We start from the raw sequence: 135,660 nt of genomic DNA, 5'->3' as shown, positions 1-135,660 counted from the left end.
AGAAGTAAAGCTTTACTTACCTCTTCCTGCAGCTTTGCAGCTTCCTGTTACCGTCGTCTGACACACACCTTTCCACAGCGCACACACATCTCAGTCCCCTGGCTCTCCAAAAAAGAAGTCTCAAAGAGTAGAGTCTGAAACACTGACGCTCTTAGACCGACCTTAAAGATCTTGCAGTTTGAATCCCCATAAATTACTGATACCAAATTATTAAAACAATCTATATTTATTTTGCAAACTTATATTAGATTACAGAAAAGGTTTTTGGAAGAGTCAGAACATGTGTTGCTGAGTTTTAAAAGGGGAAATTTTTGAAGGGAGTACATAAAGACCTATGCAACCACACATTTATTTTACATGGATCATTTTCATGGTCTATCCTTACCACTGGCCTCTAAAAGGATACTATAAGCTACAATCATTGTAGGATTCATATACATAACTCACAAACAAAGCTTATTTACCTAGAAGGAGCCTGGGTTATAAAAGTCTTTACCTTGCTGGTGCCATTACTTTGTAAACACTACCAAGGCGTTATAACAGGGTGGTGATGGAGAAGTCCTTTTAAATCCAGAGTACAAAAAAAACAGAAACAAAAACTAGCAAACAAGATCAGGAAAAAGCAGCTGCCTACAAAACAGAAGGAAGCCAGCCCAATACGATGGGGGATAGGAACCTATTTCAAATTATTGCCCAGAAGACAAAACAAAAAAAGATCAACACACCTGATGGAGCCCCATCCTGTGCTGCGATGACAAACGGTGCCAAGCTGTGACAAAACCACCGTGCTGCGCTAACACAGCACGCTAAAGCAGACACTTTGGCCATTTTGGAACATTTTGATCATCGATGTGTCTGCCACATGTCATCGCAAAATAAAAGAAATAACTATCAAACAAGTACATCATACATTCTCCAACAGCAGTAGGTTTTACAGAGTGGGATGGCTTATTGAGACATGGATTAGATATACAAAGACTTTAGCGTGGTGGCCCAGTCACAGACTACAGTTCCCTTGGACGCCGCCTCCCCTACAGCTGTGGTGGTGCAGGTGCAGGAGCAGGAAAAAGATGGGTGCTGTACACACCTCCGTTCTTTCGATAATCATCTACACCCCTGAGAAAGCCGGACAGAAAAACAGGCATGGGGGGGAAACATGAGGGGAGGTTTGAGAAGCACACACACAAAAAGAGGGACTTTAACTCCCACGGTGAGGGTGGTGGACTGTGCTTGTTGGAGTGGCGCGGTGTAGGCAGTTTAGTCCTCATCGTCATTCTCGTCATATTCATCTTCTTCGTCATCATCACCCATATAAGACACTGGAGTCTCCACACGAGAGCCGCTGTAGTGAGAGTCGTTAGAGCTGGAGGCCATAGTGCCGTCGGTGCAGCCGTCACTGAGCAGAGAAGAAGAAGAAAATGTGTTTGTTAGATGTTTACAAAACGAATCTGCTTTCTGACGCCTTCAAGGGCTGGATTGGTAAAAAGACAGCTCACCTGCTTGCAGGGTAACGCGCTCCGTTAGCAGAGGAACCTCCAGTGATGTAGACGTTACTGATGGGACCCTTTGCCATTTCTGTAAAACAGGGGAAAACAGAAATATGACTCTGAAACCGCCACGCCACTGTCAGGCTGAAGAAATAAGAGTTACGTTTTGCAGCTTAAAGAGGAACATCAGTCTTCAAAGAACACCACTGGATATTATTGAGTAAATAGTCTTTGAAGAAAGCTGGTTTGATCGAATAGACTCCAAGAAAAGTGACCAAGAGGCAGGAGGTAATTTTGGCAAGCCGATTGTAGGTTCTGGTTTGGTTCATATCTTATAACTGTCAACACAAACTCACTGGGTGGTAATAACAGAAGGCATCAGAAAAAGCTACACATCTGCATAAAAACTGCTCATTGCTGAATGTCAAACCTTTTTCTCTGATAGCATCTTCTGACTGTATTTTATGAACTAGTGCAACTTATACTCCCAGTTTTGTTTTCAGGCCAGAAAAGAGAACTTTGAAAAGCTGAGATAAATTCAGGCAAAGATGTAAAAAAGTAATAAATAAGCATGTTGGAGAATGCGGTACAAACCTATAACGTAAGGCTCTAGAGCTTTGGGGACCAGGCTACGTGCAACCTTCAGATCCTCTGGAGAACATTTCCCCACCTCCAGACCGCATGCCATGCCCATCCGCTTCAGCACCTCGATGTCATCATGAATCTCAAACATGCTGTCGAAGTTAAACAAATACTCAAACCTGCAAGAGAAGGAAAGAGAGCATAAGAAGAGATTTATTACAAAAACTTAACTACCAAGCTCAAATTTATGGCTTATTTTAGGAATGCAAGATACTACAATTTCAGTCGTCTGATGAAGAACATTTCCAGAGGCTGTTAAAGAGCTCTAACGACACTTTTTTAAGCCCCAACTGGATTTGAGAGCAGGACAGGACTTTGATTGCATGCCAGTGGCAACAAAATATGCAGGATGACAGTCGGCTTGAACTTCCGAGTTGAATTTTCCTCAGCTTAATAAGCACTCAGGATTATTCTCCTATTTTCTATTCTGCAGGGAAGGTCCCACACCTAGACCTTTAAGTCTGAAAAGCAACATGCTGAGCTGCTGAGTCATATTCCAGAGAAAATTTGTCTTTATGTGCATCCTGCTCATCCTGATGCCCAACCCTAACCTGACCTGACAATCCCACATTTTATGCCATGACTTCCATGTTTGAGTGGTTATTTCCCATGTGTCCTCTTTAACTGGTAATCAAGAATACTCAAGATAAAGTCAAAGGAGCTGTGCAGATTGCTCAAATGTTTTGCTCCTTTAAGCAGCATGAGTTCTTAAGGTAAACCCACAACTTGTTGTATAAATGAAGGTGATCACAGTCACGTACTTGTCATTGGAGATGCTGCAGTCGATGACAGTTTTCTTGCTGGTGTTGACGATGATGAAGGGAAGGTGGATGATTGAGTTGGGAGGTGGAGGTCTGTTCGCCTGCTGCTCCGTCTGTCTGTTCCTCTGAACCAGGTTTTTAAAAGCTATTTGCTGTAAAGACAAGATCAAAGGGAGGGGAAAACTTTGAAGCACGTGAAAAGAGATTTTGGTTTAGATCAAGAGATTATTCAACATTTCAGCAGCACGTTTCTGTGCAGAAGGTTTTTGTTTTTTTTTTGCAAAGAAGTCCTCTATCTTATTGTCCCTGCAGAACCAAAGCACAAAACTGGTTCCCACCTGCAGTATGAGCTCCTGAAGCTGTGACTGTTTCTGCTTAATCCTCTCCAGTCGTCTTTGTCTCTCCACCTGCAGGTTAAACAAAAACAAAACAAAGTTGTTAGGAAAAATTAAAAAAAAGAGACAGAAATATTTTGGTCAAGCCTTCACTGTTCTTTTTCTCACCTCTAGGTTTTGGCACTCTTGCGCTGAGTTGGTTGGGAGGCCAATCCATTTGATTTCTTTTTTCTCTTTAGAGATAATGTTCATGGCCATGAGCACGTTAAGTGCATCGTAGACACGCCGCCGAATGTTCTTCTGATCATAAACATGCTAAAATAGAAAAATAAGATACACCAATTTCATTAATGTGAACATCATTAAGGTTCAGAGTACAGTTTTCTGTTTAGTTCTGAACAAGTTTGGATCTTGGAGTCAAAAAGTCTGCAGCACTCACCGAGTCATTGGGTGACATGTGGTTGTCTGCAGAGCTGAATTCTGCAACCAGTTCATCAGCCACCTCATTGTAGGTGGTTACTCCCTTCTTCTGCACCTTCTCACACACTTTCATGGAGAAATGCCTCAAGCCCTTTCCATTCTTTTCCCCTTTTTTACCACGTTTTCTGAAAAACATAACAGGGATATGTGTGTAGCATGTGATCCACCTTCAATGAAACATACCAGACGTCATTATCGTTGAAAACACTAACTTACACCTTAAATGATCAAATGTAAGAAAAAAAAAGAAAAAAGCAAGACTTTTCAGGACCTACCCTGATGACCAGGGAGAGGCATCCGTGGGTTGAGTCTGAGCGAGAAACTGAGAACTTGGTGTGTGTGGACTGTTAACCAAAATGGCGTTTGGTACTGTAGGCCTCTGTGGTGTTCCAATCACCTTAGAAGATCAGAGCAAAAGAGAGGACAGAAAACATTAAAGGGTAGGTCAGAATTTTTCAACTCTGATGAAAACAAAAGCCAGTAACCCATATGAACTTTATAGCTGGTTCTACTAGCTGATAAAATATTAACTCTGTTTTGATCTCAGTTATTGTTGATCAAACTAACAGAAACAATCCATGCTGCATTAAAATACTAAAACATGAACCTCCATCTGCCTGAAATAAATGAAAACAGATAACTTTGAAAGGATATTATTTTTTTCTGTGAACTCAACACATCTAGACACTTTTGAAAGCTCTACAGCTTAGAAGATAACTTAGCCACTTAACATATTATTTAGGTTTGCAGGCCACAGCCTAATTTGTTGATATAATGATGAGATGCGCTCATGTCAACAGGAAACCTACATTACATCACAAATCCAGAATAGTGCATTGGTTCTGTTCAAGCATAGAAAACGATAGCAGGAGAGGAAGCACAGTTTACAATACAGCTATTACTTTGTCAAATATTTCTCAAAAAATCCTCCTACAGAATATTTATTCAATAATAGCACAAAAAGAGGTGTTGTGTCTAAGAAACAGCTGCTAACAAATGATTAAAAACTGTTTGGTCTGAAAAGATCAGAGTCAGTGTCTCAAATTATTTGTCATAAAATAAAGGGTTGAAATTAGCACTACAAACACCAACATGATGAACATGGGAGGCAGGTGATCTATTCCTTCTATGAGGTGATATCTAAGCTGATTTTAATTATGTATACATTCCATGTATGTAATGAGATGATGGGTGTAATCCTGCTGACTGTAGAGTTGATGAGCTTAGGATCAACCGCCTCTATCTACCCTCTGCCCGGTCACCTCACAATGATAATGGAGGGGCTTACACAACTGTAAGAGACAGAATGAAAAACTTGCCAATAGATGGATATGTAAACACATCAGTGGGTGACCTGCAATTCAGAAAGCTTCATCTTTTGTTTCGACCTGGTTAAGGAAACGCAAAAACCTGACGAACAGGCAGGTAACAGTGGATCATCACTCACCATGTGTGGCACATGTTGCATGTGTGCTGCAACATTCACATTGGATGGCCCAAGCGTTTTGGGTAATAGCTGTTTGGCCACAGGGACGGCTGTGGGCTGGACAGTAACCAAGGACAGGACACCTGACAGAAGTAATACAGACTATTAATATAAGCGCTCATCATCGATACTCCAATGCCTCCTATTGTCCATCTACATACACAATGACCTGAAGGACGATGATGTTAACTTCACAAGACATCTGCCAATGTGGGACAAGGGCAATGTCTAAACTCATACCTTTGCTAGGGCTCAGATTCTGATCGATGAAAACCTTCAGCTCTCCATTTGTTTCAATCAGACCAGCCTGCAGTGAATAAACAAGAACTTAATGCACATAGTAAACATTACAACAATGAAGTTCAGTAACATTACAAAGAAAAGGGAAAGCAGTAGGTAATGTTGAGTAATATCAGACTTAGATTCAAAAACCTGACACAAAACAAACAGCAGATTATTAAAGAGTAACACTTATTCTACCGTTTCACAACTGTTTTCTGGTTATCCATTTAAGATTTATGGAAATAGAAACTTACATCTTTAGCCATGATCCCAAAGGACCGGAGGAGTTGAGCTTCAGGCTAAAAGGAAAATGTTCTTATTGCCACTTTTCAGACCCCTGGAGACAGAAAGAGTAAAGTATTTCAATGTTGAGTTTCTGATTTCTAACTAGTTATTTCTGACGAAATATTCCTCAGGTTTAACTGTTTTACTCTCCTATTTGTGTAAGTTAACCACTTATTTCTAAGGCCCATCTGATCTGTCAAATGCAAGCACACTGAGCAAAGCTACATCCAAAATGTTAGCTTATGTCACCGGGTGTTCTTACAAGACAAAACTGACAAGGATATGACGAATTAAACTCTGATTCGGCCTGTATGTACATTTGATGACTTTTTACAGGATGCACTGTGAATATAGAAGAGTTTAAAAAACACCCCTTGATGCTCCCAACTTTTACCACGATAAGTGTGCACAAGGCCTACTTCAGGTACCGAGCACGTCGGAGGAGAGGCATCGTCGAACTTCTGCTACAGGTCACACAAATATGCTAACTTTAATTCACAAGCGCAAAACTAATAACGTGACTTAATTGATATGGATATACGGCTATACACAATACTATTGCAAGCGGTTTTGAAAGCATTACTTCCACACAGCGATACCAATGAATCTTTTGTTGAATGCAGCGAGCTATCACTCAGTGCTAACAGTTAGCTCTACACTGAGCTTGCTTGCGTTAGCTTGCAAGTTAGCTTCTGCACGTTTTCCACTGATTCATAATAAATTCAGCGATTTTAGGTTCCGTGCTGCAGATTCCAGACAAATTAAGTGTGGGCAAACACAAAAGAAATGTGTGTGCATTTCGTATGGTAGATAAAGTTAAAATAGTTATTCTGTGCACTTACGAGTGCACTCTGCTGTTTCTTCGACGGCTGTTGTTGTTGGCATTTGAGAATGGAGGAAGAGGAGGTCTAAATCCCTACCAAACAGGAAACATACTAAGCAGCGCCTAAGTAGTTTTAATAAATATAATACTCATTTTCAAAGCAGAAATATTATAATACAGTTTAGTATTTATCTCCTCTGTTTATACATGTTTCGGTTTTGGTATTGTACAGTCACAGTTGCCGAGCTGGCAGATGCTGTACGAAGTGATCGTTTGGATCGAAAAGACCGAATACTGAAAGGCAAGAGAAAACAAACTGAATCGTTAATTAGAAGCGAAAACAGCTTCTTTATACCCGTGGAAGTGAATGCAACTCTTATCTAAATTATAACACTACTTCAGGTATTCCTGTTACGCAGTGGGGGAAATTTGTGCTGTTTATTTGTTTATTGACATCCACTGAACATTATTTATCAAAGAAGCAAAATAAAAAAGCGGTCGTCTAGTTGCATGAAAAGGGGGGGGGAATCATTTTTACAATATAGAATACTGACACTATACTCCTGATTTTCTTGGTTGTTGTTCTGAAATAAAATAATGTATTATACTGAGATTTGTTAAAACTGTAATAAAAAGAAAGGTTGACTCATTATTTTGTTGGCATTTCGAGATGTAAACATCTGCAAAGTGTACCAGTAGTGATTCGTTTCACAACAAATTCACTTAACAAGTTTATCAAAACAGTTCTATCGCTGTTACAGAGGACATTAAACAAACTAAAACCCTGCTAATCACTGAATTGTAAGCTAAATACAAAAAGCTAGCGAATGTCGAGAATGCAAATTGAAGAGAAAGGATGTAAAGCAGCAATAACGTGATACTACAAAGAAAATTTCATGTTATATCAAGTATTTTAGCTAAAATGTGGCTGATGATTATGGGGGAAAGCAACGATCTCGGACGCTTTGTTAGCCAACGCGGGCTAACGATGCAGCTAATCCACAGCTGTCATCTACAACCCTGTTATAGCGAGCAATTTGTTAGCTTTGTGCTCGCCTTTAAAACATTTCAAACACATTTAAATACAAAATACATAGTTAAGCGTAGTTAGCACCCGGAGCTTTCTTTTGTGGTAGCTGGGTGGTCGGTAGATGGGGCTTACCGGTGTACTTCCCAAGTGAGCGCTAGTTAGCCTTTTCTATGCACTCTCCGCTAGCAGCGCTACAACACAGATACTCACAATCTGATCTTGGCGGTGTCTCGGTTTCTCGGCCTCTGATTGGTCAGCTTCGATGAGACGACAGCAGAGTAGGCAAAGCAGCTCATGCCCATAACCTGAATCTCGCGAGATTGGTCGATACCAGCCAGCTTTCTGGACACATTGCCATCTGCTGTTGAGGAGTTTGAAGAATTTTTTTGGACATGTATGAGGGCTTTTACTGGGTGTTTTACGCATGAACTTAAACTTTACTTTATTTAAGAGACCTTTGAATATAATAAACACGATTTTGTGTACTTCACAGATATTGGGAGGGGCTGTCAAACCTCATGCATCTGATAGTAGCACACAATCAAGGTTTAGTACCTTCATGAGTTTGTGTGTAACCTAGCGTTTCTGAATAAACAACTGAAAAACGTATTAATTCGGTCAGACTGGCGAATTCCTCTTCAAATTATTATCTTTCATTTTTATCAACATTTGGGTTCAATGGTCTCTTAACTCTCATAGCTGTGTGAGGCTCAGAATATGAAACACAAACAGATGTGTTTCACAGGCGGTATGAAAAGGGGAGACTGGGTATGGTTGTAACATGGGGAGCGTTGTTAAACAAAAACACCAGTCAGGGATAATGTAGGAGTCACATGATAATTTCAATATTTACCCACTTCCACCCTGATCACACATGGTGATTGTCAAGGCTGTAAACAGGTGCATGCAGATTCTATAGGTTAGAGAAAACAACTGATTCTGAGGTAAGAAGTAATTTTTTTGACCAAGACTATACTTTGTTTAGTACTTAAACTATTCCAGATAAAAACCATTTGACTTATATCAGAATAAATTGCAGTGTCTCAGGCAAAATGTGATTAATCTTTCCCACGCTAGTTTAATCCACTATGCTAATACAGCTAGCTTAACACTGGCTGACAGGGGTGGGGTGGGTTGTAACTCATGTTTAAAAAGTGTTACAATCATCCCCTTTTTCCAACTAAGAAAATATTCTTGATTTTGATATTGTTACATAATGCCTAGGAAGTGGAAAAGAAAGACTGGCAGGGGTGTGCCTGTAGATGTTTTAAAAAAGCATCTGATGAAGTTACAAAGAACAGTAAGTCAGTCAGATCAGTCACGAAGGCACGGGGGATCTGTCATGTTACTACAAATCACTGCAGAAGCTAAGGGTCCAGTGATGTCCCAGTGAAGGTTACTGGACCAGTGGTATCCCAGTGTAGGTTACTGGAGCAGCAGCAAGTCAAACAGAAAGTGAGTTATTGTCAGTCGCAGAGAGAGACATTGTTCTTGATTGTTCTATTTCAATAAACCTCTTTTCGAGGCACGTGGCCTCTGTTTTTGCTTCTTTTTTTTTGTCTAATTGTTACAACTTACTCCAGCATGTGTTACAACCTGAACAAAGGACCACTGTGTGTTTGACATCACCTCATGAGGTCTGGTATTCTTGCAGAGGTTTAAATTGGTGCCATATACAGTCAACAAATATGGGAACTTTGCATTAAAGTTAGAGAACTCTGACTCAAAAATTCAGAGTGTTGGAGGAGCTGAAGCAAAAAGTGTTACAACCATACCTGGCCTTTCCTACAGAAAGTTTTCCCCCTGTATAAATGTTAGCTTGCATCTTGCACCCTGAAGGTCTACTATAGACTGAAATTTAAATGTTAAATTCAAGCCTTTTCATTCTGAAACAAAAAAGAGGAAGGCTGACATCAACAGATACTCTATCAGCAACAGGGCTGTGTGTGTGTTTCACACTTGTTGAAGGGTGTATTCATTCTTTTCACATGAGATAAAGTTCAGCTGAGCCCGGGTCAGCCCAAAAAGTTGTCTTTAGAGAGTACTATTCTTTTATGTAATGCAAGTGTGTTAACTGCTTCAATTCAATCCCATTTTCTTTATTTGTACACTAAGGGACAGAGGCTGCAGACAAAAATTAGCTTCAAGCTTACTCTGGTACAAATCACCAATGGTAATATTTATGTTCAATAATGCACACATACGTATACATGTGTGTATTTCACACATCAACATACTTCTATTATAGCAGAGATCTCACCGGAACATTCATTTGCCCTCTGGCTGGATTAACCTCTCAGGGGGCAAAAGAGGCCCCTTTAACCCCGTGACCCACATATTCTAGCTGAGCGTGCACTTATTCTACCTCTGAATTCTGCCCAATAAAATCTAAGTAACATCTGATGAAACCTGTCAAAGTGAACATGTGCTTGCACCTCTTTTTTTGTAGCATCTTTATTTTTGTACGGCACTTTGTAGACTGTTCCCTTGCATCAAGTCACAGCCTGCTGTGCAAAGAGTTCATTATGAATGACAGCTTGTGCTGATCAAACTCAGGTTGTAGTTAAAAGCCTGCCAGACAATGGTGAGAGCTACGGATTTTTTCAAAACATTTGTTCATCTAAACACTGGGAAAGCTAGTCGGTTCACCGTCATGTTGTTGAAAGAAATCTTTTAAATTTTTTGCTTTTCACCAATTTCTTTTTTTCTTTTTTCTTTTTTTTTTTGCTTTAATGATGCAGTTTCAAATAGTAAGACACTCTATGAAGTCCAGTTGCCTTGTCTCCAGAAAAAAAACATGACCTGGATGAATGAAAATCTATATGGGTGTAGTAAAACAAAAGAAAAAGTACTGGTTTAGAAACTACTAAGAATAAAATAAAAATAAAAAGATAAATAAAATAATAATAATAATAATAATAATAATAATAATAATAATAATAACAATAATAATAATAATAATACCCAAAAACCTACTAAATTACAGTATATTTGAGATAATGTAGTCATTTTCCTACCCAGCTTTTGAGAATCTCAGCCCCTCTGCATTTTGGTATTGGTATTTACACTGCAATAAAGTTTTTGTTTTGTTTTGTTTTTTCAAAGCAAGATTCTTCTTATGGTTCTGGATAAATTAATACCATCTGTCGACTGTGCATCTGTATATAACTAGGCCAGTAGGTGGTGTGAAAAGTACATTAACAGGTGCAGTTTTACAGTTTCTTTAAGCTGTTTTATTAGCTAGAATTTCTACAAAAAGAAAAAAAAGCTAGTGATAAGGTTTTATTGTAGAAAGTATTTGCAGTTTTAAGAGTTTTCCTGTTTTAAATGATAATGCAAAATGCATTTATTTTAAATAGCAACTCACATGAAAATATACAATAGTGATTTTATACTGATAAAAAATCCTGGATTGAATTAAAAATCATGTCTTTCTGTAAACCTCATACTTTCATTGAAACCTCTGATAACTGCATGGCTGATTTCGCGCATGCGTACAATGAACGACAGTCGGGCTCCCAAACTGGTTAAACAGCGGGTGTGAAAATGGTAGGTAACCAAAATAAACACAAACCCATGCAGTGTCTTTAGTGCCATTAGTGCTTAGATTGAGGATTGCTGCTGTGTTATTAAAGCACATGCTTTGTCGTGTTTTTTTGAGCCTATAATGGTCATTTCTTGTGTTCGCTGCTGTTCCAGGGAAGGTCAGTTGATATTTTGAGAGCAGCTAGCTAGCTACACGTCCCTTTTTGGTAGTCTGTAACTTCGGCAGTGAGTAGGTCAGCAGTTCGGTCTCATAGGCAGACACACACAGGGGCGTTTAGGTTTAATTCTTACACAGTTATAACCAAAATGTTAAGATATTTCATTGATACTATTCTCTGATAAATGTCAGTGATACATTCTGGCTAACTTAGCTTACGTTAGCTTGTAGAAGTAGAAGCTGGTGGTTTGTTGACATGCTAACCCTATGCTACCCACAGTCATCCGTGCTGTTGAGGTACATGTCTAATTTCATGTGAGTGTTATTGACAATAATCGGTGAGGATTGGTGCAGTCATTGTGGACTCCAAGAGTTACAGTCTCCGGTTTCAGGAAATGCTCTTCTGTCAAGTGTCTGTGACGCTGCAGCAGCTGTGAGATGATGGCAGGGTTGTTTGTTTGTTTGTCTTTGATACAGCTGGGTGATATCTCAGGACACTAAAGGATTTTAAAATTACTTGTTCAAAATCATAGACTTCCTATAGATCAGATGTACCAAAGTAAAGATGCAATATTTTGAATTTACTGACTGAAACTTGCCAGTTAAATGTGTGCTAATAGTCCCTATGGCTTAACTTTGTAAGACACAAAGAGAAATAAAACATAACCATGTTGAATAGCTTGTTATAAAAATACATTTTAAGTGATTTCTTTCCCTTATTTTTAATATTGGCAATTATTTTTGGGCAGGAGTGCTTGTGTTACTCTCCAGACTTGTTGCACCTCGAGGTCCAGTTGGTGGCATCCCATTGCCCTGCTCATGTTACATCTATGACTGTAGTTATCTGAGGGGCCCCATTCGGGTACAGCATGTGCTCTGACAATCCATAACATCCCCTTCAGAAAAGCCCATGTTGCTTTTGGACAGGACATAATTACCGGCTCTGCGTCTTGGCTCACCAACTTCAGTGTGTGTTTGTGAGTGTGGCAGACTAACCTTTTGAAATGTGTGTCAGAGTGTTTCTGAGTGTCTCCCTGTCGTTCCCGTCCCTCTCTCTGTTGCCTGAATGCCTGTAGATGTGTGTGTCTCGCTCTGTGTTTTTGTTTGTGTTTCAGTCTGTGTTTGTGTGTTGTTGTCTGTGCTCCCTGCTCTGATTGGGCCTGTGTCTGACAGCCCCTGTCCTGTACTTACGCAGCATAAGCTGAAGTCTTCGCAGAGGGACAAGGTACGACAGTTCATGTCCTTCACACAGGCTGGGGAAAAAACAGCTGTGTACTGCCTCACGCAGAATGATTGGAAACTAGAAGTTGCTACGGACAACTACTTTCAGAATCCAGATCTGTACTGTAAGGAATCCATGAAAACATCAGTAGACCGGAAACGGCTGGAGCAGCTCTACAATCGCTACAAAGGTGAGTGCATTATGGTGTCACCAGATTTCTGTCACAAAAGATACGTTTGTTTCATGAAAGACTGTATGCTGCTTGATTGCGAAAGCTGTCAGATAAACAGTTTATTCCTTTAACAGATCCTCAGGATGAGAATAAAATCGGTATCGATGGGATCCAGCAGTTTTGTGATGACCTCTCGCTGGATCCGGCCAGCATCACGGTGCTGGTCGTAGCCTGGAAGTTTCGGGCAGCCACTCAGTGCGAGTTTACCAAGAAGGAGTTTCTTGAGGGAATGACCGAGCTGGGGTGAGTGTTGACATCAACAGGGTGTGACATGCTCCCAAAGTGGGACACAAACACTGAGCCTGAGGTGTCTTTGCATGGTGGGTCTATTCGTGTAGCTCCAGAGAGGAAAGGCTGTCTATATTTAGACTCACTCAACCACAGCTTGAGTATTCAGTGTCTTCATGGGTGGGTGGAAGTGCTTTGAGCTTCACGTGTCAAAGTTAACTTTAGCTGATTAGTCATCACTGTTTAGTATGTTGTGTTACAGCTAGTTTAAGTATTTTTGTGTTCAATCAGTTTGTTTTGTCCTTGATTCCCTAATTGTTTTTATGTATTGAAGGTGTGACAGTCCAGAGAAGCTGAAGGCTCTGTTGCCACGATTAGAGCAGGAACTCAAAGACAGTGGAAAGTTTAAGGACTTCTACCAGTTCACCTTCAACTTTGCCAAAAATCCTGGACAAAAGGGTCTTGGTAAGAAGACTGAATGACAACAAGAGCTTCCCAAATACAAATCCTCTGTTGGATTAATGTGATTTTTCTTTGAGTCTAGACCTGGAGATGGCTGTAGCCTACTGGAACCTGGTTCTGTCAGGGCGATTTAAGTTCCTCGATCTCTGGAATAGATTTCTTTTGGTGAGCGTAAGATTTAAATATATCAGCTATAGTCTAGTAGCTTACACCATGGCAGAAATTGCGTCACCTTTTATCCAGAAATGTAAGACTAACTTTTTGTGAAGTATACAACATGTTCATCCACTCTTCTCCATTTCAGGAACACCATAAACGATCCATCCCAAAGGACACTTGGAACCTATTGTTGGACTTTGGTAACATGATTGCAGACGACATGTCAAACTATGATGAAGAAGGTGAGTTTGGATAAATAATGTTAGTTCACATTGTGCATCACATGGATTCAGACAGACAACAGACAAAAATAAAAACTTCCATTTCCAGTGTGCTGCCCCTCCACTTGTTGGAAAGTCTGTTGTCCGTTTTATTTAGTCTGAATTCATATGGATGCAGCATATAAAGCTTTACAGCTGTGACAGTAACGATATCCTCTCCTTTCTCACTCAGGAGCGTGGCCCGTCCTTATAGATGATTTTGTGGAATTTGCTCGACCGATTGTAACAGGATCAAAACGTAAAACTCTCTAAATCAAAGCTCGCCTCTGGAAATCCAGAACGTCGTTTCTTTTACAGTGACTTCATAGTTTTTTTTAAGACTTGTACAAAAAAAGTGAAAATTGTAGAGCAAACAGAAGCACTTGAAACTGTCAGGAAAGCACCTATTGGGGAGCTGAGTAAAAACTACCAGAGCTTCTGGCCACGTGTTATTGACCTCATGCGACTGAGGCGCTGCGTGGACACGGCCAGATTCAGCTCCGCCCCTGCTGCTGGACTCTCAGTGTCCTGGACGCCCCCTCTGCTCTGCTCCAGGTGGGGCTCTACCTGTCAGGCCCTGTGAGCAGGAAGGACACGGCACTGCAAGGAGGCTCACTGGCTGTGTGTTCTCTAAGGGGACTGGAGAGGAGGACGCTGAGTGTTGTAGGATTCTTCCTAGTCAGCTTTGCTTTGTTTCTGAAGCTCTGAGTGACTGTGCAAAGATCCCATGTCTTACTCTCACTTTGGGACAGAGTGCTCTCTACACCAGCACCAACACAACTGTTGCAGTTTTTACTGTACATACTGTATCTATTGGGACAGTTTACAGAGACAGCTATATGAAGAATAATATAAATATGTTCAATTTATAAATGCAAAAGAGGATTCTTTTATGTACAGTAAATGCTACGATCTCTCTCGGGATGCCTCAATATTGTGGATGATATGCTGTTGGTTTAATTATTAGGTGGACGTGTCGAGTCATGGAGTTGTGAGCTTCTTATTGAAAGCATGTTTAACACATTTTGCATCACCTCAGGCTGATTCACATTCTCACTACAGGAAAAGCTGTGCTGGCTCCAATAAGTGATGTTAATGGAACTCATTTGTCCTGTTGATCTTGGTCTGAGTGGGTCTTAAATCTTAAAGTCACCACGTCCGGTCTTGTCAATAATACACCTCTGTTTTGCTTTCTTTCCCACTGTGAGGGAGAGTTTAACTTTGAAAAGGTGATCATTCTGAGGGATGAGAAAAGTGACGCTTCAGCAGCATTTACATGAAGAAATAACAGACCATTAGGATTGCATGGCACATATGTGTGCGTCACAGCGGTGCAGAGCTCAGCTCAGAAACCAGGACACTAAAGAGAGCGACAACAGGACAACAAAGTAAGCCTTAAGAATAAATATCTGTTCAATATTTATGTTTCTGTTCAAGCCCATGTGTCCAGTGTTACTGACGGTAGTGAACATTTGAATATATTGTTGATACACCATGTGAGTAGCCTAAGTATATTGTTCATTTCAGAAAGATGAATAAAGCATGAGTTTTTTTCATAATCTGACATGTAAATGTTTCTTTTGTTGTTAATAACAGACACTGACATCCCATCGTCACATTATAACTAAATGTTGGGCTTCTCTTTGAAAGTAATGAAACTAGCTCAGAGATAACAGGTTTTGGTAAAAATGAGACATTAATTGGCTAATGTTTCCCTTGTGCACATCTTTATCTGTAGATATGTTTATAGTCCTCATAAAGTCACTTCCTGCAGCTTTAAGCTCCAGTACGGTCTGATTTTTGAGCTGCAGATGATTTCATCATCAGATCAGATTTTCTGATGGATGGGATTTTTAAGGGTGAACTACTAAACGAAGAGCACACAGAGCTCACAGGACTGCAGGTTTAGGAGATCAACACTTTGAAGGTTTGAGTTTCATGTGATCTGTTGTAAATAAAAAAACACATTGATTATGATCTTTTAAAGCATCAAGTTATCAGGATGGAGATTTCATAAAGGAAAGTGTAATGTGATATTAATGCACTGTGTTACCTAAGGTCAGGGTTATCAATTTTTTTAAGTTGGCTGCAATCTCCAGCCTCACAGCTAGATGCCACCAAACTTTACACTGAGATGGATTCAGTCCCTCTACACACTCCTGGCATCCTGCAGCGTGGACTTGTTGTAAAATACCTACAGCACATAAAGTCACAGAGGAGGACTTTGCACTCATTGCTTCAAGTCTGGTAAAGATATAAAATTTACTGACTGGTTAAAAAAGGGAAAGAAGAGTTTTTGTCTCTGCTGGTCCACCTGTTACACACTACCTGTTCAGTTCAGAGCATGAATTAGGAAGGGGATATAGCAGCAAACCTTGCTTTTTCTCTTCCTCTGTTTGTTTGGTATGCAAATAAAGCTCTTACCTGTCTACCTGTGGATGTTACCTGGGTGTTACTGAAACGGGCCCCTCCCCTCAGTGGACACTGTAAGGTGAGACAGTTGAAACTCAGTCTGCTTTGTTATTTACTTTGACAGCAGTCAGCTCCTTTACTACTCTAACAAATGAAGAGAGCTTCTTAGTGCAGGTTCTTCATAGTGTAGGTGGACGAATTTATCTGCAGAGACAGCCGGGAAATGGAAGTTACCGGAAAAGCTGCGCAGACTCTTAGTAATGACAGTGAAAGGTGAGCCCTACATGAATGTGTGTCGATTATACTTGTTTAAAGTTATGGACTGCTCTTTCTCCCTTAACCACTTGTTACTTCTCCCAGTGTGTTTCCTCTTTGTATGTGTATGATTCACAGAACAGTAAAAGCTACAAAGCTCAGCAAAAATATGATGTTCTTTGAGAATTTTGTGTTAGTGACATTTCTAGGAGCATTTTACTAACTTATTTTTCATCAGTCATTTAGCTCCTTGGCGTAATCCTTCTTGAAGTAACTTAAAACTGACTCATCATCCAGCAGAGGCATTTGATCTCGCCAAAAGAAATCCAATCCCCTGGTGGTTGTTGAGTCTCTCATCATGAAACATGGGAAAGAAAGAAAGACAGACAGGATGAGGAGGAGAGCAGCTGCCTTTGTCTCACTCTGTGTATGAAATGTTTCCCCTGCAGGATCGACCCCTACGGCTTTGAGAGACGTCATGATTTTGAATCCTACAAAGAGATGATGAATGAGTATGTAGCTGTCCTAGACAGGAGATCCATGAGGTGGTCCAAGCTCCTTCAGGAGAAACCACATGTAGAGAAGAATGTGACAGGTACAACTCTGTGAAGCAGCTGTTCTCTTTTGGTTTGTTCATGTCATGTCTTTCTAAAATCTCTTTTTAAAAGTGAAAAGGTACGTGCGTAAAGGTGTGCCAAATGAGCACCGAGCCAGGATTTGGATGGCAGCAAGTGGAGCTCAGAAACAAATGGAGGGTAACCCTGGTTACTACCAGTCTCTGCTGGCCATGGAGCATGACACCACTCTGAAGGAAACCATCCGCACAGGTGCACCACGAGACTTAGACATACACCTGTGTGTCTATATCATGACACTAATCCTGCGATGTTTTCTGACAGACATGCACAGGACCTTTCCTGATAACGTCCTCTTTAAGAGCAAAGCAGAGCCGAGCCTGCAGAGAGCTCTGTTCAATGTGCTGCTGGCCTACGGACACCATAACAAGGCTGTGGGTTACTGCCAGGTGAAGCAAACATCTCTGCTCACTTCACATAACCTCTGTTTGTCTTAAGAACAGGACCGGCTTGTACCTCAGCTATTTGAATACATGGATTTACATGGACAGGATTTAAACCAAATCATGCTCCCAGGAGTTTGAACTGCAACGTCACGTATCCCTGTTGGTTGTGTTAGGGGGTGGTACTATGAGGAGTGGATGTGGTACAGCTTAAACCTCTTCTTCCCTGACACCCCTGGTACCAGGAACTGCCACGCATCGAAACTACATTCATCATCTCATTCATCAATGAGCCAGTCTGCCATGCTTAATTCTACACAAGTGGCAACTCAGAAACTTAACCATAACCTCATACATACCTTAACCTTGCAGCCAAATGAACACTTGCGTTTGAGAGACACAACTCAAAATTTTGTCTCGCCTTTGCTGTTTTTGAGTAGAAACTTAATTTACCGTGATACTTTGCAAACAATTTCCAGCTTCATCAACCACTTATTGTCATCTCCTGGGTCACCATTAGTGTGAGTGGCACAAAGGCAGTCTCCAGGACTTGGTTCTAGTTTATTTGTCAATATTTTAAATTTGCCTATATAATTATTCAACAGTCAAGATGAATATGAACCAACAAGTTCCTCTGCGTCTGATGGGTCACAACATGAGCAATGCTCTCCTCCCGCCTCTTTAGGCCTCTGTGCACATCTTAAAACGGGATTTTTATTATAAAGGGAAGTATTTTTTTTACACAAGGAGAGAAACTTTACACTTCTGGTGAAATCTCACAAGTGTTACCTTGATTGTGATACCAAGATAATGCAGAGCTTTCAATTTCAGAGATAAACTTTGTTTATTCTGAGCATGTCAGGAGCCTCAAAAAGGGGCTCAGTGAAGAACAGGCCAAGCTATGGAAAGGTTTACTGAGAAGTGAGTTAGAAGTTAGGAGCCTGTGCCAAAGACTCTTCATAAGACTGTCTCTGTTTAATCCAGGGTATGAACTTCATCGCTGGCTACCTCATCATCATCACCAAAGATGAAGAGAACTCTTTCTGGCTCATGGATGCATTGCTGGGCAGAATGCTCCCAGGTACAGAGCCAGGATCATGTGACGTGTCACGAGTCAATAACCAATAAAAACAGCCAGAGCACAGGTCTCAAACTTGTAGGAGCATTGTACTTGAAATGCAAAAAGCAGCAAAGCTCATCAACTTCCTGTGTTTTCAGACTATTACAGTCCCGCCATGTTGGGCCTGAGGACTGATCAGGAGGTCCTCGGGGAGCTGGTGAAGTCTAAAGCTCCTGCAGTGGGGCAGCTCATGGCCCAGTTTCCAGGCATATGGACGCTGGTAGTGTCTCGCTGGTTCATCTGCCTCTACATCGATATTCTCCCAATTGAGGTGAGGAGATGTTTGTGCAAATGAGTGACACAGGTGAGATTTGTGCAGTTGAAATAACTTTGGTCTCTTGTTCCTGCAGACAGTTCTGCGGGTCTGGGATTGTCTTTTCTACGAAGGCTCTAAGGTTCTGTTCCGTGTTGCTCTGACGCTCATCATTCACCACCAGCCGGAGATCCTGAGAGCTCGCTCTTTGATCGACGTGTGTGAGTGCTTCAAACACATCACTGGGGGAAGTTTCACTCTGGACTGTCACACCTTCATGCAGGTGAGATGGAAATATTCTTCTGAGTGGGAGATTTGTGAAATTAGAGTCAACAGATGTTAGTTTGTCAAGCTGTGCGTCATATCTCCAGACATGCTGTTGTTGTTGTTCAATCTGTTAGATGACTTTTTTTCTTTCTTGTTTTTTACAGAAAATCTTCACAGAACCAGGAAGCCTTTCTATGACAACAATCGATAAACTGAGAGAGAAATGCAGACAGCGAATACTGGAGGAGGAATCTCGAGGGCCATGATCTTTTATCCAGAGTGAGAATAAACTCCGAACGATCAGGAAAGATTACCTTTTACCAAAGTTACATCACTGCTTCATTTTATTTGCTTCTTTTATATTTTCTATAACAAATCAGCTGACAGAAAATATTTATAAAGGGTGTGCTGCAGCCTCTGAGCTGTCAAAGCTGGTACTTTGTGAAAACCTTACAAATCTGTCATATTTTTATTTATGTGCACTTTAGTTCTTTTTTTTTTGCAGAAGTAGAATGAGAGAGAGGAAATTAGTGTTGTTGCTGGGGAGAATAAAGGAATTTATGTTGTTTACACTGAGACACTGCTGAACAGACGTTTCTATTGATGAAGTCACACTGTGGTCGTAATTGACTGAGGCTTTGTTTCACCTGTTGTTGTTGTTAAATGAAACACAATAAGTGGCCTAATGTTCATCCAGATAAAGGTGAGGGTAAGTTGAACTCATGATGTAAGATTATATCCTAAAACTGTTCACCCGGGACCCAAAGCTGAGGCTTAGAGGTCTAAAATCCTTCAAGTGCTGAGTCACTGTGAATAATATTATATAATGTTTATTAATAATGTGCAATGAATTACAAATAAAAGAACAGCTTTAGATCTATAGTCTGAGTATCCTACAGCCATGGGCATTTTGTAAACACTGCTTCCTCATTACTTTATTATGGCACAGAATTACTGGTTCTGGATGTTCTTGATCATTTATTTGACACTTACTTCCTAATCCCTTTGTTTTGATCCTAATTTAGTCGTTTTGTATTTCTTCTACATTTGTATCTTGTTGTGTATAAATTTACGTGACTCCATGTGCCTGAGGACAAATGTAACGGCTTACCCCAACACAGCTAAAGAAAAACTGTAGCAGCAACCAAAGCAGCTCACATACTTGGTATCTTTTTAAATGCCTGTGTTTGAACAGTGTTTTGAGCTTTCCCTTAAGTCGTCTAAGGAGAGTGTTTACAAGTCAAAGACTAAATCTGCATATATTAAAAAAATACCCTCAAACAAGCAGGACATATCTACTTTCTTGAGATTCTTCTATCTTGTACTGTGATTGATAAAAGCAGTAGTAGTTGGAGTGAATCTAAGGCACAGCACCTTTATGAAGTCGTCCAAGCAAACAAACCCAAACAGGAACAGGTCGGGCTGCTGATATGGAGGCAAAACAAAGTCAAACATCACCGTTCATTCACTTTATTGACCTCTCCTTTAGAAAACAGTTCAAACAAACACATTAAAAGCGTATTAAATCACTACATGGATATTTGGATGAGAGGGGGGACATAAAAAAACAAAGGTCTGCATTTCTCCTCTTTATCAATTAACATATTATATTCATGGTAGTAACAGTAACAGTAACAGTACATGAAGGCTGTGTGAGACACAAACTGACCCGGATGTGATGGCACACGATGTGAGTCAGTGATGAGTGAGTGAGTACCTTTGTGGTATTGGCTTTACTTGGATCCCAGCTCTGTCACAGCGGGAAGGCACTGATGAACACTGACCAGAGCGTTTTGGCCACTTCAATCATTATTTGGGGCTGCTTCTCAAACTTTAGTGCAACTTCTTTCACTTCAGCGATCAAACCCCCAAGTGGCAACATACTCAGAAAGAAAAAAAAACACTAACAAAACCACACAGTGGATTTAACACTTCAACATTACTCACTCTGACCTGAGCACCCCTTCCCTACCATACTTTGTTTTTTCCTGTCGCATGTGCACACGACAAGACATTGTAACAGCAAATTCCTTAAGAGTGGTAAATACTCAACAAAAGTTTAAGATGAGCAGCACTTTACTGTCAGACTATGAAACACCAGCCACTAGGTTTAGCTTAGCATTAAGACTTGAAACAGGGGGAACAGGTAGCCTAGCTATCTGCTGAGACTCACTGCTAAACACAAACATCTTTTCAATCTGTGCAAACAGTTACGTGTAAAAACAACACACTGATATGTTGTCTGTCAATTTTTTGTGGTGCATGTTTGTGCTCTTTTTTATCATTGTGCAGAGAGAGCCGAGTTGTTCCCGCTTGTGTCAAATCTTTGTGCAAACCTTTGCTAACCTCCAGCTGCAGCCTCACTTCATCCAACATGAGAACTCTACTCACCCTGTTTTCAACCCTAGGCAGGACAGCAAAAAATATTTCTTTTTTAAAGTGAAAAAGGAAAAAAACTACTACACTTTTAGCCTTCATACAAACTGTGTTGAGTACCTGCACAGCTGAGCAAAGAGAAGAAATCATCATCAAACCCTTTTGATTAAATACACCCTGAAGTCATCTTAACTACCGAGAAGACTCATTGAATTTCCCTGTTAGAATAAGGTTACTGTTTAAAGTCTGTTCCCTAAAATCCTTTTTGCTAAATTCTGAATGATCCTGAACTCTATAAAAACTCTTTATCAGCCTGGAATATTCCCTTTACATAACAAACCTTAATCAGAGCAAGACCACTAAAAAGGTTTCCCAAAAAGCGGAGAGAACAATAAGAAAAGCTACAGAAGTAATTCCCTCAAATCCCGTAATCCCTCAAAGTTCCTTTCACAGAAATCATAAATAGTTACAAGGACTCGCACAGACCCTCTGATCAACATTCAATCCCTGCCTCGCTCAGTATCATTATTTCATTATGTCACTGCAAGCTCCAAACAAAGTCCCTCTTTTTGAACTGAAGGAGTGGGTCAATTCAGAACCTTCACAGAGTGATAGTGACTAGTGTTACTGATGAGGGCGAAGAACAGCACACACAGAGGCAGGGGGTGGAGGATGGAGAGATAGAGGGGAGAAAGGGTGGAGTGTTAAGTCTCAGAGGACAGGGTTAATCTGGGGGGGTAGCGCTCTGGCCTCTGTGAACTTTTGAGTGGACCTCAGATGGTTTGGTAGCCAGCGTGGCTTCTCTTCCTGCCGATGAGATACGCCAGGAGCACGATGAGGACGAGGGCTGCTAAAGCTGCTCCGACTATGATGGGGATCAACATGTCGTCTTCGTCTAACTGGCACTCCTCAGCTTTAAAAGAGACAGAAGAGAGGAATCGTTAGAACAAGAAAAGAGAGGATTTGTTATATTTTGTGCTACTTGTCAAAGCTTTTACCTGCTCCAAACTGACCCCCGTTGAGGCCAAACGGCTGCACCTGCAGCTGGAAGGTGTTAATGGACAAATCCTGGGTGACATCCAGGGTCTGTTCCTCACGGCACATGTAGGAGAAGCCAAAAGTGCCGTGCAGGTAGTCCAAGCTGTTGTTGTGGCCTGAGAAGGGCTCTTCAAAAAAGGAAAGCACAGAAAGTGATCATTGAGGCAAGAGCAGGCTCCTGAATGCTCTACAAAGACTACAAGCAGCTATGATACACACTTGGAGTTAATGTGCACTCACCTTTCATGTCCGGCCAGTTAGCAGACAGAGACACTTCATTCAGGTGGTACTTATTGGATGTAGTATTCTAGAGAAAACAGCAGCAACATGTCAAGCCATTAACTCAGCAGTACAGCATGTTTACCTTAAAGAAACAGTCGCCATCTAGTGGCCTTTTCTGGGAGAACATGTGAAAACAAAAGCAAGCAAGAATACAAACATCACAGAGGTTTATATGCAAATGGTTATGAAACAAAAATAACTTACCAGGGTGAAGAAGAAAGTGAGGACGGTCTTATCAGCGTCAGTTGAGAGCTTCAAGGAGGCGCTGTCTGCCTCACATGACCCAGAGGTCTTTGTCATATTGGGCTGAAGATTCACAACCTCCTGCAGAGTCTGTAAACAAATAAAGCGACACTATTCAATCAAGCTCCTGTGACCACACTTTGAGCTCCAGTAGTATGCATGTGTTTGTGTTTAAGCACCTTATTCAGTGAGGCGGAGCTGAAGGAGACATTGAGCTGGAGACCCATGGAGGCCCGTAAACAGGTAGTACCATTAGTGCCAGCAACCAGGTAGTCTCCTCTGTCAGGTCTTCCGGGCTCTTTGTGTGGGGAAGCAGTGGTTGGCGGAGCGACTGTAGCAAAACCCTGGTGCAGGAGAGCAGCTGCAAGAAAAAAAACACCAATGAGTCTTTGATTACGAATACAGAATATATCTGATAATGGAATATTGATGAGGTTACTTCAGATTATTATTCATTTTGATTTTCGGTTTGAGAAGCTTCCAGTTGGTTGATGAAACAGGCTGAACACATTGATGTTTCAGAGACCACAGAAGAGGATTGTTTATTTCTGCACTGTCATTTTTAATACCCTTTATCTCTGCCATGTAGTGTGATGAAGCAATTTCCTGCACACAGCCACAGCAGCCGTTATTAATAATATTTTCAGTGGCAAAGTTTACAGTGAGTGGAAAATTTCTCAGTCAAAAAACAACTTGCGTATTCTCCGCATTATCTCTTTAATATGTCTGGAAGCCAGTAAATTTTAAATTTGCTGACAGAACATGGTGTACAAACTTAAACTCCAAATCATGATTCCTGGGATTTGACATTCAAGTAAAAACTGACTTCTTCTCCACAATCTTTTTAGTCTTTCTTTGTTTTTGCAATATGATATACAAGATAATAAAAGCATGATATCATGCCACTTAAACTTATTGTACCGATATCTGCTGAGTCACAGCATCCATCAATCCACCAATAAGTGTCTGTTCCTGGTTGTTTTTGCTTTTTACACATTCACACCTACAAACATCTTTCAAAAAATACACAGTGTTTATTTTTGCCCCGGTTTACTTTCCTTTTTTGTTTAGTTTACTTGGTCGTCCTTAAATTTCCTCTCTTCCTGTTGCTTGGTACAGTGTGAGGTTTACTTATGCCAGTGTCAGATTTCTATCCCTGGCTGTGTTTGCAAATACTCTGCTGAGAAAGCTATACGTTAACATAGGTTTGCAGACTCAGGTAAAGCCGATATATTTCATAATAGTATTGATAGAAAAGGCTGTTTTGTGCACTAATTTATTGACAAACTTAAATTAGTACACCTTCCTGGCTATAAAACATAATTTCAGTGTTATTCATATTTTTCTTTCGTGTCACAGTTGCTTTCGTTGAAATTAATGCTAACAAGACTTGAAAGTTGACCCTTTGCTCCTGATCGATAAGTGTTAACTGAGATTGAAGCTAACTTGCTAACTTTTGAGAGCTAAAATCAACCAACCACCGCCTAAAGTAACAATTGTAGCATTTTAAATTCGCTTGAGTCAATACAGACAACCAACAGATACACTTTTATTGACTATATGCAGAGATATTAAAGAATCCTATGTTTTAGCTGGCTAGTTTGGCGCAGTTTAGTTTGGAGAGTGACCTTCGTATTAGGCAACGGTATTGATTAGTCCGCCAGGTAAACTGCTGTAAATGTTCAGTAAATTGAGCTCATACTCACCTAAAATCAGCTGCAAGGTGACTCCCAGGCACACTGACTGGACTCCGCAGGTCTGTGTCATGTTTACGGGTTTTTTTCAGCTGTTGTTCAGCTCGTCAGGGCGAAATCTCAGGCTATGTTGTGCTAGCTGTGCTAACTTTAGCGTCACAACAAACAGGAAGAGAAAATAAATAAAAAGGCTGATTTGTCAAGATGAAAATTATTCCTTCAAGTTAAAAGGACAAACAGATGTTTCTAGTTCTTATTTCAAGTCCTTTAAACCCCGTAAAGGATTCCTTCGAGGTGAATTTAGCTCGCCTTGTGACACTTTATCGTCGATGCACGGACTGACATCAGGATCATGTGACCAACGATTTAAGAAACACCCAGGAGGTCACGTGACGAAACAGCAGCTCGAGAGAACAGGCGAGTGTTGCAGACAAATCGGCGCGAGACGAGAGAGGAACCGTCGATTTGGTCATTTTTGGATTTTAACCTTAATTTATAACAATGCTGATATTCACATATGTTACAAAATCTAATAATAGAATTAGAAACGGTTGTAAAAAAATAGTCAATTAAGCTAAATAAAAAAAAAACCTTAAAGCTCAAACATTTTAACTATGTACACTTCCAAAACAAATTATTAAAAGCAGCGTCAAAAATTAAGTTTTACATTTGAGCCCGATTATAACAGTAAAATGCTGTCAGAGCATTCATACATCTATGTGCAAGGTTTTAATGTCACATAAACTCAAAATAATCCGAGGTATAGAAGCCCTAAATAGTAATAATTAAAAACGGTCTTTGTTTATCAAAGCAATCGATTAATCTATCGATCATTCATACAATAGTAAAAATAGTGATAAAAATAAAAAGTTTAAAAATTTTAAAAATACACTACGTACACTTCCACAAATTGTACTGATTATACTGATTTTTTATTTTTATTATTTGATAACCTGAGAAACTTTTTTTCTTGGGTTAATGAGAAAAATGTGTTGGAATATTGAGGAAAAAACTGAGGAAATAACATCTATTTAATCACGACCTTCTTTGGCTTTCACTAAGGACCTTTGCTTGTAACAGACATGATTTGTGGTATAAGCATATGCTCATATGCAAAGGATCTGTGCCTCACATGATGACGATAACCACTTCATTGGTTCTCCAGCAAGGCCCAGGAGTTTGTATGTCTTTGTCTAATTAAAGGTCTCAAAGGTCAGAGCTCAGTCAGAGGTCTCTAAACATTTTGCACCTCAGTGACAAATTTAAGTCCCCTCTTTGCAGCCTCTCTTATTCGCCTGCTGGTTCAATAGCTTCCGTCAGTGTCACAGATCACTGTGATTATGCAACTCCAGGGGGAAAGACATTCTTTGAAAAGCTGCAGAGGTCTTGTGTCTGTAACCCTTTCCTTCACACAGGACAACATTCACATCTGAGTATCACAGGTTGCAACATATTGACCTTTTAAACCAACAGTTAAACAGGACGGAACCAGAATGTAACGTCAGATCAATTCCCCTGCAGATAAGATCATCAACAGAGACACATTTTCCTATGAATCAGATTCTTACTCACTGCTTTAGTCTATTGTAACACAATCAGATGCAGAAACAAAGTCTTTCAGCAAGTAGCTGGAAAAAATAATTTCTGACTCATATCTAAAGGTGTTATGTTAAAATATTCTGAGGCCTCCAATGATCACCTGATGCAAAGATGAAGAGTGTTTTTTTATTTCATAAATAAGAAAAGCTCCAGAAATTACTAAACCTTTGGGCTGATTGCAAAACACATGACACCAGCCAAATGCCATGGCGGAAATAAATCCCAATGTTTGGCACATGAACCCAATGTTTCAGCAGACTTCGGAGGAAATCTGTGAGCATCACGAGCAGCATAAGCAAAGAGGTTGACTGTGGGTGCCAAAAGTTTGTAAGATGCTTTTAGGTGTGAGCAACCAATCTCTGAGTCCACCTCATCTTCCTGCTGTCAGTTCAGACACTTCCTCTGATCAGAACGAGGAGGAGGAGGAGAGATGAAGAGTGAGGCAAGTAGAGACAGAGACACAGAGGACGAGAAGGAAACAGATAAAAGAAGTCACCTCAGACGAAGAGGAAAGGAGGAGAGACATGGAGGGAGGTGAGTGATAAAAATAGAAAAACTATTTTAAACTGAGTTTGATGAAGAATTATAGAAAGGGTTATCAGGTTTTTGCATGTTTGATGATGGACAGAGTCATTTAAGAGACTGATGTTTCACTTTATTCTTCAAACTAAACTGTTAAAATAAGTTCTGGTTTTAAACCCTGATGTGGAGATCTTTCGATGTTTTCAGAAAAAGATTCTTTTTCAAACCTGCGTTATCTGCTTGCTCACTTTTTGGAGGATTTAAGATCACCTGGTGATTCACCTGTTGGATTTTCTGCATTGAAAAAATACAAACTTCCTTAGCATGTTTACCAAAACTGAATGAAGACTGACCCAAGCCATGCATAAACTGGGCATTCATCTAGAACAATGTAGAACTACACTTTTCTGACTAACTGTAAATGTGTGTGCGCATATATTCAAGATATTTGCAGCATATGCGTTTTTGTATCACCTTAACTATGTTAGCGTGACTGTTTGCATGTTACTGACAATTTACTGGATGATTTACCTGCAAAATCTGTATAAAATAAGACAATGGAGGAGAAATAAAAGTGGGGCGAGGGGGAATATTCTTCTCATTTAGCATGAGCAGAGTTTTGTGGTTTTGTGCTCATGAAGGAAACTTAGAGACATTTTCCACACAATAAGACACAATAAGCAAATAGAGTTCAGAGAGGTGGAAACATGAATGAACGAGCTGAGTTTGCAGAAAAAGAGGCCAAATGATCGTCTGATGAACAGCATGCACATATTTGCCTTTAGGTTAACATATTAATGCAAAAACATCCTCCTACCTGTAAGAAGTTCAAATTACCACGTTTTTTCCTGCATCTGATGTTGTATTGAAGGGGAATAAAATAAATCTAAAATAATCTTCAAAGTCTCATCATAAGATGAAGAGAAAGTGTAAAAGCAGGCCCGAATAGATAATCTTAAAGAAGGTGGACCCCTGCTGTTTGTTTTCTTCAGCTAAGTCAGTAAATGAAATATTAAAACCTTCAAAGTATTTTTGCTTATCACCAAACTGACTTCATTTCTTTGCTGCAGGCTGTTTTTTTTACTCTATGACAGTTTGACATTAGGATGAAATTATACCTTCATGTTCTGTAAATCAATATTCACCTAGAGAAGTGATGAGACATGATGGGTTTAAAATGCTCAGAAACAAATCTACAGATGGAAACTTTTTATTTTGTATGACCTGACAATTAAACTCCACTCTGCTCAGCTGAAGAATGGTAGAGTGTGTTTTGGGACATTTCTCGAAGGTTTAGGGTCGACCTTTGAGTCTTTGAACACATCATCGGCTTGTAATAACTATTAACACAAAGGGGGAATTGTCTGAGCTTGAAGGAAACCTGTTCATTTACTTTTTTTTCAGAGTTTAGATCAGATCAAAACTTTTGCCACAAAGTTCAGCCAGGAGCAGCTCAGCTCACAGAGAACAACACAGACACACCGAGCCAGAAACAAAAGCTCTCTCTTTCTCTCTCTCTCTCTCTCTCTCACACACACACACACACACACACACACACACACACACACACACACACACACACACACACACACACACACACACACACACACACACGTCAGATCTCAGTCAGTTTAATCCAAGTTTGTGCTGCTTTATGGAAGATAAAACAGCTGCTGCTCGTAGCTTCACGCTTTGAGGACTGAAGAGTTTTACCAAATCACCTAAAAAAGTTGCTTCAATTTTTTTTTGCAAGTTTAGGGGAAAAAAATCAGGCAGAATTTTATGCAGAGGTTGTGTTAGTTGATCATTTAATTCAGCCTAGCTTCAGGTATAGTTAGCACAGCTGCACAGGTCTAGTCGCTAATTTTAGCTTTTATCATACAGACAAGAGCATTGCACCAATTTAGCCCTGTGGGTGGAATGCACATTTGCATTAAACCATTTATACAACTAATTTAAAGTGTGTACTGCAAAAACTAAAATCAAAGCTTGTGTGTGTGTTTTATTTCAGTGAAAGACTTTTTATTAGACTTGATATGGGCTGCATTCACCTGACGGGTCCAGATAAATGCCTTATTTCAGATATTAAACGACAGATATGAAGCCTTAATTGCTCATGGAGAGAAGGAAAACTGCCATTGGGTTGAAAAATATAAACATGCCTGTATTCCAAGGGACTTAACAAATTTGCCATTTTTCAGGACTTTTCAGCAGAATTTGGCTCATATTAACTCTAATAAGACAGTTTTGACTTAAAGTCAGACACAAACACTCACTTAGATTTCAGTTTTTGTAGTGCGATATGTTGTTGGCACTTGGTGTTATAAAACATGACATATAAGTGAGAAAAAACTGAACACATTGATATAAAAATGTGTGAAAACTGGAGCTTTATCTGAAGAACTTTGTAGTGGGAAACTGTTTCTATCACTCAGCTTCAGTTATGGCACAATTCTCCTTTCTGAAGTTTAAAAATAATCTAAGCTCAGAACATTTTCCGTCCCCGTTCAGCCTGACACGATGGCTGAATTTTCACAACATGCGACCTCTGTTCCAACCGCACAGAGAGAGATAAACGAGTTCAGCCCAACCTCAAAGCCCCTCACACAGACAGGAACACACGTACAGACACACACACATAGTGTGTTCTGGTGTGCAAATATGTCCTCACTTATTTCCTGTTTGTAGTGTCGCTCAGAGCCTCACTATCTGCTGCTTTTTCTACCCCATGTTACTAAATGGACATCCTGTAACATATTCATACACACACAGAGAAACACACACTGTGATGCCTCTGACCTACTTTGGTTGTTTCTACACTTCATTACCAATGAGAAAATCAGATACTATGACATAAAGTGAGGTCATAACAAAGCTGCTGAAGTAAGAATCAGATCATTAAAAGATGTTTCTCTGAGTGGAATCGTGGCTACATCAAAGACCAAGAAACAGAAGAAATGTTTTATTTGCTTGATTTTATTTCAAGTTTAAGTTCTTTCTAAAAATGTTTTTACTTTAAGGGATAAAACATGCTGTTGGGGCATTGAAATCAGAATTGCTTTTTGTTTTAATTTGAAAACTTCAGAAGAGTTTTGATCAGAGGTCTGCAGCCTTTACAGGAGCCATTTTGACACAGCTCACCTGGATTAAAGTCATAAATCTACTTTATCTGTGCAGTAAAGACAACCTGTGTATAAACTGGATACATAGTTAAAATCTAGGAACTAGTTATCTAAATGATGTTTTTTTTTTGTTTGTTTTTTGTTTTTTTTTATCTTTGATTAACTTGAAAAAAATTCAGAAAGTTTTAAAATTTCAAAACTTTGCAAGATTTAATAAAAAGAAATAAATCGTAAACTCTCCACAATTTTAACATTTTGGGAAACTTCAAAACTTTGGAAAATTTTGAAATTTATAAAACTACAAATTCACAAAACATTTTTGAAAGAATACTTGAATTTGATAACACATATTGATAGTATTTCTCTTCATTTTTTGTTGTTTATCATATCAAGCATGCGTGCCAAACTAACAAGTTGGCAGTAAGATGAATAGGAGGAGTTGTAGGAGGTGAAGTTTAGCTGTGCCAGGCTTTATTGCAAGATGTGATGTATATTTCTTTCAAAACACTGTTAATGTACGATTTTATCTAGAGTCAATGTCTTAAAGCATCAATGCCCTCTGTAAGAAAAATAGAAATTAATTATTACAGTGATAATTTTTAAAGCTACAAGTAGCCACTACAGAAAAGTCCAAGAGCCGCATCAGGCTCCAGAGCCGCAGGTTGCAGACCCTTGGTTTAGATGTTACATTTTTCTTCTGCAGGGGATTTCTTCAGAGATCCAACTGTGTGCTACATTCTGGATGGGGTCCTGGTTGTTTATGCCATCATCGCTACGGCGTTATTCTTCAGAGAGAAGGTGAGACACAGTGAAGGAAGTGCAGAGACATCAGACGCTGTTTGTTTCAACACAGGGGCGTCCACAGACCTTTTGAAAGTCATGGGTCAAAGAAAAAGAAAAAAGGCACACACAGCACGCTCTCGCCAAAGACGAGGGCACTAAGCTCTGTGTATTTTGGAGAGCATTTTGGCCCTCAAGAGGTCACTTTAGGGCATGTTTTGGCCCCTAAGTGGGTACTAAAGTGTTCATTTTGGCTCCCAACAAGCCACAGCATTTTGGTGCCAGAGAGGGCACTCCAGTTTGCATTTTGGCTTTAAAGAGGACACCTTAGTGCACATTTAAGCCCCCATGAGGTTACATTAGTGTGTTTTTTGGCTTCCACGAGGGCACTCTGGTGCATTTTCAACATTGGCCCACACCTCTGTCTCTGGCTGATGGTTGTAAGAACAGATTAGGGTCATTCTTTAAATGCGGTGCCTTATGCGTCCCCAGCCTAAATCCAGCTGTATTTTCTGAAAATGATATAATTAAAAAAAACCTTTTTATTTTGAATTAGTGAAATTTCACTAATTATCTGTTAAAAACACAAAGATATAACTCATAAAACTTGAACAGTTTTTTTTTAAAAATACCATTAAAAAAATTAAAAATGTGATATTTTGCCATGTCCCCAGTGCCCTTTCCACTGTTTCGTTCAAGAAAATTGTTTTGTTTTGTTTTTTCCAAAATGGATATTTTTATTCAGCTATAAGGGGTTCTTTATATATTTGATAATTTCATCAGCAAAAAATTATATTTTTGACTAAAATTGCAGTTTAATATTTGTCCCTGGATTTAGTGTCCACCGTGTTATCCTCATAGACTGTATACAGAGTAATTTAGAATAACTAAATTAATTTTAACTTTTAGAATAATTAAACTTTAAAAAATATATTAAATTTAGCAGATTGAGATTGACCTATGCTTTTCATAAAGCTTAGAGTCGTACTTTTAAGAAGAAACATCAAAATAAAATAAAAAAGTTTTTTTTTTTTTACCATTTCTATGACCCAAAAGGCACCGCATTTGAAGAATGACCCATTAGTTAGTGAAAAGTTCTCCTCTGGATCATCTCTTCTACTTAAGTAAACTACCAAATGTCACTTAAGAGTGAGCTACAAGCTATTAACAAGAGAACAAAAGGCCATCCAACATGCTGATCAGGGGAAGTATGATATCACAGCTGCCCCATATGTGTAAAACTCTTGTGTCTTGTGTTGCTCCCTCCAGTTTTCCTGCATCCCACCTGCAGTTGTTGAACAACCTGTAAGTCTCACATCACACTGAATCCTCATGTGCATTCAAAGTTGACATGCGCATTCAAAGCTTATTTCACATCTTTTTGTGTTTGTCTCCCGCTTTGATGAATTGAAAGGAGGAAAACGGTCGTATTTACCAGGTGAGAAAATCCTCACGCAACATGTTTGTTGCTCCTGAAATGCTGAAAGGAAAGTGTTGATTGTCTTTGTGTTCCCATTCCAGGAGCTTGACAGACCAAGGGATGCTGATCCTTACCAGGTGCTTGAACCCACAAAGAGAAAGGTGAGTCTCTGACTGCTTTTTGAGGATCAATCTGCCAACTGCTGTGGCCCTTTAATGATCTTTGTTTCTCTTTGTGTGCAGAAAAAAGCAGCAAAGAAGAAGAAGAAACCACTGGTAAAAGTGAATTTCATTAAGGTTTTTCAGTGATTTAAGTTAAATTTTTAAAATGAGGACACTTTTAGTGACAAAAACAGTGAGCAACCTACAAGTGTGGCAAGTTCAATGATGATTAATCTGGGGCACAGAGAATTTTTTTTTTTAGATATGATTCAATATAAATTTGCAAGATGAATCACAATAATAGGGTCCGTAAAATCATGTCTTGATGTTCCATATCTGACTTCTATTTGGGGCTAATCCGGGCGGATAATCTGTGTCGTTGTGCCTCTATCTTCTTTATATCGAGTATGATTATTTTTTTATGGCAACAGAGTTCAGGATTTTTTAGATGAATGCAGTTGTTTTTTTCTTAATAAGGGATCAGAAGTTATTACGTTTAACAATTTTCACTGTGTTTCTTCTGGTAAACTGATCAGCAAGAGGTGATCTGGAATGAAAACATGCAGGCGTCTCAGGGTGTATAGGAGCTGTTTTCATCAACACAGGTTGAACTTTATCTTTCACCTTTACAGCCACCACCAGCTGAGGAGAGGAATCCAGGTCCCAGTGAGTCTCTGGTCCTCCAAGATTTGGCTTAACCTCTCCCTCCACAATAATGTCCCCACAGCTTCAGCTCTTTGTGTTTTTACCATATTTCATCATCATGCCAAAGTAGCACCCACTGGTGTCTAAATTACCACTTGTTTTCCACATTTATAAACCAAATATGTACAAAGGCAATATTTAATTAAACGAATCAGTAATTAAAGGAACTTTTGTCTCCTTTACTGGCTCAAGAACAAAATTGTGGATGTGCACACTGACTTAAAAGACAAAGCACATATCAAAACACTTGGAAAATGGTTTAATGATGTTTACAACAAAAGAAAACTGTACATTAACAGTAAGAGATTATCTTTATATGTGTATAAAAACAAAACAAACAAAAATACAGCAGACAAATGCATCAAAATCTACTATGTATCCTGATTCACATACTTAAAACTCCTACACAATCTTTCAGCTCTACGCCGCCGGAAATGGAGGCAGTTTTTTTTTTTGTTGTTTTGTTTTTTTTTTAACTTGTAGTCGGATCAGAGTCCCTCAGTGTTTTTTTCCAAGATGGAAAGCAGAAAAAGACATTTTCTGTATCAGACTGTAGAATAAGAAAACAGGGAAATAAAAAACAAGGACACATTCCTTTAGATGAGCCCAAGCGTCCACAACATGAGTAGTAGATGTTTACAGAATGCATTTCTGGAGTTACACAGACAAAGTATGTACATGGTTGGCATTTTCTTTTCTTTTCTTTTTTTCCTCTTTTTTTTTTGTTTATTTCTCTTGTTGAAAGCCATGGTCACTTGGGCTGTGAACTGATAATCACACACAACACACCCAAAAACATACAAAAATACTATATCTTTAACCTACCAAGAGTAAGACAGTTCTGCAATTAGTTCCATGCTGTGACAGAAAAAAGAGATTACAACAAACAAACGAGAAACAGACGCTTCTTCACGCAAGTTTTTCTCAGAAATATACCAAAATATACATCTAAGCTTTGGAATTACTGAGGCTAGGACTAAAGCCAGTGCTGGGTTTGTCTCTTAATACACATGCTGCAGGGTGAGAGGAAGAGAGGAACACAGAGAGAGACACAGGACAGAGAGATTTCTTTGGTATCTGCGTTTGTCAAAAGTTAAATATTTGGATTTTTGCTTTGGGATAGCGCTTGTGAGGTCCTACAACCTGCACTCGGAGTAAAGCATTTAAACAAAGTGTCACTGAAGCCCGTCGGCCAGAGGTCTGAGCCAGAGGGACACAGTCCATGCAGAGAGACGGACCATGATGCATAGTGTCACAGCTGATCAGAGTCTGTAGTGAAGAGATGGAGGAGAGAGGAGAGTGAGAGGAGAGGGGACACAGTAGTGAGTGTGAGCGACTGCAGGATGTGTACTCCTGGAGACAACAGGGTCATGTTTGAGGAGTGGAGAGGAGATGCTTTATGGGAGGCAGGAAGAGCGTTTACCACAGTCTTTGAGAGAAAAGAGGGAGAAAGAGGGGGAAGGAAGGAGGGTCGGGCATCCTAGCAACAGCGCTCGAAGAGGACAAACATACAGAGTCCTGAGCAGGTACAGTGTGCACAGGATTAACCCACAGTGTGTATTAACAAACACCACCCAGCTACCACCGGACCATCGGTTGGTGTGTGTCGGAGAAGCCCGCTCAGCCACGTTTCAAACCCCTCCCCCTCCTCTCTGGTCCCCGCCCACAGGCACTGAAACCGCAGCACCGACAGGTTGCTGGAGCATGTTTTTTTTCATTTCTTTGTTTTTCCAGGATACACATTCACATGCAATAAAAAGTTTTAAGAGACGAGTTGAGGGAGAGAGCGTGCGAGCCGGGATTTGATGCTGAGCAGAGGGCGGCGGAGGCGGGGACGGGCGAGGGGAAGATGGCGTCGTTCATATACAATCAAGTTATAAGTCTTTGGTTAATGTTGGTACCACAGAAAGCAAGAAGAGGGTGTGACAACGCCACAACACGAGGGACAACATCTACATACCAGGACCTGATCAGAAAAACAATAAAAAAGGATTGTCAAACTTAAAGTGTTCAAACGTGAAGGGAGGCCCTACTATTACAACAAAAAGTAACTTTTGTGACAAAAACACTATAAAATAACTCAAGTTACAACATTTAAACGCCATCCAATCAGTGTGCAGCATTAAAACACCAAACTGTGAAAGAAAACAGCAGACATTCATAAGTGATGGTATGTATTATGTCTCCCCCTTGTGGTAGTTTTTTGCACAACTCTTCACAAAGCTTGGGTATGAACGGGCTTCTCCTCTCACACAAGTTTGTGTATTTTCACCTTTTTTTGATTTTTTTTAAATGTTTTTATTTCTTTAGTAGATTAAAGCAGGTTTCACTCAATCTTGAGTTAAAAATGAGGTATACAACAGCTCCGTTTGGCCTTTCTGGTACTCCAAACTTCCTTTGTTATCGTTCCTAAACCAGCAAACCAGTGTGGTGGGTCGACTTCCCATCACATGACGGCAGGTTCAAAAGTCTCAGGATACTGAAGTGTTAAAGCGAAGCCGAAAGAGCCTCAGATGTGACCAAAACACACCTGGCCTGTTTTAAAACTCGAGTACACCTGTAGAGACCCCGTCATGTCAAAAAGAAAACTAAGTATGCTCATGTCTTATCTTTTTTAACATCGACTGGAAGATGGAAAAAAATAAAAAGCACCATCATGGTTTGCAGACTGCCCTCCCTAGTCTTTCGTTTTAAGACACTCACACACTCTCACACACACACCTGCTGGAATTATTAGTAAAGCTTTTTTTCACAGGTATCCTCCACCTGTCAGAGTCACACCTAGAAAACAAAGGTAGCAACAGAACCACGCTTGAAATGCCCAAAGTACATTGTAATGTTTCAGTGGAAACAATGCACCAGGTGAGCTAAAAGCTCAAGCCCTCTCTCTCTCACACTCACACACACACACACACACACAGATAATGCTACAATGCTCATGTCTTCTACGTAACAATAAGGCATAAATGATAATGTTAATCTTTTTGTCAAACTAAGAAAGCCAGTGATCTCGCCCTCTCACACTATACAAAACAGTTAAAGGCATAAAGTAATATAAAAAAACACAACTGATTGTTAAAGACAGCACGACAAATCAAGTCCACAACGACTCAACCCAAAAGCACACAATGAAAAAAAAACTATAAAAAGATTAAGATCAGATATTTCAGAGTCAGGAGAACGAGCAGAAAAACCCTCACAGGCATCAGCGACTCACGCGCCGTCCAGACGTGCTCTCTCATATTTTTGGTCTTGACATTTTTCAACAAAAATTGCTCTTTTGCGATCATAAAAAAAGGAAGATTTAGGGGGTTTTGAGTAAGCATGATAAACACTACATTCAGTCTTGATAACATACTGGTTCAAATATAAAATATGAATATCTTACAAGTGTTTATATATATATTTATATGTATAGAATTAAGAAAAGATCAGTTCTCTAATTCTTAAGTCTTTCCTCAGATAAATATTTCAGTAACATCCTATGGTGCCGACGGCTACTGGTTCATCTGGACTCTTTAGTGACAACGTACAAACGGCACAGGAACAGGCCCAGCGTGGCCGTACAGACGGGGAAACCAGCAACATGAGCAGCCAGGCACCCGCCTAGCTGCAAAGAGAAAGGCTTTTACTTTGGCAAGAAGGATCTCAAAATAATATCTAAACCTGGAAATACCCCATAAATAGTAGTACTAGAAAATAGCAGTAGTAGGTTGTCCTCTTATGTATGGTTCCTATGTATGGTTCTTCAGTATAAACTTTGAATGGCGAGCCAGACAGTACTTATACATTCTACACTGTTCTATACACAGAAATGTCTAAAAGTGAACCTTATGTTTAAGTGCTGCTGAGGTATATTCAGTCGAAATTATTCAACAACAGAAAAGAAGTCGACAAGAGGAGGACGTGGACAGATTCTGCTGCTTACAGTCTCAGTGTTGTAATTTGTTTAGTTATCTTCAAGCAGCAGAACGTTTCTGCTTTCCTGTGGGTTCAGCTGAATGTGAAGCACATTAACAGCACTTAGCCCGATGCCACCATCATTTGGCAGGTTTGAAAAAGAGTCCACGGACAGATTCAGGGAGCAGCATATTGTTTTAAAGCATGCTGGTTTAAAATGTTGGCGCAGAGAGGAAGTATGTCATCTGATGATTCTATGCATTTACATGTATGAGCCCTCCACGCGGGAGGTCTAAAAACCACAACCCTGATTCTCACAGGATGTAGTCTTAAAGCTATAGGAAAGCATGCAGGCCTCTCAACAGCTCAGCTCCACAGGGAGCATCAGCAGCAGGTTGTTAAAGCTAAGTTTGTGTCATCCTCATCCAGCAGCACCAAATCAGGAGAATCAGGTGTCGACCGAAAGTGGGAGAAAAGGAGAATCATTGGTCAGCAGTGTGGAGTCATCTGTACACACACCCTGTGCTCAAACAGGCACAGCAACTACTGAGGAAATCCACTTTGGTTCAAGCTGTTGTTTTATGGCTGAATCTTAGTACAAAACCAAAAAACAGAAGCTTTCCACTACGCTTCAGAAAAGCCCCAAACTGCTACTGAAACTGTTGAAAGGAAAACAAGCCATCAAATGGCCCAAAGAAAACCAGGATCAGGCTTTAGGGGCGAGGCCCCGGTATCATAAACCAATTCATAAAAAGTAAAAGGAAACTTCTTCTCATGCCCAAACCCCACAACCCTTTTTTTGGTCAGTTGTGCTGCCAATCGAAAGCTGAGCGATGAGACATTTTGTCAAATTAAAAAGAAAAAAAAACAAGAAAAAAGGTCATCTTTGGAAATTATCTTCAAAATATTGCATTTCTATATACTGTAACGATGAAGTGAGATTCTGTACTCATAAATATGTTGACTCGACTAAGCTACACCGACTACACACAGCAATTATTTTAACAAATATTTTTGGTATATTTTAAAGTACGTTAGCCAGTCGGATGACTGCAGACAGGAAAAGAAAAGACAGAAGTTCATTCAAAACAGGCAGACTGCAGCTCATCAATCCAGTTTTTTGGTACAGATACTGTGCACAAGTAGATACGACGGTACTACTATAAAAAAAACAAACAACACAATGCGACAACCCCACCGAGCCAAAAGCCACCTAACATTTGGTATGAAGGCCGCAACAGCTGACCGGTCCTCACATCAACAGACCGGGCAGCCCCAGAGCCCCACAGATCACCCAGGTACTGAACTCTCAGTATCTACCTGAGCTGTAGACAACACATGCAGACTTTAAGTTTCTACGTCTGAATCCAAACATAATATACACTTGTCCACCAGACCGTCACCCAAACAAATCAGCCTCAGTCAGACACAGGACTGCATGTCTGCAGCTCTTTTAAAGCTCTCACTGCAACGCTTCAGTCAGTTTCTATCAGTGTCAATGATCCACACCCAGACCGCCGTTTTACCAAAGCAGGTCAGCTGCGTAGCCACCGCAGCGAAATGTAAAAGTCAGTGTTTCCAGAAAGAGAGACTCAGAGAGACCCAACGGCCTCTCCAGCTCTTAAAGCAATGATAACCTTTATATCGGCCACTTATTACTTGTTTTTAAAGCCTTATAACCACGATTACAAATTGATATTTAACTCTTAACTTAATATTAGACTTACAAAGTTCTGAATGTCAAAAATATAGACAGCAAAGTTAAAGAAAAAGGTCTCTACAATACAAATTTGATATGATTACATCAAGGCCTGTCAGAAAAAAGAAAAAAAAACGAGAAAAGTTAAGATGGGGCAACACACAAAGCCCCATTAGTGACGATGAGTATTGTAAAATTCTTAGTAAAATCAGTTTAGTTTGAATGTTAAAGAGAAGAATCCTAAAGTTTTTGGTTAGCGGTTTTTCAGAGGAAACTCTGACCTGGAAATAGGAGGATTATATGTACAAAATGTGAAAAGCTCAACGGTGCCAAGTAGATTTCTCATTCCTGGACACTCGTCAAGGTTCGTGAGCAAAACAGGCCAACAACAGAGTCCATCTGGCTACTGTTTGAGAAAAACAACAACAGAAAAACATCCATCAATCATAAAGTAAGAGACAAACAAAACAAACCAAAAAAAAAAAAGTTAACCACAACCTCGTTTGAGGCCGTTTTCTTTTTGGTGGCAGCAAAAAGGATTAAATAATGATAGATACAATGGAGAGAACGTGGGGTGGTTAGTGAAGCCTCCTGCTCCCTACATGGTGTGGTAAAGTAGTGCACGACGTAAGGAGCAGGGCGTTCATCCCGGACGCCACTTCACTGAGCCTTGGAGGCAGTGGTAATGGTCGAGGCTTGCACAGGCACGGCGGCCGTGGTGGCTTGATGATGAGCGTCGGTGACCTGCAGCCCCCCGGCCCCGGCTGACACCAGGCTGACAGGGTTGCTGGTGAGCAGGGACAGGTTCTGGGGGTTCAGGAAGAGTGGCGTGGTCACCAGGTTGGGCGTGTTACCGGCAGAAGTGTTGGCGAACAGGAGGTTACTGCCATCTAGAGAGGTGATGGGGATTGTGCCGCTTGATGCCAAAGCTGCAGAGAAGACAAATAAATGTATTAAGACCTGGAAAGCTGGGATACAGTAGAATACTAATGGATACTATTAGGAAAAAAACAACCAAGCTTTCATTTTCTGTTTTTAAACTGCTTCACGGACCTTGAATGGTGGCCAGGGTGCTGTTGCTCATGAGGGCAGGACTCAGTGCGCTGCCAAGGCCACCAGGAGTCAGACTGAGCAGGGCCCCCCTGTACACCAACACACAAACCTTCATTAATAATCATTGATCAGGCTGTTAAAAACACATTAAGATCATTAGAGAGGTGAGAATCAGAGGCTCGAGTTGGATGTGACTGACCCTGGAGTGAACTGGGAGGACATCAGCCCCGGGTTAAGCCCTGCAGCAGCCGCAGCCATCGCAGCAAAGCTAGCACTTGGTAACTGGGACAGCCCAGGAGCCGCCACCATCACCTGGCCGGTCCCTAAAGTGGCGGCAAGAGATGTCGGGACCTGGTTGAGGATTGTTTGCGCCTGAGTGCTGGCCTTACTCTCCGTGGTCTGTGTGGACTGGATGGTGGTTGGCGACGGGCTTAAAGATGGGGAGCTGGTTGCTGTGGAGATCACAGGTGCTGTGGAGATAACGGACGCTGTGTTTGTGCCGCCGACTGTCGTGCCTTTGAGGAGAGAGACGTTAAAGAGAAGAGGAGGTTACAGTCTTTGATTATGGATGATTGAACAAATACTTTCATTAACCTTTAACACTGGCTGTTTTGGTGCCAACACATTGCTCTTTGAAGGACCTTTATTTCTAAACAGTTTGAACAATTGGAAAAATCCCAACTATTTGTGAAAGCTGAGATTGTGCGCTTTCAGTCAATGTGTGGTTTATAGGGTAATTTCATTCAAGCATTTGAGGTAGCCCTCGAACGGAGCAGAGTTCTCCCAAAGATACCAAAAGAAGATCCTCCCAGGTTATAAAACCTCCATTGAGCTTTCTGCATTACTCTGAGACTGAAGAAGCAGCTACATGTGAAAAAAAGGTAGCGTTAGATGGGATGAACTTCGGGATGAATGAGGCGCTCTCTGTCTAGTTTTTACTTCCTATGTGTAATTATTTGCATAGATTGAGGCTTGTTTTTGTGTGTTGATTTTTTAGAACGGTGTACCAAGTCTTATTCGTGAAATATGTGCAAAATTCAACGTTGAAGATGTGTAACAAACTTTTTAAAACAAAGTATATGTGTAAGTGTGTGCTTTCCAGATATTGAAAGGACCAAAGCATTTACTCACAGGATAATTCTTATAGTGGATAGAAGGAAAAAGGTCCAGGAAGGCATTTTGAGGCTCGGGTGTTTAAGGGTTAAGGCAATCACATAAAACCATACCTGTGAAGGACAGATTGGAGACGCTGGTGCTGGTGAGAGGCATCACTGTGTTTACAGTCAGAGTGGTGGGTGTGTTAATAGTTGGACTGCTCACAAGGCTTGCTGTGCTGGCCACCTGGGCGAGAAAACAAGAGGGAGGATTGAGTGAGCTCAAAAAAAAAAAAAAACAAGTCACACTGAACTCTGTAACACACTGATGCTGTGTGTCCTTTCTTACCAAAGGGCTACTGGGAGTAAAGATGGTTTTAATGGGGGTGTTGCCTCCTCCACTGTTACCGCTGCTGGGGGGGTTAATCCTTTTCTCCTTCTGCCGGCGGTTGCAGAACCAGACCCGGATCACCTCCTTCTCCATGTTGAGCTGGTCGGCGATCATGGTGATCTCTTCAGAGGTAGGTTTTTGGTTCTGCTTGAAGAGGGCAAAAGAGCCAGGGATTCCCTGTGAGCACTTGGGGAACTACCAACTTGTGTAATAAGATACTTAAACATACATTATTTTCCACATACAAAAAGGCAAAGACTTTTAGAGATACGATCTATATGTGCCACTTTCTAACCTCCAGAAAGCTCTTTTCTAAGGCCACTCGGATGTTGGTCTCAATACTGGTCCTCTTCTTCCGTCTGCGGTTGATTCCCTCGATGCCCATGCCCGGGGACCCCAGAGCGCTGGGGCTGGACAGGGCCTGATCAGATGTCAGGTTCTCTGCACAAACAGCATTGACACAAAGATGGGAAGAGAGGTAAAGACAAGGAACTCATGATGCGACACAAACCCAGACTCAAAGTTTTCTCCCATCGTCACGCTCTGTGCTCATTCAGGTTGGTTCAGGGACAAACCTGCATCATTGAGCCACTTCTCCAGCAGTGGCTTCAGTTTGCACATGTTCTTAAAGCTCAGATTCAAGGCCTCGAAGCGAGAGATGGTCGTTTGGCTGAAGTCGTTGCCGTACAGTTTCCCCATGGCCAGCCCAACATCCCCCTGATCGCAGGCAGAGACACAGACGTGCATAAGAAATAAAACACTTGTTTTCACCACATTCAAATGTTTTGTTATCACATGCACAATGAATCTGAAAGCAGTCAAAGTCAATAAATCACTCCCAAACACACCTGTGTAAAGCCCAGTTTGATACGCCTCTGTTTGAAAGTCTTTGCAAACTGTTCCAGTTCCTCCAGATCGCTCGGCTCCTCCAGAGTGGGGGTGTCCAGCCTTTTGGGTGGTGACTGACTGTGGGGCAGGGTCTGAATAGGTGTGGCTGCTGTTGTGCGGGTGGGAGTTGCAGGCTACAGAAAACAGAAAACATGCCAAACAGAGTCAAACTACACTCTCTAAAAGAGCACAAAGAGGTAAATATTCTGTCTATACTTTTAAAACTATTATCACCAACCAACCTGAGGTGCAAGGGTAATGCTTGGTTGAGTCGGCAGGAGGTTAGCTTGGCTTTGAGGTAGTTGAGTTAGAAGACTCTGGGCTTGCAATATGCCTACAGGGACACAGACGTCAGAGTTCAGATAAAACAAAATTTACATGTTTGGAGAATCTGGAATCAAACCAGGGGAAGGTGCGTTGCTCACTCTGTTGGGCCTGCGGCGGTGTCTGTGAGATGATGAACTGAGTGGACTGCAGCGGCGTGGCGATCGGGTGGCCGGGCTGCACCAGTACGAACTGAGGCAGACTGAGATTCTGCTGCTGTAGCTGCTGTGGCAAATGAAACGTGATGTTTTAACAATCCCACTCAGAAAAGAGGCATTCATGATCAGACGCAGTTATATCCTCACAAAGCAGACTTCAGATGGAGGTGACTGACTTCTGTGGGTGTTTTGCACAACTTTGCCATCGCCATTCGTTTAAAGATTTGCTGAAAATTTTGGTGCACAGGTGATGGTGCCTTACCGGGGCGATCTGGATGGGCTGCGACAGAGGCAGCTGGGTGATGGGGGTGGCTGCAGAGGCTGAGATGTTGGCCCCAGTGTTGCTGTTCTGCTGGCTGGCTGAGTGCTGCACGGCTGCAGCCAGGAGCTGAGCTTGGGCCTGCTGGAGCAACAGCTGCTGATGCGCTGGGGTCAGGGTCAGCTGGAGAGCCAAGAGAAAGAGAGACAGAGTGTTGACAAAGTGAGGGTGAGCGTAATCAGAGAACAGACAGACACAAACAATAAGAGTGGCTTTGACAAACTGGTTTCTTTCTAGCTCCAGAGCTGGGCGATAAAGACCAAACTTTATCCACAGGTTTTCATTCCTGCGGCCTGTTTTCGATGCTGAATTAATGTCTTTACTAAATGATCAACTGTTGCTCTAAACTGTCATGGAAAAATGTACAGCTCACCCTGGACATTAAAGGTCTAACAAGCAGAAATTGACCACTTCTGTATGACTGAGGAGACTGCTTTTGGGACGAGACTCCTTTAAGACTCTGCACAGACTGAATGAAAGAAAAATCTGTCTTAAAACACAGTTTTTAATGAATTCAAAGGTCTATTTATCACCCTGCTCTAGTTACATCACTGAGATAAGATGTGTTAGTGCCCTCAATATGGTGAAGTTGAAAGGCCTCGATACCAAAAAGAAGTCTGAAACCAAATAAAATCCACATTTTTACTCAGAGGACCTGAATTGTGGGCCTCCTTTGACAACAAGTTAATGGCTTCACCTTTTATCTACTTTTTTGGGAGTTGAGTTAATGTTTCATTTTGGTATCAAAGTATTTGAACTTTCTCTTCCATGGCAGCACTACACTGAGCCCCGACAGGCAGAAGTAGAGAAGACTCATGCAGCTGGGCCGGGCACAAGTGCAAATGAACATGTTGATGTCATGTTCAGACTCAGATCCACATGCATGGAAAATGTGAAACCCCACAGAACCCCGGCTTCTCTTCTTGACTGCAGAACGCTCTGAAGGGAAACACGGATGAAGATGAAATGTGTCGCGTGTTTCGGACACATCGGCTGGACCACCGTGATGATGATGACGATGATGAGGAGCAGGCAGACAGAAAGGAGAGACAGCAGCCTCAGCCACAGAGTCAAAGCAAGCGATCATTTCATCACCCAACACGTTCACCCTGGACTCATGGTGCTGATGTGTCACCCCCGGATGCATGGCTGTGATTAGGGTTCGATTCAAAACAGTGAGACACTTACTCCAGCAATCTGTCCTCCCGCCAACATGAGCTGGGTTTGAGGCAAAACGCTCTGCTGGACGGAGGTGGGAAGAGCGCTCGAGTCCTCCGCCTTAGACTAGTAGAGGTGAAGCAAAAAGGAGTAGGGAAGGAGGTCTTAGAGGACATCTTCCTAAAGGTAACACTCAGCTAGTACGAGATAAAGCTGGTAAAGCTGGATACATATTTAATACTCAAGCTAGAAATACAGAGAACGTGAAACCTCTGAAAAATGAGCCTTCAGTCTTTAAACAGGGGGAGGAATTAGAATTCAAAAGTAAGAGGGAGAGAGGAAGAGTGGGTTTTTAAAAATGCTCTGCAGCCTTCAGAGATGAGCAGAGTGAAAGGAAAGGGAGGGGAGAGTTGAGATGCTAATTAAAATAACTGTTATGCAGTGCATGTAAATTCTGCATAGATTTGCATATTCTCGGCCATCTGTTTCCGAGCAACCGCAGAGCAGCTAATTAGCATACAGGGTTGATTAATCTGCCGTGTTGCCAGGCGACACAAGGAGAGCCTGGCTCATTTAAATGAACTCTTTCTGCTTGGCGCATGTGTGAGCGCAGGAGAGCGGTTCCAGCTTCACCTTTTCTCTTTGTTACGGCACACTTCAGCTTCATAAAACCGTCAGGAAAGAGAAGGAAAGACCAGGAGGATTAGAGGTGTCGGGTGTGAGCTGTTACCTGCTGGAGGAGGGCTTGTGCGTGTGCATTAGTGAGTGCACTTGTGGTTTGCACCGTCTGCCTCTGAAAATCCAATCCATTGGTTTGGATCCCTAAAGACAGAAAGAGAGATCATGAGACAGGCTGTGGGAGGAGTTTAGAGACATCAACTTTTTTTAAGAGTTGAACATTCAAAACATAAGGAATCAACCACTAACTGTCGTAAACTGCAAAGGAAACCTGCTAGAGTGTATGAAACTGTGCTGGTTTTAACACTGCTGCATGACTGTGTGCAAGCGCAGGTCGGTGAATCATCACAGAATTAATTATTAACGTTATGGACTTACACAAAAAAGTAGAAGCAGGCAGTAATATTTACACAACAGTAGTACAAAGCTGAGCATCCAATCTGCAATGTTCACTCCACGTTTAATAATTGGTATCACAGAATCAGTGAAGCACCGACACAGAGAGAATTAAATTAAATCAGAGGAACTGCTCTGCGAGGTAAACACTTCATTTGACAAAGAGGAGCGCTCACAAGGGTTTGGAAAGCTGCCATGTTTAATAATCAATAACACAGAGAGGTGGACAGAACGACAGTGAGTGTCTGGATGTGAAACCTGTTGAATGAGGAGAGGAAACTCAGCACGTCAGATATTTAATCCAGGTTAAAAAAAAACAAGAAGGTAGAAAAGAGGAGCTGGAGGTCACTCACCGGTGTTCCCGTCAGCACTTTCCATTGCACATTTAGTAGTTTGTGACTGATTATTCACTTTAGCATCTGAAGTAGACAGACAGACAGAAAGAGAGGGACAGTGAGAAAAACTCACACCCACAACGACCCTGTCAACATGATGACAACCAGGAGGAGAGGAGACGCTGTGTCACCTGAGTGTTTTGCATAAAGTTTAAAGATGTCCCGCAACGTCCCATTACGTTCAGAGCAGAAAAACTGAGCTGAATGAATCACACACACGAGCCTTCACTATAACATGCAAAGAGACACAACTTTAGACTCCAGAGGACCCAGCTCCATCCTCACAGACTCACCCGCTCCTGCTCCACCTGAGTTTTCCAGCATGGCTGCAGAGCCTATCACAGAAACCTGCCTCGGCCGGGGCAAACCCTCCGACAGGGCGTGCGGCACTCCCCTTCCTCCCCCCTGCTCCTCCCTCTCTTCACTCTCCAGTGGTCAGCAGTGAGCAGAGTTCAACACAATCGGAGCTACACTCACGCAGACACGGCAGCACTGTCCGGCGCACGGTTCACTGAGCAACGCTGTGAAACGCACACTGGGAAAGCCAACGGGGTTTAGACAAACAGCTCTCCTCCTCTTCCTCGCTGCCTTTTTCTTCTTTTCTTATAGCGCAGCTCCCTCTCTCCCTCTCTCTCTCGTGCGCCAAGATTGTCTGTACTTCTGAAAAAGTTCGACCTCTCCCTCTCTTGCTGGAATGAAACAAACGACAAGTGCAGCTGGCGGCCTCCTCTCTCTCGGCTCCCCTCCCTGCGTCTCTATAATGAAGCGTAATCAGTATTCAGCTGATTAAAGCCGTATGCAAATCTGCCCCTGCCTCGTTAGCAATGCAAGGCTTTGAAGTCCTGCGAGCGACGCATTTCACACCGGGCTCTGAAAGCTTTCTGCATAATTTAAACTCCTATAAATATTTATCAGCTCATTAGCATATTAATTGGATGGCTTTTGGAGGACGATAAAAAACAGGGGAATAAGGACGACACAGAGAAGTGGGGGAAAAAGTGCTCAAACTAGCACTTGGCGCAGAAGAGGGAGGGGAGACAGCAGCACAAGACCAATTATTGTGCCAGTGCACGGCTAAAAAGTAATTAGCTAAGAGCAGGTAAAGGGCTGAAGATATCCCAGAATGCAATGTGAGGCCTGTCGGCGGTGGTCTGGGCATGTAAGCAAGGCGGACTGCATTGATAGGACGTCTAAGACTGCTCATTCGGAGTTTCTCCAGGAGTCATGGGGACCTTAGTGCTCAAAAGAAGAAGGGGGAGGGAGGGGGAGTCGCTCAATCGGAAATAAATAACTCCACATTAATCCACCACAAGCCGTCATTACAGCGGGACCCCCTGTGGCTACAGCATTCCACAGCCAGCGAGCGCAGAGTGGGTGGCGGGCTGTTGCTGTCTATGTTTATGAAGTGTTTAGGGATTAGCATATTTAGATTAGCTTTACATTCCATTAGTATTTCATTCTGCAGCTTTTTTAGATTCATTTCCAGCGGGGGGACGGACTTTATGCTGCAGGGGGGAGAAACCCAGGTATGTTTCTGCACAGGTGTCCAGTGAATCTGAGGGGTTGGACCGGCATGTATGGCTGCTCTGTGGTTGTCATGGGCTTCACATTAGCAATCCACAAGAGAAAAGACGCAATCAACGTCTAAAGATGTTCACTATAAAACAAAGGCAGACTTCTAACACCAATCACAAGTCATGTCAAGACCAATATGTCTTATAAAAGCCAAAGTATTCTGATCTTGTAGTTTTCAGTCAAACATAAAATAAAGAAACATCATTTGGAGTGAAGAAGACACCTTTTCTTTACTTCTAGATGTCTGAGTCAGGTTTTCTACCATCTTCATAACTGTTTCATTTGATCTCTCATTGTTATGGTGCTTGGAGTGATTAAGTACAACCTGAGTATGGAGTTTTTCATAGCTCATTATTTCAACTGATGTAACAATAAATATGTAAAATAAGATAAACAAAAAGAAAAGTTAAACTAAGCTGTACTAGTTCAACTGATTGCTTATATCTACATGAGGATATTGGACAGCAAGTCATGAGTGAAAGCATCTAAAGAATCTCCATAGGGGACGCGAAAGCATCAGCTGTTTGGAGAAAAGTGTAAACCAGGCATGGGCAAACTACGGCCCGGGGGCCACATGCGGCCCGTTAAACGTTATAATCCGGCCCACCGAACTTGAAAAAACAAAATGAATGAACCTTGTTTATGTTTTATTTTCCCTGCAATTCTGATGTTTTCCTACTAGATGGCGCACTGTAGAGACTTTAGCTTTGTTGAGGTGAAGCGTAGGCCTATTACTCCACGTTTGCACTTTACCCTCTGACCCATCAACCCTTCTGTAAAGATGAACGAACCTAAGAAAAGGAAAGTGGACAAAACAAAACTCATTGAAACACATGGAAGTGCGCATATGCCCGCGGGTAAGATGGAGTGGATCGTCAGCGATCTGTTACTAATAAAAAAAAGCTCAGGAACAAGTATAAATCTTCAATGTGAGTAGTTTGTCTAATTTTTATATAGAGACGTTCACATTTAATATCAAAATATCACACAAACAATTTTGACACAATCTTTTATTTCTATTTTTTTTTCATTTTTAAAACCAGGACAGAAAAACCGCGTTTTTCTGTTTTTCTGTAATTCCGTTTTTCGGTTTTGGTTTTAAAACAAAAAACAAGTCAATTTTTTTTTTTTTCGTTTTTTTTTTTTTTTTTTTTGATTTTGTTTTGAAACAGAATAACGAAAGAACAAACCATACACTGATTAAAAATCCCATTATAATTCCATTCTCTCATATTCTAATTTTAATTTCAAAACAAAATCAAAACAGCGAAAAATTAATCGTTATTTGTTTTCTGATTTTTGATTTGAAAACAAAAAAAAATTGTATAACAAGTTGTTATCCGTTTTCCAATTTTGGATTCTAAAACAGATATGGAATGAACGAATGATACCCTGATAGTTACCAAAGCACTCCATCCATCTGCTCCTGGTCCAGCCCCTTTGTCAAATGTTAGAACCAATTGTGGCCCATGAATCAAAAAGTTTGCCCACCCCTGGTTTAAACCAACCTACAGTACCAGCAAAGTTTGCTGGTACTGGGACATAAAAAGCAGAAAATACTGGCTTAAAACTAATTTGTTTTCCAAGTTTTGTGTCTTTTAAGAATTAAGTGTTGAAAAGTTTCGGATAAATATTCAGGATAACAGTGTTCTCTTTCTATTTAAGAAGCTAGAAGTAACATGTATGAGTGCTTGGTAAAGTTCATCCCTCCCCTAAATTACATAAACACAATATTAAATTCAGTTCATCATGTAAAGCAGTGTTTAATCACACTGTAGCTTTCTGTTTACAAAGAGAGCCACAGTAAAACCTACAGATGTCACTCCACTGGAAGAAATCAGGCACCAGTCTGTCTTCTCCACATCCATCAGCAAATAAAACATGCACCCAAATGAGGAAACAGAGCAGGAGCAAACACAAAGGCAGTTATCAGCGGTGCACTTTAACACGTGTACAGCTACTTGGATGAACGGTTTGCAAAACTCTGCTGCGGAACATTGCATTATACAAATATCCTGCATCGAGAATTTTAAATAGATGTCTCATTAGCACTGCATTATGGGGAGGCTGGCTGAATACAGCAGAGTCGTTAATGTGAGCGCGGAGATCCAACATGAGACGGAGCTAAACTTAATTAGCACATCCACATTCTGCCCTGCTATCTATATCCTTCGTCACAAAAGCAGAGGAACACTTTACCTACTCTGGAAGAGTCGGAGCACAAAGGGAGAGGCTGTATGGCCATGACAGATAAAGTTTCCTTTTAAGGGAAATAATTAGCAAACAACCTTAAGTTCTAATTCTATGAATGTCCAGCTATTAATTCTTAAATAAAACCCTCACAATGTGACAACACAGAACAAACTGGAACCACCAAACGACTAAATACAGGAGGCAGTGTAACTTGATGAGCGGTAATGAGGCTAACACCACTCTGAGCTGCTGTGGTCTATCTCCTGGGTGGTCATTAGCAAGCTGTCTATAGGCTAAGTGGGAAACTCAATCCAAGTGAATTAAAGTGAAGTTTCCAGAGAGGGGCAAGGAGGACACTGGATGAGGGGTAGGGGTGAGAAGCTACTAGAAAAGATGCTTTAAGCTGTAACTGTAGGTGATCCTTGTGGTGTGTCCTCGCGGGGTGATGAAATGATCTCAGTGAGAACACTCAGATAAACTTCGGACACATTTTCTTGTTACAGAGAGATCAAAAAGCCTGTTCTTCAGCAGAAACAGCCCCAGTCAGATAAGTGGCAGATTCTTTTGCTTTCATGTAAATTTAATGCTGGGGTTCACACTCACTCACAGTAAATGTTTCAGCCGTCTTGTACTTGGTGCAACCAAGAGGCACAAAATTTAACTGCTGTTAGTCTTAAAAGATAAATGTTGATAACAAGAGGAAAACGAAAGCAGCTGTATCAGCAGCTCAGCTTGAATGCTAAATACTAACTATGTCTACCAAAGGATGTTTGATTGACACTTATTTTTAATGTTGAAATTCATCTTCTAGTTTTTTCAGCTTTTTTCAAAGGTGCAGAATGTAAAGAATGACAGCATTTATGCAAAAAGACTTGGTAGAAATGGACTGTAATGTTTAGAAGTATGTTTAAATTAGTCCCTTATCATCAGAATCTGGAAACAATTTTGTTTTTGTTGACAGCAATCTTGCACCGCCGTGTTTCCATAGCAGTATGTGCAGGATTTGAAAAAAAAAAATCTTCTCTAAGGCGTGACTTTGAATAAACTGTCAAAGCAAAAACCTTAACATGACAATTGTTGCTTTGTGAAAATCACAACTTGTGGATCCCCCACCAATCATGTCCTCCTTGGTGTCACTTTCCCTCCTCTACCTGTGCCACATCCTGTCTCTACTATTTCAAACACATTTTCCATATTTGACTGCCAGCCTCGCCTTGATTTGTTGCAATAAACTCTGTTTTAACTCAGTGAAGTAAAACTTTGGCAAAAAATCACTTCCCCTCAGCTTTAATCACACTGAAACACTTCTGCTCTGCATTGTTTAGTCATGCTACAGATCAACTGAAACAAGTATTTATCTGCTGTGAGCTCAGCACACAGCTCTGGTAAGTTATGATTTTCCTCCTCCACATAAAAAAAAAAACTTGTCTGACTGCAGCCTTCATGGAGGCCCGCTCAGTGCTTTGGAGATGGCATGTCCTGAATTTATTACTGCAAATGATGCATTATTCATAACAACTGTGTTTACACCAATGAATATTCATGATGGAACTACAAGGCTGGAATGAGGGTGGAACTCAAAAACTAATTAAATGAGAAAAGTAGCCTAAGTATGAGGATGACAGAAGTACTTCTCATCTGTCATTTAAGTTGCCCTGTTTAATAAGTTAATTATATATTTTTAAAGCTATTTCCAGGCAGACATTTAATTTTTACAAAATGCAAATTGGCAAACAGTCTATTCTTTTAGCTTAGGATGTCTTACAGTGTATCACATTGTCATTACAGGGATGCGAATACATTTTATTAAATGTGCCTGCAGTTTTAAGAGGACAATCATGGGATCACATGTCCTATGGCAATAAAGTTTTCACACAAAGAAGCAATCTTTTGTGTGACTTCTTTAAAAAGCAACCACAAAAGAGAAGTTCAAGCCTCAAATATAATATCTGAGTAACCATAAGGTCTTTCTGTACGATTAGAAGCATGGTGTAAATATTGTGACCACAATGAACATAATATAAATCACGTGAAGAGTTGGAGACAAAGAGCTGTGTTTGACTTTAAAAAGTAGAAACAGTCCTCTGCAGCTTTTCTCACTAAGTGTAGTTTGTATCAGTTCATATGTCAGTGGATGTTAGATTCAAAACAGCACTTACACGCAAAAGATGTTAAAAAATTACTACATGGTCCCCATTTCTTAGCGGGGAATAAACTGTTGATAATTTGCATAATTAATCAATTAATTACTCAATCCATACAGCATCAGATAATGTGTGAAAATGTTGATGAGTGTTTGCAAAAACCTGCGGGAACTTCACCAAGCGTCGTAATGTACACAAGCCAGAATTAACAATTTGTCACCTTTTTTCTTCATAATGCAGCACCTTCTATGAAATGCATAAGTGGAAAACAATCAAAAGTTGGGAACTTATCAATGCATTTTTTTTAAAGCTGAGGATAGTGTAGCCCCAGATAATGAAGCCCGTGATCTTCAGTGCCACATACAGTTAAACAACCCACTTTGGATTCCTTTACACAACCCAAAGGGATCTACTTTGAGGGGAAAAAACTGCCATCATGCTGTGTCTTGCCCGGCCATGAAACCGGTGGAGTGAATAGTAAGAATGTCCTGCCTGTTATTATTGTGGCCTTCAGGAAGTGGGCCTCACCACCCCTCCCTGTGCCCGGGGGGATACACAGGTACAATCTTTGTATTCAGCACAGACACACTGAGTCAGAACTACTACAACAATGACGGGAAAACAAGATGTTATACCAAAGATAAATATATATATATATATATATATATATATATATATATATATATATATATATATATATATATATATATATATATGCTAAATTTTTAAACAAAGCTCGCTTCTCATAAATAATCCCATTTTAAGGGCAGCAAAGTGCTCGGTTCAACTTCATTGAAACCGAGTGCAAACACTGGTGTATTCGAGAAGGACCATGAACACACCACAGACCGTGAACACAACATCTTCAAAGGTTATTTCAGTTGGATTCAGTATTAAATGTTAGAAAGGAGAGGTTAGCCAGTTAGCCGCTCGGCAAACTAACGTCCAAATTATGAAAGAATGACAGTTTGTGGACGTTTTTCGACCACAAAGTGCTATGTTTACATGCAGTTAGGATGAGCTCCAGCTTCGGTTGCTGGAATATGCTGAACTCCGCACTCTGGTTGAAGCAGGCCCGCATGAATAACACAACAGGCTGCTGCTATGGCTCAGGCACAAAAGGCTGAGGGCTATAAAATCACGTCGAGCGAGCCCAAGAAACCACACCGACACTGCTCTATCTCACAAAATCTACGTTTGCTCTATTTATATGTTTCCTCTTAAAAATCAGATAAAAGAAGCGAGCACCGCCACTGCTCGGCTCCAGAAATGAATATGCAAACCTCTTTCAAACGACTCTGAGTGCATCAACACAAAGCCAAGCGCTAGCAGGCGAGCTAACGCTAGCCTGTTAGCATCCTCATTTCAATCAAACTGCGTTAAATATCTAAATATGTCATCTAAGAACTGGAGTCACGTCGGCGATTATTAATAAAATATGCTAAACTGTATTTGTCGACAGAGGTATGAATATGTAGCGGCGTACAGCCGTCTAATCACACAATGGGGGGAGGCATGTTTCCATGTAATTTGCCGTCGTTTCCTCCTCTGTCAAATTACAGTTAGCTTTCTGTGTGTAAACTAAAACAGCATCCATTTCCAACCTCATCTGTGAAGCAGTCTGCGTCCCGTCTGTTTTTTATCATAAATTGTGAGCAGCACAGTTTGAATATGAGTATGAATATGTAAAATGCTGTAATCATTACCTGCTCCTGAACTCTCATCTTGACTCGCTGCTCCTCCGTCCGCCATTTTGAATATTTAACCCGAAATCCCAGCCCTGAGCCTACCAATGCTACACACACACACACACACACACACACACACACACACACACACACACACACACACACACACACACACACACACACACACACACACACACACACAGGTACAGTCACACACAGTGGGAGCAGACTAATGCCGCGTTTTAACCAGAGGCTCCGCTAACTTTTAGTTCCTGGTAAAAACATTCCCCAGAACTAAACTGTTCATGTGGCCCATTGTTTATCTTCATTTCAGCCAGAGGTCTCACGTTTACAGGATCACACTTCAAACTGTAACACCGGGAGCTGACTTAGACACATTCACACTGTGTCGTGCTAATGGAAACAAATGAGTAGGAGTTATTAAACCAGGTCAATCAGGTGTGAGTGTATCACTGGACACCCCAAAAAAGCCTCCTCCCACAGGAAAGTCTCCAATTCCTGAAAAAAAAAATCAAGAAGTCTCAAAAAACTAACTTTTGGTGCATGCAGTCAAACAAAAGAAAGACAAACCACAAACATATGCTATCGTTGAACCCACATTTATCTAACAAACGAAGTCATTGTACCATAATGTGACTCAAACCCAAAAGACAGGAATAACAAAATAATTTTGAGTCTTAAGTACCTGGAAATGATGCCGCATTACTCAGGATGTGACACCAAATAAAGCTGCAGGGAAACCTAAACTTTCACATATTAGCCTATATGAAGACTGAAGTAATCTAAGTTTTATATGCAGATAATTTAAAACCATACAATGTCACAAAACTTGGAGCATAAAAGAAGTCAGTGTTTGAGTGGAAAAAAATATTTTCTGTGCAGGGATAGGGCAGATTAAATCTATGGTAGCCTTTTGATATAAGTCTTTTTTTATCTATAGCATTTATTTGACTGACCAAATACCCCACATACTCATTCTTTCATAAGTATAAAGAGTTTTTTTTGTTTGGTTTCGTTTTTTAATTTTAACGTTTTCTCAAACCTTTTACACTGTAAAGCACTTTGTAACTCAATCTTTGCTGGTAGCTGGCAATGCAATAAAATAAAGAGAGAGAAAGTGTTACATAAACAAGAAAATGTCTCTAACAATTCTTTTATCCCAGCAATTACCTGAAACTTTCTCACTCATGCACTCTTAAGTCCCTTGAATTAACCTGTTTCAACAGACATTGTTCGCAGATCAATGAACAAGTTGATGAACTCGACGTTTTTTGTTTTAATGAATCAACTCAATTCTCCACTAAAGCAACTTTATTCATTCATTCATTCATTCATTCATTCATTCATTCATTCATTCACTTTCCATACCGCATATCCTGTTTAGCGTCATGGGTGGCTGGAGCCTATCCCAGCTTTTTTTGGGCGAGAAAGCTACTTTATCAACAAAAATAGTTAAAACTACCTTTTTTAAAGTTACAGAAAAAAATATCACAAGTAGACATACGTGAATCTAAAGACAGGAAAAGTCAGGTTGAGTACCTTAAATAAAAAAGTTTCAAGACTGCCCCGGAAAGTCTTAGAAACAATAAAAGTATGGATATTTTTTCATGTGTTTACCGTGACATTTTCAAATGGTACTAGTTCCTGATCTTATAAACTATAATACGTATAAACTGTAGAATGTGGTGAACGTCTGATTTCTTTCTTTATCATTTTAAGGCCCCTCAAATTAAAAACATTGTAAGAAAGGAGTCTCTAACAGCAGTGTTTTGATTCTAAACATCAAATATCTTTAACAAAAACTGCTGCTAAATGATTGTGAAGTTGGAATTGACAATGAGGTAAAAAAATCAATATGAAAGTCACAGGAGAAGATCTCTGTCTGCATCACAAATAAGTTAGTCTAGCTTTTTATTCTTCTTTACTTTGGAGGATTGTAAGCACGTTGAATAAAATAGTTCTTTCTTAACTGCTGTAAAAGTTAAGCAGTTGAGTTCAAGTGCTTAGTCCATCATGTGTCTCAACATAAAACCTATCTAAGCCTAAATACTTCTCCACAGCTGGCTTGTTGGGCCACATAGGGATGCATCATTGTCCAGACTCAAGCTTGAATCTGTAACCTCATTCCACCAAAGCCTCTGAAAGAGCACTCTGTCTGCAAAGTGTCCTCTCTCTCTGCTGAATACCAAAGAGCTTAAAAAAGACAAATCAGAAATCGAAACAATACAAGGAGGAGTTGCAGCTCAAACATTTTGCATATGAGGTTCAGTTTAATGCTCTGTAAAATGAAACAGGTGCAGAGGTGAAGTTAATATTGTATGTTTGTAAATTTACACATTTTCATCAAACACAGTGTCAATGTCTGTGCAACACTGCAGCCTGCAGGTCAACCCGAGTACAACAAGAGAAATGGATGTTCAATTTAACTTTGAGGGCTGTTGATCCGTCGCCTGAGTCATGAGTCTTTGCAATGATCCATAAGTAAATGTCTTAAAGTTATTGTCTTTCAGAGATCTTTGACTGTCTAATTCTTCTCCTGTCTTCTCTCTCCTTTGGTTATTCTACTATTCCAACCTTTCCTTTCATGGACCTCCTCCTCACACCTTCAATGCACAGGTTAACTTAAAATGAAATGGGTCAACGATTGGTCCTCTGCTGACATGTGACCTCACACTGTTGACTTATTACCTGGAAGAGACGACTTCTCCATAACTGGGAGTTCACCCTGAAGGTTAAGGCGGGCTCTGGCTCTTAGACTCTGTGAAGCATCAGTTTCAGATTTTATAACCTCTGGATTTTCTAATTATTTTTTAGAAACAACAACAAAGATGACGCTCAGATGTGGAGAGTTATTTCTGGTCCTTACAGGTACAACTTACGCTTTTGTTCTTTTTTTTTTCAGTGATCGACTGCCACACCTTTGTGGTATTATCACCTGAGTTAATCATTAATCCAACTTCTTGCTTGAAGCAGGATTTCCAACAAACCTATGAATTCAGCTCACTATTTAAGTTGCACTGCTAAAAGCAGTGTCTTTTTGCAGGTTATACACCAAATATGCAACTTTGATACAGATATTTATTGATCATTTCCCATAATTTATCCCTCTTTATTATTCCAGTGCTTTCCTGCTGCAGTGCCATCCAGGTTTCTATTGAACAGGAAGAGTACGAGGTGGAAAAAGGAGGTGAAATCACTTTAACATGTTTATTCACACCAGCACGACCATTCAATGCACTCGTCCTCTCATGGGATGCTTCCCCGGATCAAGCTGGTGAGCCAACGGTGAGAAAGTAAACTAAATATGTTTCAGTGGTTTTTTTAGGTGCAAAATAGTGAGGTCTACTTTATGAAAGTTTTCTCACTTGTGCTTTTACTGAATGTGATACCAAAGCTTTCACCTTCTTCTTGTTGACCTTTGTCCAGTTGATTTTGAATGACCACGTAACCAACCGTTGTTCACAAAGAAAATGAAACCAAGGCTTTTGTGATCTGAAATAAAGTTTTAAGGGTGCAACAGATAATCTTCTAATCCATATACTAAATGAATCATGCTTCATCATGATATCATACCGGTCGCTTATTTTGTACAACTATTTGTCTATATCCTCCAGAAAACTGTGGCAACCTTCTTTACAAACAACCCAATTGACATTTCCCCGGCGTACGAAGGCCGAGCCTTTATGACAGTTGACGTAGACAGGACAGTGAGCACTCTACGTTTAACAGAGGTGACCATGCAGGACAGCCGACAGTTCCAATGCACTGTCAAGATCCCAAATGATGACGAGGGAACACCTGCTGCCACGACTTCCCTTTTGGTGCTTGGTGAGACTTAAATCAACAGTGTGTGTGAAATCATTTCCACATAAAGTTCTGCTGTAACCAAAAACATTTTTAATGATTTGTTCCAGTTCCCCCTTCAAAGCCAGTCTGTAGGATCCAGGGTACAGCAGAGTACGGGCACAACATTAGCCTCACCTGCATGTCAGAGGAGGGATCACCACAACCGTCCTATAAATGGTCGAGCTACAGTGTTGAAAACAACCCCAGAAACTTTCCTCCAAAGACAACTGAGAGTATGCATTTCAATTATCAGGCTGTGACTCTAATACCTCTATACCTGTGTTAACTCTTACTCTGTTATTATGTCACAGAGGATGGAGTGGTATCTCTCTTTAACGTCTCAAAAGAAATGTCCGGCTTCTACATTTGCTCATCCACAAATCGAATTGGCTCAGCCAGCTGCAACCTTACCTTGAGTGTACAGCCAGGTGAGTGTTTTTGATAGTGTGAAGGAGTGATCAATAGCCAACAAGTGAGTGGTTGATTTGAGGTGTTTCATTTCATCAGCTGACTAAAACAAACAATTTTTCTTTTAGGGAGCATGAACCTTGGATCCACTGCAATCATAATTGGAGCAGCCGTGGCAGGCGTTGTGGTTCTGGGAATTGTTGTCTACTGTTGCTGCTGCAGAAAAGGCAAAAATGAGGAGCCAGCTGAAGGGTATGAAAGATACACCCAGAAGGCTTCTGCCAGTGCAATCACCACCAAGAATGATTTTAATGGTTTTGAATCTTCCTTTTGTTTGTCAAAGTTCCCCTCAAGAAATGACGCCTTTGGACAAAGATGCTCCAGAAGACGACAAATCCAATACCAAACAGAACAAGGATGAAGACAAAGATGTTGTACCGAGAAGTAACTACAGCGCAGAAGCAGCTGAGCCGAAGCCTGAGGATGATCGTTACAATAGTTATGGCGGTAAAGGAAGGCATGATGGCAAGGGCAGTGATGTTGACTCTCAGCGTCAGTATCGAGGTAGCCGAGATCAGCTTAACGATCAGCGGGATACTTACAGAGGAAGTCGAGAGCGGCTTGATGATCGACAAGACCATTACAGAGGAAGTCGGGATCGGCTTGATGATCGACAAGACCATTACAGAGGAAGTCGGGATCGGCTCGATGATCAACGCGATACTTACAGAGGAAGTCGGGATCGGCTCGATGATCAACGCGATACTTACAGAGGAAGTCGGGATCGGCTCGATGATCAACGCGATACTTACAGAGGAAGTCGGGATCGGCTTGATGATCGTCGTGATCACTATCGAGGCAGTCATGACCACCTTTATGACCAACGTGACCATTATGGTGGCAGTCGTGGTCACATTGATTACATTGATGATAGCTAAAGAAATGATTTTGAATAATTTGTGTTACTGAAAGTTGAACACTGTCAAAATTGAATTTTTTTCAAACATTTTTTTACCCTTGCAATTTTGGTAACACACTGCCTTTTTTTTTACACGTGCATGAGTACTGTGTGCATACTTGTTTGTGTACAAGTACAACAAACCTTCTTGAATTTATAATAAATAAATTCTCTAAACCTATTAGTTGTGATTCTGTCTGAGTTAACAATTCTCTAAAATGTAGGAGTTTAACCTTTTGCATATGGAGCAAGGTAAAGAAAACTGGTCTGAAAGTCTGCCAATTTAATTACTGAGTGAAAAATCTATTAAGTATTTGTTATTTATGCAACTTTCTGCTTGTACTAATTACATTTTCATTTATATGTCTTGTTTTCTTGAGCTAACAGAAAAGTTAGTGAAGATCTCAGGAAAACATGAAAAAATATACTAAATCATAACCTTTATGGGCCTGCATACAGAATAAAAGTTATAAGAAGTTCCATCCCTGCACAAATCAGCAACACTTGACTCAGTTTACACAGTGAACCCTGCTATTCCTGGGTTTTCTACGGAAGTCCTAATAGGTCACAATTAAACCCTTTATTATTATTATTATTATTATTATTATTATTATTATTATTATTATTATTATTTTGAATTTCTTGACAGCAAGTTAAATGTACTTGTTTTCTCAAGTTCTTTTTCCCAATATGTCAAGAAAACAGTTGTTTTACCCGAAACAATATCATTTTCTGACAGTCTAGAGATAAAATCAGTTGGCTGATAGCTATCATTTGCCAGAAGATGGCGTGCAAAGCTGCCTTCCTGTATCTGCCAACATGAGTGAGGTTGGTGAAGCTTAGTTTTGTTTCTTTGTCTTTTTTTTAAGAAGTTGCACCACAGAAAATCTCGGGTACACCTCTGAAAAATGTGTTTGTTTTTCCCATAATAACGAGTTAAATATCACTGGGCAACAATATTTGATATCTCGAGGAACTGGAGAGAATACCCTGTATTTTGTCATGACTTACAGGGCCTCTACTGTTTTCTTAAAGCATAAATGAAAAGAAATTTATTGCATTTCATAAAAAGTACAAATAGATTAATGACTTTAAATTGAGACCCTGTGGCTTTGAATTTATGTTTGTTCATGTAATTTCAGATTAAGAACGTCATGAGGTGTGCCTGAGGACTTGTACTTGCAACTGTGTTAACAGCTGTTATACTGTAGTAGCTTTGTAAGTACAAAACACTTTGCCCGTGGACAGTAAAATTCCTGAAAAACCCAGATCCCACCCTGACCTGGTTTCATCAGGAGCTGCCCCCCTCCTCCCTCCACCTCCACCGGGCAGACCTCTCTCTCTGCCCGGCACACTCTGCTGCTGCACCCGCAGCAGGTCACACACAACCAGGGCCCGGGAGATAGAATTAAAGAAAATCTGCAGCAAACTTGTGTTTTTTTTCCCTCAGGGAAGCAATTATTAGAGCAGTAATTATGTTGGCGCAGTGCTCTGCTGGGGCCGGGCTCACCTCTATGTGAAGTGGTACAGTCCCGTTACTCGCAGCAGTCTGGAGCTCTGTTAGCAGTTAGCGGACGACGGAAGGCAACATGCGGATAAAGTGCACTTAACTGTGAAAACGGACTGTAGGATGAACTTTTACCTGCTGTTTATTTTCCTGGGAGCAGCTGGTGAGTCTTATTCTCTTCCTGTGAATGTGTCTGTTTGGCGTAAAGCGTCTATTTACGACGAGGGCGCAACAGGTTGATCCATGTAAACTTGTGATTATAGGAGGCTCAGACATTACCTCTGCCTCAGCCGAGCGAAAAGAGGGTTATTTTACATTTTTTCAAACACTTAACCAATAATGTGCTCTAAAGTGTGGGGTGTTCAGTATTTTGTTAATTCTTTGAAAAACAAACGCTGTAACTCTTTAAATACGCAAAAATAAGCTTTTTCAGAGACCGTTCTGTCTTTCTCTCTTTCTTCTGTACTATACCAAAGTATGATGTGTGTTTTTAAAAACGGTAACTGCTCTTCAGGTGTAGCTACAGTACAAAACATAGCTGAAAAAATAAATGTAAGAGATTTTTGTTCGAAATTAATTACAGATCTGGACTTTTATATGGCCTAAGATCATCAAATTCAAAGTTGTGAGGCTTATTTTGTCATCTTTAAGCTTGATATCGTCACTTTGTTCTAGGTAAGGGAAGATAAGACTTATTCACATGATGCAAACGGGTATAAAACAGAAACTTTACTTATGACAGTACAGTCTCAATAAAACTACTTGGTTTGGAGTATAACAAGAACATTCATCCAAACTGGATTCAAATGACAGTTACAGGGTTAAACTACAGCCATGCTACTGAAGAGTTGGGACTACACTGCACATCAGGCCTCCAGGCCATTTGGAAAACACCTGTGGCCTGAAAAGTCAAGTCTCCTATCTCAAACTTCCTGTGTGTTTGGTAAAGTTGTATTAAAGCTGTTATCAGGCTGTATTCAGCCCTATCAGAGTTATATTTTGCTGGCCTGCCGAGTCAAACTTAAGGACTTTAGGACACAGTAAAAGCAGGAAATGTGACAGCTCTGGAGAGGAAAGAAGCCGGACTGCGTTCAGGAAACATGCAGCGTCCTGCTGCAGAACTTTGACCTGGAAAACAGCCTCGACCACACGTTATTTTAATACAAGACTGAGTAATCTGACAGGGAGGTGTGTGTGCAGGTGGAGGAGGAGACCGTGTCCTCTGTGCAACCTGTTCATTTCAATACAGTGAGTCACACCTGATGCAGACCCTGTGTGAACAATAGTAACATGTTTGTTTGTCCTCACCTCAAACTGAGGGTATCCACGGCTAACGGTTTGGTTTGAATCAATTGGTCTGTTTCCAACCAGCTGGATGAAAGCGGATGCTCTCATTGGTTGGGGGGTTTGTGACCTCCTCCCCCTCTCTGCTCCTCAAGTTGGACAGAGGAGGGGGGCTTTAGCTCGGCCCCACAATGGACTGGTCCATGAAAAAGGAAACAAAAGGATAACCAGGGCTCCGTCGTGGGAGAAATTCAGGGGCTCTATCGCTCCTCCTCTTTTGTTTGTGCTGTATCAGTCATTGAATCTAAACACCACGATGATGACTGCACCAAAAATAGAGAAACTATTGATCTGAATGCGCCTCTTGAGATTCAACCTCCGAGGTTGTTGTATTTAAATAGGAATTTTAAAATTTTAACTGTAAAAGGATGAAATAAAAAATATTTATTGCATTCCACATTTTCAAATGATATATAAACAAAATGCTTAATCAATTATGAAAAAATGCCCAATTTTGAATGATCCAAAGCTGTCTCAAAGTCCTGGTCCTTAAGGTGGTCTGGAAAATAGCCGCATGATGCTCGTAGAAGGAAATATCTAAGATAAAAACTTTAAACGTTCTTCGGGAAAATCATGCTCCAGGCTTTTGTGTTGATTTCCTGTCTGCTGGGAAATGTTTAGCGGGAGTTCCTGCCCCACCTCGACTTAATATGACTCGCAGAAAGCACCCTGTGCTCTCCATCCCCTCCCTGTGTGATGACAACCCCCTGCCTCTCCACAGGCCTCCCCCGCACACACACACACACACGCACACACACACAAACACTTACACAGACTGGAATTTGACCTCCCTGACCCTGGCATGGAGCCGCGGAGGAGCCCCCACACAACATATCTCTGTCTTTTTTCCAGTATGATGCTGAGGATCTCCCAGGTTTTGTCTTTAGACAAAGAGGAGGCTCAGCTGTTTCTGCATCCTCTTCCTGTTTTTTTCTGACTCCATCCAGAAACTATTATCTTTGGTTTAGTCAGCTAAAAGTAACGAAGCTCTACAAAAGTCTGTCCAACATGTTCAGGGACATATCTCACCCCTGTTTCTTGTCTCTGTTGTGTTTTTCAGTGTGTGTGTGTGATGGCGTACAAGTCACAGTGCGGGATAAGCAGCGCCTCGCGATGCTCTTCCAGTCTGTTGTCCTCCCCTGTCAGTACCACACGCCCTCTTCTCAGGCCCCTGTGGTTCAGTGGTGGTACAAGTCCTACTGTCGAGACCGCACCAAAGAGTCCTTCACCCTGCCAGGGAGTCTGGCCGTCCAGGCTTCGGAGTTGGGCGCCAAATCCCACCTTGAGTGCTCGGATAGCGGGCGCACGGTGCGGGTTGTGGCTTCAGCACAGGGAAGCTCTATGACGCTGGCTGAGCACTACAAAGGCAGAGACATCAGCATCATAAACAGTAAGGTCACAAGTACACAATGCAGCTGTTTAAGTCCAGCTCCTTTGTCTTTATCTTACAATAGAGGAGAGAAACAAACACACACACACACACACACACACACACACACACACACACACACACACACACACACACACACACCTCCCGCTCCTATTCATGTCTGACTCCCTGTGAAACCTCATGTCTTATCAGGACCAAACAGCTGTCCTCTATTCAATCTACATCTTGGTAAGTGATGCATCATTTGACCTCTCACCTCTTGCCTTGTTCCTGTCTCTGTGCAGAAGCAGACCTGCGTATCGGGGAGCTGCAGTGGGGCGACAGTGGAGTGTATTTCTGCAAAGTTGTGGTTGCTGATGATCTGGTGGGGAAGAATGAAGACCAGCTGGAGTTACTGGTGCTGGGTAAGCCTCCAGTTTTTCACTAAAGAGTGAAAGGTGAAGGGTGTTTTTACACACTGTAAAAGTTTCAGTAAAAAGACTCTTTGTCTCTGACTTCCAAAGTGTTTTTACGACAGCCTCTGTGGAAACAACCTCGCTGTGTCTCACTTCATATGAACACTCATTTGTCTGGAGTGTGACTGAAGCACATTTATAAGTAATGATATGATCATCTGCACAGATTCTGGTGTTTTATTTCATGTTGTCTTTGTTTTGTGTCATGAATACATCATTTGGTCAAAGCTTTTGTCTCTAAAGCCACTCCTCGAGCTGTTAGCATGGCAACCCAGAGGAGGCCAGGGTATGTTAAAGGCTGCCGCAGCTGCAGACAAGAAGAGAGAGAAGTAAAAAAGAAAAGAAGGAGGTTAAACACGAGCAAAAACATGAGCCCTCCGTGAGCATAGATACAAAATGGTTTCTTCCCTTTAAGTTTTGAGAACAGCGATCTGCTCATTCAGCTTTCCTCTGCTGAGCTCTAATCTGATTATAGTCAGCTCACAGGACAGAGGAGGGGGGCTCCAATGTGTCAGGAAAACAAGACTGGGTTCAGTTTTACAGCAGGATGTGTGAGGATTTTAAGCTTCTTGACAAACAAGATACAACTTAGAATTTTAGACTGATATTTTCAGAATTTCTGTCCAAAAAGGAGGCAAAATATTTTGCAAAATTCTTCACTTATGAAGCTGAGTATCGACACTGTAAGAATTGAAATCTAAGCAAGTGTTAAGGTCTGATTTTTAGTAAAATTGTTGTTATTAGACTTCATTGAAGATATTTAAAGACAAAAATGATGCCTGAATTGCTTGAAAAAAGAAAAAAAAAAGCTACTTGTTTAAATGCATATTTGAAGTCATTATTCTTATCGAGCATTTGGAAGATTTTTTTGTTTTTTTTTGTATTTTAATGATTCTCAATAAGATATTTTCCCAGACTTCTCAGATGAGTGTGGTTCAAATTACTCCAGTGAGACTAATTTTTACCCAAACTAAGACATAAAGACTTGCTTACACTTCAGTTTTTGCAGTTGGGAAATATAAGTTGTAAACTTTAATGGAAGTTTTCAGGAATGTATATGAATTTCCTTTACCTAGTCATCCAATTGTAAAAATATTAATCATTTTGGTTTGTTAGAAGCAGACATGCATGCGAACATGTCCAAAGCTTTGTTGTTATTGTTGACATCAAGAAGAAAACAAAAAAAAGAAGAAAAAACAAATATTTCCAAAATTTAGGTGAGAAAATTTCCTGGGAATATTTAAAAAAATCATTCAACTGACAGTAACAAAACCCAGAAAATTAATATTATTCCTAAATTAACAACCCAATTTTCAGGAAGCTTTCCTGAAATTTACTGAAATTTTAATGTTAGACAAACTTGCCTCCAAACACTTAAACCAGATCCCAATCTGGCTCTAAAGCCAAGCTCAGCTTTTTGCAATCTGGGCTGACAAAAAAAGCTGGTTTAAAGTTGTTCTCCTCCATAAACAGCTGGCATATAAAGCTGGATTAAGAGGAGTCAATCAATCTTGACTGTCTAGAAAGGAGGCCTCAGTCTTCTCACTAACACCTACAAAAATGTGATTTCTCTAAATTTCTCAGTGTTTCTGTTTCTCTTCTCATCACCTCCTTTATCTGGTTTAGTTTTCTCTCCTGTGTTCACTCTCTTCCCTCCTCTTTACGCTTTCTGTATTGCAAAATCTCCTCCTGCACCTCCTGCCTCCCTCCCTCCCTCCCTCTCAGGCCTGCATAGCTCCGCGGCTCTCTCAGGTTACTCAGTGTTACTGAGCTTCATGGTATGTAGATGAGTGTGTGCCAGGTCAGGGCACCAAGATTACTTTTTATCAGGTGGGGAGGCTACACTGTGTGTTTTCTCTCCCTGCTCCACAGTAACTGCCAACTCAGCAGTCTGTGGGTGTTTAGTCTATCCCTGCAGACAGATCAGTGGCTCTTTACTGTAATTATAGTCGGTACACCTCACTTTAAGCCTGATGAAAACACCACCACCTGCAGCTGTTTGCCCTTCAGTATTTTACAATAAAGGTACTCACACCCAGGATGTTCAGCCTCTCTGTTTTTGAGCACAAAGCCTCACTGTTTCACCACCGTACAGCCTCTTTATGATGAGTTCCCATGGTAAATAGTTGCCCCAGAATCGTTATGTGCCCCAGTTTCCACAGCCCCCCTCTTCCTCCTCTCACGCTGCCTGGCTGAGGACTTGTCAGTAACTTGTAACAAAACTGAAATGTGGTACACTCAGCCTCCTGCTAATCTTAGATTCAGAGTTAAGTGTATTTTGACCTCTGACCCCTCACTATGCTGACCCATACCCATGTTTACAGGTTAATATTTCACACCAGTATTCTCTCTGCTACCATTTTATTCGCTCTAATTCACCTGACCTTTAACTTCTGGGCTCTCGCTTCCTGCTTCCTCTGCCGTCCTTCACCTGTGCTCTCCCTCTCTCTGCAGGCCGGACAGGTCAGCCGGACGACCTCCTACCTGAGTTTGATGTGGAGATAATGCCAGGTACGGCCCATCACCTGCACTTAGTCCCACCGCCTGGCATCTTCTGGCTTCTTCAAGTTTAATTTTCACTAACCAATCAAAACTTTCCTCCACTAACAATCCTACTGCACCTGAAACAAAACAAAGATATTAAACTGCCTGAGAGAAAAACAACGCATTAAGTTCTTCCCCGTGCTAATGAGCTGGATTCTCCAGGGGTTATAGGGTCTGTATGCAGCCACAGTGACTGTTTAGAGTGTTTTCAGTCTTTGGCACACCCTGAGGAAGTGTGTCTTTAGGGTTTGGATGCTTTAGAGATGTGATGAAGGATAAGAGTCATTCCTGGTTCCCAAGAGTTCACATCAAGTTTCCTTTTTAGGAGCTCTATGGAAGCATCATTTAGAGAGACACAGAACAAGTAGTTTAATAAAGAAATGTAGAGTTTATAACTACTTAAGCCTCACTTTTACAGAAGTAGTGCCTGCTGGATAAGAATGAACAAAACTAAGGTTGCGTTTAAATCACTTGATATAAAACCTCAGAAAATGAGATTGAAATGTCTGAAATCAATGATCATTGCTTCAAATTGAAATGCGTGTGTGTGTGTGTGTGTTTACATTTCAGAGTGGGCGTTTGTTGGCTCCGTCGTCCTCGGCAGCGTGCTGTTCCTGCTGTTCTTGGGGATCTGCTGGTGCCAGTGTTGTCCTCACTCCTGCTGCTGCTACGTCCGCTGCTGCTGCTGTCCTGAAACCTGCTGCTGTCCCCGACACTGTGAGACACACAACACTTTGAAGAAATTAGTCTGTTATATGTAAATATCACACTTTAAAGGTTTGTTTTGTTGTCTTCAGTATACGAGGCAGGGAAGATGGCAAAGAGAGGGCCGCCTGCTCCGGTTCCTGTGTATCCCTACTACATTCCTGGTGTCCCCTCGGTGGTTCCTCTTGCTCCCCAGTCTCATGTGGAGCCCAAAGTTGCTTCAATCCCTTCAGTGGAGAATAATCTGGCTGGAGGTGAGATTTTACAAACAGTTGAGATTTTAAACAGCTTATTTTATTCTCTGTCGAAGCCCGAGAAAGGAGTCAGAAAGAAACATGGGACAGATATTTTCATTTATTTCTCCTGTGTCTAAGAAAACAGGCTGGGAATGTTACCGTCGTTTTTTCAATCTGCAAAATATGTAATGAAAAAGTAAAGACAAAAAATCAGCATGTACACAAAGGGTCAGCGTTGTAGTGCTCATTTCAGCCACAAGGTGCTGAAGAACACCGACTCCTTATGCACTGAGGAGGATTAAAAGCAGGAATGAAAAAAATGCCTTTGCACATTTTTAGCGCTTGTGTTGCAACATTTTTGGTTCTTTTCAAGCAGACTAGTGTGAAAACCCCTTTTATTTATACTACTACCTGATTTTGCTTTTAATCCTATTTAAAGAAGGGGTAGACAAACACTTCATCCTGTATAACCACTGAAAAACTGTGAAAAGTTTTCCAAACTATTTTGAGCCTCTTTTACCAAGTTATTACAACAGAACTACTTTAAATTACCAAGGAGAAAACTTTTATCCACCTGTTTTTGGATGAAATAATTAAACTCCAGAAGTTTTTACTCATGTTCCTGTCAGAGCATCAGTTCGCCATCACAGAAACTCTCTTAACTAACACATGTTACATTTTTCATCCCTCATGCTCACATCAAACATGCATGTTTATTATCTGATACTAAGCCTAACACTGCTGGGGTCTGGTTGTTAGTTTTCTGCTTTGTGAAATACCACGTGTGTGTTTGTCCGGGCATGCAGGCATGTGTTCAAAGGGGCTAATCAGGACTATTCCTATCCAAAAATCCTGACATATGATTGGCTATTTAGAGGCAGGACTACTGTCAGGATGTGCATCGTCTCTGGTCTTGCTGCACATCTTGCTGTTTTAATTGTTTGTATTTCTTTTACTAATTGTCTCGTTAGCTTTTGTACATCACAGAGATGCATCAGTATCTATTACTATCAGTTGCAAAAAAAAATGTTAAAAGAAAAAAATTGCTTACAGTGGCTTTAAAGTAACTTAGTGCAGACAGAAAGAGTAAATAAAGCCTGATTGTTTTGCGTTTCCACACCTCTGTAAAGCCATCACTCTAGTTAGACCGGTCAAAACGTCTGGACACACTTCCTGCTTGCACGGCCATGTCCTTGTGTGTCTATGTGCTGCATTTGTGCTTCTGTGTGTGTATGTGTCCACATCCACAGTGCGCAGTGGGTATCGTCTGAAAGCCAGTCCCAACCACGACTCAATGAAAGTTGTGTACTACATAGAGAAGCAGCTGGCTCAGCTTCCTTCTGTCAAGACGGCTGCTTTCCAACGTAAGCCGGCACAGTGTAGGGCAGGTAGTTACTGTGATCTGTGAGGCTGGACGTCTGTTTCTTCCTGTGTGTTTTCTTGTTTTTTGTGTGCATGCACAATCTTTTCAACTTAACAAGTGTTAGTTTTCATCTAACCCTGCATCCATTTCATTACAACTAACTGTCAGCACAGAGAAAAGAGGCTGGACGAAAAGAAACAACTTTACTCAAATAATTTACCAAAACATACCACGGATTCACTCAATGATCGAAATAGAAAACATTCTTCTCTAACACGTCTGTCCAAACAGCCAGTAGCATCTCAGAGCTCAGCTCTCTCCACGACGGAGGAACAGCTGATTTCAGACACACCTATCAGACCGTCCAGATGAAGGCGCTCCCCCCCATCGCTGACCTTGACGACCTGACAGTGACGAGAGCAGCGCCACGTGCACAGAGCCGGCGTCTGAGACGGGACAGAAGGAACCAATCAGACGATGAGCTGGACAGACGGTATGATTACAGGTGGACTGCAGGAAGTCCAAATCTGTCCCCGCTGTAAATTTAATGTTTTATATTAAGAGTCTGCTCCTCCTCTCTGTAGGTGGAACACTCACTCAGAGCACCTTCAGAGAAAGACGTTGGGCAGCCGAGGACGCACTGGATCTCTAGATGAGCTGGAGGAGTTCGCCCAGGCATTTGGCTCTCGCGGTCGCAGGGCTGGACCTCCAGACCGCCACTATGAGCGGGATTACAGCCCCCCCAGGCGTTTCTACAGAGAGGAAGACGACGGATGGCACCGTCGCAGCCCTTCACCTCTGCAGAAACGAAGGGACACATGGGACAGTGATCGACCCTCACGACCGCCCAAAAGCAAAGGATATGACAACACCTTCCTCAATGGCGTGCTGGAGAGCAAGGCGAGGGGTCGGGGAGGGGACAGAGGTGGTGCTCGCCCAGACGAGGACAGTGACACTCCCTCCAAAGGCAGCTCCAGAGGGAAAGGCAGTGATAGCTACTACAGCCGCTCGCCAAGCAACCGCCCAGAGGAGGAGGATGGTCTGCCTCCATATTCAGAGTGGGAGGCTGAGCGGTACCGCAGGGGCGAGCAGACCACAGAGCGGTACCGCACGGCAGAACCTCCTCGCTCAGAGCGATACAGGACCACAGAACCCGGCATGAGGCCGTTCTGTTACACTCGCCCCGACCAGGGGATGTCCCAAACTCTGCAGGCGGGGAGAGAGGAGAGAGAAAGGAGCCGCAACCTGGTGAGTTACTTGTAGCAGGAAAAAGGACTTCCTCCCTCTGCGGCTCTTCTGGAAAGAGCTTCTTCATCCTGTGGAGAGTGTCAGGATGAGCCTCTGAATATTCTATATTTGGCTTATTGTCAGAGAATCTAAGTTAAAGTCCAAAACCGGTAAAAACTTGCGTGATGTCTGTGGAAATTACAAACAATTTTAAAAGATGTACATCCTAAAAGGGCTGAGAGATGTTTCTGGTTTTGGTCTTTCGATGAGATCTGATGACAATAAGATTAAAAATAGAATAATGCCAGTTTTCTGCTTTGATCTGAAACAGCATTTGAATATAATCTGACTCTTTCTTGTGCAATGTACATAAAAAATTGTCTCAGCACTGAATTGTTGTAATTTTGCGTTAGTTCAACCTCATCTTCAGTGAGAATCTGTGAAGTGTGTCATGAATTATCTTCTATAACTCTAACACACGCAGTATAATCTCTGCATCTGCTTCTACTGCCCTCACTGAATGTGTTAATCCTTCTTGAATCACTTTCACTAACACAGCTCAAGCTGCAGAATTTCCTGAAAGTGCCATAAACACCTAACCAAGCGTCTGCATGGCTCCGAAGTCTCTAACGTTTGGGTGTATTTCTTTGACAGAGCGCCGCACTGAGCAGAGGCGCTCTCATTGTGTGACGACGTTTCTTCGACACTGCCAGTCTGCATGTTTCAAACCGTCCTGTCGCTTCACAGGAGAGGCTAAACTCTTCTTCCATCAGCCACATGACGCCTGAAACGCCTGAGAATGCTCACATGTGTACGGCTGCAGGACGTTTTTGCTCATTTGCATGATCATATCTGAGTATTTATACGTAGTCTGCTGAGTGTGTGACTGAACTTAAACAAGTGCCATGACTTAGGGTTTGTTATTGCCAATTTCAGAGGATCTTTTGTAACATCTAAAGACACTACAGTCTTATTGTCTCACTCAGTTCACTGAGACTCAGGTTTACTTTGTATTTTTGTGCTTTTGATACCATTCTTCAAGTCCACGCTGTACTTTGACTTTGTTTTGACTGCACTGCCTAAATATTTTTTGAATAATAAAACTCTGAAGTCTTTACAGTCTTTATTTTTTCCCTGGGTTTGAAAAAGATTCAGTCACTACAGACATAGAAAAGTTGTCTGAAGGAGATCAACGTTTGTCATTTCATGAGATGAAAAAAGAAAAGGTTGTGACCTTTTTGACCTCTTTGTGGGATTTTACATTTCTTTGAGTATTTTTTGTCACCTTTGGATTTTATGTGATTTTTTTCAGCCTTTTGTGCCTCTTTGTTGTCATTTTCTGACACCCTGGAGTTATTATTATTTTATTTGTACTTGAAGGAGTCTTGTAGGAACCCAACCTCAAAATGAAAGCCTGTGGCCCAAGGTTCCCAAAGCTGGGGTTCTTTCAAAATCAAAAACCATCAGCAATTGCATATTTCATCAATTGTTGTATAAATTCACAAAAAACAGGTGTTAAATTTTATATAAACCAAGCAAATTGAAAATGTGTTATTTGTTTTCTACATGTCTTTGTTACCACAAAACCAATGAGGTGACTAACCCTGGATTCATTCAGGGAACAAATCAATATGTGCTCAAAGGTACATTAATTTTATAATAATCAGCTAAACTGGGACCCTCTTTTAATTAGTTTTTTGTCTGTTTTGACTAGTCGTGTGTTCCCAGGGTCTCCAGCATGTTACTCTGGGGGTTCAAAAGCTGAAAACTACTCCTGTAGTCTACATGCCAGATGCTGACTACAAGGAATAAGAAGTACCCTCTACCTTTATACTGTGAAAGAAGGAATTTAAGAGAGAAGACCCAGACACAGATGAAGCTTTTTTTCCCGCAGATGAAGAGGAGCACTTCAGAGAGCTGAGAGTAGCTCTTGAGCTGAGCTAAGGCGGGTTTGTTTTGTGTCAGCAGTAAAGATCATTGAGGTCCACGTCCAGGATAAGAGATGTAAACACCCCTGCACAAAGAGCCTCAACCCCTCCTCTGACATGACTCACTGTAAGAGTGAACTTTATACTTTTGGTGGAGTGAAAACAGTCGTGTCAGACACTCTGACCTGGTTCTATTCATTCAGTTTTAACTAATTTCATTTAGCTAGCTGATATTGTTAAAAGGATGAAGTTAAAACTAAATTAAGTGTCATTTTAAACCACTTTACAGCTGTAAATACTTATTTCAGATTGTTGCTTTGCTTACAACAGTACCAAACACCAGGACTATTCTGTCTTTTTTTGGAGTATTTAGCGGAAACTCTGAGCTCAAAATTAACTTAATGGCTTTAAAAGAGCTACTTTAAAAAAGAAAGAAAGAAAGAAAGAAAGAAAGAAAAGGGTAAGCAGAGTTAATTCACCTGCCCCTGTTTCTCCCTCTGTTTCCTCCATGTTTCTGGGCGGAGTCATGTTGTCACCTGGAGCCGTGGTGGGGGAGGGATATTCCTCTCCGCTGGGAAAGTTGCTCCTAGCGTCGAATTTCAGCTCAGGAAACAAACACAGCCGGACTATCATGACTTCTTGAGAGTAAAATATTGGATTAATATGCTGAGAAGCGCCTTTGTCACGCTTTTCTTCACATATTCTGCATTACTGAAGGATTTTGAGTCGCCTACGGGATAGAGACGGAAGCTTCCGCGGAAGGATAACCAGCAGCGAGATGGGAAATATGATACTGATGGTGCTGCTCGCGCTTCACCTGCCGACAGGTGAGGCCTTTAGACGCTTTTATGATTATTTCTCTCAAAATTTAAACATGTACGCTGGGTTTTCATACAGTCAAAGACAGAAATTTAGACTGAAACCAAAGCAAACAGTCTGAATAGTGAGAAGGTTAATTATCAACAGGTGTAAACAGGGCAAGGCCGAATAGTGTCACGTGACTTCTTATTGCTTGTAGTTTCCTCCTAAAATACAACAGGTGGAATAGCTACCAAATGAAAATAGACTTTCTCAGAGCAAGAACTCACAATGAGTCATTTCGATACCTGGATTAAATTTAACGTTGTTTTTAAAGCACACATTTACTAATACATCTGCCAACTACAATATAAGAAAACATTCATTAAGATTTTTTCACCATGTATTCAAGACTATTTTGACCTGCAATCAACATTTTTTGCCCCAATTATTCTCATCCTGCCTTCTTTACTATTTTTACACATTTTTTTTTTACCTTTTCTGCACCATTTCATACCTTTAGCTAACATTTAAGAAGTTCTGCAGAATGTATAGAGCTTTAACTTTACGTAAGTAGACCATGCAAAGTCAAAATGTAGTTTTTTGATTTGATTGATTGAAATTTCTAGTCTGATTTATCAAATTTTCTCAGTTTTCTGTTAAGATCAAAGTCTTTACATTTATAAAAATAGTAGCATCAGCATTTGAGATGTAAATGTAACATTTTAAATAACAAAGTCACCAAAGTAATTAGCAGATTGTAAAACCAATGGCAGTTGATTGTATTTCAATCATTTAATGATTAGCCAAAAAAAAAAAAAAAAAAACACTCAACCTCTTTAGCCTGAGAATTTGAGAGAAATGCACATTTCTACTACTTTTATCCTGCAGGTAATTAGTCATGCATGTGATGATTTAGTGTTTATACAGCCTCTGAACGTGTGTGTGTGAATTTAATATCTCACCTCAAATATCATTACTACAATTAGCAGCGGTTTCCTTTCATCAGCACTCACACTCCTGGTTGTGACTGACAGCTCTTACCACACGTAATGGTAGAGTACACTACGTGCACACTTAAAGATCTAAACTGTTAACCCGTCTGGTCAGATTCCTCACGATACTGAATTGAAAAGCGAAGCCGTGACACAAAAAACACACACACATTTTTTTGTTTGTTTTTTTTGGGTGTGCAACTTTAATTTGAATATGTGTCACTAGCACAGCTGCTTCACATTTTATCTCCACTTTAATCTGACTAATGTTCCTGTTTGGGTCAGAGCTGCTGAGCATCCAGGTGACTGTTCCAGAGGTGGAGAGGTACATCACTCTGTTCGCCTCTGTCACCCTGCGCTGCGATTATTCAACATCTGCAAACCCTCAGGATGTCCTCGTGACCTGGAGGTACAAGTCGTTTTGTAAGGACCCAGTGCTGGAGTACTACTCCACAGGTGAGGAAGGAGACAGTCATTTTCATGTGTAGTGAGGCAGATAGAACATGACAGCTGATGATTTAGAAATTGTGATGTTAATGACAGATATGCAGGGAGGTTAATAACATAAATGAGCTTTTTTTACAGCCTATTTTAACCTTACCTTAGAAGGTAATGCTCAAGTGCAAGTTAGCTCACATAGTTTATTTTTGGTTGTCCTTTTAAGCTTTTTTCTGTTGATTGAAAGTCCTTCAAACTTTGGGAAACAGCCAACAACCTTTAATCGGGCATACACAGCTTATTTGAAACAACTCCTGTGACTGTAAACATTCAACACAATTCATCCTACCACCATCATCAGGTTTCAAACAAGATGATTCAGCCCTCTGATTGAGTAAAGGGCGTGTTTCTGTTGAGTAATATTTACTTTTGATGGTATTGTGTTGTTTCCAGCTAGAGGCAAGCCCTGTGCCGAAAACAGACTGATCATGTGTAGCAACAAAAAAGCACGAACCAATATTAAGGCATAGGACTTTTAAAGTTATTTAATGCTTTGATCTGTAAACTAAACATTTCTTTATCCCATCTCTTTTCTAATTTTGTAGCCTATCAGGCCGCTTTGCAGCTGGGCCAGGACCCGTCTAATGACTGCAGAGACAGCCAGCGCACAGTCCGCACCGTTGTCCAGAAAAGAGGAATTAATGAGGCCATACTGGGTGCAGAGTACAGAAACCGTAAAATCACTATTCAGAACAGTAAGTTTGCACCAGTTAGTTCATTCATTTCCCTGTTTACTGATTTTGTTTGCTCTACAGAAGACGCTATACCCCTGGGGTAAGACACAAACATTTAGAGCAAATAAAGGAACTGAAACAAAATATTTGAATACCTGCACAGATTTTCTTGGTTTAGAGCTGCATTTCCAACAGTTTGCACCTGTTATCCTTCTTTTTAAGCAACATGATGTCATGTGTCCTCAGATGCTGACTTGGTCATCAATGAGGTGATGTGGTGGGATAATGGAGTCTATTTCTGCTCCATTGATGCTGCCGGGGATACAACAGGAGACTCCGATCGGGAAGTCAAACTCATCGTGTACCGTAGGTTTCTTTAGTCAATGTTTGGTATTCAAGTCTGAGAATTTCCTGGTTGGTAAGAAATATAATAACAAGTCTCCCTGATCTGATGCAGACTGGCTGACGGTCCTGTTGATTATCCTTGGGGCGCTCCTGCTCATCATGCTGTTCTGCATATGTTGCTGTCAGTGCTGCCCGCAGAAGTGCTGCTGCTACGTGCGCTGCCCGTGTTGTCCACAGACCTGCTGCTGCCCGGAAAAAGGTAAAAAGTCTTAAAGCCATGCAATAAACTTTCTTCTTCAACTTTTAAAGTGACAGTGGGTAGTTTTGCTTATGGAACTGTATTTTTCATATTGTCAAAGCCGAAGTCACTGAGACCTCTTTCCTCTATGCTGGTTTCAGCTGTGATGCAACACAGGATGATTAAAGAGGCCCAGAAGGCAATGGTCCCATGGATGAATGGTCAACCCATTTACGCTCCCATCAGCTCCAATGTGTCCTCTCAGGGTGTTCCTATTCTGTACTCAGGTGAGTGACACAAAGGTTCAACAAGGCTGATCTTTGATGCTTTATTGTTGATTTGCTCAAAACCTAGACTGGTTGTTTGATGGTGGTTCAGTGGGACAAAACCAGATGACAAAAACTGATTTAGATTCTCAGAGAATGTGTTGTGCTGCCCTCTAGTGTGCAAAATCAGGCGGGCAACTGCACGTCATTCATGTCTCACCAGAACACTTGTGTTCCAGGCTCGTACTCCGACCACACTCCCAAACAGAACTTTGCCATGGCCCCCATGCAGCTCTCCCCCCTGGCCCTGCCGCAACAGCCCCCTCCTCCTCCTCACCATGTGAATGGTAGTGTTCGGAGCAGTGTCCAGGGCACCAACCAGGTTCTGGACTACCTGGAGAACCAGATGAGGGGTCTAGATGTAGTGCCACCTCCACAGGCTCAGTATGCTGCACAAAATATGCCCCAGTTTCAGCCTCAGCCTCAGTACCACGCAGTTCCTCCTGTGGTGCCGTACTCCCCTGGACCTCCAAGTATGTTGTCAGCCCTGGATGACATCGGGGTGAGAGGAGTGGAGAGGCGGGTCATCACCCTGCCTCCTATTATTCAGCCTGCACATAGAGGGTCTGGAGGGAGAGACGGACCCAGAGGTGGTGCTAGACTATCCAGTCAGTCCAGTGGGAGTACAAACCGATCAGGGGCAGGACTTCTCCCCCGTGGCAGTCGAGGCTATAGGGACGCCTCTCCTCCCAGGCGAGGGATTCTTCGAGAATACAGTGACGACTCAGATTGGGACAACAGGCGAGGAAGAGCCCCACACAGGAACTCCAGGAATGACAGCAGAGGCTCGCCAAGGAGGGGAGGAAGTGGGTCCAGACCGCGTGCTCGAAGTCGAGATGACCTGATGGATGAGCTGTACAGCCGAGCAGCTCGGATGGATAGGAGGTACTCTCCTCCTCTGCGACGTAAAGGATCGTGGAGCTCAGATGAGGAGGAGAGCAGGAAGAGAAAAGGAGGGAAAGGAAAGGATTGGCCGGAGAAGCCACCGAGCTACTCGTCCATCGAGGGCCAACCTGGACCAAGTAACATCAGGGGGAACTACCACCGCCTTTCTGTAAGCTGAACACTCAAACATTGACTCCTCTCTCTTTGGACTTCTTCTCTCCTTCTTCACTGAATAATCACCTTCTCTTTCTGATTTCTTGTCTTTTAGGATAGAAGCTCCCGTAGCGCCGCAAGCGTAGTCATCTGAATCATTTCCAGCTTTTTTTTCAGTTTTTTACTTTTTTTCCTGAAAGTTTCCAGAACGGTGAAGATGAAGACAAACAGTTTTTACCTTGATCTGTTCATTTAGCAAAGATGAAGTTGTCATTGTAACGTACTGTACAAATACTGCGTGAACTGTATTTTCTGTCTGTTGTTGAGATTATAACAGCGTGTAATTCTTTGAAAAAGTTTTCTCTCTGGTGATGGATGAAGATTCTTTGTGTTGGTGTTTATGAGGAAATGTTGAGCAGTTTCACCAAGCATGATGTCCTAATTTAATTTCTCTTTTTTATTGTATAAAGTGGTTTTTTTTTTACATCATTTAAGGCAGTCAGGAATTCAAAGAAGATTGACATTTAGAGGACAAAATGGATGTCTTTATTTTAACAGGATATTATTGTCATTAGTTATCATTTTTGCATCTGTAATGTGTTTGTTGAAAATAAACTTTTTTAGATACATAATGTGGTGTCAGTCTTGGATTTTTAGCTATATAAAAGCCGTTCATACTGTAATCACAGATTGATTCAATATATTAAAATGAAAACACAACATTAGCTGGAAAGATTTTGGTCCAACACACTTTTTCTGCTGTTATGATATTCTTCTATGTAGTTGTGCAAAAAATGTATTTTGACAGCGCTTCTCACTACTTCAGGGGCCCCAGTTGAAATGAGTTAAAACATGACTTGTTTTTATGTCCAGCAGAGGGAGCACAAATCATTATGGTCCTGGTCTGTACTACAGTACCAAGAGTTGGGATCACTGCTGTGCATGACTAAGAGCTAAGAAATGTGTGGTTTTTCTGACTGTGCTCTGCTGGAATCACTTAAGTGGAGAATTTTTCCTGCAAATAAACATGCTAATTGAAAATTCGACCCAAACACATGCAAATATGGGTTAAGGCAGAAGTAGTTCTGGGAAGTCTTTCTGTGGATGGTCTAAAAATCAAAAACCCCAGGTAGAAATTAAGAATAAATAAAAAGTACATTATTGAAGGAGGTGACTTATCTGAAGATGGAGCTTCTTGTAGAAACGGAACACACCAATCAGAGAAGGAGCAGGGTTGGGGGTTGGCCCTGGATCTCTATTGGTGGCTCCTCTGTGTGCAGATGCAGACTGACTGGGGAGGGACCGAAACTGTCAATGTCAAAGGATCCTGGATCAGCTGCCTGTTGTCGATCCGCCCAACATCCCCTGATAACAGCAGCGATCATTGAGGAGAGAGGCAGAGAAGCGGTTCTTATGAAGATTTGAGTCCGAGCTTCTGCAGCTTCACGTCGGATTCAGGTGAGGCTAACGCTAACTGTTAGCCGCGTGGCTAGTTAGCTTTAGCAGCTGCGCAGATTTTTCCATTAATAAATTCACAAAGAAGCTAACAGAAGCTAGCCGGGATGCAGAGAGATGACACAGAGGTTTTCACATAAACACACTGACTGTGCTCTATTTTCAGCTTCGTAATTATTTTGGAAAACTATTTTATTGATTTATATTAATTAATTAATTAATTAACGCGGGCAGTATCTGCCGGTGCACCTGTTGTTTATGACTCAGGCTAAAGCTAATGTGAACAGCTCAGACACATGAAGCAGGTTGTTTACGGAGCCCAGACATGCTGAACTCAGGTTATTCTCGGTATGTGTGGTATTTCTAGGTCGTGTGTCTCCTCTTTTACTCTGAAACAAGCAGCAGGGTTTATCTGTGTGTCACTGGGGGTGTTTTGCTCCCTGGTTGTCTGCAGGTAGCATGAACTCCCTCCCTGGACGGGCCGCCCTGTCTCTGTGCAGGCGCACAGCAACCGGCGGGATGAGGGTCTTCACCGGTGCACCGGGTCACCCGACCGGGGGCATGCCGGCCGACAAGGCCTGCTTCCAGGCTGTGCGGGTTTGCCACTCCGGGACAGGCCGCAAGGGCAGCGTCAGCACCAAGAAGAGGGGCTACGACATCACCAGAAACCCACACCTCAACAAGGTGAGCTTACTGATCTGTCAGGTACCTCTGCCTGTCACTCACCTGGAGGCTGGAGCACAAGCAGCAAAATACTGCATGAAATATTATTAATTTTATTTATTACACAATTTTTGGTTTATGTTTTCTTACTTAGCTCAATGCCTTTCTGAAATTGATTTCCCCTTGCTCTGGATCAAGCACCCTGTTGTCAAATGACTGTTTGTACAGACAACAAACTGTCCCACATGCAGCAAATGGAGAGTGGTTGAACTTGTAATAGCTACAAGATTACTTCTTTCCCCTTTCTGAGGGTAATAGCCTCTCTACTTCTGGCTTCATTTGGTTTCCCTGTAGATCCCTGCATATGTTGCTATGTCAGAGCTTTTTTGTCGATCCCAATCCTGATGCAGATGCACTGCCTGTGCCTTTCAGCATTATTTTCCCCAAAATAGTCTGAATAAGAAGTCTCTAATGCAGCTAATGCCTGGTCTCTGTGGACAACAGGAAAGATTCTTGCACAGTTGCTGCATTTGTTGCTCTCATTTAAGTTTAATGGGAGGTCAGTCCTTATTCCTTCCTCTGCTGGTGCTCAGTCAGCAGCTACATGTTGACTCACAGCTCAGTTTATCTGGAAGAGTCAGCAAGTTCAGCCTTTCTAATGTGAAAAAGAGAAAACTTTTCCAACCATTATGATTAGCTGCACCACTTGTGTACTCCAGTTTCATTTCAGTTACTATTCTGCAAACCTGCACTGATGACCCCTGATATGAAACTGTAACAGCTCGTGACTGTAAAAATGACTTTTTCCTTCGCTGTATTTGGTCATGAGGCTCCTGTGAGGTTGTAACCTGGTAGTTATCTCTGATAAGGTTGGATTGAAGTCATTAAGATAGTGCCCAGGTCTAGTTTCACTCTCTGTCTCTATGAATCTTACAGCTGCTGCTTTGAGTATCACCTTAACAGGTTTACTCTAACCTTCTCGCTCTGATAGGTTTAGGTTAATGCCGTTAACCTGTGACTCTCTCTGGCAGGCTCTTTGTCGTCCATGTTGTCTGTATTGTTAAACTGTTTGAAGCCCGCCCTGCTCACTGACTCCTCTGTCCTTGAGAAGTGCAAATCTTGTTTGGCATGTAAGACTTCGTGTTGGAGTATCTCCTCTGATGACCTCTGGCATGGTAGAGCTGTTGTTTGTAGCCATTAAGAGTGTTGTTGTGGGTACTGTATTTTCAGATGTAAGGGGTCAGTTAGGAAGCATGCAACTGTGGAAAACTGGAGACGTAATGATTGTAATATGAGAGGGGGACAATTAAAGTCTGGAGTGTCTGAAAGCAAGCGAGTGATTCTGCAACTGGGGGTGGGTTATTTTTTCCCTCCAGCATGAACCGGATGTGACGTCTTTTGGGATGACTTTATGCATTAAGCTGAGAGTAGTTCTTTTAAAAGAAAGAAGCTTTTTTTTAGCAAAATACTTTAAAAAACATTAAAGAACTGGTGCTCTGTGACAACTGTTGAAGAAAACGTGTGAACATGACTCATGGAAAGACTGAGTACTTAGTTTGCTGGGGAAAGTAAGTATTTATTTTTGAATTAACCTCCGACAGTAGATGAAACTGGCTCTGGAAGGTTGTTTTATTCCTCATGTAGGTCAGTGTTTCCTTTGACGTGCGAGAATCGAGAGGAAGTGGAGTGAGAGATGCAGCAGGGGCGAAGAAAGAGAAGTGTAGCTGATAGGGGAGTGGGTTCAGGCTTTCTCACTATTGGACAGAATAAATAGATTAAACCCCACTCCCCCCTTCAATCACTCTTTGGAGAGCGTGCCAACAGAAGAGCTGCAGCTCTAACCAAAACCAGACGGCAGAGGGGGTGCAAGGTGACTGCCTACCAAAATAAAAGCAAGGCCTTGTGTTTTATAATGTAGCAGGACATTTATAAAACTGTTTGTACTCCTTTTCTCTGGTTCTTTACTCTAAGTTTTCGACTATGAGAGTTTCCTCTCAGGGTGGCTTCCTCATAACTCTTTCAAGAGATCAAAAAGACCACTGTATTTGGGCTCAGGCATGACTCATACTCTGATGACTAACACATGAGTCACTTGGGTCTGTGTTTTAAATTTCTGAATCAGATTTTGGACTTTACCCTGTGAAAGCTCTTTTTAGGATCATCATTTGGTCGTATAACCGCTCCCCTCTCTCTCTCTTTGTCTCTCTGTTTCTCTCTTTCTGTCACCCTGCAGGGAATGGCATTCACCCTGGAGGAGCGCCTACAACTGGGCATCCATGGCCTGCTGCCACCCTGTTTCCTCTCACAGGATGTACAAGTGCTGCGGGTCATGAAGAGCTATGAAACACGTGTCAACCCTCTGGACAAGTGAGAGAACAGAGTAACAGAAACGACTCACTGAAAAGAGGTTTTATCTCCTGGTAAACTCTCTGTGTGTCACATCTGTTGTCAGAAGCTTTAATTTTACCATCAAAGACTAACAAAGCATTCTCCAGTCACCCAGTATTTCAAGCAGGCTCAATTAAAAAAGATTTATCTTTAAGAAGCCCAGTGAGGCATGTCACTCTGACACTGAACTCTGCACTTTAAAACACGTCCAAGTGATAAAATATCCACATCACTGTCTCTGTGAGGCTGTACTTTGAGCTAGATGCTAACATCAGTACAATTTTATACTCATAATGGCTCTGCTTATCATCCTGATGATTGAGTGAGTCTACAGGATGGTGTGAAATATTAAAGTTGCGCGTTGTGCGATAAAATGAACTGATCATCACCAGCAAACAATAAGTGAGAGTTTTAAAAAAGAATTGTGATGTTAAGAAACAGCATCACGATGTTTCTGTCTCAGGTATATCCTGCTGATGACACTCCAGGACAGGAACGAAAAGTTGTTCTACCGCCTGCTGACCTCTGACATTGAGGAGTTCATGCCCATCGTGTACACTCCCACCGTCGGCCTGGCCTGCCAACAGTACGGACTCGCCTTCAGAAGACCCAGGTTTGACAAAACTCATCCAAACGTTATGTTTTCAAAAATGATTCTCTTCTAATTTAGCGTTTAGCCTGAATCCAATTATTGGTAACTTATTTTCTGCTCTCACTGCGGTTATTTCACCTCTCAAACTGCTCATCATGTAATACAATCTAATAAACCAGCCTCACTTACATAAAACAGTCAAGAACAGATCATGTAAAGCTCATCATTTTAAGTCCTTTGGAGCATAAATATTGTACCTTGGAGGCTATGAACTGGGGTTGACGTCAGAGAAGCAGCCCCACGATATGAAGTCCATCTCATCAATCATTTGGATAGTGTTGAGCCCGTTCTGTGCTGCAGGTGTAGCAGCCTGTAGCTATCTTTGAATGACTGATCTTTTTTCTCCTGCTGTGCTTGTTTTGAGGATCTTGTTCGTTCCTGTTAATCTCTCTGTCAGATCTGTCAGAATTCAGCTCACAGGCTCCTGAAATATTGAACCCAAATATGTAGAAAGTGAAGCAGAGCCAAAGAGGCGACCTGCTGTTTTATCTGCATGAGATTTATTGATGTCATATTCTTAATTCAGCCTCATGTAATTCCTTATTCAGGCTGTTGTGATTGTTTTTGTTTTGTGGCTTACTGTAGTTCACGAGAACCATCAAGAAACTGATCCAAAAATAGACCAAAAACAGACAAAACGATCAAAAAGGAGATTTCACACTCCTCACGCACTTGGCTTTATTTTTGAAACCTGTTTGTTTGCAGAGGACTCTTCATCACCATCCATGACCGAGGCCACATCGCCACCATGCTCAACTCCTGGCCTGAAGAGAACATAAAGGTACCTGCTCCAACAGTCACACACACCTGAGAGATTAAAAATTAACCACAGATGAAATGCTCATGAGTCTCTTCTTTCAGGCCATAGTGGTGACAGACGGGGAGCGGATCCTCGGCCTGGGTGACCTGGGGGGTTACGGCATGGGGATCCCTGTGGGGAAGCTGGCTCTGTACACAGCGTGTGGGGGGGTCAAACCTCAGCAGTGCCTCCCTGTGCTGCTGGATGTCGGCACAGACAACCAGGTGAGCAGAGCTGTCACTACCAACTGATCAGTGATGGATGTTCTCCAGCGATAACTGATCACTGATGATGTCCCATGATTGTTCTCTGGTCCAGGCTCTTCTCGATGACCCTCTTTACATTGGACTCAAACACAAAAGAATCAGAGGGAAGGAGTACGACGAGCTGATTGATGAGTTCATGCAGGCAGTGACGGACAAGTGAGTAAAAACACAACCTATCAATCACGTGAGAGGGATTCCTACGTGTGACTCCACCTCTTCTTTTTCACTCTGCAGGTATGGGATGAATTGTCTGATCCAGTTTGAGGATTTCGCCAACAGCAACGCTTTTCGCATCCTCAACAAATACAGGAATCGATACTGCACCTTCAACGATGACATCCAAGGTACAGCAAGAGTATTTTACTTCAGGGTTTTCAACCAGACTGCAGAAACCGAACTCTGAGCAAGTCTTTATCTCATTATTCAAAAATCAACTGCAGGCACTGCATCTGTGGCTGTTGCTGGAGTCTTAGCTGCTCTGAAGATCACCAAAAACAAACTGTCAGACCACAAGTTTGTTTTCCAAGGAGCCGGTGAGGTGAGGGGTTTTCTCTTTCAGACTTTACTCTCTTCTGGAGTAAAAATAAACAGACTGTGATGAAGAAGGTTAAATAAAGTTGATTCTTATCTTCTTTGCAGGCCGCTCTGGGAATCGCTCACCTGCTCATCATGGCGATGGCAAAAGAGGGACTGAGTAAAGAAGAAGCCGCCAAGAGAATCTGGATGGTGGACTCAAAAGGTCTTATAGTGAAGGTAACACTTTCTCTCTGACTAAAGAGACCCCTGGTTTATGAATCAGCTTCATGTAAAGAGAAATCTCTCATACATTTAGGGGAGGAGCCACCTGAACCACGAGAAGGAGGAGTTTGCTCACGATCACCCGCACATAAAGACACTGGAGGAGGTGGTGCACACCATCAAACCCACCGCCATCATAGGTTAGCCTCCTGAGCATTAGTTTTAGTCTTTACCCTCACTTTATGTTTCATTCATCCATGTCTCCTTACTGTTAACAACCCCTGACTTTCTCTGTTTCCTGTGAAGGAGTGGCTGCTATCGGAGGAGCTTTCACTGAGAAGATTATCAAAGACATGGCAACGTTCAACGAGAGGCCGATCATCTTCGCTCTGAGTAATCCAACCAGCAAGGCCGAGTGCACCGCAGAGCAGTGCTACACACTCACAGAGGTAAAAATTCAAAGGATGTGTTTTTAGATCAGGTGTGAGTTACTGTTTGAGAAAAAAAACCCGCTTGTAGATTTCTCTTCATGTGAAAATGTTAAAATGCAGGATATCAGCAGGTTCACCAGGTCCAAGTTGATAGTTTGCATGCTTACAAGAATTTCCTAGATGCTGGCTGTGCTCTAAACCGCCTGTTTCACTAGCAGTGCCTGCTATTTAGGCTGAAATCCAGTATGTAATAGGTAGTATGCTAAAACTTGCAAAATCTGCTGTAAACTTAAAATCCTTGGATGTCCTACTTATCCAGGAAAATTTCTCAGTGTGCAACAGACCAGTCTACCTGGCATACTGTTTCCTACAATGCACAGCGCTAGTGCTATCTGTCAATGCGGGTGGCAGGTTTTGGTGAATTACTGCCATCTACTGGAATTAATCAGCATTATAATTACAACACAACACTAACACTAGACAATCTGTGAGATAGAAGTGAAGTGCGAAGAAACACCCGTAAATATTGTCACTCCCAGTCGTAAAAGAGGTGTTTACCTCTACAAATTTATTAGCCCAGATAAATCACTAAAGCTGCGTTTCCACCAAGCAGTACGGGTCGGTTCAGTACGGTTTGGGACGGTTTGGGACGGTTTGGGACAGTAAAGTCTCATCCCGTTTGCGTTTCCACAGCAAACTGTGCCCTCTCGTGGTGGGCGGCGTGTAAGCCGCATGCCGAAAGCCACAGCTGGTAAACAATAGCGCGACGCCGTAGCAGCTTACCCCGCTAATAAATCCAACAAAGAAGAAAACGCGACACAGTAAACAAAGAGCATGGATGGAAGACATGCAGCATTTAGTCCTCTCTGTGATTTTCATGTAACTCTCTGTTACAAAGTGCAATCAAGCTTCGTTTCAGAGAAGTCTGTGAGCCGCAAGGAGAAATGCAGCCGCTGTCGGGGTAAGTGACGATTCTTTTGACCAATCAAGAGTCTGCAGTGTGTTGCTCCACCTCCCGAGAGCGGATCGGTTCAGTCTGGCACCCATACGAAAGGGTCCCAAAAAAGTGGGACGGCTCGTCTCGGTTTTTAGGGATCCGTCCCGGGATGAGTCTGTGGAAACGCCGCTAAAAGCGCACCGTACCGAGACGAACCGACCCGTACTGCTTAGTGGAAACGCGGCTTAACTGACTTTATAAACCTTACGTGGATCATATAGAAGTGGTTTTACATATCAGCTGTAAAAAAATAAAAAAACCTTTTCAAATTTATTTTTAGTAAACAATATTACTTTGGTGTAAGATTAGAAATCAAGAATGATGATTCTGTTTGATATGATTAACAAAATATAACCAAATACCAAGATCTGCCAATTGCTTGTTTTGATTTATATTAAAGGCAAAAAACCCAACATCCTCTGTAGCTCCACCTTTTGAGACTGGAACCAGAGTAGTATACTTCAAAACAGACCAAACAGAACAGTCATACTACATACTATATTCACATGTAGTTTGTAGTGGGCGGTTTGGAAAACAGCCAGTGCCTCATTTTCTGTGCAGTACACTACTGCCCTCTGCTGTCACAACAATATTTCTACACTTCTCAGATTGGTACCTTATTTTGCATCATTAAACCAATTTAAAGCAATCTTGCAGCAATTAAACTAGAAACTAGAAAGTAATTACTCCACTTCATTATCAGAATGTATTCTCGCTGTTTCACTTAAAGAGGATCTTATCTGTTTCCTTCTCTCCGGTTTCAGGGCCGGGGCATCTTTGCGAGTGGAAGTCCATTCGACAAAGTGACTCTGCCTGATGGCCGCACCTTCTACCCAGGCCAGGGCAACAACGCCTATGTCTTCCCCGGTGTTGCTTTGGGAGTCATAGCCTGCGGAGTGCGCCACATATCTGACGACGTCTTCCTCACCACAGCCGAGGTTTTCACTGCACTTATGACACATTAATGATTCTTCATTAAGTCTTTGTGTCTTTCTCTTTGCTTCAAATCAACTTCTGTCCCTCTGTCTTCGTCTCTCAGGCGATCGCTGACATGGTGACCGAGGAGCACCTGGCTGAAGGGAGACTGTATCCGCCTTTGAGCACGATCAGAGAGGTGTCGTTCAAGATTGCACTGAAAGTGGGTCCTTTTAATAATCATTAATTATTTACTCACTTTACAGTCAAGCACTGTGGTAGTTTCAGTCCCACAGGAAGTCAAGGTCAGCCGACAGAACAACCTCCGCTTAGCTGTTTCTCTGGTTTGGAGAGTCATTTTTAATTTAGTTGCTCAACTGATTGACAAACAGGATTTTATGCAATCTCCTCCGTATAATGTCCAGCTGTGTGGAAAAAACGTGCATTTCTGCCGAAGAAACAAAGAAAAAGTTTCACTATTTTGTTGTTTCACCTTTAATACTCTCTTAATTCTGTCTCCTCCTCTCCAGCTCATCAACTATGCATACAAACAGAACATCGCATCAGTGTACCCCGAGCCGAAGGATAAGGAGGCCTTCGTGCTCTCTCACATCTACAGTCCGGATTACGACTCGTTCACTCTGGATACGTACACCTGGCCTCAGGACGCCATGAAGGTCCAGGACGTGTGATCCTGCGCTCCTCTGTCACTAAATTTGTTACGCTGCCGTGGCTTCACGTATGACTTGTGCATTGCCTCCTCTAAGAAATGAAGACTGCCGCCTTTCATCTCACCTTTCGCTTCTTTTTTCTCTGTTTTGTAGATTTGTCAAATTGGCGGTTAGAGTAGGGTGAAGCATCAAGAAATTTTTTTTTATAATTTTCTCATGCTCAGATGTTTATTTCACTCTTTCAGGCCTGTATCAGTTATGTCTTTGTGCATTTCATCGTTTTATTAAGTCTCAATGTTTTAAAGCAGCACAACAGCATATCAAATATAAGAACGACCTGTATGACTCCTTACTTAAAAACTCCTCTCAGTAGAATTCCCGATAAGCTGTTTCAGCATTCAGCATTTGCAGTACCTCAAAATCTCTTTGGGAGCTGAACCGTGGTTATGACATTAAAAAAAAGTCGCTCACAGGAACGCACAATGCTTTCTCTCATCCCAAACAGGAGAATATTTGACTCTCAGTGCCTCTTACTGTGTGACCTACTTTCATTACTGATGAAAAGCAGTCATTGGGCCACATCTGGCTCCTTCATGTAACTGCGTCTTCTTATTTTACACTCCTGTCAGTCTGCACATGTTGAAACCTGCACACAGAACTAACACTCCTGAAGCTCTTCTATCTGTGTGAGTGGGAAGAGAGGCACGGCTTTTCTCATGAATGTGTTCAGATTGTTGTTCATTGGGGATTTAGTGTCAGGATCTGGAGGGTTTTGTATTCGATGGATGTGTTTCTCCTTCAGTTTTGTAAAGAGCTCTGTCTGTTGTTGTATTTTGCCAAAGTACTGATGATCTGTATCTTATCTTTTGACTCCTAGAGGACATGAGGCCCTACCAGCTTTAGTTCAGAGAGATTTGCTTCAGGTTTTCAAAGGGAACAGAAAGCTTTTTGAATAAAATGTATCAGAAACTATGAGTGCTTGTGAGTCATTTTTAAATTTTGGACTTTAATTCATTGAACCCTTAAAGATCACAGAACAGCATGATCAAAAGTTTCTCCACCTGTAGAAATGACAAAGCTTTGACGTATGAGCTGCACATTTGAAAAGTTGAAAAGCAGAAAATCACTTCAAAGCTCTGACCGTCAGGTTGTCGTAAGCCTCCGATCAAACACAGAAATAGGCACATTATCTCAGACTTTACACCTCTCACTCCTCCAGTCTTTCTCCTCTTCAAAGGTTGAAATTAGAAGACAACTTTCAGTGTTAATGTTTAAAGAAATGTCCCTAAAAACATCTATAGTGAAAATAATTCATTACAGACACACATAACGGTGATGAGCATGCAAGACAAACATCTGCTGGTAGTTAACGGCGTTAGTGAGTGTTTGGCAGAGCTGCAAGGCAGGGAGGCGGGTTAGTTAAAAAAGCAAACAGGTTGAAGAAACCTGCAGCACTTTGGAGGGTGTTGAGGGAAACTGATGCTATTGCAGAGTTTGAAATCTTCGGATGCAAGGGTTTGTCTTTAAAGTAGGGGTGTTGTGCTTTTTTTCCCCTTTTTTAAAGGTTTAATTCTGTCTCCCTTGTGCCCTCATCTTAGCTTTACATGATTTAAAGCTTAAAATAATCTCAATTTCTTCTCGCTGGTGTTTTAGAAAAAACTTATTTCAGCCTCAGTGTGACACACTTCATTTAAGCTGCTGTCTCTTTAAGGCTCCCTGCTCCAAAACCCCTCTTCTCTCCGATTGGCACATGTTCAGTATAAATATCCAGCATGGTTATTTTATAGAATAACCCCTCTTTAACATTTCTCCAAAACTCCAAAACATCAATGAGCTTGATCATAAATCATATGCTTACATTCTGTGCATGCAGTATGAAGCTTTTTCATCATTTAAATTTTACAAAAAAAAAATATATTAAAGCTAAAGAAAGCTACATTTGACATTTTAACTAACCTGATGGGTAAAAAGGGTCAAGTAGAGGTGGCTCATGTGCCGATCATAAGAACATAAAACAGCCTGAGAGATTTGAATGTGATGTGAAAGCTGATAAGCTTTGGCAAAAAATAAAAAATCACATGATTAAAGAATGAAACTTGGATGAAAACAAAGAGCAAGCATGGACATAGAAAAGCCCTGCACTGAGACACACATGCCACATTTTGGTAACAAAAACAGATGGGCAGTAACAGTCTGCCAAACTCTTTGGCATTTCATAATAAAACTTGTTTTTTGAGATTAAAATGGAAAACAACAGGAAAGTAAAAGGGACAGGTCACGTGAGTCTGGCACTGCTCAGTACAGCTGGGGTTTAAAGGGTTTGCAGCTTTGGAGATACATTTGAACACAGCTTCCTCTGTGAGTGTAAAGAAAAGAAGAACTGAAAGTATGCTTTTCACATTCTGATACCTACAGTGTCCCCTTTCAATCTTCTTCTAAGTCTTTTGGCTTTTTTTCTTCTCAGGGCAAATATGTGACAATAGCACATCTATCATGTTCTTCACAATACTCGGAGGGGGATGGAGGGCGTGGGGGAGGTGGTGTGCTGCACTCATTTGCCAAGCATCCACTAGCAGCACATTCAGACCCTTGAACATGGCCCGGAGCACCACATCCAGCTGCAGAGAGAACCAGTCACTGTTGTACAGGCTCACTTCCTGATCCAGAGCCTGCAGGTTAGCAGATCGGATCACAACTATCGTCCCCGGCGCTCTGTCCAGAAGTCTCAACACCGCCCGTCTGATGTGGCGGAGCCGCCGAATGTACACCTGCACGGGAAACGTGCTGAAATGGGCCCAAATGCTGAGAACTACCACAGTGTCAGGACCCCCAGCGAGGCCGTCCAGCTCGTTTGAAATGTAGCGCAGCTCGCTGGCAATGACGGTGGAGAAGCGGATGGGAGGGCCGTGGCAGCGGTACTTCAGGAGAATATTATGGGTGCCATCTACAGCCATGAAAGGCCCCACGTTTTTAGGACTGTGCAGGTTGAACTCCTTTAACTCTAGAGGGGAGAAATATGTTGACTTTAAAATGGGAGAGATAAACGCAGTAAAATGCGGAGCAGTAAAGCCAACACTAACCTGGCACTGACGTGATGAGGTACTCAAACCACTGCCTGGCTGTCGAGTCCCCGTACAGATTGATCACTTTGTTCCTCAAACACTGAGTAATGGCAGCTGAGTCATTAAACTGACGCATTGAAACACCATCTAGCGGCCGCCATGAGTCCTCGTAGTAATATCCAGAAGCTGTGGGAAGATCTGGCTTTGCACTGCTGCCTTCTTCATTTACGTCACCTTAACAAAAGAAACAAACATTACATCAATAAATTTGTAATATAACGACAGCATGATAAGATTTCTGCATGATGCGCATACTCTCGATGTTACAGCAGTACAGCAGGAGTATTTTACCTTTCCTGGGAGGCAGCACGTGGATTCTGTCAGCTCCTGAAGCGTGTATTTGAACTTTGATGTTTACACCACTAAAAAAAAAAAAAAAAAAAAATCAGGATTTTTTTCAGTTTTCACCACAATAATATTCTGCATTTTAGAGTCTGTGCTGCTTAAATCCACATCAACAATCAAAAGCTTTGTTGTTAGCATTGTGGTTTGAGTTCAAGCCAAGTATTCAGAGGCTATATCCATTAACACAGCATTCCTCTGTATTCCTGCCCTGATTACTCACTGCATGTCTTACTCTACTCGCCCCATTTCCTGTGTCTCTACAGATGTCCAATAAACAATACTTCCTGTCTTAATTTAGGAATCAAATTAATGCAATAAAATCTTGAGTTTTAGTTTTTGTTACACAGATAAATGCAAGGAAACAGCTGCTGGGTTGCCTGCAAGATATCCATCTGACAAGCTGCCTCTGTATGCTTAGCTGATAGTCAGTTGCTTAAACTTGAAACTCTTGACTAGGTTTCTGTTTCATACCTAGTGCATATTGCTTTTGATCTGTCAACTGATCCGTTATAGTTAAGTGTCATTTAAAAAAAACAGTTAAAAAAAAAAAGAAGTTGCTGAAGCTGCCTGTATTTTGAGTTCCCTGCAGGTTGGACTTTCACTGTGAGAACGCGACCAATGAAAGACACATTTCCTCACACAAAAATAGCACCAACCTCTGAAAGAGCAGAGCTTCCCTGTTGGTGAGGAGGTGCTTCAGATAGCCTCCTTTGGCGTGGTTGATTCTGGTGTCACAGCTGAGCATCTTCGGCTTGTAGCAGTACCACGGCTCCCCTGTGTAAAGGTCTGTGTAGTTGCACAGAGGCTGCTGGTCAGGAGGCAGACACATGTTGCACAAAGTGGTTTCAGAGAGGAATCCAAGACGGAACAGGCTCTTAAAAAACACACGATCAGGCCGTTCCTCTCTCAGCCGTCGCAGCACAGCCACGGCCTCACTCGAATGCACCAGAGTGACCTCCACCTGTGCAGACCCCACCCACAGGAGGGGAAAGAGAGCAGAGTAAAATCCATTTTTGTGGTCCAGGATCTGACCTGCTACACCCGCTCCAAGCTCCGGGGTGTGAAGTCTAGCCAAGAGGAAATCCCCACCATAGTGCTTGGGTCGACCTTGGAAGTCATGCATTTGGACAAGAACCTCCAGCTGGTCACCCATGTGCCACTCCCTCCCCTCCTTAGATGGAAGAATGGCAAACAAGCTGTGCACTGGGTCGCTGGTCTGCCGTAGGGAGGGCGGTGTGGAGCGAGGTGGCGGCCCAGGCCAGGAAATAGAGTCCAGCAGGTAACGCTCCTCCAGCTCATCTTCCGGGGAGGGTTTCTGGCCCAGGTGGGCGCAGAAGGTGAGGTTGTGATGAAATGTGGGGAGGTTCACGGGGATGAAGGACGACTGGATCCTGGTCTGGAGCTGGTAGAGGGCTGAGGCCGTGTGGCAGTTCCAGTTCTGAAGAGGAACAGAGCAGAGATTTATGAGCAGAACAGATAAAAACGCAGCTTTACAGCATTAACGAGGATAGGAAAACACTCTGACACAAAACAGACACATTATCCCTCCAGGAATGATGGAGCCATGACGTCAGAGTGACCTGCAAGAACAAAACCACTGAATAGAAACCCTCAATAAAAGCCCTTTGTTTGGTGTACAATAATGTCCAACTTTACACTTCCTCTGTTCTCAAAACTCACAATTTCACTTTACATGATGCACAGTATAACGATAAAAAGCAGATCTACTCTCAAGATACACTTTTATAGAGGGGAACAATAACCAAGGTGTCTTCTTACCTCCACAGTGTGGATGTTTCGCAATAGGAAGATGATTCCAGACAGGGCTAGGACAAGGAAGATGAGGGCATAACTGGAGAGATTTCGGCACATGGTGACCTTCTTCCGTCTCCCATGATCAGGCCCCGTTTCTCTCTGGGTATTCACCGCTGGGATGATGGAATCACTTTATCCTCAGCACATGATGCTGCCGAATGAACACATGATAGAGTGTTTAAAAGCAGCACAAGAGTGCACGTGTGCAGAAACAAATTTTCCATCAGTCAGAGCAAATATTTCAAATGCTCTTCTGTTGTTTTTATCAAGATGAAGAGAACCTGTTTTCCCTAAATGATTTAAGAAAACAAACAAATGACAGAGGTAATGGAAGCAGAGGAGGTAGTTAAACAAAGGATTGTTGTCGATGTGTGATAGATAACAGTAACCCTCCTGCTATGGTAGGCTTGCTGGGAAAACCTCTTGGCAAGCAGTGTCCATGTGTTTCCATGTGTGTCTGTTGTCTGAATGTGTTGTAGTGACCAATTTGAAATGAGCATGTATTTTTTCAGAAAACACCAACACATTTGAGCTTCAATATGTGAAAATTTTATCCTCTTCACTTTTTTAAAAATACACTCTTACAAAATCCACAGAAAAACAACACGATGATGGCTGGAGTTGCAAAAGTGAAAGTTGTGCTTTATTTACTAAAACTATGCCAAAATCAAGATCTCCAGAGGAAGAAAAACAAAGGGGTAACAAAGGAACATGTAAGCGGTTTGTCCATGAATGATGACTGTACCTGCAACAGCCCTTATCAGAAAAACACTCTCCTCAGTAGCCATGTTGGCCAGAGCCTTTTAAATGCCAAACCTCTCCCCCTGGAACCAACCACCAGCTAGAAAATAAACTACACTACTTAACTACAATTAATCAAACCAACATGAAAACCTAAAGCAGATGAATGTATAACACCCCATGTATATAGTCAAATGATCTTTAACCAAACTATAATGAAAATCAAACTATGCATTGCCACACAAACCCAAAGAAACAAACCCCGCTTAAATCTGGAATGGTTTCCTCCTTAATCAACACACCTGAGCTGAGAGAGACAACGTGTTTGTCACACACACCCAGAAATTCAAATGATTTGCAAATCTCCAAAATCTGTCCAAATTCAAATTGTGCTGGGGTTGTACTGAGCTGTTAAGTAGTTTGTTTTCCAGAAAGTGCTTTAAAAATATTACCAGTGTTGGTCTAAATCTCAGAGAGGAAAAAATTGATGTTTTTTTTTTTGTAATCTGTTCATCTTTTCTTTTGTTCATACAACCGCAGGCCTATGTCACAAAATCACTCCTTTTTTTTCTACGCCAAGTGAGTGTTGATCTCATTTCGCAAGAATTTAATAAATGAAGATTATTCTGCCTTTTACTTATACATTCACACAACAACAAGCTCCAAAAATGTCAATAAAAAATCAATTTAGAGTTCAGTGACTACTCTGACCTGATATAGTCACTGGGCGCAGTCTAGTGTCCAAGCTGAGGTTATTGTCGAGTTTTTTATTTCTAAAAAACAACAACAACAAAAAAAACCCCAACAAAGGTAAGGTAACAAAGAAAGAGTCAGGAGCGTAACCAGGTTAACTAAACTGGCATTAAGTGATACCAGCACCTTGGGTCTCAAGCATAGACTGTATAAAACAAGGGTTAGTCTCAAACTTCTCTGTTGTGAGTTTCTGGTAGAGGGTGCAGAAACCCCCAAACCCCTTTTCTCCCAGTTTCCCGTTACAGCTCTAGAGACTGAAAGCATTAATGTGAAATGTCCTGGGAGCGCTATAAATACCGTGTAGCACTTAACTGTGATAGAGAAAATCTCACAGAAAAAGAGGTAGCAGGCCTAAGAACATGAGACCGATAACATCATCTATACGCTGCACAGTAAACATCCTTTTACGTTCACGTCACACCAGCTCTCCAGCTTAGGACGTCACGTGAATAACGGTCACTAATCGGTCCGCTGCTGTTTATCACCCAAATGACAATTATCAACGGGATTAGACAGCAGTTACAAAAAATGATACGACATTATCGACACTATTGCTCCATAAATATGGGGTAATAATGCATACCGTTCATCTAATCAAACATAGCGTATCCCCAGTTAGCTACCCAATTCCATTCAGGCGTCAAGCCCCAAAATCGCCCCCCTCCAACTTACACTCTGCGACGACGGGCTAACGTGATGCAGCACCGGGATGAGAGTCGAGGGGCTGACCGATAGAGAGGACACAGTGGCGGGCAGGCAGTCTATCTGAGCGCTGAGCCTCCCGGCTCTACTGAGCTCACTAGTGATCATGATTGGGGCAAAATAGGACCGGGGTTGGGGTGGGTTTGTGGGTCGAAAAAGCCCGGATGCGCCCCCTGGTGGTCATTACAGCTGTGGAGGCCCGTTTCCGTCAGGGAAAGAAATCAGGGAAGCTTGCCCTATGTAAAATAAAAAATAAATGTTAAAAAAAAGACATTGAAGCATGTTAAAAAAAAGAAACAGAAGCTGGAGCAAGTTACCCTTCTGTTGTTTACCTGGCAGAAACGGACTCCCATTAACAGCCAAGCTTCTGTAAATATATGCAACGAAACCTATGAATAAAAATTAAATCACATCATTTTGGTATCTCTTTAAAGCACAATAATTGAACTCGTCCACAAATAAACGTTTTTGAAAACCTTTTTAAATCTCTCTATTTTCATAAATTCATTTAAAAATGAAATTTAAAAAAAATCACAAATGCCAGTAACAATATATGGAAAATTTAATTTAAATTTTATTTACATGTTTTAAGTTGATGCTACAACATTTCCAGGTAATAAGATCTCAAGTTTAAAAAAAAAACAGCTACTAACTCTGCACTGGTGATCAATATCAGTAACACTTGTTGACTTTTATTGAATAATTGGTTTTAATAACACTAAGTTTAACACAGAAAGTCCTTGACTTATTATTGTTATAGTTATAGCAAATATTAAGTGTTAAATGCAATGAATTTAAATAAAGAGAATAAGTTATGCCATGCCCTGTCTTAACAATCATATCTGCAAAGAGGGGGCAATGTCCAAGGATCCAAGTTTAAGAACACTTGAATGACATTCACAGAAGGAATTATCATTTTGTCTGCTCCTCATGTAGTTCTAGACAACAAAGGAAAGTAAGAGCACCATCATATGAGATCTGGGTCAGCAATGAGGACAGGAGCACAAAAGCCAAAGGGAACTGTACATCTGATCCTCTAGACAGCGCCCCATTTACACACAATCGGTAGTTTTGTAAAGGCCGTAAGCTGTAGCCTCTCAGTCTGGGCCAGGAGTGCTTTCCTCTCTGTTTGGTTTTGCTGGTGGGCTGTCTGCTGCCTTCTCCAGGGGGGATACAGACTGTGCTTCTTTGTTTGGTGATACTGGTAAGGAGGGCTGGGGTGTTTCTGTTCTGTCACTGACCGCTTCTTCAGCCTCCTGCTCCCTCTGCTGTACAGAAGAGAGGTACTGCTCCAGCAGGCTGCAGTCTGTGCTGTCCACGGCAAAAATACTTTGAACAGGACTGAGTGCTCGAACTGTCTTTAGAGAGTCTGTTGCCCCGCTGCTCAAAAAGCTGTCCTCCTGCGCTGCCTGCTGATCACCTGTTGATGGGAAGCCTGAGTCTGGAAAGGAGATGTCTGTGCTGGGTGGGTTCTTTGTGCTGGATGCAACAGGCGGGGCAGCTTCACAAAGTCGAGGAGCTGAGATCTGAGCTGGGGTGACAGCCTGAGTTATGCTTGCCATCTGCTGTTCCACAGATTGTTTCCACTGCTGCATGGACTGGAGCTACAGAAGGAGCACATGAAAGGTGACATTAAGGAGGCAGAAATATTGAAATATTTTAAGGCGTGCACTTCAATCCAAAAGGTCCATATCATCAAGACCCTTGTGAAAGAGATCTTGATCTCAATGGGTTTTCAAATAAAGGTAAATAAAAGACAGCTCATCTTTGTCAGCCCACAGCTTCCAAAGACTCCTGCGCAGACAGTAACTTATAGTATAGCTGAGCCTTATTTAAAAAAAAAAAACACCCAAAAGAATCACACAAATCCTGAATAAGTCAGAGTGAACTGACCTGTTTCCACAGAAACTTCACAGCTTCCTCTTGAACCAGCCTCTGTAACCGCTCCTCTTCATAATGCTGCTGCACCCTGAAAAACAAATCATTGTGCATACTGGTGATTAAACAACATTTGTACCCAAAACAGGATATTTTTGTCTACCTGCAACCATTCAAAAAATTCACAAGTAAAATAATATTAGCCCAAGAGGTGACTGAGGTACCTGTCCAGTTTTTCAGACAAGAAGACGATGTGTTCTTGCATCCTGCGCAGACGGATTTCACTGCGCACCTCTCTGGCCATGGGGTGACAACAGCGAGTGTGCTGCCCCCTCCACCATGACTGGATTTTAACTGCTGCTTTTTCCGCCTCCACTGTCGCCGATTTACTCGCACCCATACCAAGTTCTTCCTGCTGTGAAGATTCTTTCATTTCAACTTTACTAAGGTCAGAGGATGTTTCATGATCACTTTGCAGTGTGCTAATTCTAACTACCAGAGACCCAGCTGAATCAGCTGCACCAGGAATAACTTCTCCTTCAGGACATCTCTCTTTCTTGTCCACTGGTGATTGATGTGCCTTATTACTGGTGTGCTTTTTGGGCTGTGCAGGCCTCTTCGGAGCCAGTGAATCAGGTTCAAATGTCTCAGTCTCATCCTCGCTGTCAGAGTGGGTCGTTTGTGGATCCAGATCACTTGTGAAGGGGAGAAAGGTGGACTCTGAGGAAAGCATGCTGCCATTTAGTTTGTCCTCATCTGTCAGCACATCCTCCAAATAAACATGCTCCTCTCTGGGCCTTGGGCTGCGCGCTACTGGCAGTGACGGATGGGAAGAATCACAGCTCACCCAAGTATTAAACTGCACGACTGGCTCTGTACAGGAGCAGACAATCCAAACAGTAAGATTACAAAAAGGAAAGCTCTGCAACACATCCCTCACCTACAAGATAAAACAAACACAACTACCCCAGAGTGACAAAGCAGCTTTCTTACCTGTTTCCCGAACTGATGGCGCAGCAGTGGGTGCAGGTGAACTGTTCGTCCTAAGCTCTCTGGCTCCACCCTGTGGTGTCTCGTGTGATGGACTGTGCCTCTCCACATCCAGCTGAGTTGGGCGGGGTGGGCTGGGACATCCTCCTCTTGTCTCCTCTAACAGCTGCCTCTGATGAAACCTTGACAAAAAAGAAATTATATACACACTCACAAAAACTAAATATATCATTACAATGTAGTCCTGTGTTCGGCAGTTAGCAGTGCTGCTAACTTCACATTTATACCTCTGCTTACTGAGGATCTTCTCCAATTTGGCATCTTCTGCAGTCTCAAGGGCTGGGGATGATGTCAAAGGGCAAACCGTGGCCAGGTACTGAACCAGCTGAACGTGCTGACCAGGTCGATATGATCGCCCTTTTCCTTGACTGTAGAGCCACTCTGCTTTGAGACTGTGTCAATGATGATGCATTAGAAGATTAAGCATCTTGGTAGCATGCTTTTATAAGTTGTAAAAGCTTAAAAAGTAACACACCCTTCTTTCTGCGACACTACGTAGCCATCCAGGACCTTTAGGCTCAGGCACCAACTCATTACATAAGGTCGATAATCAAAACCCGGCAGAGAGGGAGTCGACATAACACAAGGGTTGCTCATGATGGATAACTGCTCCAGGTCATGGAGAGGCGCAAGGTATGATGCCTGTGGAGTAATCAGGAGTACACAAGTCAGTCCTAATTGGTCTCTACCCCACTGATATTAATCTAATCTAAATGAATTCCTGTTTGGCTAAATTAACTTGTTTAATTAATTCAGAGAAGGGAAATTACCTCATTAAGATCCCTAATTTCATTTTCTGCCAGTGAGAGGATGGATAAATGAGCAGGAAGGTGGGCTGGTACAGCTCGCAGTGTTGTGATGCTGTTTCCGTGTAGTAAAAGAGTCTGCAAAAAAAAAAACATAAACAAAGCCCATCAAACACCCTCATTGTACAGTCTTTTTGCTACTCAGTATCTGTATATCAGAGAATCTATTACTAACCTTTAAAGACACAAGTTTAGTGAGATCACCAATAGTAGATATGTTATTGTCAGACAGGTCCAGGTGTTGAAGGGAAACGCAGTTGTTGAGTTGTTCAATGACCTGAGTTTAAGGATGTAAATGCAACATAATATTAACTCTTTGGCTTATACCTATAATATGCAATAACATTTCTTTTTATCCATGACAGCAGAGTGTGTGAGTATCACCTTGATATTGTTCCCTGACAGGTTGAGCCATTCAAGGTGTGGCAGGTCTCTCAGACCTTCAATGTATCCAATACTGTTATTGGGAAGATTTAGGACTCTTAACTCAGTTAACCTGGACACACCCATCATTCTCACCAGACGGTTACCATCAACAGATAGCTAGAGAGGAAAAGTAAAAACACAAAATAGACAGAACTGAATAAAGGGATGTTCAGGATGAAAGTACAGAGGTTTGTGTTAGTGCTACGAGCTAGTAAATAAATGGATTGAATTAGAGGTTTCAAAGGTCAAACTACCTGCTTTAGACCTGGGCTCCGTTCCAGGTGGTCCAGCTTCATTATGTGGTTACGGTCAAGGATGAGGGTGTGAGTGTCCTCAGAGCACATGAAATTAGGATCCAGTTTCTGCATACCCCGGGCTGAGAGATCCATCACAGGACCTGAGGGAGAAAATCAGGTGGAGATAAGACAATGCATACACAACTGCCACTTTGCTCATTACCAAGGCTACATAAAACAGAAGATCTTGGGCTTAAATGCCAAACACCGCCACACTTAAATGTTTTAATAGCATTTTTCACTGGTTTATGTTGTTGCTCCTAGTGTGCACAGGTAGTAGACAGTATTAAATCTAATGGTAAGCAAGCCAATAGCCTCTATGTTAATAACACAAGCTCAAAGCGGTACTCTGAGGTGATGTATGCTAAGTACGCTAGCGTGCAACTACCACTAGACACTCTATCCCTTCTACAAACACAATACCCCTCTGTCTGTCGGACCAGAACTAGAACAGAACCACTCACCAGCCTGTTTATCAGACTGTAAATCTGATACACCCATCCCGACGCCTCACACTAAACTGCGCGTTAGCTTGTAACTCTGTTAGCTGTAGACTGTAATGTGAACTGCAAGAAGCGTCAGTCGCTTGTCAAACGGCTGAGACTGTGAATTCACGGGAAATGTAGTCCAAGTTGGATTCACCGGTCGTTGCGATGGGAGGTCTAAGAGGGTAGAAAAACTACACTTCTCTATGTTGACTATCTCGAAACAGGTCTGGAAAATACACGAGCCAATAATTTAAAAAGGCGCTCGATTATGCTGAATATGCTTAGTTTTATTCATAATTTTCCTTTAGAGTGCCAATTTTCTTAGTCTTTTTTGATACTCAGATGAAGAGCTTTACTTTGCCGCTTTTTAGGACGCTTACTAGCCAAATGTCTGGTGCCTACGTCATCCTTGTGGTGACTTTGCTGAGAAAAATGTTTATATTTTAACTTAAAAAGGAAAAATATTTTTTTAAACAATATTTCAATGAGGGCATTACAGTTATATTCAAATGACAAAAAAATATCGTTCTTTTTATAAAAAATAAATTACGATTTCTTCTACCACATTTCCGTTTCCGCCTGCAACATCTTTCTTTCCGGTTTTGTGCCCTCTCGTAGCCATCATGAAGTGAGTGAACAGTAAAATATCTAATGCCATCTAAACTCTTTAACAAACGTTACAACCATGCTGATGACCCGAGAATTAAATTTGTACCCTCTTCTTTTTGTGATGCCGTGTATTTTTCGTTTTCAGGGTCGAGTTGTGCAGTTTCAGTGGGTATAAAATATACCCTGGCCATGGCCGCCGATACGCCAGGATAGACGGAAAGGTAACAGAAAAATCCACCTCACACTGGCTGACGGTTCTTCAAACGACACAGAGAGCCTGGGTTACCCGATTAAATATTATCAATTCCCGTATTTGGGTGTTTTTTGGCTTCGTTAACACTATAGTAATAGACCTAACTACCTCAGTCAACCTTTGAAACCTGTGGATGCTAGCTGCTAGCTTTGACTGTTAGCATCTGTGTTAAGCAAAATACAAAGTTAAGTTTTCGGGCACTGTCCTCTAGCAACTAATACAAGATGCTTACTGTTTAATGTTTGTAAACCTGTCCTTGGAATGACAAACTGTTTACCATCAATGTCTGCGTTTGAAATGGGATTCCTGTTAGTGTGTTATGCTTTTGACATAACCCTAATGACTGCAAAGTGCCTTTTAAGGGATATCAAGGGGTCGCCATCTGTCAAGTAACGTATAGTCTACAGGTGTTTTAGCGTTCATAATGCTATCATTGAGTGTATTGCCATAAAATTTGTTCAAAGACACAGAAGTAATGAGCACATTGGAAAATAAAAATAATGCGAAGCTAGACAGGTGTGTGTGAAATTTTCTCCTTTTAATTTCAGTTTCTTATCCTGCACCCACTTCATGGCAAATGTGCAAATAACCTACAAAGAACGCAAGAACAACAATTTCTACATCCAAATCATTTAAGCTGCCTCTTGATTTACTTCTCCAGGTGTTCCAGTTTTTGAACGCCAAATGTGAGTCCGCCTTCCTGGCCAAGAGAAACCCCAGACAGATCAACTGGACTGTGCTGTACAGGCGCAAACACAAGAAGGGCCAGTCTGTAAGTGAAAAGCCATTTGTTTTTACCGGCGCTGATCAGTCCACTTAATTATATTGTGGAAAACTGTTCAAAACAGTTGGTTTGTCATCATACGTGTCTGCTCTTTTAATTTTGTACACTGCATCGTAATTTGGCTGCGAGTGAATGGTGTGCACAGTATTAGTCTGTGTTATGTGTTGTTGCTGGTCTGCGTCTTGCCGTCTCAGCAGCAGCACTCACTCCACACCTGCAGCCATAGAACAACAGGAGATCATAGTACTGGCTCTTGACGTCTTCTATTGACATCTCACCAATGGCCAGCCTCCAAACTCTCCAACATGCTGTCTAAATGAGTTCATTTAGATGGCAGGGCATTGAAAAGCATAAACTTGGTTGCGTTAGTTGCACACTTTACCTTACAACTTGTCAGTTTGTAACAGTTCAGGGGTGGCTTTATCTACGTTAAATGCCTAGTCTTTTGTAATTGACTTTGACCTCTCTGAATATTGTGTAAATGTCTCCCACCAAATCTGTCAATTATCAGTGGTTAGACTGGTTTAAACATCATGGAAATATGACTGTGTTGTGTTATTTGGCTTCTGATAAACTAAGATCTTGTCTGTGTGTGTTGCTAACAGGAAGAGGTGACAAAGAAGCGTTCCCGTCGTGCAGTGAAGTTCCAGAGGGCCATCACTGGGGCCTCCCTGGCTGAGATCATGGCCAAGAGGAACCAGAAGCCCGAGGTCCGTAAGGCCCAGAGGGAGCAGGCCATCAGGTGAGGATAAAAACTGATATTTAAGCTTGAAAGTTCTTTATCTACCTTAAATAGCTCCTACTTCATGTCGATGAACCCTATATGTTGAGTAGTTGTAGTAGGAAAGACATTTAGCACCTTACATAGTGGAATTTAAATGTTGAATTCAACCATTTTCTCAGCTATAGCAACCCTCAGCCTGCCTTCAAATAGTGGTTTTCACAAAATTTCACTTTATTAAATATGATTTGGGAAAACTTGAAATGGATTAAACCTTGACCTAAGGGATTATGTGGCCTTTGAATTTCTCAAACTGCTGTTTAAACTGTGCACCACATTCAACAAAGCGAAGTCTGTGCTGTCTTGACCCTTTTTTTTTTAAATAAGTTAAGAATGTTAGAACATTGAATTTCAGAAAAATTCCTTCTTCTCTTCAGAGCATTTCACTCTTTGATTCTGGTTGTAAAATTATGATCCTCAAACCTCAGTCTGAGTTTTTCTTCTATCTTCCTCCTCTTAGAGCCGCCAAGGAGGCCAAGAAGGCGAAGCAGGCAGCCAAGAAACCCGCCGCCCCAAGTGCAAAGGTAAGATCTCCTGTTGTGTAAAAGTTTTCTTCAGTTCTGAATAATGACGTTACTTTTGATGCCATTTGGCAACACCTTTATTTTCCTCAGTTATAAAACACTAAATAGTTTAATGCTTGTGCTTGTGGATTTGTAGAACTCTCAATGCCCTTTTCCCTTACAGTCTTTACTGTCAGGTGATAATATAACATGGTGTTATGTATGATTCTTCCTCTAGTCTGCTGCCAAGACTGCACAGAAACCCAAGATCGCCAAGCCCATGAAGGTCAGCGCACCCCGCGTCGGTGGAAAACGCTAAACCTGACTCTTGATTATGGTTGTGAATAAAACTTTTGTGACTCACAATTATTTTTCTTGGCTTTTTGTTTATTTTTCAAACAGCTTAGCATTAAGTTTCATTAAAAAAAATGGTCAAAGTGGGTGACAAAATGTCAAAGTTTGTCTCAAGTGCCACAAAGAAACGTCATTGATTTTTTTATTACTGATAAAGCTGAAGGCTTGAAGGGGAATGTTACTTTAGCAGACACATCTGCATTTCCACCGTCTCATACAGGCATGGCTCCCAAAACTAAAGCAGGATCAGATCTGTGAAGAAGATATCCATTCTTTACAGCAGCTGTGGTTGTCAAACAGTATTTATTAGTTTAACATGTCCATTACAAAGCCACAGAGCCATAATGATTGACCATAAAGGTGCCGAACAGTCAACAGATCAAGAAATATAAAGTTATGACACCAGTTATTGCTAAAACAGTCGGGGGTTGAAGACATTTATGTGAATATAAGGTTTTCTAATCCGAAGGAAATATAAAACACCTTCCTACAAATAAAGAGGTGAGATGTCGATGATGATGAACTGTTAGCGTGTCACTACCAGTGTAACAATCAAAATACTGCACACGTTTATCAGTGATATCTGAGTAAGTACCTGATAAGAGCAAAGACATATTTGAATAAAGTTTTCACTACATGAGAGTTGTTTTTTTTTTTAAATCATTGTTCATAAATTAAAATTTGTACTAACACACGTTAAAAAGAATTAAAGCCTTAGGATGGAAGGAATCATTACATGGTAATCAATAATGATTTAATAATCAATGAGGTACAGATGTCGTGACTGATACCAAATTATAAATAAGTCATGAAAATATAAATGTGATGACATCCTCACTATATTATATTTGGAAACATTCCTTAAACTACGTCCAACACAAGTCTGAGCGTTACATTAATGTATGCTTTTGGAAGATTATTGCATGAGGTAATGATTGCTACACCTGAAAATGATGATGGAAAAAGCAAAACACTTCCCAACTAGTGCACGAGATATAAAGCATGAACTTAGAGAATGTACAATCATACAGCTTGTTGAACAAGTTGTACTTGTGCGTTGATGACCTCCATTCTTGACCGTGTGTTGACTAAAGTTAAAAAAAAAAAAAAAGTCCTCTGTTTTTAAACACCCTGAGGAAATTTGAAACTTATAGGAAAGTGCACATTTCCAACAGGGACGACAGGCTTCACGTGGTAGAGTAATGGTTATGGCATGGATGTTATGGAGACAGCATGGGATGATGTGGAGATGTCAAGAAGGGGCAGGGTTGGTGCCCAGAGTGAAGTCTCCCTTTCAGTTCCACTGCAAGAAGTGGAGCGTTGGCAGCAGAGGGGTCTCAGGACTCTGCAGGAGCTTTGGCTAGAGCCTTCTGATCCTGATTGTACCTGTGAGGGGAGAAAAAGAAGGTTCAAATGTGCATGCTTCAGTTTTGAAATGGACACTGATGCCTCTTCATTAGCTACAAAAGCAAATGGGGCTATTGTAGGGACTGGCTATTTCTGTGCATTTGTTTTTTATGCCTGGGGACACCACTGGGGGTCAGTGTCAGATCAAAAGATTGTAATATATGAACAATGTGTCCATGACGTCACACATTTGTTCCTGATACAGGGTTTTGAAGCCTGATGTCATTAGAGGTCACACTGTACATGTTGAACTCAACCTGACGTTCTTCTCTTTGCAGAACGCTGCAGGGTGTTTGGTTTGGCAAAGATCAAACTTTTAGTCATTCACTAAAAGCTGGTTTGTTTGTTTGTGTCACAAATTAAAGCGTCAGTGCTTTTTACTCTTTAGCCAAATGTTTCCACTCAGTCAGTCAGCTGTTGACATTGAAAACAAAGCACACGTGAAAACTACTGTGCATCAAACATTCACTATCAATATCCCTGTACCAGCTGAGGAGTGTTTAAAAATTAACCTTCAGCCTTAACTCCTTATCAGCTATGAGACAGACAGTCATATTTATCAGCGATCACTAATCATATACTATAAGATAACCCTCTATGAAAGATTATTCACTGGTTGGTAATTATTTAATGATCCTATACATTTACTACAAACCTCCAGATCCTGTAGAGCTGTGAGGCTCCTGCGCCTCCCACAAAGAAGTTGACACAAAACAGGTTCCAGTTCTTTGGGATGATGACCAATGAGTATCTGGACCAGATCAGGCCTGAGGCAGAGAGACAGCAGCGAGAGTGAAGGTTATGACCACTGATGGTAAACAAACTGCTGATCATGAGAACAGAGTCTATGTTTTGGCAGAAGAGACACAGATAAGTTTTGTTTGAAGACACATGACGCAAAAACTGAAACATCTGACAACCTTTTACACAGATTAATGAAACCCTGTCTGCACACGCCGGACTGACGGGGCCATTATTCTTTAAATGTCACCATGAATCCAGGAGCAGGATAAGATATAAATTACTTACACAGCTGAATGTTTCTGCGGGTCTGTGAGATAATTTGCTTAATGAAGAGTTTATAATCTCACCTGTGGCTGTCAGCACTGCAGACTGGGAGGTACTGAGTTTTTCTGCTGGACGAGTCATATCAGCCAAACCAGCTATAACCAGACCCTGCAGAGAAGAGGAAGCCATGTTTACTGGCACTCAATAAGTTTGCAAAATCAGTTATGCATTATTGATTATAGCCTCCAGGGTGAAACTTGTAACAAAGAGGCTGCGTGTAGATTTCTTTTAAGGGTCACAGTGAGGGAAAACAAGTTTATTTGTAACAATATAAGGTACTTGGTACTGCTTACAGATAAAGTGAACTGTTAGAAGAGACACTCACCCATTTGAACATGGGGGCCCAGAAGAAGACGGTTTTGGGACCTGGTATAGAAGCAGCACAGAAAAATAAAATTAGGAACCATTAAAGTTTCTCTTTTTAAAAAAGTAATGTGCCTGCTGGGATTGAGCTGCAGAGATTAAACATAATAAAAACAGCTTAAGAGTATATGCAACAGATAGTGAGACATGTCTGTGAGTCCACATGTGCAGTCAGCAGACTCACAGAACATCAGTGGCTCTGTGGGGTTAGTTTTTGGGCTTCATTGCCTTTCTTCAGAGAGGACAGGGCAGTAGATAGAGCAGGACACAGGGTGAGAGTCGGGAAGGATATACAGGAAGAAGGCAGAGATTTGAATTAAGCCTGCACGGAAGCCTCTGTCACGAGTTACAAAAACACACCAAGGCAATGGTGTGATTATTTTTGTCTTTTTTTCTTCTTTTTTTGGCAAAGAGGACCAAAATCTGCAAAGCAATGACACCAGACATACCGTATGTTATAAACCTCCTCAGACTTTGACCATATATTTTCACTTGACAGAAAAAGATGTTTAACCATTTTATGACATTTTGTAGTTTTCCTTTATTGCCGTTTCCTCCCTCTGACAGTTTATCTGTAAACCAAGCTTATCTACTTTGTAAAAAGATAAGATGTAAAACCAGACAGCCAAGCAGGAGCTTCACTTACACTTCTGCAAAAGAAAGAAAAATGTGCAGAAGTTGCTGAGCTGGAACCAGTTTCCTCCCCAGTGCTGTAGGCTAAACTAGAGAGGACTTCACTCACTGCAAATCACCACAGAGGGAGTTGGCGTTTCGTCACCGCCCCCTTCATACCTGGTCAGAAAGTTGTCCTTGACAATGTAAGCTCCAGTTTTCTTGCACAGACAAAACATGAGATCAGAGTGTCCCTGGTGACGCCAAAGACTCCTTAATCTCAGTCCCCTTGAGTTAATATCAGCATCAAAGAGAGCTCAAGGTGTACTGACTGAACAGGAGACACATGTTGGGTTACATGATGATGGAGGATTTTCTCTGCTCTATGTTGTAAACCATTTTTTTCAGGACAGCCGAAACAAGCCTTTATTAAACTTTTAGCAGAGGGCAGTGAATAACTTTAACTTTCAACATAGACCGAGACAGCTCCAAAAATGTATGAATAATAATTTTGATCAAAATAAGCAAGGGATGTGAATTTCAAACTAAATATCATCAATCACTGGCTTTTACTACTCTCTACAGCTTGAAACGATGATGGTTACAACTTTATGACTTTCAAAGAATAAAGAATAAAGAATATTAGGGGATAATTATCTAAATGTGTCAAAAAATATTAAAGCATGCAGAACTATTATCTTGCATACTCGTCTAGGGTGTTTATAACGTTGTTAATATGATTTGGGATGACTTTCATGCTAGTTTGGGAGCTGAAGAGGTAAGATAACTATGTTTTTCCTTTATGGCAATACCTTTGAACTCCTTTAAAACACAGCTTTAACACCTCAACAAACTAAGCTCCACTTCTCAGACTGATCTGTTAAACAGGTGTGATCCCAGGGTCTCCCACAGCAACACTGGCAACATTAATGACTTTCATTCCAGACACCAAAAACAGACAGAAGCTTGGGTGTTAGTGCATCCACAACACCACCACGTATGACAGCTGGCATATCCCAAACAAAACCCACTCTGTGGGAGTAAAGTGTGCATTACCTGCAGGGTGGTTGTACAGAGGTCTCAGTTTGGCGGGCAGGATATGCTCGATCCGGTCCAGGATCCTGTGATAGGACGCTCTCAGTGCAGCCATGTCACTAAATGTTCCGATTGAGAGTAAAAGACTGAGTGGAACTTAATGCTAGCTCGCTAAATGCTCAGCTAGCTCCGGAGCTGGTGTCGAAAGTCAGAGAATTTATGAAGCTTCTGTAATCTGATCACTGCTGCCAGATAAATACAGGAGAGGGAGTGAAAGCGATATGAGATGATGCTGCCGTCCTACTGTCGACCTTCCTTTGGTTCAGATCTGACCATGTTAGCTCTGATAGCCTTGTTAGCTTCGGCAGCTTCTGTCTGACCGACAATAAGAGGTGACTTTCCGCCCGCTGCAACCTACCGCGTGAGGGGCGGGGCTATAAAAATCCTCAATCTCTATTGGTGCGCATGATATGGGCTTCAATACGATTGGTTGATATAAGGGTTTTACTTTTCTTGTCCTGCGTATCTGACGTGGGCGGATCATTGAATGTTTGACAGGCGAACTACAACACACACACACACACACACACACACACACACACACACACACACACACACACACACACACACACACACACACACACACACACACACACACACCTTTTTACGGAAGCCCTTTTCCACCAAGTAAGGAATACCCTCCCGAAAAATAAGATGTGAAATAAGCGGATAAATAAATAAAATAAGATAAAAGTAAAATCTAAAAGTTCAAATAGCAATGATAATTTTAAGTTGTGTAAAATAAATAATGTAAAACTGTGAACACGATACGTGATAACGGTGATGAATAAAAATACAGCAATAAGCTCTAAAAAAAAAGTCATTAAAGGTAGAAAAGACAAAGTCAAAGGCAGTGAGAATGCAATAAGAATACGAAAAAGCGGCTTGGGAGTTTTTTCCCGCAGGAAACTTGAAAGTTTTAAAAGATAAAAACCCTGAAATTTACCTTCGATAGACCCCGCCTTAGCAGCTGTAAGGCTTCTCTAAACAAGCGCGCCTACCCTGTCCATGAAATCCCGCAGGTTATCGCGTTGTTTGGACACAGCTGTCCGTTAAAAGAAATAATAAACCAGGCTAAGCTAGCAGAGAGTTATCAGAGAGCAGAGATACAGACTCTTAACAGACTGTAAACTCAGGAGGACAGAGGACACAGGGCAGCAGAGAGACTTTCACTTAAAGCAATGAGACCTAACGACAGCCCTGCCCGTCCCGACTGACAGGCATTTGATCTTTATGGCACAACCAGAGCGACGATAAATAAAAAGGCGACATCAAACGGGGAAAGGGTTAGCTCGGTTTCAATGTTATTGTCAGTTAAAAACCACATTTGCTCACAATGTCCTACTCTGGAAACCTGGTTTGGGATGTAAATAAACGCTTAATTGGATACAACGATCCTAACACCATCAGGACCAACTACTTAGGTAAGAACAAACAAGCCTCTTAATGCTAACAGAGAACCAGAGAAGAAAATAGTAAATTGTCTCTGCAGGATGTGTGTGTGTTTGTGTGTGTGTGCACTGACAGCTGACAGGCAGACGTTAGACGACTGTCTCGCAAGCCTTTAGACTGTCTGATCAATAACAGTGCTGCTGTGTTGCTCTGCCAAGTCAGGACCGTCCAGAGTAAATACAACAGCTACAGCTACATGAATGTTTGCATCCTCGCCCAGAGTCTCCTAAACCACAGCGCTACACGGGATTGAATGTTTTGTGTAACGTTAATCCATTATACTCCAACTCCGTGAGGTAACAGTAACAGCATCTTGACATGGCTAGACATTCTGACAGAGATGGTGCACAGCAAGGCCACTATCCACAGGCTGCAGCACCATCTGATCTCACAGCTTGGACTGGTGGCTCTATGAAGATAAAAGCTGAGATTAATGTTGTCTTCATCATTAAAGGAAGGCCTGGTGCTTTATAAAGGGCACTCAGGTTGGCAGGGCTGTAGAATGAATGAATCAATGTGCTGAATGGCTGATCTGCCAAGTGCCTGCACAGCAAACATACACTAATGTAATCTTTATCACATAGGTAGTGCTACATTAGCAATGCTCATTCAAGTAAAGCATATTTGCTTTTCTTTTGTTATTAAATTGCTGTATCTTATCAGCTGCAGAATGGCAACATCAGCTGCAGAATGACAACATCTGCGAAGTGATATCAGCATTATGTATTGACCATCAGAAGACCTGCCCTCTAACTGATGAAAAACCGATATCAGTCAACCACTTTAATGTGCATAAAAAGGAAGCTACACTGCCCATGTATCATGGCATTCATGTGGCTTGAAAAGCATAACCAGGAAAACGGAAGATTGTATAATAATACAATCTTCCGTTGGTATGGATGCAACAATAGAAAGATTAAATGGATGCTTCCACTCAGTTTTCTTATGTTAACACTAAATTAAGTAGTTTTTCCTTCTTTCGTGATGGTTTTGAGGAAAAAACGAAAAAGGAAAAAACAGAAATGGTTCATGGTGTAAACTGAGGACAGCTCTGCCGGCTCTCAGCCAAACACAGAGCTTTATAAGAACTGACTGCTGTCAGACAGTCAGCGCCTGACAGTGGTTGAATGAAGATTTATTGGCCTGCGAGGTAGGGCAGGTGCCACAGAGGTTTAGTCAGGGCTGTTTTTAGCCTGACTGAGATACAGCTGGAGCTGTGATTGTGTACGTGTAGAGGATACATACAGCAATGTGTGGAACAGGATATATTTAGCTTCACAACTGGGGGATGGGAGCAACAAGCGGTGGTACATGCTAAATTCCTACACAGATACTTCCGGAGAGGTCTGAGAAAATTTTGCTTTCTCTGAACCTAAGAAGGGTTTATGATATTAAGGACTTTGGTGACAGTTAGAGGAGGAGTTTGGACAGCATCCTCACAAAGGTGAATTGAAATTTCATAATCTTTTTTCTACATTTATTTGTTTGTAACTTCAACATTTCGGATCTTAGGGAGCAACACATTTCTGCTGAAACATAAACTCCAGAGGCAAGAAATTACTCCGTACACACTCATTTAGCACAACTAAGAGTCTGGAGATAAAAATGTCAGATTGGTTGACCATGTGGGGCTAACACTAGCAGAACTAGCACCCCCCAGCTCAGGTAAACATTCACCTTCCTGTGCTGGTTAGTCAATTTCTACCTCTGCGAAGCTATATTTTTTGGAGAATTTGCCTGTCTGTCAGTCTGTCTGTCTGTTTGTTCGTTTGTCTGTGAACAGCATAACTCAAAAAGTAACGAATGGATCTTGATGAATTTTTCAGGAAATGTTCAAAATGGGTTAAGTAAGAAGTAATTAAATTTTGGAAGTGATCTGGATCACCGTCCGGATCAAGGATTTTTTTTAAAGGATTCTTTATCATTGTGAGATAGGGCCGTTTTTTACCATTTGTGTATAGAACTCCACCATAAATGGTCGGATTGCTTTGCAAAACAACACAAGACAAAGTCATGATAATTTCTGACAGAAGTAAAAGTACGATCCAGATCCTGGCAATATTCTGGATACAAAGATCTGGAATATGAAATATGTACTGGGTCATCATAGTTTTCAACAATGTCAGGTAACAAATTATCATACGAACCTGCAACTAACACCAAATTGTAGCAGACAGTCTGCTGAAGGGGAGTATAACATTAAAGTAGGACTACAGTGTTGCGTCACAATCACAATATGCTTGGCAGAGGTCTTTGCTCTCTGAGTGCTTTTCTAGTTGAGTAATGTGGTTAATAGCTACTTTAGCCACAGGAAACATACAACTGTATCTCCATCCTGTACATCTAAACACTATCAGACGGTCGCTGAGTGGCCGAGTAGGTCGTCTCTGACTGGCTGTTACACGGAGCTCCAGAGGAGGAGGATGAGTCGACACTGATGCTGCAACACTCCTGAAACCTGTCGATGCAGGTTAAAGCTCTCATTTGCATATACAGCACCTGGTTTCTCAAGTCTCTCAGTTTAAGGAGCAGCACTTCCCGGCTTCACAGTGAGATAGTCATAGGAGTGTTAAAAGTCGTAGAGAAGTAACAGCTCACAAATGGACCAAACAGTGACATCTTAATTGTCACTGCATGGTTGTGTTAGAGCTATAAAAGTCCTCTGACAGTTTAAGATGACAACAAGACTTCCTCTAGAGGGTCAAAGGTGTTTTATTTTTGTAACCTCTTCACCCAGACACTCAGCAGACTTCTACATCTCCTCACAGCAGAGAAAGAACACAGCATAGCTCCTGCTCTCATGATGTCTGTTTCAGGGCGCTGGTTTGGATCTATGTCTGTGTCTCAATTCCAGCTTAATCTGTATAAAATCAGAGTATCGAAGAGTTCCTACACACAAATCTAACTTCGATCCTAAATGCAAACAAGATGAACACAAGAGGTTGCAAAATCTAACCGTCCTTTTGTTTCCTGAGCTGTGTCACATCCACTCACTGTTGAGTACATAATTGCAGCTTCCCATCATGCATTGTTTGGGATTCTTGTCCAAAGCACACTCAAAGATGGGGTTTATTGTTTTAATGCCCATGCTGACGAGTTGAGTGTGGTCAGATTTATTTGAGCTTTTGCAGCTTTTACGCGCTGCAGCACAACCTTTTACAGAGAACAGGGCGACAAGATCACAGACGAAGCTCTCTGAAAGATTTCATCATGTTTCAAACATTTAATTCGTCTGAATTTAAAACTACAGCAGAGTTTCAGGCTGATGTTGGTGCTGCTTCAGCCTTTAGTTCCTCACTGATCTTTGTTGTGACTGAGGGATGTTTGTTTGGGTGTTTTTGAGACGGCAAAAAGAAAGTCAAGAAGAATCATTTGAACTTTGTCTGGAAATGTATGTCTCTGTGAGACAATAATATGTGATCAAATCCTTATTATTGATTTTGTTTTTGTTTTTTTTTGTCATGTTGTGAGCAAGAAAGAGCTCCTGCTTTAATTCCACAAATATTAAGTTTTCAGATTTTTTTACTGAAAGCTTTTTTCTCTTTTTCTTTTCTCAGGTAGAAGAGAGTTCGTCCAGAGGCTGAAACTTGAAGGGACGCTGAATGTACATGATGGCTGCGTAAGTGACTTAAACTTGGACTTGTTTTTTTTCTGTCAGTGGTGGTCGCATAACGGAATTGTTGAATCCCAGATTCTTAATATAAAATAGATATATCTTCAACACTTTCTAAATTCTGCTTCTTTTTTCACAACCTTTAACTTTTGTTGCTTTCCTCTCAACATATTCCCCAAGCGAGCACAAAAGCCAAACACCTCAAACCCAGTTCATCCTGCAGGATAAACTCAGCCCGATTCGTGTTCTGAATCCAAACAGATCTAAATCTGAACATCTCTTCCTTTTGAAACATCCTGCCACTTTTCCTCAGCCGGTCTCTGAAGCCTTGGTCTCTGACAGAGAGCAGCTCTCTGACCTCGGGCCAGGTGGTTTAATGCCTCTGAGAAACCTGAAGCTGACACAACAGTCACACGTCCTGTCACACTATCGGCCCACGCCGGCCGTCACTTCATCCAGAACGCCAAAACAACATCAGCAAACATTTCCCAGAGGGACTGCTGGTCCTATCAACAGAGTTCTAACCACAGAGTCAGCCAGGGTTTGAGGAAATTTTATTATTGCTTTTATAAAAAGAGGAATTAGAAAAAAACACAAACACATGAGCAGGATGTAGCTTTTGCCACATCAGATTTCACCAAACTTCTTCTTTTTCTTATAGTGTTGTGGCTTTTTTTGTTCCATATGACGTCAGATAATTAACTGAATTAATCAACATCTCACCTGAGACTCACAGATTCAAATTATTGGTGCAGAGTCTTCTGTATATTATAAATATCAGGACCCCCACTGTCATATTTCGCAGTCAACTTTTGTAAAAAAGCAGAAAAAATAGATCTAGACTTGTGAGTGTTTCAGTGTTTAGTCTAAAAAATGATAAACCACTGATTTCAACCCTGTGAATGTGAAGAAATCTGGGACTCTAGATAATCCCAGATGCTTTCTCTCCACAGGTCAACACGATTTCTTGGAATGACACGGGGGAATACATCCTGTCAGGGTCAGATGATACGTTTCTGGTCATCACCAACCCATACAACAAAAAGGTACGTCTCACTCTACATTGAAACAGTGTGAAGGAACCCCAAAGAGGTGAATCAACTGTATTTGAATAAAACAAATGAAGATAATCTGATTGTTTTTCTTGGATTTTATTTCTCAATTTCTTATGCATGAACTTGTGGATGGAGTGAATATCAGAAGGTCTCACTTTTTCAGGAGTAATTAACTGGGTCTTCTCTGTTATATTTGAATCAGTGTGGTTGATGAGTTCCTTCAGTTTCTTTGATGTTTGTCCTCTTTTTTGAATTAAGTGGATTTTTTTGTCTCTCTCAGGTCAAGAAGTCGATACGCTCAGGTCATCGGGCAAACATCTTCAGTGCCAAGTTCATGCCCCACACCAACGGTCAGGAGATCATCTCGTGCTCAGGAGACGGCATCATCTACTACACACACACCGAGAAGAGCCCAGAGTACAACAGACAGTGTCAATTCACATGCCACTACGGGACGGCCTACGAGGTACAGAACAGGAGACATCTGAAGTCTTCTTCTGTGTTTCTGCCTCCTCCTTACCAACCGTTCTTTTCTCCTCTTCAGATTATGACGGTACCAAACGACCCCTACACATTTCTGTCGTGTGGTGAGGACGGCACAGTGCGGTGGTTCGACCTTCGCATGAAGACGAGCTGCACAAAAGAAGACTGCAAAGATGTACGCTCTCACTTTCTGGTTCACTGGTCATTCTGGGTTTCCTCACGTGTTAGAAATCAGTTTTAATTATGTCTCCCCACCAGCTCTCAGAAGGGGTATTAATTTAATATTAATCCTGCTGACAGAAACTCATCTCCCTCATTTCTTATAAGAGCTGACAGCTTTCTTTCTCAAGAGTAATTCAGAAAACAGCCTCACTGGCTACAAGCCAGGCTGCTTCAGATAGAGGTGTGTGTGTGTGTGTGTGTGTGTGTGTGTGTGTGTGTGTGTGTGTGTGTGTGTGTGTGTGTGTGTGTGTGTGTGTGTGTGTGTGTGTGTGTGTGTGAGAGAGAGAAGGAGACAGGTCTGTCTAGATTGTGTTGCGTCTCCTCCTGTTTCACGCCTCAGATCTGTGCCTGTGACCTGAAAACTGAGCGAATCCTTTTACTGCTCTCTGTTACCTCCTTCTTTTAATTATTCTACAACCTGTCAGAGTTACACGACCACGCCTGGAGGATTAAACACTCAGTGAAGATGTTTAATTACTCATCCTCATTCTAACTCCACTGTTGAGAGTTGTTTCCCTCTCTTAATTGTTTGACTCATTAAAGCTGTTTTCCTGTTTTTCCTCTGATTTCAGGACATTCTGATAAACTGTCGGAGAGCAGCCACTTCCATATCCATCTCTCCCCTGGTGCCGTACTACCTGGCTGTGGGCTGCTCAGACAGCTCAGTGCGGATCTATGACAGACGCATGTTGGGCACCAGAGCGACAGGTAAACTGTCACTTCGAGTCCTTCATGAGCAGCATTTCTTTAGTTAACACTTTTTTAGAGTTAAATATACGTGAATAAGGATGGTGGTATTGATTCCTTCTGTGCTAGGTGGGCCTCCTGATTTTTTTTTTACCCTTTTCTAAACATAAGTGAAATCCTAGAGTGCAAAGATATGAGATATAGATTCATTTTATAATCCTTATTCTGTTATAAAGTTAAATTTTTAAAATACACCCCTAAAGAGCAAGGTAGGTTATAGAGGATTACAGCCACTGAAGAGGTGAGTCTGAAATCTGACTTTTCTTCTCAGATTTCAGAGATTAGAGTTAGCATTTGGAGAAAAAAAAACAAAAAAAAAAACGTTTTTTACCTTACAGCTCTTAAAAATAGTCAGATTTCTACTTTTTTCCCTCAGAAATCTGAGGTTACTTTTAATTTTTAGAGAAAAAAAATTGATATTTTATCTTAGAACTGTTGGAAACAGTCAGATTTCTTTAATCTCAGAATACTGTTGAAAAAAATTGTGATTCTAAATTTGGAATAAGACATAAATTTCAGAAAAATAAGACAATGGCCTTAACCTCTTCTTCAAGAGATATATCTTTGGCTTTTGCCTATTACATAGAATAAAAAGACTAAAATTAAAAGAGTGAAATCTTGTTTTTAGCATTTATGTAATCAAAGCTGTAGAGCTGAACTAACAGGTTATTTGTACAGGAAAGAAACAGAGTTGCGTAAAGACGTCAGTGTTTCCCTGATTCACAGATTTTTAATTCTATGATTCATGCAGAAAGTTTTCCCTTCATTTCAGAAGCTTTGCCGCTCTTATCCCCAGATCAACATCCCTCAGAGTCTTCTTCTCCTCCTCAGGTAACTACATGGGCCGGGGGACGACGGGTATGTGCGTGAGGTTCGTCCCTGCTCACCTGTCCAACAAGTCGTGTCGGGTGACGTCCCTCTGCTACAGTGAGGACGGTCAGGAGGTTCTGGTCAGCTACTCGTCTGATTACATCTACCTGTTTGATCCCAAAGACGACCAGGCCCGAGAGCTGAAGGGTCCGTCCGAGGAGAGGAGGGAGGAGGTGATTCACGTGGTTTTCACTCTCTTACACAAAAATAAGACCAAGAAATCCTTACAACTACTGAAAAATACAAAGATTATTTTTAACTCAACAACAGTCCTCATTTTGCAGCCTCGTGTTTCTATCAGATTTATATGTTGGTTGATTTTTAACTTGGCTGATTTTACAGAATGCCATGGTCATAGTCTTACAGCTCAACCAGAGAAGAAACACACACACTCATTGTCTGTGAGTAAAGAAAGATGACATGGGGACCTTCAGCAGCTCCTCTGAGAGACATCAGGGCTGAATCTGAGATGTTGACACAGCGAGCAGAGCAAAGACAGATTGAAACTGATAAAAAAGGAACTAAATGGAAGCTTTCCAAAGACGTCTTTTGTCTGTATAGAAACAGATCTCTACATTTGTTTCAGGAAGCATTCAGTTTGAGATATAACTAAACACCAGACCCAGTATTTGTGTGATCTGGTCTTCACGTGTGTCTGAATGTGCTGGATCATGGTGCCACTGCTTCAAAGCCTCGTGGTGAGTTCAGCTGTGTCGGGATGCATCCACCACACACATTCCTTTCCAAATACAGCGACCGACGCACACGGTGTTCCTCTATCTGCCGTCCAAAATAGTTCAGACGGAGGTGCAGGGCACGGCCAGGCCTGGGCTCATTACCCCTCTCTGTCTCTGTTTCCCTCCACCTGTAACCTCATTTCTTCAGGGCCTCTTTTCTTTCCGATTTGTTCTACTATCTCTCTCTGCCCCAGCTCCTTTTCAGCACTTCAGCTCTTATCCAGACCCGATGACACCTCCTGAGCAGAGCAGTTGATAGTTCCTGCTCTAAGAGCCCCTTTTTCTATTTCTGGCTCTGAGCCTGTTGCCCTGCAGAGCGAGCCAGGGGACTGGAAAGTGAAGGCACCCTCAGCGTGCAGCCAGGAGGGTGAAGGAGGGGGGCAGTAAAGAGGACACTGACAGAGACGAGCAGTGTTTTGCTTTGGCAGCAGAGCTATTTTTGACCATGCTTTGACTGACAAACTGCTAATCTTTTTCCCTGTGTGTGTGTGTTTCCACAGCTGAGACAGCCTCCAGTGAAGCGCCTCCGTCTACGAGGTGACTGGTCTGATACGGGACCCCGAGCTCGCCCCGAGAGCGAGCGGGAGAGAGACGGTGAGCCCAGAGCCGACAGTGGCAGAAAAACATTTGAGTTAAAGTCAGAATCCAAAGATCCAAACCCTCCATTTAAATCAATCAGCATCCTAACACTCAAGCTTTCAGAGAATCTACAAAGGAATGAAACCCTCTACATTTTTTTTTTCCTCACTTACAAAGAAGTCAACAAAGGTCAAAGTTATTCATGCAGATCTCTCAGGATGTGACACAAAGCTCTGTTAGATCTAAAAGCTCTTTGAAAACCACAAAATTCAAACATCCGTGTTTTTAAATTCAGGATTTCTCTGACATTACTGCAGACCTGAGGGTAGCTTTCAGAAAAGTCAGCTCAGCTTGTTTACAGAGTCGGAACCCAGCTCGTTGATCTAACAGTGATTCTGAGTTCCTCCATTTTTTAGGCTCCCTCTGAGTAATTCTGAAAACTCAAAAAGAGGACCTCCTACCCAGCTACAAAGTAGCTTTTTAAAGCATACATTTATTAAAACATTCTTCTTCTGTTTGAAGTGAAGTTTTTCTGTAGACATGACTAATAACTCACAACATACTTCAGTAAAAAAGCAAGGTGGCCCTCTGATCAGAACTGCTATTTCTCTTGTGTAAAAATATAATTAATGCCTCAAAATCCTGGTTAAACAAAATAAAAAATAGGTTTTCTTCAGTGTTTTTTTTTGGAAATTGAAAATTGGAAAATAAAAAAAGCTATCCATTCTGATTTCTTTTGGCTAATGTAAAAAACATAATGATGGCTCAGAATTAAAGAAAAAGAAAATGAGAGCAGACAGTCAGAGGATGTTTTCTGTTTGGACCTGAGAGAAGACATGGTCTGGGTCTTTCATGCCTCGAGGCATGCAGCGCACATGCTCAACATCTTAACAGATAGAAATAATGTCTGTGGAATAATGTCCAGAGGCCCAGGGTGACGTTTTATTATTTTATGACCAAAAAGAAGGACATGTACGGGCAAAAGGCAACATATGGTCACCTCACTCCTAAGGAACAAAAACATACAACACTTATTTATTTAACCTTTATCTAACCAGGTTGGTCCCATTGAGATTAAAAACCTCTTTATCAAAGGAGACCTGGCTAAGACAGGCATCAGCAAAACACAAAGTTACAGACAAGAATCACAAAAAGAGACAAAGTACAGTCAATAAAACACAAGATAATGGATTAAAATTCCATTCCAGGAAACAACTACTCAAACAACGGAGCTAAAACACTGACATCTTATATAACCTGCCTCCATGTCTTTCATTTTAGATCTAAAAACATTTAAGGACACCAGCTCCTTGAGCTTTAAGTCATTCACCCCTTTCCTAATTTCAGTCCCAGCGTTAGGGACCGAGAGCGTAATGAGGTCCTGAGAGCGCAGAAAGTACTGTCCGGTCCTTTTCCCCATGATAAAAACCAAGAACTGCCTTAAAGATAAAAGTGTAACAATGTGTGAGCCTCCAGGTCGCCAGAGCAGGCCCTCCAACCAAGGTACAACTCACAATGATGAGTCAGAGGTTTACAGTTAGTTATGAACCTCAAAGAGGCATGGTACGTAGTATCCACCACATGGAGACACTGTGCAGGAGCATGCATATACAAAAGGTCTCCATGATCTAAATATTGGTCAGCAGCTTTAAACCTGTGAACTTTTTCCTCCTCCTGTAGGAGAGCAGAGCCCCAACGTGTCTCTGATGCAGAGGATGTCCGACATGCTGTCTCGGTGGTTTGAGGAGGCCAGTGAAGCTCAGGGCAGCAACAGAGGAGCTCGGCCTCAGACCCGGCCCAGAGGTGAGACATTTACTACATTTTACCCATACTACATATTCAGGTTAAAGGTATGTTCTTGCCAAACCATCTTTATTTCTTACCAAACAAGTGTTTTCATGTTAAGTCTTTAGCCGCCTTGTTACAGAGTCCTACCACCATCTAGTTTATGTACTTTTATATCGATACCCCTGCAGCGTCTTTCTGTCCTTACTCCACAATCTGATTTCCTTTTCTGCAACCTCTGGGGCTTTGACGTTAAGATGAAACTAAAGAGGCCTAAATATTGCTTCTTAAATAATCAATATAAAAAGGATTTAAGAGTCTCTGAATTAAATTTCCCTTTAAACTGGTTATAAATATGTTATCATCTTAATTTCACAAACATCGCCCCACCTTGTAAAAAGTTAATTAAACCTGGTTCTTTTCTTCTCTCAGGGACAGCTGCTCGTCCAGAGGGTCCGCCGAGTACTCCAGCCGCCCCAGCAGGAGGCTCCACCCAGGAATCCAGCGCCCCCGAAAGGCCTGCAGGATCCGATGCTCCAGAGGCTCCCCCTGCTCCTCCTGCCGCCTCCACCATGCCTAAATCCACTTCCTCTTCCTCCTCAGGGTCAGCTGTCACAGCTCCTCCTCCTTCCAGCTCCTCATCAGTGGAGAGTTCAGCTCCTTCATCCTCCCCGCTCACTTCCTCACCTGATTCAGAGCAGAGGAGTCAGGAGGAGAGCGCCGGGACACCCACGCCAACACCTACGCCCACCTCAGAACCCGCTCTGTCAGGTAAAGATTACAGCAGTGTCTTTATATAAATGATTGGAGAATCCACATAATGCAGCAAGTCGTATTAGAGAAGTCTTTTCTGTTTGTGTGTGTGTGTTTGTGTGTGTGTTCATCTCTGTGTGTGTTTGTCGGAGCCACTCCACTCAAGCAGCAGCCTCACTTCAATCTCTCCTCCTTCAGCATCCTCTCATCTCCTCCTCCTCACATCCTCCCTCAGTCTTCTAATCGTGCGTCACTCTCCTCCTCTCCTCCTCTCCTCCTCTCCTCCTCTCCTCCTCTCCCTCTCTGTCAGAGTACGGTCCTCACCGGCTGCCCATAAGTTTAGTGTGTAGGCGTTTGCAGAGGTTGCTCCGGCTGGCCGACCCTCCAGGACGGGGTCAGCGAGCGGCTGCTTCTTCTTCCTCTTCTTCCTCCTCTTCCTCCTCCGCAGCCCCTGAGAGACAATCCCAGAGAGCTGCTGCTGCTGCTGAGACACCTCCCCCTACAGGTTACCCTCCCCTCTGCGCTCCTCACCCCTCCATGCGGGCTGTTCGCATGGCCATCTTAACCCCCACCCCGTGCAGAAACAGCAGACGAAAGCAGATCTCTGCTCGATCTAATCTCTCACTGATCTTCTCCCTTTTCAACGACGATGCACCGTGATGTTTGTTCACCTCTGTCGGCTCTCCTCCCGTCCACTCACCCCTCACCCACCTGCTCACTAACGCTCTCACTCCATGGCTCCACCTGTTGCTTGGGTTTTCACCTGTTGGAGTGGCACCAGCCAGTGTGAAGCTCTGCTTTGTTGTCCTCATGGCTCACGATGTTGTTCATGTTTGATGTTACACACAAGGACTTGGCAGTAAAAACCTTTTTAGACACAAAACAAAAGTCTAACATGGATATAACCTGATCGATGAAACATACAGAAAGCAAGCATAAAGAGGAATGTTTCTCTGTAACTTAAATTCTAACGTTCAGTTTCATGTCTCATCATACAGTTTGTACATTTCTCTGCATGTGTGTATGTGTCATGTTCATGTCTTGGTTCAGACTAATCTCTGATTCTCATGAAGCTGCACTCAGAGTCAAATGAAACTTCTCCTCCTGGGTCTGATTCTACAGCTCACTCGCTCGGCCTGGATCATGTCTGTTTCTTTTATTTTAACCTGAGTTCTGAGTTTTTAACCCCTGTGCGTGTCGACTGTGTGAGTCCTCAGGTTGGACCCGTGTGTCCGATGTTTAGTCGGTCTCGTTTGTGTTCCAGATTCCCCCTCGTCTGTGGTAAACAAACAGCTGGGATCCATGACTCTCGATGAACAGCAGGGTGCGTCCCTCTCCCCCCTACCCCCGACACTCCCACCCTGCTCTTAGCTGTGTCGTCTTCACCCTCCCTCACAGAGCAAAGAAAGAAAGAGATTCTCTTTGGGATGCACCGATGGGACTTTTGGATTATTGCAAATCAGACACCAGAGTTTAGGAGAAATACCTCAATAAGTCTGCAGAAAAAATCTTCTTTTATGCTTCAGGCTGAACTTGTTTCAAGTCAAACTCCAGAAGTTGACTCTTTGGCTCCCTCTGCCATCCTGTAACTGAAGTAGTCTCTCAGCTGGCTCCCAGATTTAATAGAGTGACCCAGCTTGAGTCAGTACTTGACTCACAGATTCTCACGCCGCTTTAGGGTCGGTGCATCCCTGCTGTGTCCTCTAGCTCCTCACAGTCTGACGTCCATCGCTTTAATGTCCTCTGTCTCTTTGTTTGCACTCTCCTCCTCCAGTCCCAGAGAAAGAGAGTCAATCTGTCTCACTCCAAACCCACAGTGTGTATTTACCTGTGCAGTAACCAGGTAACAGCTCAGGTATAGCAATAAATCACACAAAAGGAGAATAGTTTGACTTCTGTAAGGACATAAACCTGGATAACAGGAAAATGTGTTGAAGAATACACTTTATATGCAGGTAGATAAAAGTTAGGTCTAATCACAGTTACTGTAAGCGATAAAGGGGCTTTAACATGTGTCTCTCCTGCGTCCCGGTGTGTGTGTGTGTGTGTTTGTGTCTTCTTGTGGCTGTTGTTTGTAACACTCTGTACTCCCACTGTCTGCTTTTATCAACATCTGCTGCATGTTCACATCACCGTTGGGTGTTCTCACCCAACAGAGACATGATGCAACAGAAGTTTGCATGTTTCCCGTATGCTTAAACTCCACTAATAACACGCCGTGAACATCAGGGAGTCGTGCACTGAGAAAAAATTTGTGATTCAACTGAGCAGAGTGTAACTCTCTTCACGTCTTTCTATCTCTCCTCTCAGGAGCAGCACACGCTGCGAGTTCATCCTCTGATCCGCCTGTTTCTGTAGCAGTCAGCAGCAGCAGCAGCAGCAGCGCTCCAACCACCTCCTCCTCCTCCTCCACCACCTCCTCCTCCTCCACTCCAGGCACCAGTCGGCCCAGTGCAGCAGAGCCTGTCCTCAGCCTGCACTACAGCTCAGAGGGAACCACCACCAGCACCATCAAGCTGGACTTCACAGATGAGTGGTGAGTCATCGACCGAGTCTACAGACATAAAATGTTTGTTGGTCCTGTTTTAATGCTGGATTCCCTCCAGTAGCTCTACTTTTGACTTATCAACTGAGCTTTTTGGGAGTTTTACTGAGTAAAATGTTCAAAATCAGATTGATTTATAAAGTTTTATACCAACAGGAAGAAGCTGCTGCAGCTTAACCACAGAGAGATAAAATGAAGAATCATCATGCTAATTTCTCACTTTTATCATATTGATCTGTAAAAAAATCCCAGAAGCTGTAACCCTGAGAGTCTCTGTTTTCTCCTCCTCCTCTTCAGGAGCAGCAGCACATCCAGCTCTCTGGGAAGCGGAGGACCCAAAGCATCAGAGTCTATGAGCGTACAGAACAAAGAGTCCACAGAGACCTCGGTATCAGAGCAAGGTGAGTCCTGCTCTGGAGAAATATAAATATATCAGGATTTTTTTTATGTCAGGGCCTTGCTTCAGCTCTCTTAGCAATCCTTTTTAATTCTATTTTGTTGCGCTGCTCAAGCAAAAATGTTAATGAGTTGATGAACCACAGGTAAACAAATTTACCAATGTTTGTATTTTCCTTCAGCTCGCCAGGAGTCTTCAGGACCACAGAGTGTGCGTGCTGCCTCCACGGACCCCCCCTCTGCTGTGTCCTGCTCCAGCGCCCCCAGCAGCTCGTCCACTCAGGCCCCAGCAGAGAGCTCCTCGGGAGGCAGCAGCGTCACCGCAGCGACTTCATCGCAGCCTGAAGGCATGGAGGACACCTCGGGAGGCTGCAGGAGAGCGGAGCCCACAGCCAGGGAGGAGGAGGGCGAGGAGGGTCAGAGCCAGAGCCAGAGCCAGAGCCAGCCTGCACGAGGGAACCAGGACTCTGACGACAGCGACGATGACCCCATCCTGATCCCGTCCACCAGGTTCAGAGGACAGGGACAGAGGTACGACTAACACCTGACGTGATGTCTCCCACGCAGGTTCTACACTCCTCTTTTTAAAGTCTTACTTAGGAGGGTGGGAGCTGGGATCTTTGTTTTCCTGTGATGACTGTTGATTACAAATGTAGATTTAATTCCAGAGGCTCTGCTGTAGGAGATAGGATGATCAGGTAAAGATTTCTGCACTTAAAGCATCTAACCTGAGAGGTGTGTGATGTGGAAAAACAACACGTCATGGTGTGTGTAAAAATGGGGTGTGTTTGACTCACTAATAAAAAAACTAACACACACACACACACACACACACACACACACACACACACACACACAGCTGACTGTAGAGCATGTGAATCCTGAGTCCACTGAGAGTGAGTTTGAGCAGCATTTTGAAGATTTTGTAATTCCAGTTTTCACTTTGTGAGTCCGCTGACACGTCATCAGTTTAGGGATTTGTCGGCGACCTTTGATCGGTCCGAATGTTTGCCGTGCCTGCTCTTCTTTGCTTTGGGTTGACTTGATGATAGCGGCATAGTTTGCTCAGGATTTGAAGCATGAAGTCATGAGCACCAGTCACAGCATGGCTTCGTGTCTTTTGTTTTTTGTTTTCAGAGAGCGTAATAATGATTTTCTTTTTTTTGCAGGCGCTCGGCGGCCGCTCGGATCCAGGAGCTGTTTCGCAGGAGGAAAGAGAGGAGGGAGATGGAGGAGAGTGAGACGCAGAATATCAGGAGACCCTCTGTCAAAATGGTCTACAAAGGCCATCGCAACTCAAGGACAATGGTACAGCTCAGAAACACACACTCAGGGGAGCTCATTAAGAGCTACAGGATCCACAGATTGCATATTTCAGCTTTACAGCTGATGTGATGACTGTGTCTTGGGTTTTTTGACAAACAGAGATGTGAGTCAACAGTAGATGATGAATTAATGGTTCAGGGAAAAGGTTAAAAATGAATCTTGTAATTTTCTGGTGTGAAAGGCAAATAAACCCAATGTCTGACTCTTTCATCTTTGGAAAGTGGTTATGCTTTATTTTTATCTTCACTGTGCAGATAAAGGAGTCGTGTTTCTGGGGCAACAACTTTGTGATGAGCGGCTCAGACTGCGGTCACATCTTCATCTGGGATAGACACACAGCCGAGCACCTCATGCTGCTGGAGGCCGACAACCACGTAGTCAACTGTCTGCAGCCGCACCCCTTCGACCCCAGTGAGTCCCCCTCCTCCTGCTTCACTCAGTGGATGATAGGATGTTTCCTCTTTTACTAACTTACTGTTTATCTTCTGCTCTGGTTTTAGTTCTTGCTTCTTCAGGGATAGACTACGACATCAAGATTTGGTCACCACTCGAGCAGTCGCCGTCGTTCAACAGAGTCCTCGCTAATGAGGTGAGACAAGGACAACAAACAGTCACAGCCACAGAATTAGCTCACCTAACGTTCAAGGAAGCTCATTTCTAAGAAAACAGTGTTGAGTAAACATTTCTGTATGGAAATACTCCTCTCAGGCAGTCTTTAGGTAAATTACTTTTCCTGAGATCATTTTTCAAGCATTCCTCCTCTTTCTCGTCCAGGTAATAACTCGTAACGAGCTGATGCTGGAGGAAACCAGAAACACAATCACAGTCCCGGCTTCATTCATGCTCCGAATGTTGGCCTCCCTCAATCACATCAGATCAGGTACTCAAAGATAAACTTTGTCTTTAGTTTTTGTCACACATTTACTCACTCTTAAAAGTCGAATCTGTTGTAATTGGTGCTTTTTTCTTCCCGCAGATCGAATAGAAGGAGATCGCTCTGAAGGTTCAGGTCAGGAAAATGAGGACGAGCAGTAACCTGCTGGCTTTTTGTTTTAAAGAAGACATAATTCTTTCTTTTTGCTGTATAGCACTTCTGAAAAAAAAACAGAGATTTGTACGAGTATAGTGTAGAATACTTCCTTTTGAAAATTAGTGTTATTTCTAGCCCCCTTGTGTTTTTTAAGACGACTTTCTTACTGATGTTTCTGTATGAGGATAAACTACATCTGTGTGAATGGAAAAGCAAGGACGTCAGTATATAAATATATATATTAATATTATATATATTAAGTGTGAGGATAATGGCGCTTTGTGTGCAAGGATGTTAAGTGCAATATTATTTTGTTAGGAGAATGTGAGCTTCGATCAGTGTTAACGTGTGACTTTATGAATTTGTAGCTCAGAGACGTGGACACGCTGCTTCAGGCAGCTGAGCATGTAAACAAGGACTTTATGTGAAACATGCTTCGAGGATGCTTTAATTTTATCACGGAGGAAGGAAAACGGGACAAAGCTGTGGTTCTTCTCCTCAAAGGAACTCGTCTGTGAGTTATAATCTACAGAAAAAAAATAAAGCGGTGGCGTCTCACAGATGTCTGCACTCGAGCTTGGAAAGGTGAAAAGTTTGAGAGATCTGTGCATCGAGATGAAACATTCATTGAACATCACTGCAGAAATAAAAACCCCAAGCTGTACAACAAGGACTGGTTCTTTCAGGTGTTGTGGAAAAGGAGGCTTTTCTATCTTATTCCGACTCCTAGATTCACTAAGTGTTCGTTAACATTGGAGGGGTGAAAGAAAAGGAGCTGACATGACAGAAAGTGTAAACGGGAACTCATCTTTCAAGGTTTAGGCTTTTTGAATTCAGTAATTGAATTATAAAGTACAGAAATTTTGATTAATATCTTTAAAAAAAACAAAGGTGTACATCTGAACTCTCTGCAACAAAGACAGAAAGTTATGAAACTTTCCCCTCCCCTGATCTGGTTTCCACAATATTCACAACAAAATGTCAGAAAAATGTCTCAGAAACTTTTCTGTAAAAGTTTTAATAGAAGAATCTCGATACAAAACTTAAATGAAAGTGTTTGTACTTAAAAAGAAAAAGTGTTACATCACTTCTGTGGCGTTTTCCTTATAAAAGAAGTACCGTTGAAACATAACATAGAGGCAGGAGGTCAGACTGAAGCACCAGAGCTGTACTCTACCCATCAACAGAGGAGGAGGAGTGGTGGAGTGTAAACTGAGGAACACTCACGTTCCTCTGATTATTGACTCAGACACGAGAAACTCATCTGACGTGCTCCCTCGTGCACATTGTAATGAAATTTGGACCCTTGAAGCTTTTTCATAAATACAATCATAAACACACACTCAGACCTTCATGTTCTCATGTGAATTAAATGAAATGTCCTTGACCTTTGACCCTACAGTAACAGCTCTGACACACAGTGAGTGGTTTCTATAAGAACATGTTCAAGTGCAATTACTGCAGCAGAGCATCATCGAGATAAGAACACACCTGTATTTACATCAGGTACCTACATGGTAAGAACACACTCCCCGCTGCACGTACCTTAGTGATAGGACAAATATTTGCAAACAGATTCAGGTCGTACGAGGGCTCAGCCTTTCTCCTATGACGAACACTAAAACAAACTGACAGTCTACGGCACAGATAACGAAGCGTTGGCATGCTCCTGAACAATACAAACATTTGTTTTTCTGTAACACTGCCGAGCCCTCATGTGGATCATGAAAATTCAGGACATATAATAATAATAATATGAAGAAATAAACAAAAAACAGTCCAATTATCAGTTACAGTAGTTAAGGCTTACTATGTGATTACATGAATCCTTACAAAGCTTGGAAAGACACGATGGTGAACATTGGTCAGTCGTAGAGGAACAAACAATGCGCTGCTTCCTCTCTCTGAATAACTTCAAGTATGGTGTGTCTGGAGGAAGGACGAGCAGCTCTCTGAGCGGTCACAGATACTCGTCCCAGTCCACTTCAGGCTGGTTTTTCCTCCTCCTGCTCCTCCCCCTCTTCGTCTTCATCTCTGTCATCTTTGACGATACCTTCATCGATGCTCTCAAGCCTCAGTCTCTGACCATCCAGGTACCTCGGTCTCGGCACGGACCTGGTTGTGAATAGCCCCCCTGGCAGCGTCAGACCCTCTCCGAACATGGTGAGCTTAGCGTCGCTCTCGATGGCTTTCGCCAGACAGGACGCAAAGGTGTCCAGAGATTTGTGGACTTCGGCGTGGACTTGAACGGAGGATGTGTTTTCAGCTGAGGAGAAGAAAAAAGATCATTTGGACGCCAGCAGGATGAAGTTTACGGTAAATAAACTTTGTGTTTGGATATTTAGCTTTCTGACATTTCCAAACCCTGAGCGAGTAAGACATAAACACTCTGCCCTTTAATCTTTCCAGGAGCTGGGAACAACAAATACCTTTGGAGTGCTCCACCTGGTCTTCAAAGGTGACCGAGCTCCTCCTCTTCATGGACGGATTCCCACTGAGCTGTGGATGGTCGCAGCCGTCTGTGGAGAAGTTATCCAGCAGCATCACATCTGTGCCTGCGATGGTGATGCCAGAAAGAGAGAAAAATGAGAGTTTATAGAGCATAAACGCAAAATGTTGACGCAGGAATCACCTTAATATCCCAGGATTGTGTTACACATGATGTTACTTGCCCTTCTTGTGTCACTGTGGACTGAAAACATGAGCTGTGAGTCAGGAATGTGAGGCTGACTGTTACAATCATATGAGAGGGTGATGCAACCAAAGCAGTAAAGACCATCTGCTCAAACCTCATCCTTACACAGGCCATGACTCACCTAATCTCTGTCTTATGTTCACGCTTTGAGCAACAGTTAAAACAGGAAACAATTTCAGCCAGAGTAGAAACCACGACGTGTTAGTCAGAGTTTCAAAACAGTCAAAGAAATGCTTCACCTAACAGACGTAAACAGTTGATTTGAGAAGTTTTGAGGGTTCGTCCTCTTTTCTCTGCTTCCTGTGTGCAGCACTTACATGAGTCCTGAGTGAAACTAAAGCCTGTGTCTCCTGTGCTGCTCCCTGGGGCCAGCAAGTGACCTCCACCTGCCAGCATTGCTGTCAGGTGAGGGGACATTCCCAAATCTGGAAGAGCACAGGACAAGCTTTCATCAAACATCGTACAACACATGAAACCAAACCCACACAGGATTGTAAACGGTGATTAAGATGTAAATACACAGAGAGAACAGACACAGAGCCACTTCTGCCCCCTCACCTGTGATTCTGTTAGAGATGCTGAAAAGCCGGGACGTCCTCTGCCGCGTGGCAAACGACTCTCTGTAGTACCGATCGCCAAAACACATCCCCAGCAGCTCCTTCCTCACAGTCTTATTCCACAGGCCATAAATGAGCGGGTGGCACACGGCGCTGCAGAACGACAGCCACGCCACCAGAGTCTCCACCCCCTGAGACACACTCCCCTGTCCCCACAAAGCCTCCGTGCACACCACGCCAACATACGGCCCCCAGGTGACCAGGAAGGTGCCAATCACCACTAAGATGGTGACGAAGGCTTTGCACTGACTTCCTGCGTACACCAGGCTCCGTCTGCTCCCGTTAGAGGAAGTGGAGGTGCTGGAGTTCTTACGCCCGTTTCTCTGAGATCCGCTCCCGTCGTCCTGCGCCACGACTGTCCCACAGTGAACCTTTCTGGCCTTCATTCGAGCGACTCGGAAAATGACGCCATAACAGGCCAGCATGATTAAAAAAGGGGGGAGGGTGCACCAGGTGACCCAGAAGACTGTGTAGCTGGACTCTCGGTGCCAGGACGCCACACAGGTCCACTTAAAGCAGTCAAACTCAAAGGAGGACCAGCCGAAGAGAGGAGGCAAGCAGCCCAGCAGGGAGTGTAACCACACGTAGGCGATGACCACAACCGCCCGGTTCCCTGTGATCTTCATCGGGTAGATCATTGGGTAAAGCACGGCGTAGTACCTGTAAGGACAAAGAAGGAAATTCAACAAAGATCCCAGAGGACTCTTGGGCCCAGGTACCTCAGAGACAGATTTGAAGGACAGATACAGAAACTAAAAGCTGCACTTCATCCTCAGGAACAAAGCTGTGAAGTGTTTGTCTGAAAAACTGCAAACAGAGCAGAAAACGAGAGGCTTGGCCGGAGAACAGAAGCATGCTCTGTAATCAGAAGTCCCGAAGGTGCCGAGGGTAATTAGAAGAGCAGCGAGAACAGAGACGACTGTTTGCTGCAGAGCTGGACTACAGTAGATCTCAGCTGCTGACATTTACAGTCCTTTCAGATCCACAATGATAAGAAAACCTCACAACCAGAGCTGGATTCAGTGTCACACCAAATCAAGCTGAAGTGCATCGACGTAACATAGTGCAACCAACCATATCTTTATTACAGTTGTATATGTTTGTTGTTCTTCATCAATAAATGATCCAAAGATCCCAGAGCTGAAGGAAAATGTTTTACATTTCTTGTTTGTTTGAACAAACAACTAAAAGAGAAACTGAATCTGGACTAACAGCCAAAGTAAAACACAGCAAACACATTCTTTGACTTAAACAGCAAACCTCAGTATGCAGGATTAGTCGTATCTTTGAGGGCTTATTTCTAAAAATAGGAATCAATGTGAAATAATCCCCATCCCGGCAGCACATGAACCATGCATTCATGTCCGTAAATATTTAAGGTTACTTTGTGTGCGCCTGACTAATGCTTGTCACTTGAGCGGAGAAAATCTCTCGGCTGGATCAGTGAACAAATTGTATTTACAAGGTTACATACTGAGCTTAAAGGGGAACGCAACAAAAACTACATTTCACAAGTTTATGAGCCTGAAGTATACTAAAGTATATTATAAAGTAAAAATCTATAATCTCTATTTGTTGGCCTCAACAAATCAGGGATACTATCACCAGAAGAAGTAACATCACATGTATTAATCTGTTACACAAAACTGGATCAGCCTTAGTGTCAGATGCTTTAAAGAATTTAACCTTCACGCTTTCCTCTATCATCTTTGTATCTCTACAGATTTATGTGTCTCACGTGACTTGAGTTTCTAAAATTAGTGGCTTTAACTTGGGAAAGGCATTTTTTCTGATTCATGACCCATTTTATCTCAAAGGAACAATTGTGATCGATGTTAGGCGTTGAAAACTCTTTTTCAGCTGTGCCTAACAACCACGATCCGACACCATTTGCCTGTGATTAGTTTCTGTAGCTGTGGTGCTTTATCGCTTAGGGCATGTGAATTATGGTTACAATAAGGTTACTGCTGCACAGACCTTATGTTTCAAATTTCACTTTTCATACATCAAGTATGATCACATAGCTCTGATAATGTATCTCAGCTTAACAGAGCATCTTTCATCTCCTTGATTTGGCTTCGTGGACCATGATTCTTTGCTCTACACTTGGTGGAGACTAAAAACAGAGTTAAAAGAGAGAAAAATGGAATTTGCTTGTTTTGTACCATCACTATCCTAGAGCAATATAAAAGAATGTGAATACATAATTATTAAGCAAATACAAGTTGTTTGTTATGATAATCGGACACTAACCTGTCAATGGCGATAGCCCCGAGGGTGAGCATGCTGGCAGAGCTGATGAGCAGGTAGAGCAGAGCAGTAAAGTTACACCACACCACCCCAAACACCCACTCCCTCTTTGCCGAGCTCACGGCTACAAACGGCAGCACCAGCATGGACAGCAGCAGGTTGGAAAAGGTCAGGCTGAACACGAACTTGTTGCTGGGTGTGAGCAGGTACGGCCTGCGGTAGAGGGTCACCACGATCAAGAGGTTCCCCAAGCAGGCCAGGAGCGTGATGGTCACGATGGAGACGGACTCCAGGGCAGCCAGACCCTCTCCATTCCCCGCTGTGGTGCAGTTCCTACTGGTGTTCATGATGAGAGGCTGGGCCATGGCACGCTTGAAGGACTGTGGGGAGACTGTTTGGAGAAAGAAGACATTTAACAACTTTCACGTGACAGAAACTTGTCAGCCTTTCTTTTTAAGAGCTAAAAGTAGCACTCATTCTTTTTTCTGCTACCTCACATTTCTACATGTTATTTTGCAGTTAGGCATGTTAAGTGTTTATGATCAATGTGCAAGGTCTGAAATGCCTCGTGCGCATATTTTACACCCTTAGCAGCAACTTGAGCTGCTCTTGTAGGTGTGTAAATGAATCTGTGAAATGCATCTTTGTTACAGCTCCAATATTCAAACATCTTTTACAATCACACATTACTAACATTTATTATAACTTATAACAACACCTGGTCAAAAGGCTCCCTGCAGCAGGAAGACGAAGGTCATTAGTTGGAACTGGCTTAGGACTGAAAGACCAAGCTACAAGACGTTATGCTTGTGATGGGGAAATTGACTGATAGGTTAAAAATGAAAGAAGGGTTCTTTATAAAAACGAGGAAAACACATCAAAGTATGACTAATGAGGTTTAAAAACAAGATAACTACTCCATCCCACGGGCTCTGGTCACTTGAGTTTGATTTATTGTTTACCATTTTGCCCTTATTGTTATTTTTACCTTAATGGATCAAATCAAACTTTTTAGAAACACAGCTCTTTTTCAAATATGCGTATCCCTTATTCTTGAAATTATGCTTTGTACTACGTTTCTATGACATTGATATTGCTATAAAATAGTAAGTACACAAAAAATAACTATACAGCACATATCCCAGACAGAGAGAAAGAGTGACAAAGCAGATATTTTGGTATCACATGCCATCAAAACAGTAATTAAAGTATTAAATAATTACAGGGTTAGAGAACAGACAACGGGGAAAAAGAGGTTGTATGCATAGATGTGCATTATGGGTTTTAAAAATGTTTTACCGAGCAAAGTTGCAAAGTATTTCAGCCTTGTAGAGAGAAAATAGAGGAAAATAGAGTGTTGCCATCGCTCAGCGCTATGTTAACGTGAAGCTACGATGTGAGAGTCAACTTTTGTGCCATTATAGTTACGAAAAGTTCGATTTTAACCAAAATTAAGAATACTGTTCAGCTTTTTACGTCTTTAAACTTTGTTTGAGTCAAATGAAAGCCTTTCTGCTAGCTCTTTAGCTCAGGTTAGCTGAACTTTTCTCCTATTGTCCCCGAAAAACCCAAACTAAGTAACTCTCTCTACCTGCTTTGGTGCTGCGCTGGGGCTCCACATTTTCTCCCCCAAAACAGAAAACCGTCCATCCCAGAAGCCTGTTTCCAAACTACTATCCAGTTTTTCTTGTTTTAGCCCGAAAAAATGAGCAAAGTTGCTCAGAATCGTAAAGTTGGGCAACGTTTGCCCTCCTCAGCCGAATCACAAACGACCAGCTGCGGCTGCAATGGCGTCCTCCTCCTACTCCTCCTCCTAACTGGGATCTCTTTCCTCTTCTCGGACTCCTTCAGTGTGGGTGGTCGCAATTTCAGAAATATCGTCTTATTATAACATTTCAGCAGCTGAAACTCTGTCACAGATTGTGCGTGTTTACAACGTGTGAAGTAAAATGTTTAAAAAACCGACAACATAACCGTTATAAGTTTCATTTCCAGTGTGTGATATGTGTAATTCTCAGTCATTACATGATATGTTTCTCCAAATACAGCCGTTCACTAAGCGTTCATGAATGAAATGCTGCGTTACATCGTACCTAACCGGCTGGACCACCCACAGAGATCAAAGCTTCCCGCACAAACACTTTATCTTTCGTCAGCCAATCAGAAACACGGGACAGTACCGACTCCATCCTGGAGGGAGCGCTCTAACCCAATGATAAAATAATGCACTTTTTTTTTTCCTTTATTTTTTTTTAAACAACTTTATTTAAAACGTACATAATAAACCTTTGGAACACCGATTTTGCCATTTCAATCGTTATTAGGCAAAGATATTGTGAGAAAGAGCATTTGAAAAAAAAAATAATGGTGAAGATACCAGGACAATAAAGCAACAGATAGGTTGAATAAAAAATAGAAATTAAGATTTCAGGGTCATGTTTTATGTATAAAAGATGAAGGGCAAATTATTATACAGCAGACCTCATACATTTTTTTACAATAATCTTTTATTGAAAAACAATAAAATTGGAGCTAATTTATTTTTCTTAATTTTATACCGTTCATGAACATAAGAAAAAAAAAAGCATGATCCTAGGACATAAGGGAGCAAAAGTTATCTTCAAATTTGAAACATACACATAACTTTTTGGAAGGCTTAATCTAGTTCATAATTTTAGTATTTTTCTTTTGGGTGTTATATGAATGTTAAGACACTTTTTTCCTAATTATCAGATGTTTTTTTTCATCAAATTTGTGTGAAATAATCTTCCTGTCGATAATATTTGATTGGGATTGTTTCTTATTAATTAATTACTGCATTTTTTTTTGTCTAAGATTGACAGTCCTTTAATGGACATTGAAGCTTGTGGTGGTACAAATTAGGGCTGCACAATTATTGCAATCGCAATCGCAATCGCAATCGCAATGTCAGCACATGCAATTCAGATTTTTCTCTATGATATCCAAGAAAGTCTGTAGACTCATCATGACACAACTTTTTTTTTATTAAATCGCAAGCACAATCGCAATATTGTCCACCTAATCGCACATCGCACCTTTTCCCCAAATCGTGCAGCACTATAAAAATCCTTGGTGTGTCATTACATTCTGTGTTAAGAATACGGATTGTTTGGGGAGTGCTTGATGGAGTTTAATATAGGATATGGTCTTGCCATGCAACGCTCTGTCATTGATAAAATGAAACAAAATCCACATATTCAAGAAAAATTTAACACACTAGTAAGAAATTATGTATATTACTTTATTCCTATATGATTTAGTTTGTGACCTGTGACAGTAACCTGAAATGCAGCTTACCAGATATGAACAGAACTTTTTGAAGCTACTTTAGACTGTTCACAACGGGTCAAAAAGTAAACTGTATAATGAAGAAGAAGTTGCAGAGTCAAAATAACATTGGGAACAAAAAGGAAGTCAGTTTGTCCACTATGGATCTCATGCCTGCAGCACTGTTTGCTCCCTATCACAGTAAATGTTAAAAGTAAACACAGCTTTGGCTTCTGATGATTCAGCAGTTGTCTTTGGTAATACTTGAGTACAGACTTGTTTCTGCAGTTTATTCCTGCACAGTCCACCAAAAAAGTCCACCTTGAGACCTGACATTAAAACTTGAGCATGGGGATCTTTGGAGAGTAGTCAGTCAGAAGAGAAACCACCAGACCCTGGAAGAAAAGACGGATGTCACAGTTGGAAGAGAAGGAAAAGAGTTGAGTCAGAAGCCTCAAATTATGAATTAAATAAGTGTTTCTTTTGTTGGTCCCTCACCATGATGGTCCACTTTCTGTTTTCTGCCTCAGGGAAGACAAGGGATCGAGGTGAGTAAAATACCTCGTTATCCACCTCCTCCATTTTCCGTGGGAGACAATGCAGGAAGGTCCAGTCTGGTTTGGCTACACTTCCTGTCTGTAGAGGACAAATAAAAATGATCAGATTGGGAACATGCTCTGATGATTTAGTGGAGCATGTACCATGACTTTATAAAACAGAAAAACTACCTTACATCTCATTGAACTGCCAGCATGCTGTGGTGAAACCCTAATCATTTGTGAGCCAAAAAGAAAATGTAAAAGTCACCGCTTTTCTTCACCTGCATTGTAATTTGATAACCTTTAAAGTCATTCAGCCTCTTCTTCTTCTCCTCCTCCTGCCCCATGCTGACCCAGGTGTCGGTGACCAGAACATTGCTGCCATGAGCAGCTTCCATGGGATCAGAGGTCAGAACCAGCTGGGTACCATGCTGAGACAAAATTCAGTGCCATGAATCAATGAGAAGTCTTGTGGCTTGAGGTTTGTTTGCAACAAAGCATCATGAAGAATAAGTCACCTCTTTGGAGAGTCTTTGTGCTTCTTCGATTACGCTCTTCTCCGGTTCATAACCCTGGGAATTAAGATGCAGATTCTGATTATGTATTTACTTTACAGAAAAAAACATAAGCATTTAGTTTTCCAAGCCATTTCTCTTACGAGGAACTGAAACAAAACAATCAGGTGCACCTTTGGTGTAGCGATCCTCAGATGAATCCCAAGTTTGGCAGCTGACATCATGAAGGAATGAAGGACATTGTTCCCATCTCCGATCCAGCTCACTGTCAGCCCACTCAGGGACCCATAATGCTCCTGGAGGAACATTTTTTCATAAAACACCACATCATTATCATTTTAAAGGGGTCAACTGCAGGATATGAGTGAGCTGATAAAGTACCTGTAATGTGAGGTAGTCTGCTAAGATCTGGATTGGGTGGTAGAGGTCAGAGAGGCCATTAATGATGGGAATGGAGGCTTCCTTTTCTAGGTCCTCCAGGGTAGAGTGGCTGTAAACTCGTGCCAGGACAATATCACAGAGCCCTGAGAGGACCCTGGGTTGGAAATTTAATGAACACAAAAGTGATTGGGCAAAGTTTGGTTCATGTATTGATCCAAACATGATTAAAGTTGTACCTGGCTGTGTCTGTGCTGCTCTCATTCACACCGAGATGGATGTCCTGAGATGTGAGGAAACAGGGATGCCCGCCAAGCAAAGCAAAACCTGCAGTAAAGATATAGGTGAACTCCAGTTCTTGGCCTTAAAATTGTCAAAAACTGTTATTAATGTTTTTGGATGTAGAAAAGAGAAGCGTGGATGTGGTTCAGAGGCAGGCTGTACTGTTCCTGGGTTGCATTCAGAATCCCTTTTCAGCAGATCTTTTGTGTTCATCACAACAATGACTGTCAAACTGTTGAATGGCAAAGGCTGAGCTGAAACTTTGCAGCAACATTTCTGTTAGATTCACTAAATAAATTTGATAATGACCACTTATTTGCCTCTCTGCCATAAATATTCGGTTATTGCTTGCATGTTAAACTGCAGCACATGTCACACCTGTTTCTGTGGACATTCTTGTCCTGGTGCTCCTCTTCTCAAATATCATTGCAATGGACTTCCCTTGCAGAAGAGGAAGATACTGAAATAGAGAAATGACTTAGCCTCAGACTTAGCTGCAGTTAAACACTGAAGACATTTGCACATGCACGTAGCAGCAGTCAGCGAACGTTAGCAAACAGTAGCTACCTGTTTTTCATGTTTGATCCGTTGTTTCAGATCACCTGAGACCCACAGTAGCTTCTTGATTTCTTCAGAGCTGAAATCTTTCAGAGTAAGACAGCTACGGCCCTTTAAACCGATGGAACCAAGGGAAGCAGCTCCAGTGCTGTGAAGGTTAAAAATTAAAAGAATGATGCTAAATGCATGTTTGTCACAAAGTAACTGACAAAAAGTTATCTTACCCGAACCCTCGCTGACAGCTGCTCTGAAAAGTTTTTAAACATTTAAAAATTGTGCGGTTTACACATAAGATTTTAGTCGACATTTTCACTTAAACTTGGAAACTCGTGAAGAAGTAATTTCCTGGGAATGTTTCATCAGCTAAAAACTTTCATTCAATGCCTGCTCCTGTGGAAAGTGCTCAATGACATGCGCAGTGGCTCATGGCCGACTGAAGCGTGGGTTGGTCACGTGACTCGTGACGCAAGTAGGAGAAAAATTAGCAAAAATGCTAATACATTTGTTAGTTGTAACCAATTGCACATTTGATATTTCATATTTAAAAGTGATTTTCTCTGTTTAAATATTAAGGTTATATGTATTGCTAAAGCTAACATGTTACTACTGAAAGAAAAGTGAAGCGTTTGTTCTAATATTGCTGCTTCTTTCGATAAATCTTATACCTGTAACTTGGGT

At 41.8% G+C, this 135,660-nt stretch overlaps 17 protein-coding genes and 1 non-coding gene across 34 annotated transcripts; 10 read left to right on the top strand and 8 right to left on the bottom strand.

Annotated features, from left to right (window-relative positions):
- Positions 1-207: 207 nt before the first annotated feature.
- tfdp1a (transcription factor Dp-1, a) lies at positions 208-7,892 on the bottom strand. Of its 3 annotated transcripts, none has more exons than XM_074695662.1 (12): positions 7,822-7,892; positions 5,728-5,810; positions 5,432-5,498; positions 5,153-5,274; positions 3,981-4,102; positions 3,665-3,830; positions 3,394-3,540; positions 3,229-3,297; positions 2,891-3,042; positions 2,082-2,248; positions 1,497-1,575; positions 208-1,396 (listed from the first exon to the last, which is right to left on the bottom strand). In XM_074695662.1, the coding sequence occupies exons 2-12, from the start codon at positions 5,737-5,739 to the stop codon at positions 1,258-1,260; spliced, it is 1,242 nt and encodes a 413-aa protein (XP_074551763.1). In that variant the 5' UTR covers positions 5,740-5,810; positions 7,822-7,892; the 3' UTR covers positions 208-1,257. The 3 variants fall into 3 exon arrangements, with proteins under 3 accessions (XP_074551763.1, XP_074551760.1, XP_074551761.1); XM_074695659.1 differs by having other exon boundaries at positions 7,744-7,867; XM_074695660.1 differs by lacking the exon at positions 7,822-7,892 and adding an exon at positions 6,601-6,729.
- A 3,201-nt stretch (positions 7,893-11,093) lies between these two features.
- dcun1d2a (DCN1, defective in cullin neddylation 1, domain containing 2a) lies at positions 11,094-15,492 on the top strand. Of its 3 annotated transcripts, none has more exons than XM_074695515.1 (7): positions 11,094-11,160; positions 12,510-12,726; positions 12,843-13,011; positions 13,331-13,461; positions 13,541-13,623; positions 13,763-13,859; positions 14,071-15,488. In XM_074695515.1, the coding sequence occupies exons 1-7, from the start codon at positions 11,158-11,160 to the stop codon at positions 14,148-14,150; spliced, it is 780 nt and encodes a 259-aa protein (XP_074551616.1). In that variant the 5' UTR covers positions 11,094-11,157; the 3' UTR covers positions 14,151-15,488. The 3 variants fall into 3 exon arrangements, with proteins under 3 accessions (XP_074551616.1, XP_074551617.1, XP_074551614.1); XM_074695516.1 differs by lacking the exon at positions 11,094-11,160 and adding an exon at positions 12,025-12,291 and having other exon boundaries at positions 14,071-15,489; XM_074695513.1 differs by lacking the exon at positions 11,094-11,160 and having other exon boundaries at positions 12,366-12,726; positions 14,071-15,492.
- A 1,020-nt stretch (positions 15,493-16,512) lies between these two features.
- Positions 16,513-19,740, top strand: LOC141808799 (growth hormone-regulated TBC protein 1-A-like). The gene is made up of 8 exons (XM_074695512.1): positions 16,513-16,562; positions 16,994-17,139; positions 17,213-17,371; positions 17,444-17,568; positions 18,547-18,643; positions 18,781-18,953; positions 19,033-19,218; positions 19,367-19,740. Exons 1-8 carry the CDS (start codon positions 16,513-16,515, stop codon positions 19,466-19,468), a joined length of 1,038 nt encoding a protein of 345 aa, XP_074551613.1. The 3' UTR covers positions 19,469-19,740.
- A 901-nt stretch (positions 19,741-20,641) lies between these two features.
- On the bottom strand, positions 20,642-25,208 carry lamp1b (lysosomal associated membrane protein 1b). Its single transcript, XM_074695546.1, has 6 exons — positions 24,848-25,208; positions 23,321-23,502; positions 23,103-23,231; positions 22,857-22,923; positions 22,577-22,744; positions 20,642-22,491 (listed from the first exon to the last, which is right to left on the bottom strand). The coding sequence occupies exons 1-6, from the start codon at positions 24,906-24,908 to the stop codon at positions 22,352-22,354; spliced, it is 747 nt and encodes a 248-aa protein (XP_074551647.1). The 5' UTR covers positions 24,909-25,208; the 3' UTR covers positions 20,642-22,351.
- Positions 25,209-26,847: 1,639 nt separating this feature from the next.
- LOC141808821 (T-cell surface glycoprotein CD3 zeta chain-like) lies at positions 26,848-33,243 on the top strand. Its single transcript, XM_074695547.1, has 7 exons — positions 26,848-26,968; positions 30,782-30,876; positions 32,128-32,163; positions 32,273-32,296; positions 32,380-32,439; positions 32,521-32,553; positions 33,072-33,243. The coding sequence occupies exons 1-7, from the start codon at positions 26,959-26,961 to the stop codon at positions 33,135-33,137; spliced, it is 324 nt and encodes a 107-aa protein (XP_074551648.1). The 5' UTR covers positions 26,848-26,958; the 3' UTR covers positions 33,138-33,243.
- Positions 33,244-33,397: 154 nt separating this feature from the next.
- Positions 33,398-53,294, bottom strand: LOC141808072 (POU domain, class 2, transcription factor 1-like). 10 transcript variants are annotated; one of them, XM_074694407.1, is made up of 15 exons: positions 53,216-53,294; positions 45,556-45,621; positions 44,859-44,950; positions 44,159-44,254; positions 42,914-43,093; positions 42,595-42,718; positions 42,412-42,503; positions 42,130-42,303; positions 41,857-41,998; positions 41,577-41,722; positions 41,240-41,428; positions 41,023-41,137; positions 39,996-40,311; positions 39,797-39,885; positions 33,398-39,672 (listed from the first exon to the last, which is right to left on the bottom strand). In XM_074694407.1, exons 1-15 carry the CDS (start codon positions 53,259-53,261, stop codon positions 39,404-39,406), a joined length of 2,136 nt encoding a protein of 711 aa, XP_074550508.1. In that variant the 5' UTR covers positions 53,262-53,294; the 3' UTR covers positions 33,398-39,403. The 10 variants fall into 10 exon arrangements, with proteins under 10 accessions (XP_074550508.1, XP_074550509.1, XP_074550504.1 ...); XM_074694408.1 differs by having other exon boundaries at positions 41,240-41,425; XM_074694403.1 differs by having other exon boundaries at positions 41,577-41,732; positions 41,858-41,998.
- A 2,752-nt stretch (positions 53,295-56,046) lies between these two features.
- LOC141808662 (V-set and immunoglobulin domain-containing protein 2-like) lies at positions 56,047-58,410 on the top strand. The gene is made up of 7 exons (XM_074695335.1): positions 56,047-56,086; positions 56,340-56,503; positions 56,833-57,046; positions 57,133-57,297; positions 57,376-57,492; positions 57,601-57,724; positions 57,816-58,410. The coding sequence occupies exons 1-7, from the start codon at positions 56,047-56,049 to the stop codon at positions 58,408-58,410; spliced, it is 1,419 nt and encodes a 472-aa protein (XP_074551436.1).
- A 1,393-nt stretch (positions 58,411-59,803) lies between these two features.
- On the top strand, positions 59,804-70,276 carry LOC141808804 (immunoglobulin-like domain-containing receptor 2). 2 transcript variants are annotated; one of them, XM_074695523.1, is made up of 9 exons: positions 59,804-60,100; positions 62,342-62,671; positions 62,956-63,075; positions 65,581-65,637; positions 66,241-66,387; positions 66,468-66,629; positions 68,266-68,467; positions 68,559-69,222; positions 69,856-70,276. In XM_074695523.1, the coding sequence occupies exons 1-9, from the start codon at positions 60,061-60,063 to the stop codon at positions 69,889-69,891; spliced, it is 1,758 nt and encodes a 585-aa protein (XP_074551624.1). In that variant the 5' UTR covers positions 59,804-60,060; the 3' UTR covers positions 69,892-70,276. The 2 variants fall into 2 exon arrangements, with proteins under 2 accessions (XP_074551624.1, XP_074551625.1); XM_074695524.1 differs by lacking the exon at positions 65,581-65,637.
- A 1,357-nt stretch (positions 70,277-71,633) lies between these two features.
- ildr1a (immunoglobulin-like domain containing receptor 1a) lies at positions 71,634-76,566 on the top strand. The gene is made up of 8 exons (XM_074695529.1): positions 71,634-71,956; positions 73,208-73,378; positions 73,966-74,115; positions 74,341-74,460; positions 74,552-74,698; positions 74,839-74,964; positions 75,183-76,057; positions 76,157-76,566. The coding sequence occupies exons 1-8, from the start codon at positions 71,908-71,910 to the stop codon at positions 76,193-76,195; spliced, it is 1,677 nt and encodes a 558-aa protein (XP_074551630.1). The 5' UTR covers positions 71,634-71,907; the 3' UTR covers positions 76,196-76,566.
- Positions 76,567-77,295: 729 nt separating this feature from the next.
- me3 (malic enzyme 3, NADP(+)-dependent, mitochondrial) lies at positions 77,296-86,975 on the top strand. Its single transcript, XM_074695522.1, has 15 exons — positions 77,296-77,499; positions 77,951-78,180; positions 80,393-80,526; positions 81,011-81,160; positions 81,905-81,980; positions 82,061-82,222; positions 82,317-82,420; positions 82,499-82,608; positions 82,705-82,802; positions 82,904-83,017; positions 83,097-83,202; positions 83,309-83,451; positions 85,195-85,368; positions 85,470-85,568; positions 85,876-86,975. Exons 2-15 carry the CDS (start codon positions 77,956-77,958, stop codon positions 86,035-86,037), a joined length of 1,857 nt encoding a protein of 618 aa, XP_074551623.1. The 5' UTR covers positions 77,296-77,499; positions 77,951-77,955; the 3' UTR covers positions 86,038-86,975.
- Positions 86,976-87,671: 696 nt separating this feature from the next.
- Positions 87,672-93,652, bottom strand: nxpe3 (neurexophilin and PC-esterase domain family, member 3). Of its 2 annotated transcripts, none has more exons than XM_074695525.1 (6): positions 93,465-93,652; positions 91,263-91,449; positions 90,140-90,921; positions 89,430-89,500; positions 89,097-89,312; positions 87,672-89,017 (listed from the first exon to the last, which is right to left on the bottom strand). In XM_074695525.1, exons 2-6 carry the CDS (start codon positions 91,353-91,355, stop codon positions 88,452-88,454), a joined length of 1,728 nt encoding a protein of 575 aa, XP_074551626.1. In that variant the 5' UTR covers positions 91,356-91,449; positions 93,465-93,652; the 3' UTR covers positions 87,672-88,451. The 2 variants fall into 2 exon arrangements, with proteins under 2 accessions (XP_074551626.1, XP_074551627.1); XM_074695526.1 differs by lacking the exon at positions 93,465-93,652 and adding an exon at positions 92,044-92,364.
- A 386-nt stretch (positions 93,653-94,038) lies between these two features.
- On the bottom strand, positions 94,039-98,897 carry cep97 (centrosomal protein 97). Its single transcript, XM_074694481.1, has 11 exons — positions 98,415-98,897; positions 97,909-98,051; positions 97,613-97,771; positions 97,404-97,505; positions 97,193-97,306; positions 96,898-97,064; positions 96,650-96,814; positions 96,366-96,544; positions 95,597-96,245; positions 95,388-95,463; positions 94,039-95,098 (listed from the first exon to the last, which is right to left on the bottom strand). The coding sequence occupies exons 1-11, from the start codon at positions 98,449-98,451 to the stop codon at positions 94,592-94,594; spliced, it is 2,298 nt and encodes a 765-aa protein (XP_074550582.1). The 5' UTR covers positions 98,452-98,897; the 3' UTR covers positions 94,039-94,591.
- Positions 98,898-98,986: 89 nt separating this feature from the next.
- On the top strand, positions 98,987-101,760 carry rpl24 (ribosomal protein L24). The gene is made up of 6 exons (XM_074694482.1): positions 98,987-99,066; positions 99,193-99,268; positions 99,962-100,072; positions 100,690-100,826; positions 101,326-101,389; positions 101,607-101,760. Exons 1-6 carry the CDS (start codon positions 99,062-99,064, stop codon positions 101,685-101,687), a joined length of 474 nt encoding a protein of 157 aa, XP_074550583.1. The 5' UTR covers positions 98,987-99,061; the 3' UTR covers positions 101,688-101,760.
- LOC141808950 (small nucleolar RNA SNORA23) lies at positions 100,212-100,393 on the top strand. The gene has a single exon (XR_012599964.1). It is a non-coding gene; the product is annotated as a small nucleolar RNA SNORA23 (small nucleolar RNA).
- A 141-nt stretch (positions 101,761-101,901) lies between the features above and the next one.
- Positions 101,902-106,626, bottom strand: mpc2b (mitochondrial pyruvate carrier 2b). The gene is made up of 5 exons (XM_074694483.1): positions 106,229-106,626; positions 104,523-104,563; positions 104,221-104,305; positions 103,785-103,896; positions 101,902-103,108 (listed from the first exon to the last, which is right to left on the bottom strand). Exons 1-5 carry the CDS (start codon positions 106,320-106,322, stop codon positions 103,060-103,062), a joined length of 381 nt encoding a protein of 126 aa, XP_074550584.1. The 5' UTR covers positions 106,323-106,626; the 3' UTR covers positions 101,902-103,059.
- A 664-nt stretch (positions 106,627-107,290) lies between these two features.
- Positions 107,291-124,548, top strand: dcaf6 (ddb1 and cul4 associated factor 6). Of its 2 annotated transcripts, XM_074694776.1 has the most exons (19): positions 107,291-107,691; positions 111,277-111,338; positions 112,286-112,378; positions 112,668-112,853; positions 112,932-113,045; positions 113,665-113,800; positions 114,671-114,882; positions 115,947-116,040; positions 117,706-117,828; positions 118,243-118,581; positions 119,828-119,887; positions 120,874-121,099; positions 121,406-121,509; positions 121,687-122,035; positions 122,674-122,812; positions 123,085-123,241; positions 123,331-123,419; positions 123,605-123,710; positions 123,807-124,548. In XM_074694776.1, the coding sequence occupies exons 1-19, from the start codon at positions 107,604-107,606 to the stop codon at positions 123,863-123,865; spliced, it is 2,736 nt and encodes a 911-aa protein (XP_074550877.1). In that variant the 5' UTR covers positions 107,291-107,603; the 3' UTR covers positions 123,866-124,548. The 2 variants fall into 2 exon arrangements, with proteins under 2 accessions (XP_074550877.1, XP_074550878.1); XM_074694777.1 differs by lacking the exon at positions 119,828-119,887.
- A 410-nt stretch (positions 124,549-124,958) lies between these two features.
- gpr161b (G protein-coupled receptor 161b) lies at positions 124,959-131,497 on the bottom strand. The gene is made up of 6 exons (XM_074694778.1): positions 131,014-131,497; positions 129,426-129,813; positions 127,114-127,832; positions 126,873-126,980; positions 126,290-126,415; positions 124,959-126,126 (listed from the first exon to the last, which is right to left on the bottom strand). Exons 2-6 carry the CDS (start codon positions 129,785-129,787, stop codon positions 125,846-125,848), a joined length of 1,596 nt encoding a protein of 531 aa, XP_074550879.1. The 5' UTR covers positions 129,788-129,813; positions 131,014-131,497; the 3' UTR covers positions 124,959-125,845.
- Positions 131,498-132,453: 956 nt separating this feature from the next.
- otc (ornithine transcarbamylase) lies at positions 132,454-135,413 on the bottom strand. Its single transcript, XM_074694819.1, has 10 exons — positions 135,207-135,413; positions 134,992-135,130; positions 134,803-134,884; positions 134,382-134,469; positions 134,146-134,299; positions 133,938-134,060; positions 133,768-133,821; positions 133,531-133,680; positions 133,209-133,346; positions 132,454-133,105 (listed from the first exon to the last, which is right to left on the bottom strand). Exons 1-10 carry the CDS (start codon positions 135,287-135,289, stop codon positions 133,046-133,048), a joined length of 1,071 nt encoding a protein of 356 aa, XP_074550920.1. The 5' UTR covers positions 135,290-135,413; the 3' UTR covers positions 132,454-133,045.
- Between the last annotated feature and the right edge of the window lie 247 nt (positions 135,414-135,660).

The sequence above is a fragment of the Halichoeres trimaculatus genome, unplaced genomic scaffold (genome assembly GCF_033239565.1).
Source record: "Halichoeres trimaculatus isolate MK-OKI-2021-1 unplaced genomic scaffold, fHalTri1.1 fHalTri1_scaffold_19, whole genome shotgun sequence".
Lineage (NCBI taxonomy): Eukaryota > Metazoa > Chordata > Actinopteri > Labriformes > Labridae > Halichoeres > Halichoeres trimaculatus.
This window is presented reverse-complemented; position numbering and strand designations above follow the sequence as displayed.

Bases quoted from the DNA above. Each gene is read 5' to 3' on its own strand.
- gpr161b (XM_074694778.1), bottom strand. From the start codon at position 129,787: ATGGCCCAGCCTCTCATCATGAACACCAGTAGGAACTGCACCACAGCG. The intron at 126,981-127,113 runs GTGAGGGGGCAG...GTGCTCTTCCAG, and splicing joins CATCTCTAACAGAATCACAG to ATTTGGGAATGTCCCCTCAC. The intron at 126,127-126,289 runs GTATTTGTTGTT...TCTTCTCCTCAG, and splicing joins CCAGGTGGAGCACTCCAAAG to CTGAAAACACATCCTCCGTT.
- lamp1b (XM_074695546.1), bottom strand. From the start codon at position 24,908: ATGACACAGACCTGCGGAGTCCAGTCAGTGTGCCTGGGAGTCACCTTG. The intron at 23,232-23,320 runs GTGCTTAAACAC...ATTTGTTTACAG, and splicing joins GCTCCGCCTCACTGAATAAG to ACTCTGCAGGAGGTTGTGAA. The intron at 22,492-22,576 runs GTAAAAGCTTTG...TCTCTTTTAAAG, and splicing joins CGGGGGTCAGTTTGGAGCAG to CTGAGGAGTGCCAGTTAGAC.
- LOC141808821 (XM_074695547.1), top strand. The intron at 32,164-32,272 runs GTAAGTCTCACA...ATGAATTGAAAG, and splicing joins CTGCAGTTGTTGAACAACCT to GAGGAAAACGGTCGTATTTA. The intron at 32,554-33,071 runs GTAAAAGTGAAT...TCACCTTTACAG, and splicing joins AGAAGAAGAAGAAACCACTG to CCACCACCAGCTGAGGAGAG.
- me3 (XM_074695522.1), top strand. From the start codon at position 77,956: ATGAACTCCCTCCCTGGACGGGCCGCCCTGTCTCTGTGCAGGCGCACA. The intron at 82,609-82,704 runs GTACAGCAAGAG...AATCAACTGCAG, and splicing joins CTTCAACGATGACATCCAAG to GCACTGCATCTGTGGCTGTT. The intron at 85,569-85,875 runs GTGGGTCCTTTT...CCTCCTCTCCAG, and splicing joins CGTTCAAGATTGCACTGAAA to CTCATCAACTATGCATACAA.
- mpc2b (XM_074694483.1), bottom strand. From the start codon at position 106,322: ATGGCTGCACTGAGAGCGTCCTATCACAGGATCCTGGACCGGATCGAG. The intron at 104,306-104,522 runs GTGAGTGTCTCT...TCTTCTCTGCAG, and splicing joins GGGCCCCCATGTTCAAATGG to GGTCTGGTTATAGCTGGTTT. The intron at 103,897-104,220 runs GTGAGATTATAA...TCTCTGCCTCAG, and splicing joins TGCAGTGCTGACAGCCACAG to GCCTGATCTGGTCCAGATAC.
- otc (XM_074694819.1), bottom strand. From the start codon at position 135,289: ATGTCGACTAAAATCTTATGTGTAAACCGCACAATTTTTAAATGTTTA. The intron at 135,131-135,206 runs GTAAGATAACTT...TAACCTTCACAG, and splicing joins AGCTGTCAGCGAGGGTTCGG to CACTGGAGCTGCTTCCCTTG. The intron at 134,300-134,381 runs GTACAACTTTAA...TTTCCAACCCAG, and splicing joins AGCAGCACAGACACAGCCAG to GGTCCTCTCAGGGCTCTGTG.
- dcun1d2a (XM_074695513.1), top strand. From the start codon at position 12,381: ATGCCTGTAGATGTGTGTGTCTCGCTCTGTGTTTTTGTTTGTGTTTCA. The intron at 12,727-12,842 runs GTGAGTGCATTA...TTCCTTTAACAG, and splicing joins GCTCTACAATCGCTACAAAG to ATCCTCAGGATGAGAATAAA. The intron at 13,624-13,762 runs GTGAGCGTAAGA...TCTCCATTTCAG, and splicing joins TCTGGAATAGATTTCTTTTG to GAACACCATAAACGATCCAT.
- LOC141808662 (XM_074695335.1), top strand. From the start codon at position 56,047: ATGACGCTCAGATGTGGAGAGTTATTTCTGGTCCTTACAG. The intron at 56,087-56,339 runs GTACAACTTACG...TTATTATTCCAG, and splicing joins GTTATTTCTGGTCCTTACAG to TGCTTTCCTGCTGCAGTGCC. The intron at 56,504-56,832 runs GTGAGAAAGTAA...TATATCCTCCAG, and splicing joins ATCAAGCTGGTGAGCCAACG to AAAACTGTGGCAACCTTCTT.
- LOC141808072 (XM_074694403.1), bottom strand. From the start codon at position 53,261: ATGGCGGACGGAGGAGCAGCGAGTCAAGATGAGAGTTCAGGAGCAG. The intron at 41,733-41,857 runs GGTTTGTCCCTG...TGTGTCAATGCT, and splicing joins AGAAGTGGCTCAATGATGCA to GTTTGTGCAGAGAACCTGAC. The intron at 39,886-39,995 runs GTCAGTCACATC...GTTGGTGTACAG, and splicing joins TCCTCCCAGTTCACTCCAGG to GGGGGCCCTGCTCAGTCTGA.
- nxpe3 (XM_074695525.1), bottom strand. From the start codon at position 91,355: ATGTGCCGAAATCTCTCCAGTTATGCCCTCATCTTCCTTGTCCTAGCC. The intron at 90,922-91,262 runs GTAAGAAGACAC...GTTCCTCTTCAG, and splicing joins GAAACATCCACACTGTGGAG to AACTGGAACTGCCACACGGC. The intron at 89,501-90,139 runs GTTGGTGCTATT...TTTTTTTTTTAG, and splicing joins GAAGCTCTGCTCTTTCAGAG to TGGTGTAAACATCAAAGTTC.
- tfdp1a (XM_074695662.1), bottom strand. The intron at 5,275-5,431 runs GTATGAGTTTAG...TACTTCTGTCAG, and splicing joins GAATCTGAGCCCTAGCAAAG to GTGTCCTGTCCTTGGTTACT. The intron at 3,831-3,980 runs GTAGGTCCTGAA...TATGTTTTTCAG, and splicing joins GCCTCTCCCTGGTCATCAGG to AAAACGTGGTAAAAAAGGGG.
- dcaf6 (XM_074694776.1), top strand. From the start codon at position 107,604: ATGTCCTACTCTGGAAACCTGGTTTGGGATGTAAATAAACGCTTAATT. The intron at 112,379-112,667 runs GTACGTCTCACT...TGTCTCTCTCAG, and splicing joins CCAACCCATACAACAAAAAG to GTCAAGAAGTCGATACGCTC. The intron at 123,242-123,330 runs GTGAGTCCCCCT...CTCTGGTTTTAG, and splicing joins GCCGCACCCCTTCGACCCCA to TTCTTGCTTCTTCAGGGATA.
- LOC141808804 (XM_074695523.1), top strand. From the start codon at position 60,061: ATGAACTTTTACCTGCTGTTTATTTTCCTGGGAGCAGCTG. The intron at 65,638-66,240 runs GTACGGCCCATC...TTTACATTTCAG, and splicing joins TGATGTGGAGATAATGCCAG to AGTGGGCGTTTGTTGGCTCC. The intron at 68,468-68,558 runs GTATGATTACAG...TCCTCTCTGTAG, and splicing joins GACGATGAGCTGGACAGACG to GTGGAACACTCACTCAGAGC.
- cep97 (XM_074694481.1), bottom strand. From the start codon at position 98,451: ATGGGTGTATCAGATTTACAGTCTGATAAACAGGCTG. The intron at 97,307-97,403 runs GTTAGTAATAGA...TTTTTTTTGCAG, and splicing joins CTAAACTTGTGTCTTTAAAG to ACTCTTTTACTACACGGAAA. The intron at 96,545-96,649 runs GTATAAATGTGA...TTTTTTGTCAAG, and splicing joins AAGATCCTCAGTAAGCAGAG to GTTTCATCAGAGGCAGCTGT.
- ildr1a (XM_074695529.1), top strand. From the start codon at position 71,908: ATGGGAAATATGATACTGATGGTGCTGCTCGCGCTTCACCTGCCGACA. The intron at 71,957-73,207 runs GTGAGGCCTTTA...TGTTTGGGTCAG, and splicing joins CGCGCTTCACCTGCCGACAG to AGCTGCTGAGCATCCAGGTG. The intron at 73,379-73,965 runs GTGAGGAAGGAG...CTAATTTTGTAG, and splicing joins GCTGGAGTACTACTCCACAG to CCTATCAGGCCGCTTTGCAG.
- rpl24 (XM_074694482.1), top strand. The intron at 99,269-99,961 runs GTAACAGAAAAA...TTACTTCTCCAG, and splicing joins ACGCCAGGATAGACGGAAAG to GTGTTCCAGTTTTTGAACGC. The intron at 100,827-101,325 runs GTGAGGATAAAA...TCCTCCTCTTAG, and splicing joins CAGAGGGAGCAGGCCATCAG to AGCCGCCAAGGAGGCCAAGA.
- LOC141808799 (XM_074695512.1), top strand. From the start codon at position 16,513: ATGGAAGTTACCGGAAAAGCTGCGCAGACTCTTAGTAATGACAGTGAA. The intron at 17,569-18,546 runs GTGAAGCAAACA...TGTTTAATCCAG, and splicing joins AGGCTGTGGGTTACTGCCAG to GGTATGAACTTCATCGCTGG. The intron at 18,954-19,032 runs GTGAGGAGATGT...TTGTTCCTGCAG, and splicing joins TCGATATTCTCCCAATTGAG to ACAGTTCTGCGGGTCTGGGA.